At 48.7% G+C, this 141001-nt stretch overlaps 5 protein-coding genes across 6 annotated transcripts in view; 3 read left to right on the top strand and 2 right to left on the bottom strand.

The window, feature by feature from the left end:
- PRDM16 (PR/SET domain 16) overlaps positions 1–2457 on the top strand; it is a 298557-nt gene extending 296100 nt beyond the window's left edge. The window contains exon 17 of the mRNA XM_058818722.1: positions 2323–2457. Within this exon, the coding sequence (XP_058674705.1) occupies positions 2323–2457 (135 nt within the window). The remainder of the gene's footprint in view (positions 1–2322) is intronic.
- A 9210-nt stretch (positions 2458–11667) lies between these two features.
- ARHGEF16 (Rho guanine nucleotide exchange factor 16) lies at positions 11668–22884 on the top strand. Its single transcript, XM_058818834.1, has 14 exons — positions 11668–12231; positions 13209–13260; positions 13649–13818; positions 14712–14768; positions 15191–15351; positions 15778–15930; positions 16283–16412; positions 17112–17186; positions 17967–18059; positions 19048–19202; positions 20364–20543; positions 21336–21409; positions 22138–22239; positions 22745–22884. The coding sequence occupies exons 1-14, from the start codon at positions 11686–11688 to the stop codon at positions 22882–22884; spliced, it is 2088 nt and encodes a 695-aa protein (XP_058674817.1). The 5' UTR covers positions 11668–11685.
- A 2179-nt stretch (positions 22885–25063) lies between these two features.
- MEGF6 (multiple EGF like domains 6) lies at positions 25064–116471 on the bottom strand. The gene is made up of 36 exons (XM_058818746.1): positions 116386–116471; positions 114216–114338; positions 109882–109991; positions 61561–61683; positions 55607–55732; positions 53776–53898; positions 53072–53194; positions 50599–50736; positions 49931–50053; positions 49078–49200; positions 48128–48298; positions 47894–48025; positions 47676–47804; positions 44897–45025; positions 43949–44083; positions 43174–43308; positions 40763–40888; positions 39767–39898; positions 39154–39282; positions 38727–38858; positions 37938–38066; positions 36883–37011; positions 36310–36438; positions 35465–35593; positions 34571–34699; positions 33776–33904; positions 32801–32929; positions 31202–31333; positions 30626–30754; positions 29551–29679; positions 28653–28781; positions 28352–28480; positions 27962–28090; positions 27733–27861; positions 26660–26791; positions 25064–26150 (listed from the first exon to the last, which is right to left on the bottom strand). Exons 1-36 carry the CDS (start codon positions 116469–116471, stop codon positions 26080–26082), a joined length of 4560 nt encoding a protein of 1519 aa, XP_058674729.1. The 3' UTR covers positions 25064–26079.
- Positions 116472–120162: 3691 nt separating this feature from the next.
- TPRG1L (tumor protein p63 regulated 1 like) lies at positions 120163–123987 on the top strand. Of its 2 annotated transcripts, XM_058818676.1 has the most exons (6): positions 120163–120369; positions 120469–120560; positions 121132–121308; positions 121829–121982; positions 122645–122870; positions 123068–123987. In XM_058818676.1, the coding sequence occupies exons 1-5, from the start codon at positions 120166–120168 to the stop codon at positions 122837–122839; spliced, it is 822 nt and encodes a 273-aa protein (XP_058674659.1). In that variant the 5' UTR covers positions 120163–120165; the 3' UTR covers positions 122840–122870; positions 123068–123987. The 2 variants fall into 2 exon arrangements, with proteins under 2 accessions (XP_058674659.1, XP_058674658.1); XM_058818675.1 differs by having other exon boundaries at positions 122645–123987.
- Positions 123988–124372: 385 nt separating this feature from the next.
- On the bottom strand, positions 124373–139832 carry WRAP73 (WD repeat containing, antisense to TP73). The gene is made up of 12 exons (XM_058818835.1): positions 139708–139832; positions 138532–138684; positions 137896–138012; positions 131590–131662; positions 130675–130778; positions 129802–129888; positions 129144–129278; positions 128980–129057; positions 127636–127741; positions 127044–127169; positions 126119–126310; positions 124373–124847 (listed from the first exon to the last, which is right to left on the bottom strand). The coding sequence occupies exons 1-12, from the start codon at positions 139774–139776 to the stop codon at positions 124738–124740; spliced, it is 1350 nt and encodes a 449-aa protein (XP_058674818.1). The 5' UTR covers positions 139777–139832; the 3' UTR covers positions 124373–124737.
- Positions 139833–141001: the final 1169 nt, after the last annotated feature.

The following is a 141001-nucleotide window of genomic DNA, read 5'->3' as shown; positions in this document are numbered from 1 at the left end:
TCCAGCAGGAATTCTAGCACACACATGAATGTGTCTCGTTGCAACTAAATTGAAATAGAGGAGGAAGGGTGTGGGCATCACCTTTAGATGGATTTATCTCAGCCTGTGCAGTGAGAATAGGGCTGTGCAGGAAGGGAGAGTCATTTGTGTGTTTTTATCTGTCTGTATAAATGTTTTTATAACTCCTTATTTATTTATACTTTGTGGTGGCTCTTCTGTTGGTAACCACTGAGGTTTGGTCTGCAGAAACAGCAACAAAGTGCCCTTGGGTTTGATTAAAACAGGTGTGAGAGCCAAGAATACATCCAGGCCTTGCAACCCAGCATGTCTAGAGGGTATCCTTGTTTATCTCCTCGATTTCTAAAACTAAACCAGAAAATGTAAAAGAAAAATCCCAACCCTGTGAGCCAGATCAGTTTAGACTCACCAAAAACCATCAGAATGGCATCTCAGAATTACTGAGATTCTTGGAGTTCTGAGAAAAATCTGGAGGTTTGGGGCAGGTCTGTGTGTGCTTTCTGTTTTTTTTCATTAGCCAAAATACCCAGTCTGGGTTTATGGAGTTGATCTCTTGTTTTTTCCTCCTTCACAGTGGGTGCCAATGGTGAGGCTGGGGAGGGGCTGCTGGAAGAGAGAGCTCAGCAGTTTTTTGGGGTGACACCCATTTAAACACAAGCCACTTGCCTGACTCTTCTCTGTGTACTAACATCCCAAATGCACTAATTCTTTGGGAGCAGCTTGTTTTTTTCCCAATGTACCACCCTGCTACGGCCTGTGCTTGGATAGGGGAAAGTGTTTTTGATTTTTTACTCTGTTTTACACTTGATCACAACAAGCAGCTTAAATAATTTGACCCATCTTTTGGCAGGTAACATAAAACCTTGGTGTGAGCAGCACAACACTCCTTTGGCTTAGCTTTAAGCAATTTTAGAAGTGTGTGTGTATCCACAAAACCCAAAAACTGTATTCCTTCCCTGAGCCAAGGAGGGAGGGAGGGTGGGGACTGTGTGCTCCTCTTTTTCAGGCCATGGGTGGCAATGACATTGGTTTTCCCCTCTGCTGTATGAGGTTATCATCTGCCTGAGCCCTCACATCATTCCTGTGGGCTGAGAAAGGGCACAGAGAGATGTGTGAGACAATTCTTGTGTCCTGGTGGAGGGAGAGCAGCCAGGTTACAAGGAACCAGCAGTTTCTTAAGAGAACAAACAAATCTCATTGCATTTCTCTCACCAGACAACTTTTAAGGGTTTCACTGCAGCAATAAATCCACCCTGGGCACACTGGTCATGGCAATGAGAATTCCACATCCCTAAATATCCATGTTGGCATCACCAGTGGGGCCATGCCAAGCATCAAGGCAGGATGAGCAGCTGCTCACCACTTCCCACTGGACATTTCTGCCCCAACCCAGCCTCACTGATCTCTAGGGATGTGATTTTTTAAAAAACAAACCCCACTAACAGCTGCTTTCCCCTGAGAGCAGAGCGTGGAATCGTGCGGAGGTTTGTCACAGAGCACAGGCAGTGCAGGATGGGTTTAGTCCTGTGAAAACCAGTGGGAATGATGCTTTCTCCTATAAACCATGATAAATCTGGGGTTTTTGAGAGGTGGATGGATGTGAGTTGTGTCCAGCCCAGAGGATGCTGCTGGACAGAGTTGGGTGGTGCTGTGTTTTACACAGTTTTCCTCCATCCTATGTGCCCTTGCAACCCTCTGTCCCCCAGGCTTATGCAGGGCATTGATGCCCCAACCCAGCCTCACTGATCTCTGGGGATGTGATTTTTTAATAACAAGCCCCAGTAGCAGCTACTTCAGAGCCTGAAATCATGTAGAGTTTTGTCACAGAGCACAGGCAGTGCAGGATGGGTTAAATCCTGTGAAAACCAGTGGGAATGATGCTTTCTCCTATAAACCATGACAAATCTGGATTTTTTTGACAGATGGGTTGTGGAGGTTTGTGACTGAGCACAGGATAGGTTTGATCCTGTGAAAACCAGTGGGAATGATGCTTTCTCCTATAAACCATGACAAACCTGGGGTTTTTTGAGAGATAGGTAGTGGAGGTTTGTGACTGAGCACAGGCAGTGCAGGATAGGTTTGATCCTATGAAAACCAGTGGGAATGATGGTCTGACTATCCCTATAAACCATGACAAATCTGGTTTTTTTTGAGATGGGTGCCATCCCAGAGCGTGGATGTGAGTTTAGCCCAGCACAGAGGATGCTGCTGGCCCAGGTGGGCAGGGTTGGGTGGTGCTGTGTTTTACACAATGTTCCTCCCTGCTGTGCTCTCACTCCTGCCCTTGCCTCTCTCTCTCCCCAGGCTTATGCAATGATGCTGTCCCTGTCTGAGAACGCTCCCCTCCACACGTCCTCCCAGAGCTCTCTGGGGGCTTGGCTGGACATGGCAGGAGCAGCTTCAGAGTCGGGGACCTTTAACCCCATCAACCACCTCTGAGAGGTCCACAAGGCACTGGCCAGAGCCCGGGTGAGGCAGTGGTGGTGCTGCAGCCATCCCAGCAAAATCCCAGCGAGCAGAAGATGGATGAGAGGGCCTCAGGGAGTCGTCTGGACTTTGGGCTGAGAAGGAAACCTGTCCCATCCGACCCACACGCCCTGCATTTTTATCTCTCTAGAGCTTTCCTTTCTAATTTATCACAATGAACCTCTCCCAAACTGGATAACCCCGAAGCAGCCCCAGGAATTTCACAGCCTGTAGGAACAGCACGAGCAAGACACGAAATTGCAGCAGTGCAATCAAAGATTGGCCCCCTCCAACCTTCCAAACTGAGGTCACTGAGCCAGCAAAGCCTGAGCAGGAATGACAGCTTGGAACCACAGGGCAGCATTTCCTTCCCCATCCAGCTGAATGAAGCACCAAGGGAAGAGAGCCAGGTGTGACCTGTCCCTGGTGCAGCTGTGACACAGCCACTGGAGTTATGCCAGAGAAAGACAAATCCAACCCACTAAACTGACCCCCCCAAAAGAATTCTGCACTCCCACAGAAACTCCATCCTGTCCTTTGCTCCCAGCAAAGCTCCTCCAATGTGAGGCCACGTTGCCTGCAGTCATTGTGAGCCACATGCAGCTCCCAGCCTGGAACAGTGCTGAGGTTGGGGTGACAAATATGTCACACGGACGTGGATGTGCCCTGAGCAAGGCTGGCAGAGCTCCCTGCCCTTCCTGGGAGTGCCTGGGACACAGCCAGGCTGGTGGAGCTCCTGGAAATGCTTGGATTTGCCCGAGCAGAGAGGTCACAGGGTGAAGGCTTCCCTGGTTGTGCATGAGGAAATGTGTCCTGGGCAAAGCCAGGGCAGCTCAGACACGTCTCTGCTGGTGTGTCAGGGTTTCAGGGTGACATCACCCTGTGCTGGTGGTATCTGTGGCACAGATCTCTGATTCACACCGTTGCTTTGGCCTTGTTTTTCCCTCTGTGCCACCTGCTGCTGCTTGGCCTATATTATAAGTAGAAAGATGAATATTTCCATGCTCCAGCAGCCTCAGGGGTGCAGAGCATGGAGATAAGAATCCAGCTGTCTCTCTGACTCTAAAACTTCTCACAGAGATTTTATGAGTGATTTCCAATTCCTCCAAACCTCATCTTGTCGGCTGATACACAGCAGCCTCCACAAATCCTGCGGGCTTTGTGCTGTTCTCCCCTGTTGGAGCAGGGAATTTGGAGATGACATTCCTTTTTGGAATGGTTAGGAAAGCCATGGAAAAGTGCAGATGGAGGGTTCTAAGCCAGTCTAATGTGGGAAGCCTCATTCCAGCAGGTCAAAACAATGGAACGAGCTCCCTGAGCAAAGCAGAGTCAGAGCTGGGTGTGACACCTTTGCAAGTCAGCTTTGCACCCAAGAGCATGTGTGGGGCTGATTTTGGGGAGCTGTCCCCAAAAGCATCCAGGGGGGCTTTGGTACAGAGGGAACAAAAGGTAAATTAGCAGCACCAGTGTGTTTTCCCAACAAAATTCACCCTCCCCTTTTTGGTTTTCCACAACATCCTGTGAAAGTGCCCAAGGCTCTGAGAGCACCAGGCGGTGTGACCGAGCTGCTTCTTGTATTTGCACAAAGCTCCTGAGTAGGAGAGAGCCAACCCTGCTGGGGGAATTGCAGCTCTGTGGAGGAGAGGGACAGCCCTGTCCCATCCCTTCCCATTATCCCATCCCATCTATCCCATCCCATCCCATCCCATCCCATCTATCCCATCCCATCCCATCCCATCCCATCCCATCCCATTGATCCCATCCCATCCCATCCCATCCAATCTATCCCATCCCATCCCATCCCCACAGGCTGCAGCACAGCCCTGCCCAGGCACTTGGCCTTTAAATTATTCCCACAGGGGCCAACATGAAAATAATAAAAGAATTCTTTCTTCTCCTGATGGAAGTTATTTTAATCTGTATAGAACTCGTCATTTTGGGCTAATTCCTTTCTTCTTTTATTTCTTCCTTAACACTATTTGTTTTTTACATTAGCTCTCATTCTTGTGAAGAAATCATGTTAATATGAGTATGGAGTGAAGGACCAAAATGGTGCTGCTGAGGTTGGATGTGGGATGAGCAGGGAGCAGGAAGATTTTGTCCATGTGCCAAATGAGCCCATCAGTGCTGCCCGTGGTGCTGCTCATCTCCAGACAATCATCCCTCAGCTCCCCTTTGCCTTGGAGCTCCTGGGCCATCACAGGAAGCTTCCAGTGATTGGGAGGAGGAGGAGGCCAGGGGAGATGCTGGCCCTGCTCCAGGAGAACATGGGAACAGCCTTAACCATGGGGCTGGATCCATCCTGTCCCATTCCAGCTGCAGCTCCAGGACTCCTGGTTTGTTTGGAACAAACTACTTGTCTGAGCGTCTCTCTGCCGTGCTGGAGCAGGATCTGTGGGCAGCAGTGAGCGTTTGTGTGCTCTGACCATGGTTTGTTCACCCTTGAAGAAACCTCAGGGCAGGTCAGCATCACGCTCCACAGAGCAGCTGAGGGAGTGGCACTGAGCTGGACACCAAAATGTGGGCCAATACCAAGGAATGCAAGTGTTACTGTGGGGATTTATTTGGGGTATTTATGGTCTCCCTGTCCCTCTCTCAGCCCTGCTGCCAGTTGTGTCATTTCTCCAGAAGCAGTTGGTCAGGTTCTTGCTCTGTCTGAGCTCACACTGTCACTGTCCCCCTCTCCAGGCTAATCCTGGCTCTCCATGGATCTCCTGGCCAAGGGGGTGCTATCCAGACAGGTATTTTCCAGCCAGGGATTGAGGACATTAAATTATAGGACTTAAAATCATGATATTTTTTTCTTTTCATATTTCCTAATTCAGTTTCTCCCCATTTTCTCTAGCTTGTGTTGTAGAATCTCCCAATTCCTCTAAGTTAGCACTGATTAGAAGTTTCAATTTTTCCCATTAAGATAAAAAAACCAGGAAGCCTCACATAACTTCTGTTAACCTCTACCTTTCGTTGGATTGCACTTGGGACGTGCTGCAGCTCACATTCCAAGTGCAATCCAACAAAAGGTAGAGGTGTGGAGGTGCAGGTGTGGAGGTCCCATTTTGCTGCAGGTGTGGAGGTCCCATTTTGCTGCTTTAGCAGAGAATCTCACCTTTCCAAGGCTGCTTCCCAGAGAGGTTTGTGCCCAGGATGTTCTGCTGCCTTCCCAGTGCTGGGGAAGCTCTGGGAGCTTTGGTGACACATGGAGCTGTGGTCTCCAAGCCCATGGACATGCTGGGATCCAGGGCAGGTGAGGGTGGCAGGGATGGGAAGTGGCTGTGGTGTGTCCAGTAGCCAGGGTGGGGTTTAAACGCAGAGCTTGGTGTAGGATCTATTTATTTAAAGTATTTTCACAGCTGCAACAGCACAGAGGGGAGAAGGAGAAGCCCTGGGGGTTTTTGGAGTGGTCAGGTGTGGCTGGGAGCTGCACAGGGCTGATGTTTTGGTTCTCCATGAAGGGCAGAGCTTTGGCCAGAGCTGAATCTTGCTGCCTGAGCTGGTCAGGGAGGAGGATGTGGGTGTTGTGTCAGTGCATTCCTTGTTTCCCACCAGCTCAGAGCTGGAGGTTGTGCTCTCTGTGGTTGGGAGCTCTCTGGTGGGATGAGCTGAGGCTCTCCCATGGGATGTGCTGCGGTGCCATGTCCTGCAGGACACATTGAGGCACCCAGTTCTCCTGCTGGGCTGCTGGCTTCTTCCCTGGGATGTTCCCTTTGGTGCTCAGGCTGCTCTGGGTGCCTTTCCAAGGTGTCCCAGGCCAGCAGGGCTTGCTGGACACCACGGGGACATCAATGCAGAGAACCCCAAACCCAAACAGAGCTGAACAAACACAGTGGGTGTGCTCAGCTGATTCTGGCACAAACACCCTGCTGGGCTCCTGTCCTCCCTCACAGAGCCAGAGGAAGCTTTTTCCCCTCCCCAATCAGCACTTAGGCCCTCAGTGGCTGCTCTTGGGAGCCCTTTGGAAGCACTTGCACAATGAGGTGAACGAGTTTGGCGCTGAGCATCAAAGCACTGGATCGTGAGCCCCCCACGTGCCCCCCGGCCAGGCCAATCTGCTGAATTCCCACTCGGTTTTTACGTGCTGTACTGTGTGTGTGTGTGTGTGGCGGGGGGCTGGGGGGTCAGGGATCCCCCCTGCCCCTTTTTGGGGGGGATCCTGACCCTTGGGAACAGCGCTGTCCCCAAGGGCAGGAGTGGCATCGCTTGGGTCAGTGCTGGCAGCACAAGGGCACAAAATGCTCTGCTCCTCGCTGGTGGTCAGTAGTGTTCTCACAAAGCCATGAAACTTCTCCGTAGTGTTGAGTGAAACTGTGACTAAAAAAACGTTCTTGAATGATTCCGAGGTTTCTTTTTTTTTCCTCTTTCTTCTGTCGTTAATTCTTATTACCACTTTGGAAGAAGAAATTTAAAAATAAAATTTAAAAAAAAAATTAAAAAAAAAATTTAAAACTTAAAAAAAAAAAGAACGAAAAAGAAAAAAAAAAGGCAGCTTTGATTTTCCAAATGTGCAATTCACATGTGAACAAAGTAATTCTGAAAGTAATTCTCAGTGTATTTTACATTCTCATTGCTCTCTTCAAAGCAAGAGATGTTTTGCCCTGATGTCATTTCCAGCCTGCAGAAGATGTAATTTAAAACATATATATATTGTGCTTGCAAGAATCATAAATCTGTGCATCCTATGTCATTCCTTTTCCCATTGTTACAATACAGATATGATTTAGGTTGGAATTTTTTTTCCTTTAGACCTGTATAGTGTTTTTTTAAAATCAATTGTAAATGTCTGGTTTTCATATAATGTTTAAAAAACATTGAGAAAGAGGATGGTGCTTGTTCCATATCATTCTTGATTGTATATTGCTTCTGTTATGTTTATAAGTAAACTGTGCATGACTTGTGTTTAGCAGTCATTATTGTGTCTGTTTGTGAAATTTTTATTAAAAAGAAAAAATTCCGTAGATGCACTTATTGTATATGTGATTAGATTTTGCGTCCGAGGCTCGAAGCCTTGAACTGCCAAGGAAGAAAGAAAAAGTGTTGGCAGTTATTAATTAATATGGAATCGCTTTGTTGGGAGCATAATGAAATAAAAGATATGAAGTGTAGAAAATAATTAAAAAAAAAAGGCAATTTTACAAATTTCATTTTGATGCTTGTGATAAAAGACAAATGTACTTGTGTAGAGAAATTCCTTTAAAATAATGAATAGAAAAAGCTGATTTTGAGGTTAATGCTGTAGAATAGGAATGTATACCAAATGTAATCTTTCCAATGCTACAATGAATTTATACATGAGATTGATATGCAATAAACCTGTGTGCTTTTATAAGCAGTGGTCCCGTGAGCTTCTTTTCATGGAATGACCATGGAGAACGTCCCCAGTAATGGGACATTGGTGTGTCACTGTCGGCCTTTGCTGCTCTGGGGTACCTCTGGGGTCTGATGTGATGTGTGTGTGGTTTGTAATATGCAAGAGAGGTTCAAAAATTAAATTATGGCTGCTTCACTTGCTGCTGAGGTCAGAATCATGGAATCACAGAATGATTAAGGTTGGAAAAGCTCTCCAAGACCATCCAGTCCAGCCTGTGCCCAATCCCCACCTTGTCACCCAGAAAAGGGCACTGAGTGCCACATCCAGGGATGGGGACTCCAAAACTCCCTGGGCATCCCCTGCCAAGGCCTGGCCACCTTTTCCATTAAAAAATTCTTCCTCATATCCAACCTGAACCTCCCCTGGCACAACTTTCTTGCTGTCCTCCTGTCAGGGAGTTGTGCAGAACCAGAGGTGCCCCCTGAACCTCCTTTTCTCCAGGCTGAGCCACCTCAGCTCCTTCAGCTTCTCCACACAGGACTTCTCCAGCTCTGTGCCCTTCTCTGGAAATGTTTCAGCCTCTCAATGTCTCTCTTGTGAGGTGCCCAGAGCCCACAGAGCACTCGAGTTCTCCCCAGTGCAAAGCAGGAGCATCACATCCCAGTGAAGAGACTGGATGCTTGCACAGAGAGGAGTGAGATATTCCAGGGTGGGAGAAAGTGTTGGGATGGGGCATCGGTGAGCTGATGGAAAATGTCAAACATATTTCCTTTCACAACCAGAGCGCAGAGAGAGTGAACTGCCCAGTGATAGCGGTCAGATGGTGATGGTTCAGCTCCAGGGGACCCTGGGAGCAGAAATTACTTGAAAGCCGGGTCTTTGAGCTTAAAAACCCCATTACACAACTGATGAATGGCCTCGCTTCAAAAAGTCATTCATAGTGATCAAATGATGGTGTCCCACATTCGGGATAATGGCCCTTCCCCGGAGATCGGGAGGGTTTCAGTCCGAGCCGAACCCTTGATAGGAGCCCTCCTCTTGCTGGAGCCTTTCTCCTTATTAGCCCCGGAGGGAAAAGGATAAAAAATCCATGGGATAAGAAAGCTGTGATAATGGGGCGATTGTCAGGCAGGCCCCGGAGTGGAGAGAACAGAAGCATTTCAAAGAATATTGCTGACAAGTAGACTTTGTCATGCACAAAGTGCTTGAGATTGACCACAAACAAGTGAGAAAAAGGACCCATTTGGGGGATGGGGAGGAGCAGAACAGGGGGGCAGAAGAGAAGGTCAAGGAAAAGTCTGTTCCCAGAAAGACACAGAGCACTGTTGAGCCTTACTGGGCAGCTGTCAGCAGCCTGACCCTCAGATCCTCTTTCCCAGTAGCTGCAGCGTCCAAAAGCAGCAGAAATTGATGTTTTGTGCATCCGGAGTGATTGCCCGAGGTTACCTTTGACCGCTGAATATCCAACTAAAGCGAGCATCAGACATGCCTCTAGTAAGGGAATGCTGAAATACCGAGTGAGTGTCGCCCAGACCCAGAGGACAGCCGGGGCACTCTCATTTGTCACCTGCTAAAGTGACAGGAGAATTGACACCGAATAATCCCCCCGCCTTCAGCGGCCTTACAGAGGCGGATTTAGGGGACAGGGAATGCCGCAATTCCAGGGGCGCACACACCTGAACTCTCATCAAGAAACAGCAAAACTCTATTACTACAGAGGCTTATTTAATATTTAACCCCGGGAAGCAGAGGCGGCTTTGGGGGATGAGGAATGCCGAGATTCCAGGGGCGCACACACCTGAACTCTCATCAAAAAGCAGCAAAACGCTGTTCCTAGAGACGCCAAATTAATATTTCACCCCTGGGAAGCAGAGGCGGCTTTAGGGGATGGAGAATCCCAAAATACCGGGGGCGCCTGATGAACACCCATGAAGAAGCAGCAAAACACTGCTCCTAATTAATTAACACGCTAATTAATTTTTCACCCCCGGGAAGACGGGGCGACCCCGGGCCGGGAGCAGAGCGCTGCTCGGAGCCGTGATGTGCGAAACACCGGCACACCCCGGGGCACACCGGCACGGTCTCGGCGGCCGGACCAGCACCTCCCCCGGTACCGGAACACCGGCACACCCCGGGGCACACCGGCACGGTCTCGGGGGCCGGACCAGCACCTCCCCCGGTACCGGAACACCGGCACACCCCGGGGCACACCGGCACGGTCTCGGGGGCCGGACCAGCACCTCCCCCGGTCCCGCCCAGGTCCCTCCCATCCCTCCCGCCGCCGCCGCCGCGCTGGCTCCGAGGGGCGCGGGTAGGTGCGGGCGCGGCGGGGTCGGGGCTGGGGCGCTGCGGAGGGACCGGGGAGCCCGGGGAGGGTCCGGCACCGCCATCGGCACCGGTACCGGGGCTCCAGGGCAGCCGTGCGGGCGGCGGTTCCGAGAGAGCGGCTACCGAGCGCCTTCCGGGGAGGGGACGGCGGGACCGGCTGTGCTGTCCCTGCCGGGCTCGTCCTGCCGCGGCTCTGTCCCCGAGGGTCTCAGCGGTGCCACGGGGTGGTTGGCTCCGTGGCAGAGGGGTTTGGCTGCATCCCAGGGCTGTATCGCTGCTCATTTAGAGCCCAGCTCCCTGCACCGAGTTACGGTGCCCCTGTGCCACCGCTGTCGATGCCCTGTGTGGCCCCCGAGCTTCCCTCCATCCCAGCACCGAGAGCTGTGCATGCTGCCGCCCCCAAACCCTCTGGGTTCAGGCTTGTTTATTGCCACCAGGGCTTGCGATAAGCGTTGTCCTCAGGCAGGATGGGGTTAAGAGCGGAATGTGGTCCGAGGGACGCTTGGCAGAGCTCTGGACATAAAGCATGTGTCCCCCATCCAAGGACAGTGGAATGAGCAGCATCTCTGTCAAACGAGCTGTTGTTGATGGGTCTGTCCCGTCCTCCTGCCAGTCATTCATGCGGGGAAAAGCACGGTCCAGCCTTGGTTTGTTTCCTGGTCTTTGAAAGGGAACAGCTTGGAGATGGCACTGGCACACAATGGAACCTCAGTTGAGGACAATTAAACATAATTTCTCCCGAAGTTATGTAATAGGCAGAGGGCATAAAGCACTCTGTCTGCTCTGTAGGTGCACGGTTCTGTGCGTGGCACAAGAGGGGATGAGTGACCTTAACCCTACCTGGGAAGCCCCAGGGACTGGGGCAGGTGTTTCTGTGGGCAGAGGGGTTTGGGGCAGGTACGAGCTTGGAGGAGGACAGGGTTCACAGCCAGGGAATCCACAGCCTGAGGGAGGTGGCATTCAGGAGGGTGCAGACCGGCTGTGGTGGCTGGCAGCACCCCAAAGGGGAATGAGGGGACACGGAGGTGTGGCAGCAGCAGGGCTCGGGGAGGCTCCATGCCTGTCTAATTCAGGTCTGAGCCTGCCCGGTGCCTGAGGCAGGGTCTGGCTGCTCCATGGCCTGGCTGGGTTTAACCATTGCTCCACGGCCTGGCTGCTCCCATGGCTGCTCCCATGGTCTGGCTGCTCCATGGCCTGGCTGGGTTTAACCATTGCTCCATGGCCTGGCTTCTCCCAGTCCTGGCTGGGTTTAACCACTGCTCCCAGGGCCTGGCTGCTCCCATGGTCTGGCTGCTCCTGGGCCTGCCTGCTCCTGGTTCCTGACCATGTCCCGGAGCCCCTTTCCCAGCCCTGGCACACAGGTGGCCCCACAAGGAGCGAGGTGGTGACAGCATCCCCAGTGTGTCCATACAGGCCTGGCCTCAGAAACAAGATGGAGGCCAAGCCCTGTGCTGTCTCAAGGTTCCCATGGCTCAGCATAAATTCCTGCTGCCTTACTGGGAGATATTCAGCCACCTGTCTGTCTGTCTGTCTGTCCTCCTCAGCTTGCTGCTCCCCCAGCCACCACCATGTCTCGGGGCTCCTCTGCTACCTCTGTGGATGACAAGACCTTGCTCCTGGAGTACCGATGCCACCCAGTGCGACCAGAACCGCCCAGCCCGACGTGTTCCTCTGGGAAGCTCAGCCCCACCACGGCTCCCAGTGCCACCCCAGTGTCCCCCATGGGCTCCCCCACCTCGGCCGAGCCCCGCCGCATCGTCCTGAGCACGCACAGCCCCGCCGCGCTCAAGGTGGGCACGCAGCAGCTCATCCCCAAGAGCTTGGCCGTGTCCTCCAAGCCCAAGAACAGCCCCTCCAGGCCCCAGAGCTTTGGGGGGAGCCGGGAGCCCCTGAGCCCCGACCCGAAGCGGGCGGCCGTCCCCGTGCTGGCCCTGCAGGCGGAGGATGAGGATGATGGCGGAGGGGCCCTCAAGCGCAACCTGAGGAACATGTCCTACCGCGCGGCCATGAAGGGGCTGGGGGCTGACATGGAGCCAGCCAAGGCCCCACCATCACTGAAACCCGTGTCTGAGGAAGGCAGCACCCTGCCTGACCGCAGGCCCGGCAGGAGCAAGGTGGGTTTAACCCCTTCTGTCACCCCTGTCGGGCAGGGATGGGGTCCTGCTTTCCTGGTGGTGACAGAGGAGCTGCAGGGCCCTCAGCTGCAGTCAGTTCTGAGCCTGGCGTGGTGCCTGGTGCCTTGGGAAGCTGAAGTAAGGTGGGTTTAACCCCTGCTGTCACCAGCTCCCAGAGGTAGGGGCAGCAGTCTGGGGGGGCTGAGAGCTCTGGGGGGATAATTCCTCATCATTAGTGGGCTTGTAGTGGGCTGGCTGGGACACGCAGGGTCTGCCCAAGGCTGTTGGTGCAGGTGGTGCTGCTGTAATTGGGCTTCACCCACAGCTGAGGGAAGGCAGGTGCTCCTTGCTGGGCTTTCCCTGTGGACTTTGGGGAGAGTAATCTTCACTCCAGGGAGTGTAATCTTCACTCCAGGGAGTGGCAGCAGCTGCAGGGGATGATGCAGGAGTGAGTAGGAATGGGGTCCTGCTTTCCTGGTGGTGACAGAGGAGCTGCAGAGCCCTCAGCTGCAGTCAGTTCTGAGCCTGGTGTGGTGCCTGGTGCCTTGGGAAGCTCCGTGTCACCAGCAGATGCTGCAGGTCCCTGGAGAGGCCGGGAATAGCTGACATGGTTTTGGTGGGGAGTGGAGCTGGATGTTTGCAGGGTGGGGCTGGCCGGGAGAGCGGCTCCAGTCGCACACAAACATGGGTGAAGCACGTCTGGGGAAAGGGAGACTTCAGAGCAGGCAAAGTCCAGGTGTGAGAGAGATTTGACAGCAGCAGTGCAAGTACAGCATGGTTCTGAGCGTGACCCTGGTTATATGGGAGGTGAAAGCTGAGTCACCTGGGTAAGGCAAACAGAGCCCACACAAAGCCAGGCTGAAAGAACAGGGTGGTGTGGGCCAGCTGGCACAGGTAACTCCCCCTTTTCCTGAAGGAGTTTTCCCAGTGCCTCAGAAGTGTGGCAACCACAGCAGGCTCTCCTCTTGCCCTTGCAGAAAACCCTCGGGCGGAAGCGGGTGCAGAAGCGTGGTGGCTCCTTCAAGGACCGTGAGTGCTCCTGTCCCCTGTTCCTCAACCAAGCAAATCCCTGCAAGGCTTTCCCCACTTTCCCCATGGTCCATGGAGCTCCCTGCCCATGGCTTTTGCCTCTATTTCCCCAAAGCAACAGTAGGTAGCATTGCTGCCCTGCTTTCCCACTCCTGGGGCTGATAACACTGCGGTGGCTCCCAGGGAAAATGGGAGAGCTGCGGGAGGCTGCTGGGAGCAGCAGCCGCTGGGTAATCAGTGCAGTGCAAAGTCCAACCTCATCAGGGAAGTTTCTGGCCCGGAACTCGTGGCTCGTGGCCAGCAGGGCAAGGCAGCCGTGCTGGGAAGGGAAGCCATGAGCTGGGAGAGGCTCCAGTGCTGTCCTGACCCCGTGTCTTGTCCTCTGCAGAGCCCCAGCTGTACCAGGAGATCCGTGAGAGAGGCCTGAACTCTGTCAGCCATGAGTCAGACGAGGACTTGCTGGAGGAGGCCCTGCCAGAGGAGCCATCCCCGCTGGGTGCTGCCATCGTGGTGCAGAGCTACCGCCCGGCCCAGGTGACATGGAGCCAGCTCCCAGAGGTAGGGACAGCAGCCTGGGGGCTCTGAGAGCTCTGGGGGGATAATTCCTCATCATTAGTGCTTGCACTGGGCTGGCTGGGACACGCAGGGTCTGCCCAGGGCTGTTGGTGCTGCTGTGGTGGGACTTTACCCACCACTGAGGGAAGGCAGGTGCTCCATGCTGGGCTTTCCCTGTGGACTTTGGGGAGAGTAATCTTCACTCCAGGGAGTGTAATCTTCATCCAGGGAGTGTAATCTTCATCCAGGGAGTGTAATCTTCACTCCAGGGAGCGTAATCTTCATCCAGGGAGTGGCAGCAGCTGGTGGTGGGGGCTGGATGATGGAGGAGTGAGTGGTGATGGTGTGTGATGATATGTGATGGTTTCTGATGGTTTGTAATGGTTTGTGACGTGTTCCTTTGGTGTGTGGCGGTGTTTTGCAGTGTGTAATGGTTTCTGATGGGTTGTGATGGTTTCTGATGATTTGTGATGGTTTTGTAATGGTTTTTAATGGTTTGTGATGGGTTCCTTTGGAGTATGCTGGTGTGCTACAGTGTGTGATGGTTTGTGATGGGTTGTGATGGTGTGTGCTGGTGTGTGATAGTGAGTAATGGTTTCTGATGGTTTGTGATGGTCTGTGGTGGTGTGTTACAGTGTGTAATGGGTTGTGATGGTTTCTGATGGTTTGGGATGGGTTCTGATGGGGTGTGCTGGTGTGTCACAGAGTGTGATGGTTTGGGATGGTTTCTGATGGTGTATGATGGTTTGTGCTGGTGTGTCACAGTGCGTGATGGTTTCTCACAGTTTGTGATGGGTTCCCTTGCTGTGTGCCGGTGGGATGGGCCGTGGGGTGGCTGACACAGCCCCTGACTGCACTAGAGGGCGTGCAAGGACCGTGGTTCTGCTCATCCCCAGGTCCTGGAGTCGGGCATCCTGCAGAGGATCTCCCCCGAGGAGCGCAAGAGGCAGGAGGTGAGAGAGCCCTGGGGTGTCCCCGGGAGCTCAGTGGGGGCACCAAGGGCTGTGGGACACGCGAGGCTCTGGCAGGGTCTGCTCCAGGTGGAGCTGGGCTGGGCTCAGCTCATGGTGCTGCTGCTTCCAGCTGCTCCAGGGCTGGGCAGTGCTGGGAGGGCTCACCTGCACTAACTGCTGGGGAAACAGCTCCATTGGGTGCTGATGGGAAGGGAAAACATCCTCATGCTATGGCTTTTTAATGACTGAGTGTCCTAAAACACACTGGGATTATTGGTATTGGCCAGGCCATGCATGAGGTGACACAGAGAACCCACATAGAGCCAAGTAATTTCCGGTTTCTCTGTGCCAGAGAGTAGAAATAAGATTTAACAATTAATTCCCGGCTTTTTCCACTGTTGCATCTTCCCTGCTTTCTCCAGGCAATGTTTGAGATCATCACTTCTGAGTACTCCTACATGCACAGCCTGAACATCCTGGTGAGCCACTTCATGAGGTCAGAGGAGCTGAAGGAGACCATGACTCAGACAGAGCACCACCACCTCTTCTCCAACATTGGGGACATCCTGACAGTCAGCAAAAGGCAAGTGGAGCCTGGGAGGGGACCCTGAGCTTTTCATTGGTAGTGCTAAACCAGCCATCCCTTGGATTGTTGCAGGGACTCACTGGGTGGTGGGGAGGAAATGCTTTGGGAGCTGTATCCGTGTGGGAAGGCAGCAGGAGGAGGATGCAGCAGCCCTGGGAATGGGGCTGGGGGTGTTGAGGGCTTGTGGCATCCTGATGGGGCAGAAAGTAAAACCTCATGGAGGGCTGAGGTGGAGGAGGGATCCCATGCAGGAATGGAGGAAGCGTGTGCCTCTGGGGAAGGCGTGGGTGTCTGAGCTGCTGGAGCTGCCCTGCCAGAAAGGATCCAGGCCCCAGCTCCTCTGGGAAAACTGGGGAAAAGCAGCAGTGGGAACATTCAGTTTGTCCAGTGAGTCATGTGAGCCTGTTGAAATTCTCTCCTCAGCTTCTTTGAGGACCTGGAGAAGCGGCACCAGGAGCACCTCCTGATCCCTGACATCAGCGACATCGTGGAGGAGCACGCCTCGAAACACTTCAACCCCTACATCCGCTACTGCTCCAATGAGGTCTATCAGCAGAGGACACTGGATAAGCTGCTGTGAGTACAGGGCTTGGGCTGGCCAAGGAGCTGCCTCAAAGGGCTCTGGGCTCCAGGGACTGCAGAGATCCATAGCACACAGGGACTTGTTCATCCCCAGGCCAAGTCTGAGTCTGTTATTGGTACATCTGTGGCTTTTCCCACCTTTTGGTGGGCTCACCATCTCTCTCTGGGTGCTTTTCCACCACCTGCTGTGGAATCAGTCGTGTTTCTGCCCAGCTGGGCACTCCAAGCCTGGCAGAACACCCCAGGCAGTGCCATCACTGCTCTGCATTTCCAGTGTGTGGAGAGCTGCTGGAAAATCCTGACAACAGAAGAACAGAGTTAATGGAGCTTTCTTATCCTGTTCCAGAACCACAAACCCCTTATTTAAAGAGACCCTGAAACAAATTGAAAGGAAGCCAGAGTGTGGAGGCCTGCCAATGATCTCATTTCTCATTCTGCCCATGCAGAGGGTAACACGGCTTCCTCTGCTCTTAGATGTAAGTAGCCACACAGTGGCACTGCTTGGCACCTCTGAAGAGGTGACTCTGCTGTTCCCTTTGTTTGCTGAGCCTGAGACAGCCTCTGCTTGGACTTCCAGCCCTCTGGAGCCGGGCCCTGGGTGCTCCTGTATTCAGGAGAAGCATTTGGATAACTCTCAGGCACATGGTGGGATTCTTGGGGTGTCCTGTGCAGGGCCAGGAGTTGATCTTAATGGATCCCTCCCAGCTCAGATTTATATCCAGAGCAATCTACTTCTCTGGAGGTGTCAGGTGTGCAGCTTAAAGCTCTGTGAAAAACACTTCATGTCTTGGTGCCACCCATCTGAGCCACCTGAGCTTCTTCTGTGCCATGTCGGGGTCCCAGGGTGGGGTGGCACAAGTGTCCTGGTCAGACAGCCCAGGAATGGAAAGCAAGTCTTGCATTCTTCATGGAAATCTGCTCTAAATAGCCAAGCTGCTGGATGTGGGGTTTCCAGTGACTGCTCCCAATCTGTGGGGGTTGCAGGGCTGAGGGCCAGGGGGTGGCCATATCAGACATGAAACCCCCAGATTCACAGCTCCCAGCACTGTTAAACCTTCCTGTGACCACTGGGGACAGCTCAATCAACATGTGACATCCTGAAATCCTGGGGGAGCAGCTGATGCTCCCTTCTCTGGGGTGCAATGTCACTAAAGCTTCTTATCTTGGAATTCCAGACCGTGCAGCAAAAAACAAACGCGCACACCGCAGCGTACGGAGCTGCCACCCGCGCTGTGAAGGCCATCAGCAAGGTGAGGCCCAGCTGCCAGCCCTCCACCTCTCCTCCTGCCAGCTCAGCCCTCTGCAGCACTGATCCAAAGCTGCCATTCTGGTCTCATTTCCCTCCCAGCATCAGTTCACTCGAGGCTCCTCTGCTCCAAACAGCTGCTGGATGAACACACCTTTCCCCTTCTCAACTTTGTCACCTGATCTTGGTTTGTTCCTTGTTCTTGTTCTCTGTTCTTCTTTCCTCTTAGGCCCATCTTTATCCTTCCTGAAGCAGTTCTCACTGTGGTTTTTGGGGATTTGGGCAGTGAATGAAGCAGAGAGGGAAGTGTGGAGGGCAGTAGTCATGAGCTGTGCACTGTCTGCACTCCTGGATCTCATCTCCCTGTTTTTTCCACCGTGCCAGTGGTGACTCTTCCTTTCATCCCCCTGAGGAGCAGCTCTTGGCAGCACATTCCTGCTGCTCCCAGTCTGTCCTGCTCTCACACCCGAGCAGAGTGTGATTGTTCATCCTCCTGCCTTGAGCTCTTCTCAGATGATTAATTCTTCCTCCTCCTGTTGCTCCTCAGTTCTGGTGCAGGTTCACTTGAGTCCTTCTCCAGGCAGAGCCCATGTGCCATCTCTCTCTAGGAGTGCAACCCACTGCCTTTTCCCAACCTGGCATGAAGCCTGTGCCAGGAATTGTCTGTCTGTCTCTCCTGCTCAGGGCAGCAGGACAGTCCCTAATGCTGGGGGTGGTGTGGGAGATGGATGGGCTCAGTGTCTGACCCTTCTCCACTTCCCTTGGGACGTTTTTCTCTTCCCAGCTGGTCAAGAGCTGCAATGACGGAGCTCGGGCTATGGAGAGGACAGAGCAGATGTACACCTTGCAGAAACAGCTGGAATTCGGGAAGAAGAAGGTGAGGCCTTGTGGAAGTGGTGATGGGAAGTCTTCTGGGGCTGTTTAGACAGGTCAGACCCATGCTGGGAATCCTTCCGGGAAGCCTGGAGTGGTCTTCCACCGGGCAGCACTGACAGAACCAGAGGACACAGTCTCAAGCTACATCAGGAAGGTATAGGTTGGATATTAGGAAAAAATTTTCACCAAAAGAAGAAAAAAGTACTGGAATGCTCTTCCCAGGGAGGTGCTAGAATCACCATCTCTGGATGTGTTTAAAAAAAGACTGGACATGGCACTTGGTGCTAGAGTCTAGGTGTTGGACTTGATCTTAGAGGTCTCTTCCAACTTCATCATTCTGGGATTCCGTGACTGTTGGATGCAGGCAGTTTCTAAAAAGTGTAGTAAAGCCATGACAGTGTTGGGGTCCAGAGGCTGCATCTCTGGTGTGCTGGAATGGGGTGCACAGCCCCCTGGAAAATCCTTTTTAAAAGACCCTTAAATGCTGTGACAGTGTTCACAGGGGTCTGAGGATGAGGGAAGAGACGAGGATCTGACTCCATGTTCCAGAAGCCTTGATTTATTATTTTATGATATATTAAAACTATATTGAAAGAATAGAAGAAAGGATTTCATCAGAAGGTTAGCTACGAATAGAATAAGAAGGAATGATAACAAAGGCTTGTGGCTCGGACAGAGAGCCCGAGCCAGCTGGGCTGTGATTGGCCATTAATTAGAAACAACCACATGACACCAATCCCAGATGCACCTGTTGCATTCCACAGCAGCAGATAACCATTGTTTACATTTTGTTCTTGAGGCCTCTCAGCTTCTCAGAAGAAAAAAAACCTTAAGGAAAAGATTTTTCATACAACATGTCTGTGACAAAACACATGTGGCGTGTCCATCCCAGCTGACCCCAGGGGCCACTGCAGGCTCGCTCCCTGCCTTGATTTTGCCTGCTGCTGGTGAGCAGGGCAGTGCCTGAGCCTTTTCTGGTGCTGTTCCAGCCTTTCCCTCTGATCTCGGTGTCCCGGTGGCTGCTGAAGCGGGGGGAGCTGCACCTGCTGCTGTCAGAGGAGGCTGGAATCTTCCGCCGCGGCGCCGGCCGCCTCTGCCACCTCTTCCTCTTCAACGACGTCCTCATCATCACCAAGAAGAAGAGGTGAGGGCCCTGCCTTTCCCTGAAGAACAGCTAGGGGGATTAAACTCCAATTTCCCCAGCAGTATATTGGAATAATTACCAGTATAGCCAGAGTGGATGTGCCTGAGCTTGTCTGGCCCTTGGTGCTGAACCAAATAGCTGCACTGTGGTGTTTTCACCCCACAGACACTTTTGCCTGGCTGGGTGTGTGGTGTTTCACCCCACAGACACTTTGGGCTGGCTGGGTGTGTGGTGTTTCACCCCATGGACACCTTTGCCTAGCTGGGTGTGTGGTGTTTCACCCCACAGACACTTTTGCCTAGCTGGGTGTGTGGTGTTTCACCCCACAGACACTTTGGGCTGGCTGGGTGTGTGGTGTTTCACCCCACAGACACTTTGGGCTGTGGGGTGTGTGGTGTTTCACCCCACAGACACTTTGGGCTGCCTGGGTGGTGCAGTTGGCACATGGAGACAAGTCCAGGCCTGCAGGAGCTCTGGTGGTGCTGGGATGGAGCTTCCCCCCATAACGGGCTGCTCCTTGGGTTCTCTGTGGAGAAGTTTTAAGGCGATGATGAAGGAAAGGAGTCGGTTCTGATGGAGGGTTTGGATGCAGAGCTTTATTCTGGCCCTCAGGCTCTGAATGCAGCACCAGCTCCAACAGAACTCCCTGATCCTGTGGTTGCTGTTCTTTTAACCCCAGGGAGAGGGGCAGGGAAGGGGCAGGGAGCCACCAAGCAGAGACAGGAGGGGAGGGACAAGGGACAAAGGACACCCGGATGGCCCAATGCCCCCCAGGGGTAGAGGGCATCCTTTGGATCTGCCAATCACTCTGGTATTCCAGGACTGACAGACAGTGCTGGGAGGGAAAGGAGAGGTGACTGACACACCTGGCAGGGAAATATCAGGGGAGGGACCCGAGGTTCTGAGGTAAACCCTGAAATCACAATGCAACAGCAGAGAGATCTGTGAGATTTCCCTGTTTCCACCTTGTCAGCCAGAAGAGTCCCACCGGTGGCTTTGCCTCAGTGGGTGGGTGGTCAGCACATCCCCAGAGCCATTTCCCACCCTGAGCATCAGCTCCAGGCTGCTCTGGCAATGCCTGCTGAGCCTCCTGTGCCCTGCTGCGAGCTGGGAAATGGCCCAGACCCCACAGCTGGGTCACTGCTCCTGTTTGTGCCACAGTGAGGAGAGCTACATGGTCATGAACTACGCCACGCTGGACCAGGTCACCGTGGAGAAGGTGGAGAGCTCAGAGCCACCCTCCCCTCCTCCTGGCAGGGCTGGTGGGCACCTGCTGCGCGTGGTGCTGGAGAAGGACAGCGAGGGACGGCGGGAGGAGGTGGTGCTGTCAGCAGAGACACTGTGAGTGCCATGCTGGGATTGTGCTCTGGTTTTTGGGATGAATTTGGGATGAACTGGGAATCCCACGCTGGGATTTTGCTCTGGCCCTTGGGATGAATTGGGAATCCTCTGAGGCATGTGTGACCGTGTTCACAGGGGTCCGAGGATGAGGGAAGAGACGAGGATCTGATTCCATGTTTCAGAAGGCTGATTTATTATTTTATCATATATATTACATTCATACTATACTAAAAGAATAGAAGATAGGTTAGCTAAGAATAGAAAAAGAAGGAATGATAACAAAGGCTGACTGTGATTGGCCATTAATTAGAAACAACCACATGAGACCAATCACAGATGCACCTGTTGCATTCCACAGCAGCAGATAATCAATGTTTACATTTTGTTCCTGAGGCTTCTCAGCTTCTCAGGAGGAAAAATCCTAAGGAAAGGCTTTTTCAGAAAATATCATAGCTACAGGCTTCTGCAGATCTCCCTTTACCCCCACGCTCCTCCTCCTAGAAATTGGGATGTGCACAGCCTTCTCCCAGGCTCTGTTCCTTTCTCTCTCTTATATTTCCCATATAATTCCCATATCAGCTTCCCCTGTCCAAGTGAAGCAAAGCAGCCAGGCCGTGTGTGCCACTTGGGAAGGGTCCTGACACTGAATAATCTGATCAGTGTGACTCCCCTGGAAAGCATTTATCCTGCTGGGAATGTCCCAGCTGCTGCTGGCCACAGGATGCTGTGCTTAAGGAGCTTAAATCCACAGGGATGCTGTCCTAAGGCTCTCTTTGTGTTTCCCTCTGGCAGGAGTGACCGGGCCAGGTGGATTGCAGCTCTGATGCACAGGGAGAAGGAGCAGCCTGACACCACTCCCAAAGGAGGTACCGTGTGCCCAAGGGCAGCCTGGCTCTGCTGGGATTCCCTGGCACACCAGAGCATTTGCAGGGCCAAGTTTCTGCCTGGTTCTCCTCCATTCCTGGAGTGGAGAGGAAAACCACACACTGTGACAGTGTTCACAGGGGTCTGAGGATGAGGGAAGAGATGAGGAGCTGACTCCATGTTCCAGAAGCCTTGATTTATTATTTTATTATATATATTACATTAAAACTATACTAAAAGAATGGAAGAAAGGATTTCATCAGAAGGCTGGCTAAGAATAGAAAAAGAAAGAATGATAACAAAGGCTTGTGGCTTGGACTCTCTGTGATTGGCTATTAATTAGAAACAACCACGAGACCAATCACAGATCCACCTGTTGCATTCTACAATAGCAGATAACCATTGTTTACATTTTGTTCCTGAGGCTTCTCAGCTTCTCAGGAGGAAAAATCCTAAGGAAAGGATTTTCCATAAAAGATGTCTGTGACACCACGCCTTGCTCCTTAGGAGTTGCCTCCCATGAAGTTACCAGTCACAATTGACCTTAAATGCATTTCCTGGGAGGCACAGTGGAATTCCAGGAATGCCTTCAGCTGTTGTTAGAGGAGGTTTGACAAGCTTGGAGGGATAAGGGGCAGGGACAGGAGGGAATGGAGCATGCTGTGCTGTGGAGCACTGGGTGGGTGGTCATGGCCCCTGCTCACTGTCCCTGCTGTCCCCTGTCCTACAGACCTGAGCCAGGTGGAGATCACCCGTGCCTACCTGGCCAAGGAGGCGGATGAGCTGTCCCTGCAGCAGGCAGATGTTGTCCTGGTGCTGGGGGAAGAGGATGGTGAGTGCCAGGGGGCGTGGGGCTGGGTGTGGGGCAGGCTCTGACCTCTGCACAGCGGGTCAGTGTTCCCTGGGGACTGGGTTTTAGCAATTACAGAAGCTTCTAGGCTGCTGGTGAGAGCTGTGGCACTGAGTGGTGCTTTGTCCCAGCAGGTGACAGTGGTTCCTGAGGAGCTGAGGGAGGTGGCATTGCCAAGGATCTGTGCCCCTTCCTGGCCCTGTCAACTGCTCTGTTCTCCCCTAGGCTGGTGCTGAGGGGAGCGGGGCTGGTTCCCCCAGGATCCACAGCCCTTCCTGGCCCTGTCAGAGCTCTGTTCTCTCCTAGGCTGGTGCTGGGGGGATCAGCTGTGGGATTAGGAGTGGGGTTGGTTCCCCCAGGACCTGCCGCTCTTCCTGGCCCTGTTACCCTCTCTGTTCTCTCCTAGGCTGGTGCTGGGGGGAGCAGGGCTGGTTCCCCCAGGATCCACAGCCCTTCCTGGCCCTGTCAGAGCTCTGTTCTCTCCTAGGCTGGTGCTGGGGGGAGCGTTTGCGGGACGGGGAGCGGGGCTGGTTCCCCCAGGCCTGTGCCAGGCCCATCACCAGCCGCGTGGCCGCCGAGGGCAACGTGCGGCGCATGGAGCGGCTGCGCATCGAGACCAACGTGTAGGGACAGCACAGAGAGAGAGACACCCTGCTTCAGGGAGCCCCAGACCTCTGCAGACTGAGCCCACGGAGAGGAGGCACAGCAGAGCCTTTCTTCTTGAACTGTGCTGTCAGATCTCATCAGCCAGGATGGGTTTGTGTGGCAGCAGTGACGCAGCAGCTCCGCTGTGAGAGCTGGCACTGGGCACTCCTGGCAGCGCTGGCACTGGTGACCTGGAACAGGCTCTGGGAGCAGCCAAGGGCTTGGCTCAGGTTGGGAAGCTGGAGCTGTTCTGGGCTCTCAAGTGCCTGTGCCACCATGGCCAAGCTGGAGCTGTTCTGGGCTCTGAAGTGCCTGTGCCACCATGGAGCTGTTCTGGGCTCTGAAGTGCCCGTGTCACCATGGCCAAGCTGGAGCTGCTCTGGGCTCTGAGGTGCCTGTGCCACCATCTCCGTCCCTGCAGCACCTGCTGCACACCTAGTGTGGGGAGAGCACACCCCAGTCAGGCTTTGTTTGGAGCTTAAATCCATGTGCTTGGCTCATTGCTCAGCCCAGTTTTTGCTGCTATTTCTCTTTTTTCTGTCTCTCCCCCCCACAATAATTCTTGGGCCCTTTGGGCAGAGCCATCCCTGCACAGGTGAGGTAATGCCAGACACCTTTGGTCTCTTGATGAAATACTTGATGCCAGAGTTGTTCCCATGGAGTCAGCTCTGGGATGTGCTCCAGGCAGAAGATAAGGAGCAGGGCTGCAGCTCCCTCCTGCCTTTCCCTGCTCCCAGCTGGGGAGGGGGCTCAGCCCCTCACACCCCGTGCAGGGGACATGGCTGCTACAATTTTGGGGTGCCAAACTTCACATTCACTGTTCTGATCAAGCTGTTCAACTGTAAATTAACAATAAATTCTTGGATACCAATGGACCACATGTTCTCTGTTAGTGGAGAGTGTCCCTGAGCATGAGAGCTCCCCCATGAGCCCTGAAATGAAGCTTCATTCTGCTGGTGGCATTGCATGTTCTGACACAATATCTACACCTCATGAAACACCTTCCTGTCACCTGGAGCAGCTGTCAGGTGCATTTTAGTGAGACAGACAAGATAAGTAGAAACTCAGCCAGGCTTTCTGTTTATTTCTTTTAACTGTGGAGAAAGTAACATTTTTTTTCATCAGTGCTAAATTAAAGAAGATCCAAAAAGGGAGACAGTACAAGAAAAGATGAATCCAACAAACTGGATTAAGAAATATGAACAGGAAAAGGACATTATATAAAAATACAGGTACAGGGTTTGCTCTGAGCAGCTGCCAGGAGTCCTGGAGCTGCAGCTGGAATGGGACAGGATGGATCCAGCCCCATGGTTAAGGCTGTTCCCATGTTCTCCTGGAGCAGGGCCAGCATCTCCCCTGGCCTCCTCCTCCTCCCAATCACTGGAACCTTCCTGTGATGGCCCAGGAGCTCCAAGGCAAAGGGGAGCTGAGGGATGATTGTCTGGAGATGAGCAGCACCACGGGCAGCACTGATGGGCTCATTTGGCACATGGACAAAATCTTCCTGCTCCCTGCTCATCCCACATCCAACCTCAGCAGCACCATTTTGGTCCTTCACTCCATACTCATATTAACATGATTTCTTCACAAGAATGAGAGCTAATGTAAAAAACAAATAGTGTTAAGGAAGAAATAAAAGAAGAAAGGAATTAACCCAAAATGACGAGTTCTATACAGATTAAAATAACTTCCATCAGGAGAAGAAAGAATTCTTTTATTATTTTCATGTTGGCCCCTGTGGGAATAATTTAAAGGCCAAGTGCCTGGGCAGGGCTGTGCTGCAGCCTGTGGGGATGGGATGGGATGGGATGGGATGGGATGGGATGGGATGGGATAATGGGATGGGATGGGATAATGGGATGGGATGGGATGGGATGGGATGGGATGGGATCCATGGGATGGGATCCATGGGATGGGATGGGATGGGATGGGATGGGATGGGATGGGATGGGATGGGATGGGATGGGATGGGGATGGGGATGGGATGGGATAGATTGGATGGGATCCATGGGATGGGATGGGATGGGATGGGATGGGATGGGATGGGATGGGATGGGATGGGATGGGATGGGATGGGATCCATGGGATGGGATGGGATCCATGGGATGGGATGGGGATGGGATAATGGGATGGGATAATGGGATGGGATGGGATAATGGGATGGGATGGGGATGGGATGGGGCTGTCCCTCTCCTTTGCAGAGCTGGGGTTCTTCTGGCAGTGGCTTCCCCTGCCCAGGAGCTTTGTGCAAACAGACAAAGGGGGCCCTGGGCCCTGGCCAGGGTGATGTGGTGACACTGGACTGGTGACATTCCCCACTGCTGCACATGCCCAGCTCCTGACTGTAACTGGCATGGCAAAATAACTCAGGATTCAGGGCTGGGAGAGGCCATTCCAGCTGGGATTTGCCTTGACAAGATGAGCCAGCTCTTTGTCTCCATTTCATGCAGAATCTCTGACTTCCACACTCGATTTAGGCTTCCTTCTTCTTGGAGTAAGTGACACAGGCAGCACCATGAGCTGGCAAACTCCTGGGCCATGGGCTGGCAAACTCCTGGCATGAAGAACAGGCTCCAGACCCCTGACAAGCTTGTCCAGCACAGCCTGTTCTGTCAGCAGGCACCAGTTCTGGAGCCCTGCGTGATTTCCCTTGGCAAATTGTCACTTACAGTAAAACACCATGGAAAATTCAAATTAAAAAGAAAATAATTCAAGTGAGGTGGTGCATCCACAGGAGGCCCAGTCTCAGGAGAGCTGACCATCAGTCCTGACAACACTGTGGTGCAGCTTCCCATAAATATTGATGTATAAATACCTGATTTGGACCACGATTTCAGCCCCCTCCCCAAGCCCAGCACCCAGAAGTTGAAGGCTGGCCAGCAATGTGTCACAAGCTGTCAAAGTCCACTGTCCCCTGAGCAGAATTGATCGCTCCTGCCCTGGTCACCTGGTCTCTGGCCATGGGCAGGGCACACGTGTCCTCAGGGCCAGCCCGCACTGGCACAGTGAACTGGTTATACTGGGAGCTTCAGCCTCACTCAGACACCCCAAAAGCAGCAGCTGGGGCTGCCAGGAGATGAGGGCTGCTCGTGTGGCTCAAAACTGAGTTCGTTACAGGTCATTGGCTTCTTCAGGCGGCTGCTTGGTGAAACCAAGGCAGTGCTGCCACAGCAGGACCTACTCCTCTGCTGGCTGGAGCCCCTCCAGGGCTGGTGGTGGTGGCCTGGTGGGTGGCAGGGACTGCATGGCTGGAAAACAAGACAGGACAGGTCAGTCCTTGCTGTGGGCAGCCCTGCTGACCCTCCCTAGTGCTGCCAGGCCTGGGGGCACAATCCCTCCCCATTCCCCTCCCCACTGGGAGCACCGGTCTGTGGGTTTGGGTCAGACCCTCCTGCCCCACATCCAGCACCCACGGGGGTCACTCTGAGCCCACAGGGTTGGGCAGGGATGAGGAGGGGTGAGGTTTCACTGTGGTTGGTGCATGGAATCAACATCCCCGCTCATGATCAGAATGGGATTTGTGCCCTGGCTGTTCCAGGAGCACATTTATGGCCAGCCCGCTAAACACCTTCAATTTGAGACTTCACAACCCTCCCTGGTGGCTGCAGTGACAGCAGACAGGTCAGAGCAGCTGAGGGGCTTGGCAAGAGGCAGGCGCTGCCCTCAGTGCCTGGACTGAGCTGATTTACTGCTCCCAAACCCACCCCTGAGCCCAGGCACAGCCTTCCCTCGGGTTTTGTCCCCGCCCAGGCCTCACCTTCGCGGCAGGTGGGTCCCGTGTGGCCGTGCAGGCACTGGCACTGCCCGTTCCTGGCGTTGCAGTAGGAGCTGCTGGGGGCACACTGGCATGCCAGGCTGCACTCGGGGCCGAACTGGGTGGGCTGGCACTCTGCAGAGGGAAGAGCTGCTCAGGTGTGCGGGAATTCAGGACATCCCTCTGTCCTGGACTGCCCAAACCCCTGGCACAGACCCCAAGACACCTCTGACTTTGATTGTGACCCAAGGAAAAAGCAATTACCAACCTTATATGAGGATCTGCAAGCCACGAAAGTCTAAGTAGAATAATAGTTAGCTTGTCACAGGGTGAAAAAATAGATTTTTGGGGGTTTTAGAATGGGGGTTTGGAGATTGTTTATCCAACAGGTGGTTGTTTCATTGGTTTCATGTGAATTGTTTTGACTTAATGACCAATTAGTGCCAAGCTGTATCACAGCTCTGGAAGGAGTCATGAGTTTTCATTATTATCTTTTTAGCCTTCTGTAAGTATCCATATAACATAACATAACATAACATAACATAACATAACATAACATAACATAATTTTCTTACAATATAATATAATTTTAAACTATATATTATAATATAGATTTCTTATTATATAATGTAAATTTCATATTATACTATATTATATTATATTATATTATATTATATTATATTATATTATATTATTTTTAAATGAAAATAAAATTTTTTAAATAACAAATTAAAATTAAAGATTTAAAATTGATATATTAAAGATATAATAAAGATATAATATAAAATAATGGATTAAAATAAAATAAACATAAAATAATTAAAATAGAAAAGTAAAATAGAAAAATAAAAAATAAAATAAAATATATAATAAAATAATAATAAAAAAATATCTGAGAACATGGAGACAGATTCATCACTCCTCCCTTCATCTGGGAACCCCCCAAATACAATATGCCACTGTCCCTCTCGCCCTGTGAGGTGACACACACCAGAAAAAAGCCTCTCCCAGCTCACCGGGAGCAAACCCCCCATCACACAGCCCCTTCCTCCCCTGCCCAGCTGGGCTCAGCTCACCTGCAGCACAGGTGGGGCCGGTTCTGCCCGGGGGGCACAGGCAGCGCCCGCTCACCGGGTCACAGGGGACATCGCTGGGACAGTCACAGAGATGCTGGCACCCCTCTCCGTACGTCCCTTCCTTGCAGCCTGTGTGAGACACAGAATCCAGCCACAGAATCCAGCCTCTGCTCTGTGTGTCTGGCCCTTGGGATGCCCTCGGGAAGGGCGAGGAGGAGGATGGCGGTACCTGTGTGACAGCGCTCGCCCTGCAGCCCCGGGGGACAGCGGCAGCGCCCGGTGACGGGGTCACATCCTGCGCCATGCTCACAGTCACAGCGCTGCTGGCAGCCCTCTCCGTGGAACCCTGGGGGACAGCCTGGGACGGGAGAAGCTCATTAGAGAGGGGGTGAGTGGAAATCTGCAGCAGAGGCTCGGACAGCCCAGAAGGGAGGAGCACAGAGCCCAACTTGTGCCCAAATTGTGCCTGAATGGTGCCCAGCTTGTGCCCAACTTGTGCCCAAATTGTGCCTGAATTGTGCCCAGCTTGTGCCCAACTTGTGCCTGATTTGTGCCCAGCCCTCCAAGCCCCACATTCAGCCCCACGGGGTTTGCTCAGTGCCCAGCACCCAACACTCACTGTGCTCGCAGAGGGGCCCGTAGTGGCCGTGGGGACAGCGGCAGGTGCCCGTGGCCGGGTGGCAGGTGGCGTTGTGCAGGCAGGGGCAGCGCAGCTGGCAGGCGGCACCGAAGCTTCCTGGAGGGCATTCTGTGGGCAGAGGAGGGGACAGAGCTGCTCAGCATCCCCACAACTGAGCTTCAGAGGGCTGGGCTGAGGCAGGGCTGCCACAGGTGTGCTGACAGAAAGTGGACGCGGGATGTGCGTTCCTCAATCAGACAGGATCTGATTGTGGAACTTACAGGACTGGGGCCAGGGTTACCTGATTCACAAGATTTTCCCGTCCACCCCGGGGCACAGGAGCAGGAGCCATCGGCAGGGTGGCAGAGCCCCCCGTTGTGGCAGGAGCAGCGCTGCTGGCAGCCCGGCCCGTAGCGGTTCTTCTCACAACCTGCAGGGCCAGAGGAGCAGCGGTGGGCACAGTGTCACAGACATGTTTTGTGAAAAATCCTTTCATTAGGATCTTTTTCCCCTGAGAAGCTGAGAGGCCTCAGAAATGAAACGTAAGCAATAATTATCTGCTGCTGTGGAATGCAATAGGTGGATCTGTGATTGGTCTCATGTGGTTGATTCTAATTAATGGCCAATCACAGTCCAGCTGTCTCAGACTCTCTGGTCAGTCACAAGATTTTATTATCATTCCATTCCTTTCTATTCTTTGCTAGCCTTCTGATTAAATCCTTTATTCTATTCTTTTAATATATATTTTCCTTTAATATAATATATATCATAAAATTGTAAAATATAATATATGTATATATATAAAATATAATAGGAGAATTAATGCTAGAATGATTAACCAGGGTCCTCCCTCTATGAGGCAAGCTTGCATCCGTACATTATTAACAAATCACCAATATACAACAAATCAAACAAGCAGAGTATTAAATATAAATAAAATAAAAAATAAATACTAAATAAAATATCTATTTAATATATAATATATATATATATCATATTATATTTTATATTATATAAAATATATATCATAAATCAGCCTTCTGAAACATGGAGTAAAGATTCTCATCTCTTCCCTCATCCTGGGACCCGTGCAAACACCACCACAGGCACAGGGAGCATGAGCAGGGATCTCAGGGCAAGGAAATAATTTCCTGCCCAGGATCTTTCCCAGCCTGACAGCCCTGATGGACAACACTTGCCTTGCTCACACGTGGGGCCAGCTCTGCCTGGAGGGCACACGCAGTCTCCAGTGACAGGGTGACAGGGGACACCGGCCCCACAGGGACACAGCCCTGCACAGTCCTGGCCGTAGCGGCCAGCGGGGCATCCTGGAGGGAGGAAAAACTCAATCAGGCCAAAGCAGGGCTGGGCAGGTGGGAGGTGGGACAGGGACAGTTCTGCACAGCACTGGAGCTCAGTGATGGGAGGCAGAAGGGGTCTCCAGCCCTGCCCTGCTGTGCCATAGGATTATGGAATGGTTTGGGTTGGAAGAGAGCTTAAAGATCATCTGTTTTCAAACCCTTTTCCAAGGGGACACCTCTCACTAAGCCAGGCTGCTCCAAGCCCTGCCCAGCCGTGGCTGTATAGCGATACAGCATCATGTGTCAGGAGAGATCACTTTATCATAAAATAAACAGAGCAGAAAAACATTTCCATGGCTAAGACAGACAGCAAACTGTCTGTCATAAACATCTTTTATGAAAAATCCTTTCCTTAGGGTTTTTTCTACTGAGAAGCTGAGAAGCCTCAGGAACAAAATGTAAACAGTGATTATCTGCTGCTGTGGAATGCAACAGGTGCATCTGTGATTGGTCTCATGTGGTTGTTTCTAATTAATGGCCAATCACAGTCAGCTGGCTCGGACAGAGAGTACGAGCCACAAACCTTTGTTATCATTCCTTCTTTTTTATTCTTAGCTAGACTTCTGATGAAATCCTTTCTTCTATTCTTTTAGTATAGTTTTAATATAATATATATCATAAAATAATAAATCAAGCCTTCTGAAACATGGAGTCAGATCCTCATCTCTTCCCTCATCCTCGGACCCCTGTGAACACCGTCACAATTGTCAGCTGCAGGCAGGTGGGGACACAGAGCAAGGCACTGCTGACAAAGGACACAGGGAGCTTTTCCCAGGGGTCAATCCTTGTTCTGCTCCTCATCCCTGTAGGGTCAGCAGCATTTCTGCAGGCCAGATCTGCCTCTGCCACCCCTCATCTCCCCCTGAGGAGGCTCCCCTGCTTTGCCAGCCCCCGTGGCTGGGGCAGAGCTCACCGATGGCGCAGTCAGCCCCGATGAATCCCGCGGGGCAGTGGCACATCCCCGTGGCACTGTCACAGCGTCCCCCGTTCCTGCACCGGCACCGCCGCGCGCAGTCCCGGCCGTACCAGCCCGGGGAGCACTCTGAGGGGACAACAAACAGAGGCTACAAACACAGGGAGAAGGTCCAGACAGCCTGGGGAAACCCACCAGGTGGATGTGGATGGATGTTTCACCCAGGAGGAGGCAGAGTTTTCTGTCTGTGCCAGCCCCAAAGCACCCCAAACTCTCATACATACATCCCTCATGGCACTGGGATCTCAGGATGGCACAGCCAGCAAAGGGGATGCAGTGGGAGCAGAGTGGTCCCTATACCAGCCCAGGGAAGGGGAAAACAAACACAAGGAGAAAGTCCAAATAGCCCAGGGATATCCACCAGGTGGATTTGCATGGATGTTTCACCCAGGAGAGTTCTGTATGTGCCTGCTCCAAAGTACCCAGAACTCACTCACACACACACACACATATCCCTCGTGGCACTGGGATCTCAGGATGGCACAGCCAGCACAGGGGATGCAGAGCAGGACTCACCCAGCTGGCAGGCAGGACCATGGAAGCCAGGGGGACAGACACAGGCTCCAGTGACAGGGTGACATTCCTCGGTGGCTCCGGAGCACTGGCAGATCTGAGCACAGCCCTCCCCAAAGGTCCCAGGCAGGCAGGCTGTGAGGAGACAGGGCACCAAGGTGACTCAGCAGCCATCCCTCCCCTCTCTGCAAGGCTTTTTTTTTAAAAAAACATTTTATTTTAAGCCAGGATTTAGAGAGCCTTTTATGGCAGTAAAATTCTCCGCCACCCAAAAACCAAAGGGACTCTCATGCAAAGGGGTCATTCACTCCAGGAAATACTTGGATTGAAAGGAAAGGGGAGTACTTAAAGGCATTAAATGCCTTTTGCTGTGCCAGCCCTTCCTGCCCTCACATTTCTGCAGGCTCCACACGCAGACATAGCAAATTCACCACTGTCCTCTACGTAAAGAACATGCTCACACACCTCTGCCTCTTCCAGACTTGCTCCTACCCACAGGGGCTCATTTTAACAGTCATTTATTGCTAATCCTCTGGCTAAACACCCAGCTCTGCTTTCCCACTTGGCTCCCTCTGCCCTGCTAACATTCCACAGGCATGCACTTGGTGCCAGCCTGGGAGCTGCTCCTTGGCACAGCTCTGCTCTTGGGCTGCTTTTCCTCGTTTATCTGTAAGAGACTCGGGGGTAGCACAGTTGGGATGGATGGAGATGAGAGATTTTTGAAGTTAGGTCGTGGAATTTGGGGTTTATTGCAAAGGGCCTGGGTGCAGGGCCCTGCTGGGAGCTGCCAGCCACAGCTCAGAGCAGGCCCTGAAGAGGGAGAGGTAAAGAGCAAGAAGGCAAGAGCATGGTAAAGAGAGAATGGGAGAGTAAAAGAGATGATCAGAGGGCGAGGTTCCCATTACAATACAATAAATCTTCTTCTGGACTTGGAATTTGGGGTTTATTGCAAAGGGCCTGGGTGCAGGGCCCTGCTGGAAGATGCCAGGCACAGCTCAGAGCAGGCCTGAGAGAAGAGAGGGGCAGAGAGGATGAGAGGGAAAGAGCGTAAAAGGGTAAGAGAGCAAAAGCATAAGAGAGTAAAAAGGGGTAAGAGAGTAAAAGGCAAGAGCTAAGACTAAGAGAGCAGGTTCTCATAATACAATAAATCTTCTGTGTTGGATGTTCTGATTTTCACTAACTAATCTAGTACAATATACAAATTTTATAGCATTTCTATATAGCTTATAAGAATCACTACATTACTATACTCTAAAAACTCCTCTTTGGACTTCTTCTGCTAAGCTGGTAGGGTCTGCTCTGACCCTTGGGCCTGTCTGCAAGCAGAGGGTGTTGTTTGGTCAAAAGGGAATTACCTTCAGCTGACCACACCATTGTTTTCCAGTTGTTCAGTAACTGAGGTATCTCAAAGCTTGCTTTCATTTCAATCTCACTTATAGTTTCAATATTCTCAAAATCTTTTGCCAAGCAACCACATTTACAAGGCTTTCCTGTTTCATCTCCCCCAACATTTATCTTTCTTTTCCCCTTCTATTTTCTGCAGGAATGGCTTGGCCCACCCCGTTCCCAGGGCCTGCAGCAGGACCGTTCCCATCTCCATACGTTTTTCACATCCAGAGCCGGTCAGTCCCGGCGGGCAGCCGCACTGGCCGGTGACGTGGTGGCAGGGCACTCCCAGGGGACAGCCACAGCGACTGGCACAGTCCTTCCCAAAGAAACCTGGCAGGCAGGCTGTGGGAAAACAAACAGTGGGATGTGAGCCTGCTGCTGGTAGAGTTCTGGAGAGTTTGAGGCTTTCTGTGCTGACGCCCCCAAGAGAAAACTGCGTTTGACCTGAGGCCGTGGAGAAAGATTTGAAAATTGATTGATAGCACTGGGATTGAGGGTGTGGAGTTGGTTAGAATTGTGTGATATTACATGGTGGAAAACTTAGAGTTTGGCGTTTTAGAATATGGTAATAAATATGGAGAAAGATGGGGGTTTTAGGGTGGAGGCTGCTCCTCCTTTTTCACCCTCTTCCTTCTTCTCTTCTTCACCTTCTTCCTTCCTCTCCATGGGTTTGGGTGGTATTTTGTAACTGGACAGAAAAGTCCATATTGCAGACACTGAGTGATTGGTTATTGGCTTAAAAGTGAAAATAATTGAGGTGTCATTTCTTAACTGAATAGTTTAGCTTTAAAAGACCTTCTAACAAGAGATAGTTGGCCATTTTTTGCCTTGCTAGTGAAGAACTGCAGAACTCACTGCTGTGAGTTAACATTGATAAATAGTAAACACCTGAGTCTGAATATGAACCACTGTCTCAAGTGCCTTCAATCTGACCTCAACAGAGGAAAAAAGAAGCTGAAAATGGACATTCTGCCTGGATTTAAGTTGTTGCTAATGCCTGGAAGCCATCAGAGCCTCCTCTGAGGGGCTCCTGCTCCAGTGCGAACCAGCCCAGCAGCATCTTGTGTCACAGACTCAAAATATTTTGCCACAACTTGTAATTCTCATGAAAAACGAAGTTTTCCTCTTCCCAGGCTCTGGAGCAGCTGATGTTTCCCTGTGTTTCCCTCACCCAGGGGTGCTCCTCACCTTTCTCACAGCGCCAGCCCCTCCAGCCCCAGGGGCAGTCACAGGCACCGGTGACGTGGTGGCACGAGACGTTGTCCCCACAGTCACAGAGCTGCTCACAGCGTGCCCCAAACAGCCCCTCCGGACAAGCTTCAGGGATGGAAACACAGCAGAGAGGACAGGTTGCACAAAAAAAGTGACTTTTGGGGGCTTTTTCCCAGTGGTTCCACAGCTGACTGGGTCTTTCTCTTGTGCACACACAGGCAGGTTGAAATACAACCATGTGGAGCTGACAGGACCCTAGCTTGGTTCTTTTTAAAAAAAAACAACAGAATTTATATCTTTTGGGTGAGTTTCTTCATTAATTTATATTGGAAGAAATTATAGAAGTGCTTTAGACTGCCTGGTGCCCTGTTCTGCAGAGGCTGTGTGGGGTTCTGGGACTCCATGTGACAATGCTGGGAGGGAACACTGTCCCTGAGGATGTGGCAGGACCCAGTGAGGTGACTTAGAGTTTGGGGTTTTAGAATATAGTAGTAGGAGGAGGAAGCTGGTCTGGGTGTGCACCAGCACTTTCAGGACAGCCCTCAGATGACAGGAGCAAGGTAGGGTGGAACTGGGTGATCTTTAAGGTCCCTTCCCACCCAAACCCCTCCGTCATTCGATGGAAGGAGGAAGGGCACAGCAAAACAGGGGCACAGCCAAAACCACAGCACTGCCACCTCCCTGCTGGCTGAAACCTGAATTTTCTGTCTTTGCTTGAGCCCCCAGACCCTCCCTGTGCAGCACCACAGTGCCCAGATCAGCCCCACTCACCTGTGTCACACTTGTCACCGGTCCAGCCGGGCTGGCACAGGCAGTGCCCGGTGCGGTGGTCACAGAGCCCCCCATGCTGGCACTCACAGCTCTGCTGGCACTCCAGGCCATGCTGGCCCTGGGCACAGGCTGGCAGGGGACAGGGTGAGACACTGCCCTGGTTCCCACCCTCCCAGATCCCACCTTCCCAGATCCCCACACCCGCAACAAGGACCGAGTGCCCCAACCCCTCGCACGTCACCTCCAACCTCCACAGCAAAACTGGTGGAGCTCTGAGATGCTCTAAAATGCTGAGAATGATAGACTTTCTGTACTGACAGACTCCCAGGAGAACACTGCATTTGACCTGAGGCAGTGGAGAAGCTTCCAAAATTGATAGAACTGGGATTACGGGTGTGGAGTTTGAATAGAAGTGTGTAATATCACAGGGTGGGAAACTTAGAGTTTAGGGTTTTAGAATATAGTGATATATATAAAGCAAGATGGAGGTTTTAGGGCAGAGACTGGTCCTCCTTCTTTACCACCTTTACCTTCTTCTTAATGGGTAGGGGTGGTATTTTGTAACTGGACAGAAAAGTCCGCATTGCGGACTCTGAGTGATCGGTTATTGAGTTAAAAGTGAAAATAATTTAGGTATAATTTCTTAATTGGATAGTTTAGCCTTAAAAGACCTTGTAACAAGAGATAGTTGGCCATTTTATGCCTTGTTAGTGAAAGACTGCAGAACTCACAGCTGTAACATTGATAAGAAATAATAAACATCTAAGCCTGAACTATTCGCGAAAGTGAATCCCGACCCCGACAGAGGTAGAAAAAGGAAGCTGAAAAAAGGGAAAAAAGCATTCCAAAGCAAGCTCTGTCTGCCCCAGAGCCGTTCCCCAGCTGTTTCCTCACCCAGCTCACAGGCCACCCCTGTCCAGCCTGCAGGACAAGCGCAGCTCCCCGTGGCTGGGTCGCAGGTGCCGCCGTTGTGGCACAGGCAGTGCTGCTGGCAGTCCTTGCCATAAAACCCCACTGGGCAGGCTGAGGGACAAACAGGACAGACATCCCGGTCAGGACACACCTCTGGAGGCTTGTGTAACACAGCCAGAGCGGTGGGTGGATGGTGTGGTACACAGCAATGCTGATTTTGATGCAATGACAACTTTAGGTGTGTCACCTGCTCAGGTAAGAGGCAGCAGCTTCTGTCTACCTCGGGAGTGGCATTCCTCCCTGTGCTGGCAGGGAAAGCAGGAGGTGTGGGAAGGGTTACCTTGCTGGGGTAGAGGTGCTGTGGAAGGGTTACCTTGCTGGGAAAGCAGGTGGTGTGGAAGGATTACCTATTGCTATGGAAGTAGGAGGTGTGGAAGGATTACCTTGCTGGAATAGAGTTGCTGTGAAAGGGTTACCTTGCTGGAATAGAGGTGCTTGGGAAGGGTCACCTTTCTGGGGAAGAAGGTGGTATGGAAGGGTTACCTTGCTGGAATAGAGGTGCTGTGAAAGGGTTACCTTGCTGGGGAAGCAATTGGTGTGGGAAGGGTTACCTTGTTGGGGAAGCAATTGGTGAGGGAAGCGTTACCTTGTTGGCAGGAGAAGCAGGTGATGTGGGAAGGTTTACCTTGCTGGGGAAAGCAGGTGCTGTGGAAGGATTACCTATTGCTAGGGAAGCAGGTGCTGTGGAAGGGTTACCTTGCTTGGGTAGAGATGCTGCGGAAGGGTCACCTTGCTGGCAGGGCAACCAGGGGTTTGGGAATTGTTACCTTGCTGGCACGAGGGTCCCGTCCACCCCTCGGGGCAGAGGCAGCGGCCGCTGATGTGGCTGCAGGTGGCGTTGTTGAAGCAGCGGCAGGTGTGGCTGCAGTTCTGGCCGTAGCTGTTCTCCGGGCAGGCTGCAGGGGAGCAGAGCAGGCAGGGCTGGTGGGCACTGGGGGGGAATTACAGCGGCCAGGCTCCTGCCAGCCCTGCCAAGGGGATGTGCCAGGGGTGGTTGGCTGCTCTGGGAGGGGGTTTTGTGGTGTTAAAGAGATTAATGTGACATCCAAACACCGCTATCATCACTGTTACATCCTTTATTATTTGGGAGCAGTTTTGCTGGATGCCCAAGCCTTCACTGCATCCAACCAGAACATGCTCAGGCAGAAACCCCTCCAGAACCAAAATTAAATTCCACACAGAGAAAATCTCAAATGGGGAATGAACAACCCAGAACTCTGGTTCCTATGACCTGGCAGCAGAGACACCCCTGGCCCCAGAGTGCCATGGAGAGCAGGGTGGGCACCTCCCACAGACACCTGTCCTGGGCACAGACACCCACCCTGGGCACAGATACCCACCCTGGGCACAGCGGGCACCAGTCCAGCCCGGGGGACACTGGCACTGTCCTGTCACAGGGTCACAGTGGGCACCATTCAGGCAGTCACAGGCTTGCCGACACTCCAGTCCATAAAATCCATCGGGGCAGGCTGTGGAAAACAAAGGAGAAATCCACACACAGAATGCAGAGCTGGAGCCCTCCCAGAGGGAAAAGCTGCCTGCCCCTTCCTTGGTGGCCTCTGAGGCTGCAGCAGCGTGACAGTGCTGCTGAGGGCAGCAGATACTGGATGCAAGCCCACTGTGGACATTGCAGGTACAGGAGGGGGCAGTGGAAGATCAGGAGAGTGATGGTTTGATGTTCCTGACCACGGAGAGGCTGCTGGGGGAGCTGGAGAGAGCCTCCTCCATCCAAGAGGCTGCTCTGAGACCCTGTGTGCAGCATGTGCACACTCAGGTGGCCACAGCAGCTGTGTGTCACAGACGCATTTTATGAAAAATCTTTTCTTTAAGATTTTTTCTCCTGAGAAGCTGAGAAGCCTCAGGAACAAAATGCAAACAATGGTTATCTGCTGCTGTGGAATGCAACAGGTGGATCTGTGATTGGTCTCATGTGGTTGTTTCTAATTAATGGCCAATCACAGTCAGCTGGCTCAGACTCTCTGTCCGAGCCACAAGCCTTTGTTATCATTCTTTCTTTTCTATTCTTAGCTAACCTTCTGATGAAATCCTTTCTTCTATTCTTTTAGTATAGTTTCAATATAATATATATAATAAAATAATAAATCAAGCCTTCTGAAACAGAGAGTCCTTCTCTATTCCCTCATCCTCAGACCCCTGTGAACACTGTCACAGCTGTGCAACCACTGGGTCACCTATCATTTACATTTTCATAGTCCTTTTTTTCTCCCCAAAACCTTTTCCCTCCAGAAATAAAACCAGAGGCAGCAGCTTGCAGTTTTGTTGCTCCCCCATGGCCATCCTGAGGGATTCTCTTTGCTGTAACGGGATGACAAAGTCAGACAGGGAGCACAAACCCTCTGGGACGGAGGGCTGGTACCCAGGGCTAGGGACTCACCGTGCTCACAGAAGGTTCCTCGCCAGCCTGGGCTGCAGGTACAAGCCCCACTGACGTGGTCACAGGTGGCTCCATTGTCACACTGGCACTGGTGCCGACAGCTCAGCCCAAACCACCCTTCTGGGCACTCTGAAAGAGAGGAGACTGAGCAGCCTGTCCCTTCCTGGGTCCCAGAGGAGCTATCCTAAGGCAGGAGCTTGGATTCTGAATGGAATAAAAATATCTGGCAGCTGAACCCACAACCAGTGGGTTGTGCCCCTTACAGGTCTGTACCCACGTCACAGACATCTTTTATGAAAAATCCTTTCCTTAGGATTTTTCCTCCTGAGAAGCTGAGAGGCCTCAGGAACAAAATGTAAACAATGGTTATCTGCTGCTGTGGAATGCAACAGGTGGATCTGTGATTGGGCCATGTTGGATATTTGTAATTAATGGCCAATCACAGTCAGCTAGCTCAGACAGAGAGTCCGAGCCACAAACCTTCATTATCATTCTTTCTTTTTCTATTCTGAACTAGCCTCCTGATGAAATCCTTTCTTCTATTCTTTTAGTATAGTTTTAATGTAATAAATACCATAAAATAATAAATCAAGCCTTCTGAAACATGCAGTCAGACCCTCATCTCTTCCCTCGACCCCTGTGAACACCGTCACATACCCACATCACCCTGGGCACTGGATCAGCATCACAGCCAAGGAAAGGGACTGGGCTGGAGCAATGCTCTTCCCTGGAGCCCTGCAGGCCCTGGAGGGTGGGAGGACAGGCAGGGAAGGGCAGGGCAGCACTCACTCTGCTCACAGTGGGTGCCTGTGTAGCCGGCCTCACAGTGGCACTGCCCGCTCTCGGCGCTGCAGCTCCCGTCGCCGTTGCTGCAGTTGCAGGCGTGGGCACAGTCAGGGCCCCAACGCCCCAGGTCACAGGCTGGAAAAACACAGCAGGAGCCCATCACTGGTGTGCGCCACAGAGCATGGCATGGTCACAGTGCTGCCCTCACCAGCAGGCACAGCGTCCCTTGGGCACAGGGACAAATCCGTCTGCAGAGAGGCCAGAGGCACTGCCAGCACCAGACAGACACAGCCAAGAAACCAAAAGGATGTCAGAGAGATTTCCCTGGCAGAGGCACAAATCTGACAGGGATTTCCTGCATGAAGATGAGAACGGAGCAATGGCAGCACAGCTTGGCACAGGTCAGGGTGGCAGAGCACAGGTGCTGTACCTCGCTGGCAGTGGTGCCCTGTCCAGCCGGGTGGGCAGCTGCAAGTCCCTGTCACAGGATGGCAATGTCCCTCGTTGGCACAGCTGCAGCTCAGCTGGCAGGCAGGGCCATACCAGCCGGGTGGACACACTGCCAAGGGAAATAGAGAGGGAGGGACTGCAGGTGGCTGCTGGAATCCCAGCCCTGGGCAGAGCTGCTGGGTACCACAGTGCTCCGGCAGAGCTCTCACACCCCGAGTGCAGTGCTGAATGGGACAAGGGGCTCAGCATTCTGCCTTCTTTTCTCCTGCTGCAGAAGTTACTACAGTGGACATGGGGTTAGAGGGACTGTGAAGTCCCCAGGCTGCACCCCAATGAGGGAAGGGACAGAGATGTGCACAGAGCATGGCACCACATGGTGGGTCACTGGATGCTCCAGCAGATGCTCCAGCTCAGCTGAGATACCCCCATTCCTGCTGGAGATAAGCCTGCACACACCATCCTGCATATCCCAGCCTGTCCATCCCAGCCTCACTCACCATCCTGCACACCCCATCCTGCACTCACCATCCTGCCCACCCCAGCCTCACTCACCATCCTGCACTCACCATCCTGCCCACCCCAGCCCCACTCACCATCCTGGCAGCGCTGCCCGGTGTACCCAGGCGGGCACACACAGGCTCCGGTGGCGCGGTCACAGCTGGCGTTGTTGGCACAGTCAGGGCAGATCTCCTGGCAGCCCGGCCCCCAGAGACCCTCAGGGCAGGCTGGAGCGTGAGCAGACAGAGAACACAGAGCACAGGGATCAGAGCTGAGGTGGCAGAGGGAAATGTGAGACCTTTTGGGCTCCCTCTGTGCTCATGCGAGACGTGGATTTTGTTCGCAGCACAGCCTGGCCCTGCCTGCTCCACAGCACTCTCTAAGTGTTATTCTGAGCTCACTCCAGCATTTTCAAGCCAATTTTGGATTTGCAGCCACTTGCAGGGAGCTCCAAGGGCTCCTCAGTGGGAAATGGTGCTGCTGGCACAGGGGCTCCACAGCTGCTGTCACACCATGGACAGCACATCAGTCACTGCTCTGGAACCCACTGGGAGCTGCAAACAAGGAGCAAAAGGCTAAACTGCTAAAACCAGGGCAAGAATCCTTCTCCAACTGGTCCTAAGCTGCTCCAGGGCCTGGAAAAAAGGCAGCTTGAGTTGTATGGTAAGCACTGTGCACACGTAGTTTCGTTGCTCAGCCAAACTCTAGGAGCAGGACATCTCAATGTGAATAATACCTTCCAGCTGCTGCAATCCTGCACAATCATGCAAAAGCTTTCCATTTCAGACTCTCTAGTTTTCCAGCAGTTAAAGAGTAAGCTGGTGAAGGCAATTAAAAACTTGCATCAATAAAGAAAGGTTCCTCTCCTACATTGAGGAATGCAACAAGAAAAAAATTTTCATATTTTTCATTGTGTTGTTTAGGACTCACCATCAAAAGCTGCAATTTTCTCTAATTTTCCACAAAGATGATTCTAACTGCAGGGGGTATTTTCAAAATGAGTTTTAGTAAAAGCAAAGCCATAGGTCTACACCAAAATCCCTCCCTCCACACTGAAATCCCTGAGTGTTTGCTCTGCTGCCCATGCTCACCTTGGGCACAGTCGTGCCCTGTCCAGCCAGGGGGGCAGTGGCACTGCCCCGTGCTCCTGTCACAGGATGCCTCTCCACAGGCACAGGGATGCTGACAGCCTGGCCCAAATGTCCCCTCAGGGCACTCTGTGGGAGAACAGCAGGGTCAGAACATCTCCCCCAAGACACCCAAGAGCATTTTACCAACCTGGCCCTGCAGGCTGAAGGAGCCTCTGGGTCTGTTTGGGGTTCCCAGAGCTGTGAGAGGTTCCCACCTGCGCTCATGGTTTAGTGGTGTTTGCTCAGAGGTTGGATTTGGTGATCTTGGAGGTCTTTTCCAACATTAGTGATTCTGTGAGCCTGGGTGTGATCCCTCTGTGAGCCACTCTGGTCACCTCCAGCATTGCCACCACCACCTGACCTGTCTGCCTGTCATTTCTGCCTGTTGTGTGTCCTTTGAAAAAGTATTTCTTCATGCAAGAGTGACCATCACATCCCCTAAAAACTGAGGCCAAACTGATCTCCAGCCTTTGGACAAGCCACCCCGCTGTCTCTGGGCTGGGGTGCAGAACACCAGGGTCACAGCCCCACACCAAACCACCCCTTGGCTTTTCCAAGGTGCTCTGAGGGTTTTCACCTCCCTGGCTGGATGCCTCCAGGATCTGAGCACCGGGATTTTAAGAAGCAGCCAGGTTTGCAGCAGGACACAGATGGAAAGAAGGAACATCCTCATGCACAGAAGGAATAATTCACTTTTCCTGCCCTCTGCTCTGGATGCCAGCATGGTTCTGCCGATCCCAGCTCGCTTTGATCTTTGCACCCCATTCCACAATTTAACAACGAGCTGGTGACATGCAAACTGAGGGCCCCAGAGCCAAGATCCCTAAATCCTCCCTGAGCCCCCCATGAGAGCTCCAAGCTCAGCAAAGCCAATGTTCTGAGCAGCCCCAGCAGAGGGGAACACACGGGCACCGACAAACCGCGGAGGAAGCGCAGCGCCTCCGTTTCCAGCGGCACAGTGGAGTTTTTGTTATTCCTCCCCTTTGCTAATTGATGGCAGATGTTTGTCTTCACCCTTTAATAATTTCCAGATCCGAACAACAGCCAAGAGCCTACTATTTCTACACAAATATTTGTGTTATTTCCTGTGACTCCCCCCTACAGCCTTCAGCTCCTTTCTTACCCTTTTTAAAAATATCCTGAGCGGGAGCACCCAGCCTGAAAAAGCTCCAGGGGCCACAGCATCCCCCCAAAGGGGGCTCAGGGCTCTCAGACCCTGCCAGAGAGCACAGCACTGCAGGAGCTGCTCCCATCTCTCCTCCCAGCACTGTGGTTGCAATTGCATTGGGATTTTTGCTGCTTTCTGCAGCTCTTGCTCTGTCAGGGATGGGGCTCTGCACCACGACCCTTTGCTGGCAGATAATGAGGCTGATGGTTGCAGCTTCTGGGCTGGGGTGAAGCAGTGCTTGGCTGAACATCAGAAACTCCTGGGATGCTCCAATCCAAATCCAGATGCTGGCCACTTCCAACCTCTCTGCTGCACTCTGTCTCCAAAGTGCCCAAGTTTTTGGCATTTTCTGCAGGTCCTAGCCAGCTGAAGTGGGTTCAGGAGGCCCCAGCCCCACAGGAGCAGGAGTGGGTTGACTTTTCAGTTGCCACTCAGCTCTGTGGTTGGCAGAACTTATTCTTTTCCAAACACTGCGTTCATATTTTGTAATCATCACCTCGGGCCAATGACTCACTGCCTTTAGGTTCTCTCAAAGCACCTTTGTCTGCCCAAAGTGAAGCTCTCTGGCACACAAAGCACCCCCAGGATCTTGAAATCTGCACCCTCAGAGCCTGAGTGTTGGACACAGTTAAATACACACAGGGCTGGGCAGCTCAGTCACCATCCCATCAAACTGGCCCTGCATGGGAAGAGCACAGAACTGCTCTAGGAGGTTCATACAGAGCCAGAAGTTTGAATCCTAATGAAAATTAAATGTAAAATACTCCTTTGCACTTGCAGATTAAACAGAGCTTCAATAAAAAATAGAGAACAGAGCAGAAAATGTGATAATGTTGTGTTGGGCAGGGATTGCCTGGAAGGAGAAAGACAACAAGGCCAGGGAAAGATAATTAGATCCCAATCACCTCCATCTACCAACAGAGAGATGTCCAGTGGCAGGGTGAAGAAAGACCTTGTTCTTTTGTGAATCAGGCTCATTTTCTACCAGGAATTTTCTCTCCCACTTTCAAGAGGCAGCAGCATCTCACAGAGACCTGTGGATGACATCTCCTGTGTCCCCTGAAGTCTCTGCTGGCCGCCCATCAGATCATTTGCAGTGTGCTGGGCCTCTCAGGGGATTCTGGAAGTGCTTTTGGGTCGTTTTGTGAAGCAAAATGCTGAGGACAGGGGAGTTTCCAGCACACACAGAGCTGCCCTGCCTTACCTTGGTCGCAGTGCTCGCCGTGGTAGCCTGGGGGACACTCCTTGTGACACTCGCCAGTGACAGGGTCACAGGGCACTCCTGGAGAGCAGCTGCACTTCTTCTTGCAGCCATCCCCATAATAGCCAGGGTCACAGCCTGTGAACAGCCAGAATTGGAGAGAAAGAAGCTCTGAAATGACTCCTTGCCCCTGGGTGCTGAGCACCCTTCCAAGCTCCACCACTTCTATCACAGCTGTCCCACCACCTCTAACACAGCTGTCCCCATCCCTGTCACAGCTGTCCCATCATCCCTGCCACAGCTGTCCCACCATTGTCACAGCTGTCCCACCATTGTCACAGCTGTCCCACCATCCCTGCCACAGCTGTCCCACCATTGTCACAGCTGTCCCACCATTTTCACAGCTGTCCCACCACCCCGTCACAGCTGTCCCACCATTGTCACAGCTGTCCCACCACCCACTGTCACAGCTGTCCCACCACCCCGTCACAGCTGTCCCACCACCCCTGTCACAACTGTCTCACCACTGTCACAGCTGTCCCACCACCCCTGTCACAGCTGTCCCACCATTGTCACAGCTGTCCCACCACCCCTGTCACAGCTGTCCCATCACCCATCACAGCTGTCCCACCATCCCTGAAGGTATTTATAAAAGCCTGGATGCGGCGCTCAGCGCCATGGCGTGGCTGCCCAGGTGCTGCTGGCTCATGGGTTGGCTTTGGTGACCCCAGAGGTGCTTCCCGAGCCAGCTGGCCGCGTGCCCACGTGCCCCACTCACTGTGCTGGCAGCGCCGGCCGCGGTAGCCGGGTTTGCAGCGGCAGGAGCCGTCCCTGGCGTCGCAGTCCCGCGAGTTGCGCTGCAGGCACTGGCACTCCTCGGAGCAGCCGGCCCCAAACACCCACTTGGGGCACGCTGCAGGGAGAGCGAGAGCTGGTCAGTGAGGGGCACAGAGCTCCTTCCCTGTTGTGGTGTAATAGCCTGTCTCAGTATCCCGGTTCTTTCCCCAGGTGTGCCAATCACCTCTCCCTTCCCCTTCCCTTGCTCCCTGCTGAGCGCCGTCCATCAATCTTGGCATTCCAGAAGGATGTTGTGTGATTGGTGAAGTTCAAAAGATGCCTCTCAGCCCTGGGGTACATTGGGCCATCCAGGTGTCATTTGTCACCTGAGACTTACCCTCCCTGACCTGGTTGGTGGCTCCCTACCCCTTCCCTCCCCTTTTCCCTGGGGTTAAAAAGACAGCAACCACGCGGTTTGGGGAGTTCTGTTGGAGCTGTTGCTGGATTCAGAGGCCTGTGGGCCAGGAATAAAGCTCTGGATCCAAACCCACCATCAGAACCAACTCCTTTCCTTCACCATCGCCTTAAAGCTTCTCCACAGAGGGAAACCCGAGGAGCAGCCCCTGTTATGGGGGGAAGCTCCATCCCAGCACCACCAGAGCTCCTGCAGGCCTGGACTTGTCCCCACAGGCCCAGCTGCAGCACCCAGCCAGCCCAAAGTGTCTGTGGGGTGAAAACACCACACACCCAGCCAGCCCAAAGTGTCTGTGGGGTGAAACACCACACACCCAGCCAGCCCAAAGTGTCTCTGAGGTGAAATCACCACCCTTTCCACCCTTGGTCAAGCAGCAAGGACCAGACGAGCCCAGGCACGTTCCATCTGGCTATATTGGTATTTAATTCCAATACCTCCCAGAAAGGCTGGGATTCAGGGATAACCTGAGCGTACCCAGGTGGCAGAAGCGGCCGTACAAGCCGGGATCGCACAGGCAGGCGCCGTAGATGCGATGGCAGTGACCGCGGTTGGCACAGTTGCACTTCTTCCTGCAGTGCTTCCCGTAAAATCCCTTGGGGCACCCTAGGAACAGAGAGAGGTTTCCTGGGAAGATGAGGCAGTCTCAGCAGGTTGTTTTAACTGAGAGGAACACACTGAAAATGGAGCTGTGTTCAGTTCTTGGAACCACAGATGCACCGAGGGAAGGGATGCATCCCTGCTTCGGTTCCAAGAACTGAACACAGCTCAGTTCTTATTGTATTAGCAACACAATATTCATGGCATAGCATTGATAATATTCTGCAAACTACCTGCTATTCAAACAGTGCCTATTCATCACCTGGCAAGATCTATTCAGTCATATCTCATTAAGGAGTTTGAAAATATTGTTCAGTGTCCTCCATGATGCCTGAATATCTATTGCCAAATACTCCACCAGCCTTGCTCTTTGCACATCTTCACTTACTGAAATTAGATAGCTTGAACTGCTGATCCAGGGGGACAGAGATCAGATTCCCTGCACCGGCTCCAAATCAGCTGTGCAGTGTCACAGGGGATGTCACTTCGTGGTGCTCCAGGGCACCCATCAGCTCTGCACCCACTCAGCTGGTTAGGACAGAAATAACCAACCCACAGGGCTCTGAGAGGTCAAGGCTGTCCTCCGTGAGAAAGCAGCCCACGAGGCTGCTCCTGTTGAAAAGCCACAGGGATATTTGCACTATTAAGTGAATAAAATTATTGTTTTTTCTCTGTTATGCTAAACGCCTCGATATTGGAAGCACATGGCAGACAGGCTGTGTCAGCAGTGCTCTGGCCAGCAGCTGCCCAGCAGCATGTGCCTTGTCCCTACGAACAGAGGAGCAGAGGAAACGCCACCTTGGCACAACAGAGCAATTCTGCATTGTTTATTTTCATTTTACCTTCCTGTTTTCTCTCTGTCCCCCTCCATCACCTCCTTCCTACAGAAAGAAGAGGCTGGGGTATCTCTTGTATTCATTTGTATTCTGCTTCACTCTCCTCCTTCAGTAATAGCTCCCATATGCGCCCAACATGTGACTGAAGTCCTTTTGTCTGAATCTCTGTCTCCCTCTTTCTTGTTTTCAAATTTTGTCCCCTGAATTTTAACCCTTTGGGAGCAAGAAATGAGCACCACCAGCAGTGATAACTCCTTTGGGTACTCTGGGTAACTACTGCTGTCACAGCTTTCCAATGATTTGGGTGGAAATACCTCCATGGTTTCCATGTAAATTAATAATGGAAACTGTGGGTTTGACATTCTTTCCTGTGTCTGCCACTGAATGCCCCATGAAATAGAGATCTCTGCCCCCAGTCATGGATGAGCAGTGAACAGGGACTGGAAAGGTCTTTGAGTGCAAAGACAGAACACCTGGAGCACTTTTTTGTGGGACAAGAGTGCCATTTAGCACTCCTTTTGCTGTTTAAAATGACATTTTTCCACACAAGACTCAGTGGCTGGTGGACTCAGGAGTGTGTTCAAGCTGCTCTCACTGGGATTGCTCAACAAGAGAGCTGAGAGATGCTGCTGATGAGCAGCTACAAAAGGACCAGTGTAGGGAACCCCACAGGAAACACTTCCAGGCTTCAGAGAAGCCCATCTGGGACATCTGAGAGCAGCAACAGCAATGGCCAGACCAGCTATTTATCCAGTGATTGTTGTGGTGTGTTTTTACTCCTAATGGCATGTTCTGTTATTGCCCAAGGTAATGGTTTGGTCTAAATTACACCCTCCCACCCCATTATCCATCTACCCTGAGTTCCCTGTCAATCCTACCTGGTGCCGATTCTCCCTGCTTGGAATTCCTTTACAGAAACGCCCTAAAGTTCAATATCCCATTAATCCATGTGACACAAACCTCTCCCCTCTACCTCCCTCATTGGAAGATGCTTTTGTGACCCCTGCCCTTTACTCCTCCCCAGGATATCTCCAATTAGCTGCTGATTTATCCCCTCCGCTTGAACCACCCCCGTTTAAAAACCTCTACACAGCTACCTTCTGTGTCTTTGCCCCCTGACCCTCCCACGGAATAAACCCTTTTGGAAACCATTCTGAAAACATCTCCCTTATCCTTATTTCTGCTCTGGACATTTACCAACCTGTGCCACAGAGTTTAAGCCATATAGCTGTATCCCAGACTGTCACAGACATCTTTTATGAAAAATCTTTTCTTTAGGATTTTTCCTCCTGAGAAGATGAGAAGCCTCAGGAACAAATTGTAAACAATGGTTATCTGCTGCTGTGGAATGCAACAGGTGCATCTGTGATTGGTCTCATGTGGTTGTTTGTAATTAATGGCCAATCACAGCCCAGTTGGCTCGGACAGAGAGTCCGAGCCACAAATCTTTGTTATAATTCTTTCTTTTTTCTATTCTGAGCTAGCCTTCTGATGAAATCCTTTCTTCTATTCTTTTAGTATAGTTTTAATGTAATATATATCATAAAATAATAAATCAAGCCTTCTGAAACATAGAGTCAGATCCTCATCTCTTCCCTCATCCTTGGGCCGCTGTGAACACTGTCACACCAGACTGTGCTGCTTTCTGGGAACAGAAACTGTGCTGCTTTTTATTTCTGGGACCAGCCCACTCCTCTTGGCGCAGAAGCCGGCTGGGGAAAATCCAGCGTCGCATCAAGTGATGGCAAATCCCTGCAGGAAAGAGGAGACCAGGGATGGCCCCCAGCAGCACAGGGAGGGTGAGGGGACGCTGCACTCACCATCCTGGCAGAGCTCTCCAGCCACGCCGGGCGGGCAGCGGCAGGTGCCACTGGCAGGGTCACAGGTGCCACCGTTCTGGCACCGGCAGCTCTGGCTGCAGTTGATGCCGAAGGTGCCGGCTGGGCAAGCTGGGGAGAGAGAGGGAGATGAGGCTCAGCCTGGTCACAGCCTGGAAGGGCTGCACTCACTGCACAGCATGGGCAAGAGCTGCACTCACTCTGGTTGCAGAGCACACCGGTCCAGCCGGCAGTGCAGATGCAGCCGCTGCCCTCGGCGCTGCAGGCGGCTCCGTTCTGGCAGTCGTCACAGGTCAGGCTGCAGTCAGGGCCAAAGGTGTGCTCCAGGCAGACTGCAATGAGAGGCACCACGGGTGAGCCCTGCGTCTCTCACTCGGGCTCTCACAAGTTCCAAGCAAAGAGCACGGCCCCGACCGCTGCCGCGCAACGCCCACCGAACTTCTCCGACAGCGTGTGCTCCCCTCGCGCTTCCAGCTCCTCCTCCTCCTCTTCCTCGTAGTCGTGGCTGAAGAGCTGGGTGAGCTCGTCCCGCAGGATGGCCACGTGAGGGATGGGGCGGATGACGGGGCGCCGGCCATCCAGGGCCTCCACCGTGTCCTCGAGGGCTGGGAGCAGGGACAGAGGGGACAGAGTCACAGAGGGAATGAGACAGGGACTCTGAGAGGTGGGACAGGACCTTTGCAAGGGCTTTGGGAGGTGAAAAATGGGACAGGAGCTCTGCAAGGGCTCTGAGAGGTGGGATAGGTTCTCTGCAAGGTCTCTGAGAGGTGAAGAGTGGGACAGGACCTCTGCAGGGTCTCTGGGAGGTGAAAAATGGGACAGGACCTCTGCAAGGTCTCTGGGAGCAGGGACAGTGGGACAGGACCTCTGGGAGGTGAACAGTAGGACATGACCTCTGCAAGGTCTCTGGGAGGTGAGCAGTGACACCTCTAAAGCTTTCCCAGGTTGTTTGTTCAAGGATTTTTTTGGCCAGAGTAGGCCCAGGTCAGATATGTGACCTCAAGATCTCTATACTGCTACAAATAAATAATCTATTATTTCTAACAAGGAAAATCTGCAGGGGCTGGTGATTGTGGAAGGGGCTCTGGCTCTGTGTTGAACATGGGAGCAGTGTTAAACACTGCGGGCTGTGGAGCTGCTGGAGGTGGAGCTGTGCCACAGCTCCCTGCACTTCTCTGGCCAGTGCTGTGAGCCAGGCTGGAACAGGGCTGGCCCTGCCTGGGAAAGCTCTCCAGGGCTGGGCTGAGGCCCTGCCACTGCTCAGGGGCTGTGAGGGAGCTGAAAGAGGTGAGGTGCAGGGATAGGGAGCTCTGGTCTGTGTGCCCCTGGCTCGGACAGGAGGCAGAGGAGGGACCCACTGAGGCAGCAGGGATGAGGCACTTACAGATGCAGCTCCTTCTGTCTTCATCCAGCTTGTGCCCAATGTCACAGCCACACTGGAAGGAGCCTGGCAGGTTCTGGCACGTGTGTTCGCACCCACCGTTGTTGGCAGAGCACTCGTCCACATCTACAAAACATGGCACACCCCAGTGACAGGGCCATGAAGCAGAAATAGGCTGGTGGCATCTCCTCTGCTAAATGTGTGAAGCCATCAGGTCTAAAAATGGAGTTAAACCACCTCAGGGATTAGGGATGCCTGGGTTTCAACAAAAAAAATGTGCTGGGCTTCAGTTCCCATCCGTTATTAGTTGTGTAGGAACAGGTGGGTGTGTTTGGCTCCTTCCCCTGGGAAATGTTGAGAGCTTTGGAAGTGAGAACAATTATTAGGGGGATTTTTCCCCCACTTTCTTTCTGTTGGGAAGGTGACTCACCAGAAAGCTGGCAGGAAAACTGGTAGGAGCTGGGAGAAACTGGAAGAAATGCCTGGCTGTTGGCAACCAGGTAGGACAATTTCTTGTTCTCCTAATTAAAAGCTTCATTAGTCACTGTCTTGGCTGTGTTTTACACAGACACTGTTATTTCTCTTTATCCCTTGGGTGAAAGTGATGGGCAGTGTTGCCCTCTGGGGTTGAACATCAAATGGTTTCTGTAATTAATGGGGTCAAGCCTGGGCCAGCTCACTCTGAGTTAGCCCAGTCTGACCTTGATGTGTTCAAAAACCCCTCTCCACTTGGGCTGGGCTTAGCACAGGGGTTAGAACCAGCACTAAACAAACTGAGGAGAGTGACAACAGGCTAATTAGAAATAGAGGGACACACAGGGCTCTGCCTGGAGCCCAGGGAGGTGCTGGCACTCACCATCACAGCCACAGCCATCGGTGCTGAGCCTGTACCCAGCATGGCAGGAGCACTCGTAGCCCCCAGGGTAGTTGTAGCAGTCCTGCTGACAGCAGTGAGAGCCCGTGTCACACTCATTGATATCTGCATGAGAAACAAAGGGTGTTAATGCACTGCACAGTGGTGGCAGCAACTGGTACTCTGCTCCCTGACTAGTTCTGAGGAGCTTTTACTGATCTGCGGCCAAGTGCTGAGCCAGAATTCTCAAATTCCTCCTGAAATCATGGAGTTTTGTGTTAACTGATCATCCTCCCCATCCAGGGAGGAATCTTGAGGGAAGCTCATTGTGATTCCCAGATTGTGGTTACAGGTTTGGTGTCCTTACAAGCAGGGTGATTGCAGCTGACTGACTCCTGCTTGGGGCAGTTTCATCTGAGAAAACCTAATTCGTTTGGAAGTCATAATTACTGCCCAAGTCATAAGTGCTGTCCAAGTACATCCTGAGGGATGTCTTTGAGCAGAGCAATATTTCATCTGCTCTCACTTTCCATCAGTTTCTATCCTCTTTAGCCTGTTTGAAATGCACATATACAGTAGCCAAGAGGGATCCTGACCTAAAATCCCAAGAGGGATCCTCACCATTACCTGGGATGGAAATCAAGGTGTTGTGGCCTTCTCCTGTTCCTTACCAGTGCACGACTTCTGGTCCTCTTCCAGCCTAAAGCCAAAGTTACAGGTGCAAACTGGGCCAGAGCTGGTGTGGTGGCACACGTGGGAGCAGCCCCCATTGTTGGTCTCACAGCTGTTCACAATCTCCATCTCTATCCCTGGAAAAGGCAGCCTGGTTAGGATTTAGGATCCTGTGGGACACATCTGCACGCACAGCTGGCCCCTGCCTGCCCCCACCAGCTGCTGGCACTGCCTCCCCGCTGAGGAGGGGGATTTGCAGTGGGAAAGGATGGAAATAGCTCAGCACAGAGGCCACTGCTGGGCTGGGAAGTTGGGGTATAAAAAGAAACCTCTGGATCTCACGCAGCCTCTCAGCGGAGCAGGCTCTGGACAGTCTCTGGGATGAAAGTGCTCCCACTCCTGCCAAGCAGCAGCGTGTGCTGCCAACCCAAAGTTGGCTCAGGCTCAGAGCAGAGCTGTGCTGGTGCCAGGCAGAAATGGGAGCAGCAGAACACGGCTAAGTAGGGAAACATCCAGATGCCTACAAGCCAGGATCGTTAGCTCCTGACATGTCAAAAGCGCTCGGCGCAAACATCAATTGCAGCCATAGATCATCCCAGCTTGGCAAGGTTTCTGTAAACTTGTCTAGTTAATTAAGCTTTCTTAAACCAAAAGGAACTTGTTTCATGGAGCTTTGACTCAGTCCTGAACCTCAGGAAAACAATTTCTGCCTTCAAGAACAGAGTTTTTCGTGCGCTCAGACCCAAGGAGGATGAAAGAAAGGGCTCTTGATGCTTCCCAATGGGTCTGTGCCTGTCAAAAACAAAAGCTGGGCCACAGTGGAAGGCTTTTTCCAGATTTCACAACGTGATTGTCATCTCCCTCTTCCCTTTCCTTATTAAAGCAGCACAGAGCAGGGTTTTGCTTAAAAGAAACGTGCTAGGAAGGGCAGGGAGGAGCCTTTCATGTGGAAAGGCTGCTCTGCTGACCCCAGGGCAATGTCAGTGTCATGCCCTAAGAAGAAAGCTGTGTACACACCTAGGCTCTTCAACCTCATGTCATCATCCTGGTGCCCCATATTGCCCTGTTTGATGCCTTTCAGGACCCGTTTATGGCCTGCAAAGCCTTGCCAAGCTGCAGCAGCTGCTCGAGGGGACCCTCACAGCTCCCAGTACCACCAGCTGCCAGCCCCGGGACTGCCACGGTGGCTGTCATCTGTCAGGGCTGGTGGCTCTGGCTCAGCCTGGCCCTGCTGGGGTGCAGCAGCTGCACAAAGAAGCTGTGAGGACAGTCCAGCTCACTCTTGCATCACAGAGTTTATTTCTTTCCTTGATGGGAGCAGATGTGATCCCTTCGCTGGCTCAATTCCTCCAGTGACACATCTGCAGCTGACTGAGCCTGTCCAGCAGAGTCTCCAAGAGCAGAAGTTGGCTTATTTGAAGCCAAATGGCTGCAAATCAATTGCCTTCAACCAGCTAAAGTGGCTTTGTGGTGACTTTAAAGATCAGACCAAGATTTTTATCTTGGTGGGGGAGTAAAAAGCCTGAAAACTGCTTGTGAAATCCTTCAGCAGAGATTGCCACAGCTTGGCCCTGGTGATTCCCAGAGGGCAGTGACAAACACGTGCCTGCAGCAGCCCAGGTGTGCCCTGTCCTGCTGGGCAGGGCTGAGTGTTGGAGCCCTGGTTACTGAAAATTTCAGACTTTCTGTGCTGACAGGGACTGACCCACAAGGGAACAGTGCATTGACCTGAGGCCATGGAGAAGCTTCCAAAATGGAATGATGGAACTGGGATTGTGGGTGTGGAGTTTGAATAGAAGTGTGTGATATTACAGGGTAGAAAACTTACAGTTTAAGGGTTTTAGAATATAGTGATATATAGAGAGCAAGATGGAGGTTTTAGGGCAGTGGCTGGCCCTTCTTCACCTTCTTCTTCTTCTCCTTCCTCTTCTTCTTCACCTTCTTCTTATCTCCTTTTACTTCTCCTTCTGCTTTTCACCTTATTCTTCTTCTCCTTCCTCTCTTTCTTCTTCTCCTTCTTCTTTACCTTCTCCTCCTTTTCCTTTTCTTCCCCTCCTTTTTCTCCTTCTTCTTCTCCTCCTACTCCTTCTTCACCTTTTCACCTTCTTCTTCTCCTTCTTCTCTTTCTTCTTCTCCTGCTTCACCTTCTTCTCCATGGGTTTAGGTGGTTTTGTGCAATTGGATAAAAAGTTTGCATTGCAGGCATGGGTGGTTGGTTACTGGGTTAAAAGTAAAAATAATTTAGATGTCATATCTTAATTGGACAGTTTATCCTTAAAAGGCGTTGTAGAGAGAGAGAGAGAGATGGGGCTCCATTTTTAGTTTGTTAGAGTGCTGTAGAACTCAGGGTTTGTGAGACTGTAACAGAGCTAAGAACTAACAAACATCTGAGTCCCAACAAGAAATACCACCTCACAATTTAATCCTGGCCCTGGCATAAAGGAAGTTGAGACTGGAGCCCTCGGTACTCACGGTAGCAGCGCTTGCCGTCCGCGCCCAGCTCGTAGCCCGGGTTACAGGTGCACTTGAAGGAGCCCCGGGTGTTGAGGCACTGGTGTGCACACATGGCCAGCCCTGTCAGGCACTCGTTCACATCTGGGAGAAGGAGAACACCTAAGATAAGTAGGCTGAACTTTAAACATCCTTCCAGAGGACTGCTGTTATGGTATTTGAGTTCTGCACTGGTTTCTTGCACTCTGAACTTTTCATTGGGGCCCAGAACAACAAAGACACAGAGTTAAGTTTGGAATTGCTGTAAAGCTTTCCAGGAGATGGGATCACATGACAGTGGGACACACAGAATCACAAAATCAATTAGGCTGGAAAAGACCTTTGAGATCATCGAGTCCAATCTGTGATCTAAAACTACCTTGTCACCAGACCACGGCACCCAGCGCCACATCCAGTTTATTCTTAAATAAAGAACAAAAGATGGTGACTCCAACACCTCCCTGGACACCCCATTCCAATATCTGATCCCCCTTTCAGGGAAGAATGCCCAGCCTAAATCTGCCCTGGAGCAGCTCTGCTGTTACAGACAGCTCCAGCAGGGCACAGACACCACCTGAACCACCCAAGGGAAGGCATGTCCTTCCCTCCACCCTGTTCCCACTGAGCAATCCCTGACCCATCAGACACAGAGCTTTTCCCTCAGGAGAGCCCTGCAGGGCACTCACCTTCACAGCTCTTGCCATCAGGGGCCAGCAGGTAGCCGGGGTGGCACTCACATCGCGCACGGCCGTGGTGGTTGAGGCAGCGCTGCATGCAGCCCCCATTCCTGTCAGAGCACGGGTTCCTCACTGCAGACACAGCACAGAGCCAGGGTCAGCCCACACAGATCCTACACAGAGCAGCAGGAAAGCCTGCAGCCTGAAAATCCCAGGCAGAAAAGCCCTGCTCCACCCATTTGGGAGGATGTGCACGCTGTGGGATCCTGCAGAAGGCTGGCATTGAGCTGGGTAAAACCCTTCCAGCAGGAGATCCTGCAGAAGGCTGGCATTGAGCTGGGTAAAACCCTTCCAGCAGGAGATCCTGCAGAAGGCTGGCATTGAGCTGGGTAAAACCCTCTCCAGTAGGAGATCCTGCAGAAGGCTGGCATTGAGCTGGGTAAAACCCTCTCCAGTAGGAGATCCTGCAGAAGGCTGGCATTGAGCTGGGTAAAACCCTCTCCAGTAGGAGATCCTGCAGAAGGCTGGCATTGAGCTGGGTAAAACCCTTCCAGCAGAAGCTTGGCATGGGCACGTCCCTCTGCAGAGATTACACAGCCAGTGCTGGAAATTTGCTCCAAATACTCCTACCCAATCTCTGACCTGCCCCAGGACCAGGACAGATGCTCCAAACCCTTCTGGCTGCTGTGTTTGGAACATCCCAGTGGTTCCTTTTGCTGCAGCAGCTCAGGACTTCCCTCCTTCCTGCCTTTTGAATGCAAACTGCCATGAACGAGAACGACCTTGTGTTCTGTCCCCTTCAGCTTCTGAGCCAGCAGCAGGTCAGCCAGACAGGGAGAACATCCCACCCCACTGCCACACTCTGCTGTCCCTCCACTCCCACAGCAGCCTGTGCCTTCATACAATTTCATTTTTGTTGGCTACAACTCCTCCAGCTCTTCCCATCCCTTGGAATAAACCGCAGGATATGTCCATGACAACAAAACACACAGAGTTTTTACTGGAAATCCCCCAGTCTGATCTGCTGGACATCTGAGCATCCCCATCCTGTCACAGACGTATGTTATGAAAAATCCTTTGGCCAGAATCTTTTTCTCCTGAGAAGCTGAGAAGCCTCAGAGGAAAAGAAAAACAATCATTATCTGCTGCTGTGGAATGCAATAGGTGCATCTTTGACTGGTCCACGTGAGTTGTTTCTATTTGATGACCAATGACAGCCACCTGTGTCAAGGCTGTGAGCAGTCACAAGATTTTATTAACATTCCTTTCCTTTCCTTGCAAAACTTCTGATTAAATCCTTTCTCTCTACTCTTTTAGTACAGTTTTAATATATCGTTTTTATTTTAATGAAATATATATAATATATATAATAAAAATACAGATTATATATATATTTAATATGTAATATAATGTAATATAATATAATGTAATATATATGTAATGTAATGTAATGTAATGTAATGATATAATATAATATAATATAATATAATATAATATAATATAATATAATATAATATAATATAATAATATCTATGATAATATATATATTTTAATATAATTTAATAATATATAAATATTATATATTATATATTATATATTAATATTATGTATTAATGGAATTATATAATATATAATAACATATTTTATATGATATATATTTTAATTATAATTTAATAATATTAAATTTTAATATAATATATATAATAAAATAAATCAGCCTTCTGAACCACGGAATCAAGATTCTCATCTCTTCCCTCATCCTGGCACCCCTGTGAACCCCACCACACCATCCCACAGCTCCCAGCTGGAATCCACGGCCCCCCAGCCCCCCAGGACTCACGGATGCAGCGTTTGCCATCCTGGTGCAGCTGGTGGTTGTGCCTGCACTGGCAGCGGTGCTGGGCCAGGGTCACCTGCACACAGTCGTGCTCGCAGCCTCCGTTGTTCAGGGCACACGAGTTCAGAGCTGCAGGGCAAAAGGGACACAAGGTTTGGCACAAAAAGAGCTTGGGTGGCACCTGGGGATGTGGGGGGTGCAGGAGAGGCCACCCACCACAGTGCCAGGTGGGCACCCTGCTCTTTCAAGGCAAGATCAGCTCACCAGTGTTGGGTAGAATAAAAGGTGGTGACCCCAGCACCTCCTTGGACAGCCCATTCCAATGCCTGATCCTCCTTTTGGGGAAGAACTGTCTAATGCTCAGCCTAAATCTCCCCTTAAAATGGTTCTTTCCCACCATAAGAGGCCCCAGGAGCGTCCCTGGATGTGATTCCAGGACAGAGGGAGCTGGGTCAGGTCCTGTCCAGCACTGCATGGGAGGGAAGCACATTTCCTGCCAGGCATCCTCCCTCTCCAAAGGGCGCCGTGTCAGCAGCCAGGCTCCTGTGTTGGGGCTGAAATTCCCATCCTTTAGCTGAAATTCCCATCCTTCAGTTCCAGGACAGTCCCTGCAGGTGCAGTGGCACAGCTGGTTCAAGCCATTACTGCTCTGAGAGTTGTGCTCAGGCACATGCAGGTTTTCCTGTAAAAAAACTGAGTTTCTGGCTCTGTGATGTGCAAAAGTCACTGAAGCCCAGCAGGAGCTGCCAGTTGTAGGAACACTCAGGGAAAAATGTTTTAAAATCCATATCTGGGCCAGGTGTAACAATGCCCAGCTCAGCGCTCTGAGCAGAGATTTCTGTGTGGAACCTGGGACACTGTGAGCAGCGGTGTCACCCAGACAGAGCAGATGGAGACACAGCAACAGGAGCTCTGATTTCACCCTCAGTGCAGGCAGCACTGGGAATTGAGCTTCCAAACTGGAGCTCCTGGCCCTGCCACAGCTTTTCTGTGCACAAGGAGCCCAGCAGATTCCAAACAGTCAGGAAACTGAAGAAGGTTTTGCCTGAGCTACAGCACAAAACAGATCCCCTGACCATTTATCCCCAAACTGATCCTTCAGGTGAGCACTGCGTTTTGAAAGCAGGAAGACCTGGAAAGCAGCTACCAGCAGAAATAACACACCTCTGAATCCCAAGGCAAGTTGGGTCCTTGCTCTTGTACATGACTGAAAACAAATATTTGGCTCAGGACAAAAATATAGTCAAATTTATATATATTTTCATTTTTTTTCTGCACACCCTTCCCCTGCCAAAAAAAAAAAAATGCTTTGACTCAGAGTTGAGGACGACTCTCATTCCAAATGTTAAAATAACTCAACTTCTCATTTCATACCTCTGATTAGCTAAACAACATTTGGAGGAATAAAAGCAGCTTGACAGGGTCAGGATTTTGCCATATAAAACATAAGGCTGGAGCAAGAACTTGGGGTTTATGTTAGTTGTGCTGGCATTGTTTCCTTTAATCCATTTGGAAGGAAAAAACAGGAATACTTAACGTTCCTGAAAAGCTCTGGGTCACAGTTACACTACTCAAGCCCTAGCAGAGATGGGTGGTCATTTAAAAATATTCCAATATATTTAAGTGTTTAATAACATATATTCAAAAATAGCCATAAATAATGTGCTTGTTGGAGAGAGCCTTTTTTTTTAAATAAAAAAAAAAAAAGAAAACAAGTCAAACAATGCTGATGCCTGCCAAAACATTCCTTCATCTGGGAAAAGCACCGGGCCAACACAGAACAAGCCAATGCATCTTGTGTCTAAAATAACCTCCCAGGATGCAGTTATTCGGGTTGATTTGAAGTTTAAAAAAATTGCCTCCTTGCAAATTCCTAAAAAAATCGAAAGTCTGAGCTCTTCCATGCAAGATTTCAGGAGAGAGAGCCTGTGTGAGGCTGGGTCTCCTCAGCTGGCTCCTCAGTCACAGCCAGCAGACCTCGCTGCTGGCCTTGTTTTAATTACTGCTCGGGGTTTTTATTCTGTTTACAGAACCACTCTAAAAATATTTCCATTCCCAGATGCTCTGCCCGAGCTTAACATTTCTGTGACAAGGCTGCCAAGCCCAGTGTCATCCTGTACATCACACAGATTGTTGTAATTACGGCGCAGACAGATTTTCCACAGATGAGATTTCAGTGTCTGAGAGAGGGAGGTTCCTTTCCAGCCCCGCTGTCTGTGCTGCTGGAAGATGCTGCTCCCACATTCTGACCCTCTCAGGCCTGGGAAATGGATAAAGAGGGATGGAAAGGAGATTTTTGCTGCTGATTACAGCTGGGATGTGGATCTGTGCAGCAGCAGCTTAACACAGGAGTTGATTTAATACCTGATCTCTGCACCCTCCAGCTGCCCTTCTGACTTTTCCTCTCTCTTCTCACTTCTCCTTTTCCCTCTCTCTCACCATTCCTTTAGAGACAAATGATTTGCCACCAGGAGCAGTGAGTTGATGCCCTAAGAATGACTGTGAGCAGCTGTAACTAGAACTGAGCAGGATGTTCCCTCTGCAGTGTCACAAAAACCCAGCAATTCTAAGAAAAGGCTGAAAAATGTGTGACTGGGCAAAGAAAAGGTCAAATTCCCTAAAATGTGCGAGTTGTCTGTAAAATTGAAAGCCCCACCAAGCACACGTGGTCCCTGCACACACAGGTCAAACCCACACAAACCTCTGGCCTGGTCCCTCTGCTCATTATATCACCCCTGTCACTGAGATTTCTTCATTTGAAGTTCTCCTCATATAAACAGGGCTCCATCAATGTAATCCCAAACTGATTCCTCCTAACCTCAGACAACTTCCAGAAATATGTTGTGTGTTAATCCAGACCATCTCTCTGCTCCTCAGGCCAACAAAAGCAATTGGCTCCCATCAAACCCCTCTGGCCTGCATCCCTCTGCTGCAACAGTGGAGAAGAACCTGGAGATGTCAGCTTCCTGCCTCCTGCCCATGTGGTTCTGATGAAGAAAGAGGTGATTTCAGGACGCCCAAGGCCTCTCTTTGTTCAGTTTCACTCGCTGCTGCTCCTTTTCTCCCTCTCTCAGCAGAGATTGAAATAAAGACGCAACAAAAGGATCCTGCACAACGGAGCTGCACAGCACCAGCTGAGAGCTCGGCACAGGAAAGGGCTTTTAAGCCATTTTTGGGCCCTCCTGAGTCACAGGAGGTACCAGCTAACCCTCAGCCATGCCAGCACATTGTAGGGGAATTGTGGAGCTCCAGCTCAGCGCTGCCGATCCATCATCGCAGCCTTTGTGGGTTTTGTGGGGACCAGGAAGCATTTAAAGAATGAGATCCGTGATTTGACAGCCCTTAACGAGAAACTTGACTGCAAAGGCTTCTTTCTGTACCCAGAACACTCTGGCTGGGGCAGTCAGGAGCTTCCTACCACCCAAAATTGTGCTTGTCCCAGCGTGGAGCTGTGAGCTTCCCTCAACAGAAGGACAAGGATGGATGGATGGATGGACAGGGATGGATGGATGGATGGACAGGAATGGATGGATGGATGGATAGGGATGGATGGATGGACAGGGATGGATGGATGGACAGGAATGGATGGATGGACAGGAATGGATGGATGGACAGGAATGGATGGATGGATGGATGGATGGATGGATGGATGGATGGATGGATGGATGGATGCTCACTGTCTCCAGTTCCCTTCATTCCTGGCCTATTCTGTATATCAAGTGGCAATATTTTCTGTTTTAACAGCACAGAATGTCTACAGAAAATGAGAGGATATCCCAGCTTGAGGAGAAAAACAGCTTTGAGCAGTTAACCCCAAATCCCTCAGAACTGACTACAAGGCAACCAGCCTCACAAACTCACTGCAGATCCTGCAGGCTCTGCTCTCCAGGAACTGCCCCACTCACTCACGATCAGATTTCATGAACAGAGACCTCTCACTTTTGGCAGATGAATTCTAGCACTGCACTTTATGTCTAATATTTGCTCACAAGTTTAATGCAAAGTAGGTTTGCAGTGCTGGGCACAGGCAGCAGGAGCGGGGCTGGATCCTGTGGGAATGCTCAGCCACACCAGCAGGGCAGCCTGGAGAGTGACAGAAAATCATGGAAACTCCTCTTAAAGAGGAGATTCCTCCCTCTAGAGATCCATTTAATGCTTTTACTGAGAGCTTCTGGGGCTGCTGAGCACTCCTGGTATCAGCTCCACGAGGCTGTGGGATTATCATTGATATTTTTGCCCCCAAAGGAAAGGAATGATGAGGATTCTATGGATATCAGAAAGCTAATTAATTAATTAATTATACTATATTATTCTCTAGTATATTATATTACATTACATCTAAACTGAATCTGTTAAGCACTCAGCTCTGTATATAACTGTACTGTTTTTGTGATTGCCAGCCCACAGTCCTGACACACACACACACACCTGGCCCTGCTAGGCCAAGGAAACTAAACACCATCACTCTGGGTAAACAATCTCCATATTGCATCCTACTTTGGCACAGCAAATGAGATAAGAATTGGTTTTCCTTTCTCTGAGGTTCAGAGAATGTGAAATCCAGAAGTATTCTTGGGAAGAATTGTGCCTTGCTTTTCTCTGTGAAATGTGGCTGCACGGGATCACTGCTCACCACAAGAAAGGGAGCAACATATCCCAGAGACAATTAGGAGATGACAGACCACAGCACACTTACATGTGAGCAGCAGCAGCAGATCCTCACCCCAACACAAGTGTGGAGCTCAGTGCTGGCTGCCAGGCTTGGCTTTGTCCCTTTTTTGCCAACCTTTCCCTTCTGGATTTTTCCAGTGAAATATGGGGATCCTGCACCTTAAACCTCACTTGGTTGGGTGTCATTTTGGACTGGCCAGATGTGAGCCAGTGCAGAGCTGGGCACAGCCTCCCTGGATGGATTTTTCCTGCTCACATCTCCGTTCCCAACTGGAACACACAGGCAGACTCCGGAGCGTGACTGTGTTCCAAGAAAACCCTGCGAACACCACGGCCCGGGAATTCTTTCCACTTGCATGAAAATATCCCTCAAATAGTGGAAAAATGTGTCAAATGAAGCTGTGGGGGAGAAGTGGTTTAATTAAAACAGCCACAGATGCTGGAGGCAGACTCTGAGTTCCATTCCGAGCTCCAGTTTGGGGCAGGCAGAAAACAACATTTCAAGGAATTGGCCCCAAAATCAGCTGCAGGGCAAACCTGGTGCCTGGATGGTGATGGTTGAACAAGCACCATCCAAGAAAATGCAGGACCAACATCCCAGAGAAGAAAGTTTTGGATTATTATGGCCACAGCTCCACACACAGCCACATTAAATGTCACTTGTCTGTCACACCCGCAATACTGTGAAAATACTGAAATTTTGGGGAAATACTGAGGTCAAAATGAAGCCTGACTTGAAAATCCTCATAATTATATTTATGCATCTGTTCTGAGAATGCCATAACTCATATATCCTGAATCAAAAGCAGAAACACCAAAGCACTTGGGAGCTACTTCTCCTGAACTAGATAAACTCAGGGATGGCAAAGAAGCCCCAGTTTTGTGACCACATGGAAGAATGGCAAATGTTTTAAACCCAGGGATTCTCCTGAACCAGAATAAACTCAGATAAATAAACTCATCAAAGCAGCCCCAGTTTTATGTGTCCATATGGAAGAACAGCAAATGTTTTGAACCAGGGATTCTCCTGAACCAGGATAAACTCAGGGACAGCAAAGCAGCCCCAGTTTTATGTGAACACATGGAAATGTTTTGAACAAAGGGACACAGACTGAGGGAAGACACAGGGATGCAGAGAAACCCAAACCCATCATCACTATCTCACATTCTGGGCACAGAGCATGGGAGGGAGTGATGAAATCAAGGTTTTCTGGGTTTTCTGTTCACTGCCATGGGTTTACTGGTAGGAAAGGGGCTGAAAGGAGAGATTTGCAGGCCAGGCTTACCCAGGCAGGTCCTGCCATCCGTGTGCAGGCGGAAGCCGGGCTGGCACTCGCAGTAGAAGGAGCCCAGGGTGTTCACACAGCGGTGCTGGCAGCCCCCGTTGTGCACCTGGCACTCGTCAACATCTGCAAAAAAACAGGGGGAAAAGCTCAGGAGAGTGGACAAGAGGATTTCTGGAATATTTATCCTCTGCTGCCCGACTCTGGATCTGAGGGATGAAAGCAAAGGGAACAAGATTGGCCGTTTTGTTACGTTCAGTAAGTCAGGCTGTTTGTGAAATTCCAGGGACAAACCTGCAACCAGTGAACAAGAACCACAAAAACCGAATTTGATTTGTCAGTCAGCACAAACCATCCTCCTCTGATCGCCTGCCAATGGTCACCTTTCCCACTGACTCCAGGATAATGGATTATTCATATTTTACACTTCCTTGCTTGGCAAACAAAGTTTCTGAGGCAGATTTCTCCCTGTGTCATGATCAGAAATATTAATATATAAAATAAATATTAATATATAAAATTATAAAATTATAAATAAGCCTTCTGAAACGTGGAGTGAAGATTCTCATCTCTTCCCCCATCCTGGGACCACCACACTTCCCCATGGAGAGAAAAACTTCAGCAGCTTGGCTCTCTCCATTTGGGTTTTTCTTTGCACTTTCTTCACCTCCAGCTCCCCCAAGCCCTTCCCAGCAAGGCCAGCCCTGAGCCAGCTCAGTTCCCATCCAGGACTGTTGCTGAGGAGATAAAGAAACATTTCCTGAGTGAATCACGGCAGGGCGGGGAGCCGGCCGTGTCCTCGCACGCCAGAGGTGCAGGAACGTGCCCAGTGCCCAAACCCAGCTCTGCTTCACCCACAGCCCCAATGGGCTGGGAAAAGGCACCAAAAACAAGGAGAAACGCAGCCTTGGCTGAGCCAAATTTTTACATTTGTCAGATTAATTGCCAAGAAAATCAGCCAGCAGCAAGGGAAGGTCTGGGTCAGGGGCAGAATGGGAAAAGTGGGAAAGGTGATGCCTGTTTGAGTCTTCTGAGCTCTGCAGTGATAATGCAAAAGTAGCCCTTACTCTGAAAGGCTTAAAGCATTAAAACCTAAAGCTCAGAGATCATAAAAACTCCTCCTCTGTCCCAGTGATTCCCAGGGAACCCCCAACCTTCTCTGGAAGGGCTGGGCTCCTCCTGCAGAGCTCCCACTGCAGCTGTGGTCTCCATCAACCCAGCAAAATGCTCCTTTCTGTAATGCCAGCCGTTTGCTTTATTCAGCCTTTTAGGAGGTTTTGCTCTTTTCTTCCTGGTTTTTTTTTTTTTTTTCCAAGACACTTAATACTGAAAGAAAGGAAAATAAATAGATTTTTGAGGTGAAACATAAGCTTTGAGTGATGCCCTATGAAGAGTGTGCCAAAGCAAAAGTGGCTTTTCAAGGGGAAAAATGTGATGGCATGAGCCTGAGATGCTGGTCAAAGCCACCTAATTCTGATTAAATCATTTTCCTCTGCACACAGTTGGGATAGTGCAGAACCCTAGAGCCCCTGAGGCACTCCCTGCTCATCTCTGTGGGCAGGATTAGCTATAAATACACAGAACTGGCTCTGTTCAGCTCAGAAACAGGAAAACTGGGGTTTGGGAAGGTTTTATGTAGCACAATAAAGTTTTTTGGTCTGAATTTAAATGACTATTCCACTGCTTCCCTTCAACTCTAATCTGAAACTGTCGAGAATTCACTGTCCAAGAAACTTAGTGATGTGTTGAGTAAACTTCTTACTTTCACCCCATTACTCACACTCAGCAATTTTACATCTCCTGTCTCCATGGCTCTTCTTTCCCCCTTTGTACTTTTCACCCTCTAAATCTCCGTGATTGCAGAGGGCTGTCCCCATCCCAGCCCCCTCCTGGCTGGGGAGAGCAGCCATAGAATCACCCATCACCTTTCCATGCCACCCCCAAATCCCAGAGCCCCTCCTGGAGCCTCTCCCTCATCTCCTCTGCGGCACCAGGGAGATTTTAGGACACCCTGCACCATGGTGTGACCAAAACAAATCTGTCCCCAGGGGCAGAGAGGGGGCAGATCCACCAGCCAAGCCTGGCACCAGCAGCACATCCAGCCGGTGAGTCAAAGGGAATACGGACTGGTGTGGCATTCACATTCTCTGAAAAAAATCCCTTTGCCCAGGATTTTCTTCCTGGGAAGCTGAGGAGCCTCAGAGGGAAGGAAAACAATTATTATCTCATTTGCTTCTCCTGTGTTGTGCTCATGCGGAATGTGTTTGGAGATTGTTTACCCACAGGTGATTGTTTCATTGGACTCTGCTGTGAGTTGTTTTCACTCTTTGGCCAATCGGGGCCAAGCTGTGTAGGGACTCTGGAATGAGTCACAAGTTTTCATTATTATCTTTTTAGCCTTCTGTAAGTATCTTTTCTGTATTCTTTAATATGGTATCGTATTCTATATTCTTTAATACATAATATATTCTATATTCTTTAATATAACTATAAAATCATATAGTATATAACTATATATTATATAGATATATACTATATGATGTCATAGTTATATAATATATATACTATATACATTATATATACTATATATAACTATATACTATATGATATAAAGTATATAACTTCAATATCATATAGTATATAACATATTCTATCATATATATAATAACATATTATATATTCTTTAATATAACCATATTCTTCAATATAATATAGTATCAGAAAATAATTCATTCTATATTCTTTAATATAATATAGTATCATAAAACAATATACACTACATTCCTTAATATAAATATATTCTTTAGTATAATATAATAAAATAACAGAATATATTCTATATTCTTTAATATAACTATATTCTTTAATATAATATCGTATCATAAAATAATATATTCTATATTCTTTAATATAACCATATTCTTTAATACAGAATAGAAACTATATTCTTTAATATAGTATATTAAGTATACTATAATAATAATAAGTATATATAAGTATATATAGTATACTATATAGTTAATATAGTATAGTATTCTATATTCTTTAATATATAATATATCCTATATTCTTTAATATAACTATATTCTTTATTATAATACAGTATCATAAAATAGTAAATCAGCCTTCTGAGGACGTGGAGTCAGATTCACCATTCCTCCCTGCAAATACAACAGACTGGGAAGCAACAGGAGCTGCTCCCAGGGCCAGGAGGAGCAGCTCTGGGCAGGTCCTGGCAGCAGGAGCCAGAGCCCTACGTGACACCGTGTGAGCTGTGGTTCGTGGCACAGCACGGCTCTTCTCCTGCTGGAGAGCTGACAAAATCTGGTTGGAATTAATAATTCCAAAGGAGAGCAAATGAGAAGCATACAGGCTTCTCTTCAGCTGACTCTGAGCCGTGCCAGGACAGGGTTTGCCAAGCCCTGCTCTGCATGCATGGGGCACTGGGCACCAGGAAAAGGCAACGGAGGAGGAGCCCAACGCAGCAAGGGATGGGGATGGGGCTTGGATCAATGAGATAGCAGAAATATTGATCTATGCTGTGTAAAGAAACTGGAGTTCTGCAAGGAAGGCTCATCCCAGCCTGTTCCCTGAGCAGAAACAGTCCCTGAAACCCCAGGCACCTACAGGGAGTAACACAAGGAATACAGCAACCAAAAGTAGGGAAAGTGAACACAAAACCAAAAAAAAAAAAAGGTTTGGTAGACACCTACATGGACTAACACAGGGAATACAGCAACAAAAAACAGGGAAGGTGAACACAAACCCAAAAAAAAGGTTTGGTAGACACCTACATGGACTTACACAGGGAATACAGCAATCAGACATAGGGAAGATGAATACAAACCCATAAAAAAGGTTTGGTTAGACACCTATATGGACTAACAAGGAATACAGCAATCAAAAAAAGGAAAAGTGAACACAAAACTACAAAAAAAAGTTTAGTTAGACACCTGCATTGATTAACACAGGGAATACAGCAATCAGACATAGGGAAGATGAACACAAACCCAAAAAACAGGGCACAGAATGAGGAGATGGCTTTGGCTGGCTGCACTCCCTGAACACACACAGGTCCTCCCAGCAGGAACACTGATTTATCCCCAACAAGAGCTACACGTCAGGGGGAAGACAGTGGCAACAGCAGCTCTGCAAAGCATTAAATATTTGGTGGGGAGGCAGTTTATCTCCTTGCAGGGCTGAGGAGGAGGGATGGAGCCCAGCTGGGAGCACAGGCAGGAGGAGAGCACTGCTGAGGTTTGCTCTGTCTAGCTGAGCAGCAGTGCCAGGCTCTAATCCCTGCAGCAATTAGCCTGGATTACAGAGCAGGGCTGCAGGGAAAAGGTTAATTAAAATCCACCCAGATGAGCATGTGTGGGATTCAGTGAGTTTATCTTTCCAGTACCAGTTTGCTGAAGATAATTCAGCAATTTCAAGGAGTAAAAAAACTGAATGAAGAGGATACAAGAGTCCCTGCTGCTGGGGAAGGGAGCACAGCCAGCCCACACTATGGACACAGATGAGAATGAAAAAATCCTCTGCATTATTTCATTTCTTGCATGTAACACACAGTCCCAACATATATAACATATATATAATAATATATAACTATATATTTATATATTAGATATATAAAATGTTCTATATATAAAATATTGTATATATAACATATAGTATATAATATAATATATAATATATAATATATAATATATAATATATTATATATTATATATTATATATTATATATATATTATATAAATATATAAAATATAATATATAATATATTATATACAATATATATTATATATTATATATTATATAAATATATATTATATATTATATATTATATATTATATATAGCATAGTATATATAATATATATTTTATAATCTATATGTTATATTCTATCTATATAATATAACATATATATAACCTATATAATAACCTGAGGAGTTCTGATGCCCTGTTATTCCACACTCCCTGTGTGCAGACAAATCAGCCATGGGAAGGTCCAGCAGTGCAAGGAGGCCATGGGAGAGGACAATGCTTCATCTCCTCTCTGCTGGCCTGGAAGGTTTTTCCTCCTCTAGGCTGAGGAAGGTGAGTGACTCACTGGAGGAAAGGAAAAGGACATTTGGGGCAGGCAGAGCATCTCCACGCCCTCAGCTTCCAAAACCAGGCATTTGAGAGATCACTTGAAGAGCTGCAGGGAGCTATTGAGGCCAATATTCCTTCCAGTGCAGGTAGGAGATGCCCAGAGCTTGCCCACGCCACTTGTGCCATTCCCAGCAGAAGATTCCAAAGGAATGGATGCATCACCTTTAGAACAATCTGCTGCAGTGCAAACTCTGCTTTGTCTCAGCTCCTGGCTTTGTCCTCAGCTCACCTTCTCCTGGAAGAGTGGCCCAGCTCCCCCCTGTGCTCCCCTGAGTGCCTGGGGATGGGGCTGTAATTAGGAATTACTCAGCACGGAGCAGAGGTGCAGGCAGCAACAAGCACCCGGACTTGCTCCGGGCTTGCTGCTGCTCTCACCCTCTCCAACCTTCTCTCATCGCTGTTTTTTACCCCTGTGCAGGCTTCACTCTGAGTGAAAGATCTCCCTGTGGATTCCCAGACATGGAGCTGGGAATGGAGACCCTGTATTGGTGAAATTTTGCCTGGCTGGCAAGAGGAATGATGAGCAGGAGTGTTATAAAAACTTCTTCCAGTTAGGTCTAATGAGCTCTAGGACGCCTATAACATACTTAAGATAGTTCAGCTACTCTTAGAGGCACAATAATTAGCAGGATGGCTTTTGTTGTATGTTAGAAACAAAAAGGTTTACTAAATGCAAAATAGCAAACAGAAAAACTAAGCCATGTGTTAGACATTCCTGCTTCTGAAAAACACCTCACAAAAGCAATTTAGTTTCTTTGTTCATTCCTTTTTTTAGTTAATTGCCTAGGCAAGACTTTTTCGCTTCTGTCTAATTAGCTATCCTTAAATTTGAAGTCCCCTAAGTCCTATGAAGTGTCTTTTCAAAGAAAGAAACTTAAAGAGTCAAAGAAAGAAACTTCTGGACTTCTTTCCTTTTAAGGAGAAAAAAAAAATTTTGTCACTCCATCAGCAAGAAGCACACTCTTACACAGGACTCCATGATAGCAGAAGGCTAATTAATCACTTTATTATACTATATTTGTTCTATACTGTATTACACTACATCTAAACTGAAACGGAACAAGAACTCAACTGAACAAAATCTCGTGGCTTTCTCCTGACTGTCAGGACACAGCTTGCAGAGATTGGCCTAGAAAACAAAACACTCACACCAGAATCCAATTACCAAACCCCTTCAGGTAAACAACTTTCCACAATGCATTCCACTTGTGCACAAACACAGGAGCAGCAAATGAGACAAGAATTGTTTTGATCATTCTATTCTCTGCTTCTCTGGGTAAAAACACTGAGAGAGAGAGAGAATTTTCTGTGTTCAGAGAATGTGAATCCCACAGCTCTGGGGTAGCTGTTGAAGGAGCTGATGGAGCGGGATCAAACAACAGCTCTGCTGGTTTCTGGCTGCTTTAGAGAGGATATCCCAGTGATGATGGATGGTGAGTGCCCAGCAGAGCACAAAGCCCCTCCTGTAAGGGCGGCTGTATGAGGACACAACACCCAGGGCTGCCATGGGCCATTGCAGTGACACCAAGTCTCAGGAGTTTGCAGTTTATTGCAGCTCTGAGACACATGAAAAGTCTCTGTTCCAGCCCTCACGTTCAAAGAATGAGTCAGAGCTCTTCAGTACTCGGTCTCAGACTTGTTTGTTGTATCTCATCTATAAAATTCTTTCTCCTGTCCAGCCGAGGTCCATCCAGCAGGACAATTCGTGGTACACTGCCTGCCCCCAGGGCAGTGTTATCTCTTTATACTACAAACTAGATATAACACGTTTACAATTACTTTCCAATATCTCTCACCTATGTCAGACAGTGGGTTTCTACTCTAAACCAATCCAAAAGTGCCACCATCCCAGCAGAAGATGGAGGTAGAGAAGAAGAGGAAGAAAGGCTGGACACGCCCAAGTCCCTCCATCTTGTCCCCAAAAACCCCCATTCTAAACACCCCAAAATCTACTTTTTCACCTAGTGATAACTTTATAATTACACTACTTAAACTTCTGTGGCTTTCAGGCCTTCATATAAAGCTCGTAATTTGCTCCACGGGTCATAATCAAACCCCCAGGTGTTCTGGGCTGTGTGCCAGGGTCTCTGAGCCCCCTGGCAGGGGTCCTGGCACCTCTGGATACCCAGAGGGATGTGCTGAGTTCTGACAACCAAGCCCCAGCAGAGCCCTGTCTGCACACAGGGAGCACATCAAGGCACCCAGAGCTCAGTGAGAGAGCAGAGAGCACCTCCTCCCTCTCCTGGCACGCTCAGAGCTGCCGGTGATGTGCACACAGCAGAGCTTTGTGCCTTGTGGCAGCTGCCAGCTGAGGGGACACGGCTGTGGGGACGTGTGTGCCGGCTGGGCGGATGGGAACTGCGGGGAAAGCAGCACGCTGACCCTAAAAACCACACCCAGACAACATCTGGGATTCTAAAATCACACCCAGACAACATCTGGGACTCTGAAATCACACCAAGAGAACTCCTCTTACCTGCCAGAGAGAAGCTCAGGCATAGAAAGAGAAATGAACCAAATTAAGCAAACACACAGTTGTGATCACAGGGGTCTCAGGATGAGGGAAGAGATGAAGATCTAACTCTATGTTTCAGAGGGCTTGATTTATTATTTTATGATATATAGTATATTAAAACCATACTAAAAGAATAGAAGAAAGGATTTCATCAGAAGGCTGGCTAAGAATAGAAAAAGAAGGCATCATAACAAAGGTTTGTGGCTCGGACTCTCTATCCGAGCCAGCTGGGCTGTGATTGGCCATTAATTACAAACAACCAACATGGGCCAATCACAGATGCACCTGTTGCATTCTACAGCAGCAGATAATCAATGTTTACATTTTGTTCCTAAGGCTTCTCAGCTTCACAGGAGGAAAAATCCTAAAGAAAGGATTTTTCATAAAAGATGTCTCTGACACACAGTGATACCAGTTTAGGATAAGTCACAAGATGGATAAAAACCCATCAGGAAACCCCTCAGCTGTGCACCTCACACCAAGGATAAAGATAAAGTCAAGCCTGCATAGAGCTGCCTGTCCATGGAGCTGAGAGGAGCAGAAACAGGATCAGGATCCTGAGGATCTGAGGAATTCTGCACTAGGGAGGGGAAGGTTGGATCCAGCACAAAGCTGGATCTCAGGAGCCTGTCTTGGGGAGTTACTTTGAGCCAACACAGTTGGATGGAGACAGCAAAATGTGAGCTCGAGACAAACATCTGATCTATAAATAACAATGCAGAGACTCGCCCCTTTCCAAATCTCTGGCACATCTCACAACTGTTCTGATATCACTGCTTGGGGCATTTATTTATTTATCAGCATTATCCCAGGATGAGATAATGCATTCCTTGATGTCTGCATTACGCCCAAGCATCCCAATTCTTCAGTGACCTTCACATATTCTCTGCTATTTCCTAAATCCCCGCCAGCTTCTCCTGCCGTGGAGGCAGCTGAGCAAACGCAGAGGAGGAAGAGGAGGTGCAGTGGCAGAATTCACACCTGGCTCCGTGTCCCCAGATGCCACCCCACGTGAGCCACGTGAAGAGGGAGCACCGAGGGCTCCATCCCCTCCACCTGCTCCATGGGAAGCCTGGCCAAGCTCTTCCCACGCTGCAGCAGGCTGGGAATTGCTTCCAAAGGACTCTGAGGCTGAATGTTCCAGGGCAGTGATCCCTGACACGGCTCCTCTGCCTGAATCCCCCGGCCATGCCCAGCTCTGCTGCTGCCAGAGGATTCCCCTTGCACAAACCCAACCCCAAATAACACCGAGCCCTGTCCTGGGGGAGAATCTGCTGAGCCACCCTCACGCAGCCCCAACAAACCTCACTGAGACAGAAAGGCACCATTTTTTCACGTTAAAATCACCAAAATTTCACTTTTTGCTCTGCACTGGGGTGAGATCTTTGGAGCTGAGGGAAAAAAACAATCCACATACCCCAACAAAATGCATGCATTTGGCTTTTTAAGGAATGTGGCACTGGAGCTATCTTTAACCCAGCTGGACAGCAACAGATGTGGAGAAACTCTTGTTTCTCTCCCCCCTCTGCCAGAACACAGAACTGATTTTTGAGAGTAAGAAATGCACTGAAGAATAATAATAACAGTAGTAATAACAGTAATAATAGCAATAATGATAATAATAATAAATATAACAGGAATATAATTATAATAATGATAAATATAATGGGAAATAATAGTGATAATAATAAATATAATAATAAATATAATATAAATATAATAATAATGATAAATATAATGGGGAAATAATAATAATAATAATAATAATAATAATAATAATAATAATAATAATAATAATAATAAATATAATAATACAAAGCACAGGCACATATACAGATATACAGTCAGGTCACCAATCTGTCACTTGGGTGGCTGCCAGCCTGGGACCCCCACCCTGCATCTGGGGGATCTGGGGACAAACCCCTCGAGGCAGAGCCCTGCAGGGAGCCCCAGCCCGGCACACAGAATCCATCACCTGGTTCTACAGGGACCATCCCAGGGCACGCACGTACCTGGCCGCAGGTCGGGGTACCCTGCTCGCCCCAGGTAGCAGGGGTAGCAGCTCCTCCACAGGTAGCGGTAGTGCTCGCCCGAGGAGCCCGGGATGCCGCCCAGGCAGCCCAGGCACCACAGCAGCGCCCAGGGCCGGCCCATGAGCGCGGAACGGAGCGGGACAGGGCAGGGATGGAGCGGAGACGGAGCGGGGATGGAACGGGAATGGAGCGGGACGGGGCAGGGATGGAGCGGGGAGGGAGCGGGGAGGGAGCGGGGACGGAGTGCGGACGGAGCGGGACAGAACCGGGCTGGAGCGGGACGGGGTAGGGATGGAGCAGAGACGGAACGGGGATGGAGCGGGACAGAACCGGGCTGGAATGGAACGGGACGGGGCAGGGATGGAGCTGGACGAGGCAGGAATGGAGCAGAGATGGAGCTGGATGAAGCAGGAATGGAGCAGAGATGGAGCTGGATGAGGCAGGAATGGAGCGTGACACGGGACGGGGCAGAGATGGAGCAGGGACGGAGCGGGACACGGCAGGAATGGAGCGAGACAGGGCAGAGATGGAGCGGGACGGAGCAGGGAGGGAGCAGGGAGGGAGCAGGGATGGAGCGGGACGCGGCAGGGACGGGACACGGCAGGGATGGAGCGGGAGACGGCAGGGATGGAGCAGGGATGGAGCGGGAGACGGCAGGGATGGAGCAGGGATGGAGCGGGACGGAGCAGGGATGGAGCGGGACACGGCAGGGACGGAGCAGGGATGGAGCAGGGATGGAGAGGGACACGGCAGGGATGGAGAAGGACACGGCAGGGATGGAGCGGGACACGGCAGGGATGGAGCAGGGATGGAGCGGGACACGGCAGGGACGGAGCAGGGATGGAGCAGGGATGGAGCAGGGATGGAGAGGGACACGGCAGGGATGGAGAGGGACACGGCAGGGATGGAGCGGGACACGGCAGGGATGGAGCAGAGATGGAGCAGGGATGGAGCGGGACGCGGCAGGGATGGAGCGGGACACGGCAGGGATGGAGCAGGGATGGAGCGGGACACGGCAGGGATGGAGAAGGACACGGCAGGGATGGAGCGGGACGCGGCAGGGATGGAGCAGGGATGGAGCGGGACACGGCAGGGATGGAGCGGGACACGGCAGGGATGGAGCGGGACACGGCAGGGATGGAGCGGGACACGGCAGGGATGGAGCGGGACGCGGCAGGGACGGGACGCGAGCAGTGCCGGGCCGGAGCAGGGGATGCGCGGGGCGGCTCAGCCGTGGGGGCGGTCCCGCTCCGCCCCCCGCAGGTACCGCCGGGCCCGGCAGCGCCCCGAACACCCCCGGTAAGGGCGGGACTGTCCCGGGATGGGCTGGGGCTGCCCGGACCCGGAGCTGCCCCCGCAGCCCACGCGTGGAGAAACGCGACCCTGCCGGGGCTGGGTGATCATCCACCCTGAAATAAACCCAAGGATTTGCCCCAAACCAGGCTAAGCAGGGATGGAAGGGAGGCAGGAGGATCAGGATCTCCCCCCCCGCCCCCCGGAGCTGTGGGGTTCGGGAAGTTATTGACCAGATATTTGAATAATTTAGTAATGTAATTTGTAGGTTTTTTTAATTTTTGTAATGTTATTTTTTTTTAATGGTAGATAAATAGTTGTGAAATTTTTTGTTTGTTACTGTTAGGAATTTTGTTTTGGTTTTGATTATGCCCAGCTGGGGCTGAGTTAGGGTTAGGGTTAGGGTTAGGTTGATCCTCCACCCTGCAACAAACCCATGGATTTGCCCTAAACCTGGCTAAGGAGGGATGGAAGGCAGGCAGGAGGATCAGGATTTCCCCCTGGAGCTGTGAGATTTGGGAAGTTATTGAAAAGATATTTGAATAATTTAGTAATGTAATTTGTAATTTTTTTTATTTTTGTAATGTTTAATTAATTCTTTTTTTTTTTTTTTTTATGGTAGATAAATTGTTGTAAAACTTTTGCTTGTTATATTGTTAGGAATTTTGTTTTGGTTTTGATTATGCCCAGCTGGGGCTGAAGTTGATCCTCCACTCTGCAATAAACCCATGGATTTGCCCCAAACCAGGCTGAGGAGGGATGGAAGGGGGATCAGGATTTCCCCCTGGAGCACCAGGCTGCTGTGGTTAGACCACACCAAGTTACACAACTCCAAGGTTACACCAAGCAGGGAATGTTTCACTGTGGAACTGCCTCGTTAGCATCACACCTCCCCAAAAACAGCACCCAACACCAAAATTCTGTTCTTAAAATAACGACAAAAAGCAAAGCTTAATCACCAAATTGAAGCAGAAATGAGGAACAGCCACCGTGGCTGCTCCAAAGAAAACCATAACGCTCATTCCCGCTTCCTGCAAGCAAGGGAATTTTATTTTACCTTTTTCATTAAATAAGAAGTAGGAATAGCTTATTGGATTTTCCAGAGGCAAGCTCCAAAGCCTCATTTAACTTTCTGGAATGTTTTGAAACAATGTGCTCGCAGGGCTGAGCTCAGGGGGAGCAAGCCCTGCTACTCTGAGACGTTTTCACAGTATTATTTGGCCATAGTAAAATTCCAAATTAAAACTTGTGGTTTAGGCTGCAATGAACAGCATTCCACTAAAAATTTTGAAACAGGCTGAATCCAGGAGGAAAATAGGGATTTCATGCTATTGCTGCAGCAATTTCCAAAGGAAGGTGGACTCCAGTCACGAGTCCCCTTTGCTGATTGTTCCAAGAGCAGCTTCCTAACATTGCAGGGACCACTTCAGCTCATCTTAATATTTACACAAGGCAACAGCCCACATGCTTCTCGTTATTATTTTGATTTTAACAAAAATAACAGACAAATTTTTGGGTCTGTTGCTTTGTGGAGGAAAAAAAAAGTGACCTCTCTGAAGGATGCTGAGAGTGTTTAGAAATGGTCTGGAGAAGTCCAGCCTGATGTGGTGCACACAAACCCTGCTCAAACTGTCTGGAGGGTCCAGCAGAGTCCCCAGGGAGATGCTCAGCACTGAGACATTATTGTATTTACAGGGAGGAATGATGAATCTGACTCCAGGTTCTCAGAAGGCTAATTCATTATTTTATGACACTATATTATATTAAAGAATACTATACTAAACTATACTAAAGAATACAGAAAGGATACTTACAGAATGCTTAAAAGATAATAATGAAAACTCTTTCATTATTAGCTAATAATATAATAAACCAGCAGTTAATTAATACTTGCATTCAGAAATGTTGCACTAGCTAATCAAAGAGGCCAGAATTACTGAACAGATTGATAAACTTACAGAAAGTCATCATCCTTATCCTCATTTAGGTTGTGTCCTACAAGTTTGGTCACAAAACTGAGCCAGACCCCAGGCTCAGAGTCCTGCAGACAGCTCAGGGGTCCAGCCCAAGCATCAAAAGCACATCAGGCTCAAACACAAACTGAGCCCTGCTTATATCATAAGTTATGCTTGGCCAGGTCAGAGCCAGCCCCAGCTTCCTCCTCACCTAATTTACTGCAGCTGATTAAGTACCAAGAGTTGTTTGGAGTGTGGCAGCACGTGAGGATCTGCAGCAGGTCATTGCTGCAGCTGGGAACCAGCCAGGAGAGCAGCACCATCCTTTAACAGGGATGGGCTGGGCCCCTGTCTCTCACAGCATTTCATTCAGATTCTGTCTTAAAATTCTTGTGCAGAGCCAAACAAATCAGAGCTGATGATGTGGTGCTTCACAGCTCAGCAGCATCGTGAGCCCCAGAGTTAATTCATCCCTGCACAGGCACAGTCAACCTGCTCAGGTAAGCAGGAGTGCAGGAATCTTCATCCTAAACCAAAACTTAGACCTAAAACCAAAAACCAAACTAAACCTAAACCCAAAACTAAAAAACTGAAAATTAAACCTAAAACCAAAACTAAAAAAAACTAAACCTAAAACCAAAACTAAAAAACTAAAAACTAAACCTAAACCAGGACTAAAAAAAAGCTAAAAAAAAAACCTAAACCTAAACCATGAACCTAAAATAAAAACCCTAAACCATGTTCCTTCTGACATATATGTTAAAAAAAGGACTCTAGATAAAAGGAAATGGCCAGATGGAGACCGGGAAAGCAGAAACATGCAGGAGATGGAACATGGAAGAGCCAAGGAAAGGAACAAGCTGAAGGATGAGGTCTGTGATTTGGGGCCAGCATGTCCTGGGCTGCATGCTCAGATATATTCCAGACAGGTTTTTGAATTTCTCTCTGTGTAATATCAGCTGGGAACTAAACTGAGACCCCCATGTGCTGAATCAGGTTTATGTTTAGGCACAAATGTGAATTTTCATTTAGTTTGGAGCTAATGCCCTTGTCCTATGAAGGCCATGCAAAGTGCAAATATAATTCTTTATGTCAAGTGGTGCTTAGAGGGATAAAATAAACAAGAGCTTGTGAGAATTGTGGTTTAGGGGTTGGCTTGTGACGTTTTCTCTAAGAGCTCTCCACTGCACTGCCCCAACACGCCTGCTCCTGGGGCACAGCCACATCCACACCTGAGCTAACCCAGTGTCAGAGAGTCGGGGGTAGGATGGTCAGGACAGACGGACACGAGAGATCTCTGAACCAGGTCATGGAATTTGGGGTTTATTGCAAAGGGCCTGGGTGCAGGGCCCAGCTGGGAGCTGCCAGCCACAGCTCAGAGCAGGCCCCGAAGAGGAAGAGAGAGATAAAGAGAGTGGTAAAGAGAGAATGAGAGAGTAAAAGAGAGGATCAGAGGGTGAAGTTCCCGTTACAATACAATAAATCTTCTTCTAGTCTTGGAATTTGGGGTTTATTGCAAAGGGCCTGGGTGCAGGGCCCTGCTGGGAGCTGCCAAACACAGCTCGGAGCAGGCCCGAGAGAAGAGAGGGGCAGAGAGGATGAGAGGGTAAAAGAGTAAAAGGGAGTAAGAGAATAAAGGGGGTAAGAGCTAAGAGAACGAAGTTCCTGTCACAATACCATAAATCTTCTTCTGTGTTGAATATTCTGATTCTCACTAACCAATCTAGTACAATATATAGATCCTATAGCATTTACATACAACCTGTAAGAATCATTACATTACCATACTGTGTTACATTTTCAACCCTAAAAACTCCTCTTTGGACCCCTTCTGCCAAGCTGTAGGGTCTGCTCTGACCCTTGGATCTCTCTGCAAGCAGAGGGTGTTGTTCCATCAAAAGGGGATTACCTTCAGCTGGCCACACCATTGTTTTCCAGTTGTTCAGTAACTGAGGTATGTCAGAGTTCGCTTTCATTTCAATCTCACTTATAGTTTCTATATTCTCAAAATCTTTTGCCAGACAATCATATTTATAAGGCTATCCTGTTTCATCTTCCCCAACATCCCAGAACCTGCCATGCCTCACAAACCATGGCAGCTGTGACACCCACCCACTGTCTGTGCTTCTGCTGGGAGGGAATCAACACAAATTTGGGCAATTCTGGGCAGGAAAAGTGAAAAACTGAGCCACAACATCCTTCTCCTTCTGACCAGAGGTCAGGCTGGAAGCCCTTGAGTGACTGAAACTCTGGTCTCTGGTATTTTCCTTCTCTCCACACAAATCTGATCTGCTATTGCAGAGCAGTTTGTTCAGCAGACACTTCAGAGAGAACTCTGGAAGTCCCAGCTTGATGTCACTGCAAGCCAGGAATCAAATCCCAAGGATGAATCCTTTCAAGTGCTGACCTCTAAACCCTCAACTCCTCTTCTTGGGCCACCCTCAGGAGAGGTGTGGGCTCCAAACCCTCCCAAGCCAGCACAGGCCTCCAAACATCTGACCCTGCGGTTTGCAGCTTTATTCAGGCTCCATCAGGACTCTGACCAACACAAGCTGAATATTTTTGCAAGCTGTAAACATTAATCAGTGCCTTAAACTCTCCCCGTCTGCACAGACACAGACGTTTCCCCCGTCCTCTCCTGGAAACGTGTGAGAGCATGTGGGGAGTTTGGAAAGAGCTTCTTATCTGATGTAAAAAAAATGAGAAATTATTGTAAAAAGGGGTGAGGACAGCAGGGTGACACAGTAGTGGGGTTGTTTGAGAAGTGCAGCCACGGGGGAATAACTCAACACAAGCTTTGCTGGGCTGGAAAGATTTACACTCCAGCAAAGCAGGAGTGAGGCAGCTCAGTGCAAACTCTTCTCTCACCTAATTTAGAGTTTAATCTTTTTTAAGTGTCCTGTTTTGGCATGATGAGACCTGCAAATCCACACAGGATGGATGAGGGGCTCCAGGATGCACTCAGAGTCAGAGGCAACGAGGGAGAAACAGGGAGCAAAGAGCTACAAATTATTCCAAGAATATGTGCAATGGGAATCACACTGTCCCCCCTAAAAGTGTAAGAAAAAAGACCGAAAAAAAAAAAAGAAAAAATAAAAAAAAATTTAAAGGATTGCTTGTTTCCACCAAAATCCTGAACCTCTTAATCATCAGAGAAGCTAATCCTCATCAGGGGAATTCTGGGGAAACTGGAAATATTTTCACTTGGCTAAGATAAGGGTAGAGCTGTTTATTTCACACATCTCTACAGTGGTACAGAGCCAGGAAATACTTTTCAGTTATTTTCAACAAAACAAGACAAATGTACCAAATTGGCAAGAAAGTGACATTTTTCTGTGGAATTCTTTAATGTCCAAGCAGATATCCACAGAAAACAGCTCTTTCCCTGTTCGTCAGCAATCTTTGTTAATTATTTGAATACTTTTGGTCTCCTGCTAAGCAAACCAGTGCTGCAAACATGCAAGAGCTCTGCCACAAAGCCATGACCATCCCAAGCAACCCCCAGAGTGCCCTGGGTGGGTGTTTCAATATCTCTCCATGGAATCCAGGGCTTTGGGGGAGTATGGAGATGGTGCTTTCCCTGCCTTGTCCATGAATTCTGGGGCTGTGACACCATCCAAAAGCTGTCATCTTGCTCTTGGCTCTGATGGGCAAAGAGCTTTTTTGCATTTCTCAGAGTCTGAGCTGAACCAGCAGCTCTCACACAGATGGAAATCCCACCCAGAGCAAGGCAGGGCTGGTTCCAGCTGTGGGAGCCCAAAGGGCGCCTGGAGCACAGCTGGCATTGGGGGTTTCCATTTACAGACACACTGGGGCTTCTCTTTCACTCCATTTTGGGACCAGGTTTAAGGCAGAACAGGGAATAAATTGGGAAGGAAAAATCTCATCGTTGAAGCAATAAAATACAAGGCATTTTCCCCTTGTATTTTATTGTTATCAGGTTAACAAAATAATACAATGGAACTGCCACAATTCCCACCTTGATCACCACAACCTCCTGCCTGTGCTGGAGATGCTGCACAAACCGAAACCCAATTGCTTTTTGTTTTTCCTGCAGCTCTTTTTCCCATTTGGAGCTTTCAGTGTCAATAAAAAGCAATATTAACAGGTACAAAATATTCCCCCTCCTTCCTTGCCCAAAAACTCCAGATGTCACCCAAAATATTCCTGTCCTGGAGGGACTCCCATGGATAAGAACACCCCTGATGTCCCAACTCTCTGGCTCACTCTCTAACAACCCTCTTGTTCATGAAAATGAGAAGACAAAACCTCTCTGCATTGTAGACCTGTTCTTTTAGAAGCTTTCCTTCTTGTCTTAGAACTGTTATCCCTTTCTACTAAAAACTCCTTCAAATAAACACACACAAGTACCCTGGATGGCATTAATCCACAGAAATCTAAAGTAAAAAGGTTGAAAAATATAAAAAAAAAAAACTTTATGCACTTTCTACCAATTTTTGTAACTCAAGTCGAGAATGAGAAAGATTTCCGCAGCGAAACCAGAGCTGTCCCTACCCCAGAGCAGGGTGTGGGCCAGACCTGGAAGGCACAGAGAGCACTTTTCTCAAATTACCTTTTATTACAGTGAGTGACTAATCACCAGGTGAGAAGGGAGGATTCACCACCCTCTTGTTACCGGATCCCTCCTTCCTTCAGCGGCTCCCACAGATTCCATTGGGGAGCTAAAACCTGAGCTTTCCCCCCTGGAACATCCTCCATCCTCCCCAAAATCCCCCTGGAATCCTTGAACCAGCACTGGAGATGCTTCCCCACCCCTGCATCACTGCTAGACCACTCCATTATTTTCAGATACAGACCAAAATCACCCAAGGTTTAGGGAATTCCAAGTTTCAGCTGGATGTGTGGAATATACGGGGCGGTTTCACAAAGATTTATCAGCTGCTGGCAAATTTCTGACGTTTGGCACCGAGCGAGGCACTTCAAAAATGTATCTGTGCTTAAGAAGTTGATTTTTAAATTTTTTTCCTCTGTAAAGCAGCATTTCCTTCTTACAAGAGAGCAGAAAAATGGAGACAAATAGAGTTTGAAGGCTTTAGGGCTGGATGGAAGAAGAATGGGCTGCAGCTGTGCCAGGAATGAGCTTCAGCCACGCCGTGCTCAGGGTTTTCTTCTGCTACTGCAGATAAATCTTGGGGTTTTTTTGCTTGCTCACCCAGAGCCAGCCCTATTCCCATCACTCCCAGATCTCTGCTGCAGAGGGAATCCTGTGACAGTCCATGGGGATGGAAGGGTGGCAGAATGTGGATGGTGACAGGGTGTCTTGGTTTGGAAAGACTAAAGAAGGCAGGAGCCTCCCCTGAAATGCATAATGTAAACCCTCCCCACCCACCCAAAATTGCTATAAATTTTAAATTAAGGGGCTCTCAGGCAAAAATATGGGAGCAGGAAATAACAGTTCTTCAACAGGGAAAGGAAAAAGAAATAAAAGGATGAAATAAATAATGCAGAACACTAGAACAACACTGACAGAGTCAGAACCCAAACTGACACTCTGTGGTGTTGATGACAGTCCCATTGGAAATGTGGCTGCAGCCCTCCTGCAGTGTCAGGGGTGGTTCTGCTGGAGCAGGGATCCTGTAGAGAAGGATGGATTCTTCCTCTGAAGATCCAGTGGAAGGAGAGGCAGCTGCTGTTCCTCTGGGGAATCCCGTGGAGAAGCCGTGCTGGCGTCTCAAAACCTCAGGATTATATCTGGGTAGCAATGCTTGGCTCCTCCCTCTGGATTATATCTGGGTAGCAATGCTTGGCTCCTCCCTGTGGGCGGAGCATCTCCCAATGGGATGTTATAGCTCTTATCAGCCATGCAGTGACATTTAGTATTCTGTTATCAGCAATGTCCCCTCCCAAGGGAGGAGTGATTGTGATCACTCTGAGAGAGAGAAGGCAAACTGCCCACTTGACAAAGGTAATCTGCCATGCAGATGGTAATTGAAAACATCTTGCATTGCGATTTTCAACACAGGGCCATCCCTGGAATTGACACTTTCATTCTGCATAAACCCAGCCCCAGATCAGCTCTGCAACAGCAGCAAGGAAAGGTGTCTGCAGTCAGCACACCAACCTGTCAAGTCATGAAGAATTAAATGTATTTCCAGCCAAGAACTGAGCTGGAGAAGGACAGCAATCAAAACAAGGCTGATGTGATCAAAGAGCCCCAGAGTTTAATTCCCTCAGCCCCTTCTAATTCGGTCCTGTCTGGGCTCAGAGCGCCCTGGCTCTCAGAAACACCAGACCCTGCAAGTTTTGTTTTATTTTCAGAAATCCTAAGACCTGCTAGAGCTTAATGAAATCCCCAAGGGTTTATATTTGCTTAATCCCCTCTCTGCAGCAACCTGCAGACAGGGGCTCATTCCAAGGGCTCTGGGCAGGGCAGGGTCCAGGCAGGGAGCTGGAGGAGGACTCTGGGCCGTTTGCACTCTGCAGGACCTTAAAAGTATGGATTCCATAAATTATAATTACATTTTCTTAGAATTTCATAAATTCTAATTACATTTTCAGAGTAAGTGCCTAAATGCAGGGTCTGTTTGAGGGGAGGTATGGATCCACATGAAGCCAAACATACCTGAAGATTATTATTATTATTATTATTATTGTTGTTGTTGTCATTGTCGTTGTTGTTGTTGTTGTTGTTGTTGCTGCTGCTGCTGCTGCTATTATTGCTATTATTGTTGTTATCATTATGTTTAACCGCAGCTTTCATATAAAATTCCCTTTAATCTTTCAACCAGACCCAGTCTCAGCAGGTTCCCCTGTAAGCCCTGAGTTTCTCCAGAGCTGGAATGATCCTTCCCTCCACGTTTTTGTCAAAATAAGCTTTGTGGTTGGGCTCTGCAAACACTCCTGCAGCTCCCCAGGGCTCGTATTTATCGAAGCATTATGGAACTTCCTTCCTCCCTGACCCAAGCACACCATCCATAAATAAAAGGAGGAGTGTTCCTCATCCCCCAGCTCCCCACAGGCTCAGCATCACTGCCTGAGGGTGAGGATTTGCCTCTCATCATCTTAGGGCTGAGTTCTGTGAGCTTTGGACAAGCTCTGCAGTTCAAATCCAAGCTGAGGGGTTGATCCTGGCTTGGACTTGACGCAGCTTAGATGATTCAGGAGCAGCTGCTGTGTCCTTCACATCACCCAGAAATGTAATTTTCAGGTGATTTTTTCAAAACAAAAACAAGCCAGTGTTCAAGAATGCTACTGCACCACCTAAATCCTCAGCAGTGAGGGATTGGTTTTTCTTGTGCTCACATGTTTGTGGTGGTGAAACACCAAAGGACTCATGCAGCAGGCACAGAGTGATGCTCGCTCCTCCTGGAGGTTCCCACAGAGCCTTGAAACCAAGGATGGGTCGCCTCAAATCACCCCACAGGTTCCACCAATACTTGATTTACAAGGTCACTCACAGTGGATGTTTAGGAGCTCCTGGAAAACTTGTCAGTTTTAATGAAAGTGCTGCGGAAACAGAAATAAATTCAATAGGAAACTTCCTCCATTATTTCTGTCAAAACTGTTTCAAATAATCTGCTTGTGAAATACCTACATTTGGTTTTTGTTTTCAAGGAAGAATTAGGGAAGAGAACACTGCTCCGAACTTTCACCTATATAGCACATTTTTTTCCAGACAATCCGTGCTCATTTAAAAACAAAAATTCTTCTTTGAAAGAATCTCATCCTGCTCCTCCAGCCTTGCACCTGTGCAAGATTTGTTTCAAATATATTCTGAGCACAAATCCCTGCTGAGGAAGGGACTGACAGCATCATCCCCTCCCTGGGGCACAGCACTGTGTGTGCATCAGCATCCTCCTGCAACAGCTGCACCAACATCCTGTGAGCAGACAGGTCTGGCTTTGGGAGGATTTACAGGTAAACCTGGCTTAATCTGGAGGGTTCAGAGCATCAGGAGGTGCTATCCACCCTGCAGCATCCTGGCATCCACCAGCTCCCCCTGTGTGACTGTCCCAGATTGCAAGGCAAGATGTATTTTATTATTGTTATATCCATCTATTATTGTTATATCCATCTATTACCAGAATACATTGTTATTATTGTTGTTGTCATTGTTTTGTATGTATTCCAGCAATAATAATAACAATAATAACAATGTATTCTGGTAATAGATGTATTCTATTGTATGTCAGTTTGTGGTGGTGTTCACAGGGGTCCCAGGATGAGAGAAGAGACGAGGATCTGACTCCATGTTTCAGAAGGCTTGATTTATTATTTTATTATATATATTACATTAAAACTATACTAAAAGAATAGAAGAAAGGAGTTCATCAGAAGGCTTGCAAAGAAGGAAGAGAATGGAATGATAATAAAATCTTGTGACTGACCACACAGTCCAAGCCAGCTGACTGTGATTGGCCATTAATTAGAAACAACCACATGAGACCAAATCATAGATGCACCTGTTGCATTCCACAGCAGCAGATAATCACTGTTTACATTTTGTTCCTGAGGCCTCCAGCTTCTCAGGAGGAAAAATCATAAGGAAAGGATTTTTCAAAGAATGTGTCTGTGACAGCAGTTGTCTTTTGTCAAGTGGGCAGTTTGCCTTCTCTCTCTCAGAGTGATCACAATCACTCCTCCCTTGGGAGGGCACATTGCTGATAACAGACTACTAAATGTCACTGCATGGCTGATAAGAACTATAACATCCCATTGGGAGATGCTCCGCCCACAGGGAGGAGCCAAGCATTGCTACCCAGATATAATCCAGAGGTTTTGAAACACCAGCACGGCTTTCTGCACAGGATTCCCCAGAGGAACAGCAGCTGTCTCTTCTTCCCCTGGATCTTCAGAGGAAGAATCCATCCTTCTCTACAGGATCCCCCTTGCTCCAACAGAACCACCTCTGACACTGCAGGAGGGCTGCAGCCACATTTCCAATGGGACTGTCACCAACACCCTGACCCACAGGGTGTCAGGTTGAGTTCTGACTCTGTCAGTGTTGTTCTAGTGTACTGCATTGTTTATTTTATTTCTTTTTATTTTCTTCCCTATTAAAGAACTGTTATTTCCTGCTCCCATATTGTTGCCTGAGAGCCCCTTAATTTAAAATTGATAACAATTTGGAGGGGTGGGGAGGGTTTACATTCTCCATTTCAGGGGAGGGTCCTGCCTTCCTTAGCAGGCTCCTGTCTTTCCAAACTGAGACAGCGACTCTTGCCAGGAAAGGGTTGAAATAAACTCCTGGTATTCCTGTTCTTTATGAGAATTCCCAAGTCCTTTAAAGGAAAACAGAACCCAAGCACATCTGGTGTTTTATTTATGGAAGTTGCACACTCCCACATGAAAGCAGCCGTCCACTTTTAACCTGATAACAAACCCCCACTTCTCCCTCTGCCTTGGGGCTAAAACCATTAATATTCATGGCCTGTTGTCAGGTGATTTTACAGCTCCGGTAAAATAAAGGTCTGAAGGAAGCTGAAATGCCAGAGGCTCCGGTTTGGAAAGGTCTGGCTTTGGCTTGAACAAATTCCCAGCTTTCCCAGAAGGTGACAGCCATCCCCAGCTCCGGAGCACACCTCAGCCAAGATCTTGGACTCAGGGCAGGGAAAAAGGAATTTCTGTGCATTATCCCGGTGTTCCTGAAAGGGGAGAGCTTTCCAGAGCACACAAAGCACCTCAACCATCTGCATGCTGAAAATTCCCTGGAAAAGGAGGAGCAGGGTCCAATTCCCTGGGAAAGGAGGACCAGGGTCCGATTCCTTGGGAAAGAGGTTCAAGGTCCAATTCCCTCGGAAAGAGAACCAGGGTCCAATTCTCTGGAAATGGAGGACCAGGTTTTGGGGGTCTTGGGTGGATGGGTGGTTGGTTGGTTTTTTTTGTGGTTTTGTTTTGTTTTTGTGGGATGTTGGTTTTGGGGTTTTTTGGTTTTGGTTTTTGGGTTTTTTTTGTTGGTTGGTTTGGTTTTTGTTGGGTTTTTTTAGGTAAGTACCTTAAAGATTTCTGCATTTTGTTTGGAAAAAAAAAAAAAAAAAAAAAAAAAGAACAAAAAAAGAAAACCACTAGAATTTATATAGACTAAAAGTGGTTAAAATGGGGTGAAACAGTTTGGTTTTGTTTTTTTTTTTCATTCCAAAGGGGTAACTCTGCAGGTTTTGAATGGGAGAGAGGCAGTGCACAGAGAGCAGCTCCAGGGACAGATCAGCAGAGCAGAACCCAGCAGAGATGCTCTACCAGAGATGCTCTACCCCCTCCCTCTGGCCAGAGGACACCACACACGCTCTCAGAGAGAAGCTTTGTGGAATTATTCCCTAAAAATGAGCCTGCTGTAGAAGATCTTTGTGGAATCAGCTTTACTGGGAGGAAAGATATGACATCCTGCGGATTTGAGCCCTTAAAGACTCCTCAATATCCCCCCAGGAACACGCCCTCCTGATAACCTAAAGGAAATCAGACAATTCTCTCTCTCCAGCACCGAAATGCTGAACTAAGGAGTTAAGCACAGGACTGGCAGGATGCTGTGGGTCCTGCAGGCACTTCTGCCTGGCTGAATTTGGGATGAAAGAGGAGCCTGTCCCTTGTTTCTCTGAAATTGTGCCAGGGGGATGAGGCTGCACAATCCTCCCAGTGTTGGGGCTCTGCTGAAGTTTGCCAGCACACAGGGATTGCACACAAAACCCAGGCTCCGTGGGGTTTTTTGTTTCTTTGTTGTTTTCCTCCTTCCTTTTTGGTTTTCCAGAAAACCCTCTGGGATTTCTATCCCTGAATCCCATGGTGTCTCCAGGAGATTCACCAGCAGGGGTGGCAAAGACAAATTGCAAGACACGAAGGTGTAACCAGAGTGGTGAAAAAGAGAAACTGTAAGGAGATATTTTAGATTTTCCCGTATCTCCAGAGCTCCTATCCAGATTCTCCTCCTTATTAATCCAACACTCTGTAAACCCAATTGCAAATCCATAAATCCAATGCCTTTCTATGGATTATATCAAATGCTGAGACAAGCCCAGCCTGGCTCCTCTTGACCTGCAGTAACAGAGACATCACAAAACAGCCCTGACAGGCAGCACCTCCAGGAAATCTCCTTTTTATGGGAATAAAAGGAGCCTGTGCCTGCTGGGAGCTGTGTGGTGTGCAGGGAGCAGATTATCAGCACAGCTCTGCAGCTTCCTGTGGTGCTCAGATAAGGCTGACTCTGTGCCACAGGCACTTCACCCCTTATTTCTTCCTCAATTTCCCATCCAAACTGATGTCATCTGTCATCTTTGGGTAGTTTTTCAAGCACTGGTGACGGGTGTGATGGTGTTCACAGGGGTCTGAGGATGAGGGAAGAGATGAGGATCTGACACCATGTTTCAGAAGGCTGATTTATTACTTTATGATAATATTATATTAAAACTATATTAAAAGAATAGAAGAAAAGGTTTCATCAGAAGGCTAGCTAAGAATAGAAAGGAATGAATAACAAAGGTTTGTGGCTTGGACAGAGAGTCTGAGCCAGCTGGGCTGTGATTGGCCATTAATTAGAAACAACCACATGAGACCAATCCCAGATGCACCTGTTGCATTCCACAGCAGCAGATAATCAATGTTTACATGTTGTCCTTGAGGCCTCTCAGTTTCTCAGGAGGAAAAAAATCTTAAGGAAAGGATTTTCATAAAAAGATGTCTGCGACAGATGGGTCTGGTGCTTTTTGGTTGTCATGGTCTTGAACCTGACAGGAGGGTGCAGCCAGGTGAGGGTCACATAGAACAAGGAGAAACAGCCTCAAGCTGTGCCAGGAGAGGGTCAAGTTGGACATCAGGAGGAATTTGTCCATGGAAAGGGTGGCCAGGCCTTGGAAGGGACTGCCCAGGGAGGTTTGGATTCCCCATCCCTGGATGTGGCACTCAGTGCCCAGGTGGGGATTTGGCACAGCTTGGACAGGATGATCTTGAAGGTCTTTTCCAAAATTCCTGTGATTCTGTGATGTTTTCCTCATGCATGGCCAGGTCTGTACCTGCTGTGGCAGGAAGGGCAGGGTGAGAACCCCTTAATTTCAGGGGCAAGGCACTTTGGGGATGCTGGTTCAGCCATGTGGATGTAGGAAAACACAACACCACACATGGAGAGATCCCACATGCACAAACACTCTCACATACGTGCCCTGTCTGGGTTTTTGGGAGTCCCAGGAGAGGTGAAGAAGGGACCACAGGCTCACTTTATCACAGTGGCATCATTCCCACACATACCAGGCACGAATGTGCAACCTGACACTCTCTCTTAGTGCAGCCAGCCTCCCCAGAGCGACTGCATTATCCGTCTTGGCTCCCTCTGAACCCCTCACAAATATAAATATGTCAGAGGGCCAAATAAGGTTTAATCAATACCATAGTCAGGGCTTTCAGTCCTCATGAAGTTAAAAATTGCATAAGCAAGCTGTCTGTAAACTTTGCAGGTCTTTGGAACTCAACTCCTTGACACGGAGGTTGAGGTGATAAAAGTTGTGAAAGGTTTTAGCTGCTCTTTAAGGTATTTATTTTTTAAAGAAGAGGAAAATGGAGCTCAAATATTGAGCTCGAGGAAAATTGAGCTCAAACCCAGTTTGAGGAAATTGACCTCAAACCCAGTGGTTCAGTTTGGGTTAATATATTTCTGTTCATTTCTTTTCCAGCTACCTCCTGCAAGGCGAGGTAACCACACTTCCAGGGAAACTGCCACTGGAATCTTCCCAGCCTAAAGGAGACTTCTGGGACCTCTTCACCTGCCTCCATCCCACTGGGATGTGTGTGCCAGGTCAGGGCAAGGAACTGCTTTGGGCTGATATTCTGGGGAAACATCCACAAGAGAGACCAGCTGACATGGATCCAGGAATATCCCCATACCTGTGCCAGGTGTCTCCCACACACCTGTTAATGGGCAGAGATGTCCATCAAATGTCCCCTCTCCACTCAGATCACACATTTTTCCCTATGGATGTCACATAATTTGTTTTTTCAGCTCCTTGACCAACATCAACCTCAGGCAGACTCACCAGAGACAACCCTCCAACTATGGTTTATCAACCCAGTTACAAAACAACTAATAACACCTCTAGACAAAAAAAAGGACACAAATGAGCCCTGATTTTGACATCCCTCATGATCTTCCTCCTACTCATCAACCTTCTAGGACTATTACCTTACATCCTCCTCCTCCTGCCCACTCCTAAATCCTGCCACTGGTTTCCACCTGCTGCCATGCCCAATTTGTTGAGAGTTTGGGAAAATTTCTGCTGAGGTTCCTGAGGAGCTGGAGAGGCGGGACAGGTCATGATGAGCTGTTCCTTTCCTCAGATCACCCTCAGGCTCCCAGAGCTGCTCCCATGGAGCCAGAGGCAGCAGCCTGGCTTGGCTTGGCCAGGGTAACCTGAGACACTCCACTCCTGCCATAAAACCCTATGGGCTATAAATATCTCCCCATAGTGGAGAGAATTCTTTTTTGACACATTATATAATGGATGCAATAAAAAATATACTGTGCCTGGCAGCCTTTCCAAGGCTTCCCTTCAGGAGCTCAGAGCACAGGCCTGGCTTTGATGATTTTTTTCCACTGTATGGCCAAAACTGTATTTAATGGGAAGAAGGGAAGATGACTCTCCTGGGAAAGAACCTGTATTCCTCTTATAGAGAAGTGAAGAGACTTCCTTCAAAGTTTCCAACCCTTTGAAGCAACCTCAGCTCTGTGAGATCACAGAGGCTTTGGCAAGGCTGAGGTTTAAGTGTCTCCAGCAGGTTAGTCCCATTTTTAGTTGTTTCTCAGAGCAAAATCTGTGCCAGGGTGAAGCTCAGTGCTCACCTGGTGACCTTCAGTGGTGTGTCCCCTATGGCAGGTGGCTTCTAAATGGACACAAGTGACTGAGATTTTCTGCCAGAGAAAAGCACAGAGCTTCCTTCTCACTGCTTACAAAGCCAAAGTGATTCACACAGAATTAAGGGGGGAAAATTAGCAAGATCTAGTTGGAGGTTCAGAAGAAATGTTGCAGAACCAGGCTAAGCTGTAAAGGGTTTGTGATGGTGTTCACAGGGGTCTGAGGATGAGGGAAGAGACGAGGATCTGACTCCATGTTTCAGAAGGCTTGTTTTATTATTTTATGATACATATTATATTAAAACTATACTAAAAGAATAGAAGAAAGGATTTCATCAGAAGAACAGAAAAAGAATGGAATGATAACAAGGAAGCTCCAGGAGCCACACTCTTTATTCCAAAGGGAATCCTAAACTGTTGTCTAAACCAGTACCTTTCAAAATTCCGCAGCATCGCTGCTCACTCCAGCCAGCTCCCAGATTTTGGCCAGAACAGAGCCAGGAGCTGAAACGCCACAAAGAACACGATGACCTCGTGCAGAAGGGCTGCAAGGAGGGGCCAGCTCTGCCCCTGTGCCTGTGCCCAGTCTTTCGAGGCACTTGGCAGCGTTTGGGGTGTCTGTGACACCCAGGCAGTGCCCACCTCTCCCTCGGGGCCGCTCGCTCTCAGTCCATGCCTTACACTGAAAAACTGGCACATCCCTGGGAAAAAAAGAGTCTTCTCCAAGTCTCTTTGTCTCCATATAATTAAGCTCAATACAACAAAGGATCCAAGTGGGGGGAGCATTTTGGAGGGTTCTCAAGAGCCACTTTTACAGCACAGCAATGTCTGTGTATCTATGTAAAACTATTGATCACCGATCTCATGATTTATATTTCCCCACAAATATTGCTCATTACGTTCCCAGATGCATAATGGGTGTCAGGAGTAAGAATCTTGGAAAATAAATGGAAAAAGTTACACTGGCAAATGGCTTGTTTATGCCATAATTGGTATTAGGCAATTAATGGTGGGATGAAACATCACAGTGCTGCTGAAAACAAAAAGCAATGCTGGGTAAAGAGCATTTAATGAGCACGTTTTATGTCGTCCTCAGCAAGTTTACTGCCAAGCCACAAAAGACATTTATACACACTCCCTTTTGTCTCTAATGAAAGGGTCAGGGCTACTCGCTTCTGGGAAGATTCATGAGTTTATAAAAAAAGAGAAAAGCATAAATGTAATGTTTCAAACTGGAAATTCACCTCCTCGAAGGAGCAGTTGTTTTAGGTGGGAGAGGTTTCCTGGGCAGGACAGTCCCAGCACAACCAGGTGCAGATCCAACATCTCCCCACAGAAAGATGGGGCTCAGTGACAGCCAGCCACAGGGACCTATTGTACTGCTCCAATAGCCAGATATGCCAAATATCTGACATTCCAAAATCTCCACTATTAATGAGGTGAGATCCTGAGCAACTGGGGGAAAAAGGAGACTGAAATAATGTATATTTTTGCCAGGAGTCACTACTCTGCTGTGCAATCCAAGGCAGGTTCCCAGCCTGTACAGAGGGGGATAATGCCTAAGTCATTTTAAACCAGAAAAATTACCTGGTCTGCTGCTTCCCAAACCTCATTTTCTACATCTGTTTCTCCTGTGTATTTCAAACACCCCCACTCTCTGCTGAGTATTGGGAAAGGTCAAAGCCAACACTGCATTTCCAACCATGGAAGGTGCCAGGATGGTGGCACGGAAGGACAGGCACCTCCAAATACATTCCTTAGAAGAGATCCAGGTATTTTTTCCCTCTCCTTTCTTTCATCTCTGCCACAGGAGCCCATGGAATGCTCCTAATCTTCCTCATCCTCATCCAGACACAGCCCCAAGGCAAGGCCAGGTGGGAAGAGCCACCCATGGGAAGTGCTCAGGAAAGGGAGTTGTTGTCCTTGTTTTCCTTATAATGGATCTTTCTTTTAGGTTTGAAAAAATAAAAAAGACCTTTCATGCTATTTCTAGAAGGGAGCTTGCTAAAGTTCTCTGGGAGATAAGGTTGCCAAGGGCCAGGAAAATGGCGAATTCACAGAACTCCACAAGTGAGGTATCAAACACAAAACCTCACCGAAACCTCAGATTCCTGCTGGAGAAAAGTCTGGGTAAAGTGTGAACATTTTCCTAATGAATTTATCCCTAACTGTGAGCATTCTGTATACCTATTTTTTAACCATTTCTTTTAAAGTTTAAAACCACACTTTTTTTAGGACCATATCCTGTTGCACGAGAGACCACAAAGTGAAAAGCCATGTCTTCTTCTCACGTAAGTACAAAACCATCTCCAGCATTCTTCCAGTAAAATCCTTGGAGTTTTCTGGGCATTCCTTTTGCAAGTTAAATAAAAAATGCAATTTTATGGGCAAGTTTATCAAGGCAAATCCTCACCGAGCTCCTGCAAAAACATACAAATCAACACAGAACGCCTGATATTGCCACACATGACTGGTTTGGGCTGCAGAAACCCTGCCAAAGAGCAGCCTGACAACATCTGAGATGGCAGGAAATAGCAGGAATTCAGGCTTCTCCCGGTGAAAACAGCAGAGGAAGCCATGGACAATTTGCAGCTGGTGAGGAGAGGTATCCTCTAATGACACACATCTGGCATCCATCGGCGGGGCTGAAACCCAACACCCCTCACACAGCACAATGGCATGCCAAGGAAAGGCACAGCATCCCCGGATCCTCTTTAACTGCTGAGAACCCTCCTGCCCCTTCCTCCACCGCCTTTCTTACACCAGGCTCCGTTATTTTGGCCCTTTGATCTCTGACAGTCACATCAGGACCATGAATCACAGAACTGACTCCCATTATCCCTGATTCGAAACAGCTCCTGGCCAGGGGAGCTAGGTTGGACCTCTGGGAATGGTCTAGCCAGTCTTTAAGCAAGCCACATAAATTTCAAAAGGAAAATAATCCCTATTTTAACTGGTAAACATGGGTTGTTCTTCTTCTTCTTCGTTTTGCATCTGCAGCAGGGTCCCACCTCAAACCAAGGCTCTGCCACCTATAAGACCTCGTGGAGGTGCCATGATTGAAGAAGTCAAGATGGAGGGATTTGGGCATGGAGCCAATTTGGGCATGCCTTGTCCTTCTTTCTTCTTGGCCTCCATCTTCTGGGTGATGTTGGCACTTTTGGGTTGGTTTAGAGTAGAAGCTCACTGTCTAACACAGGTGATAGGTTTTGGGAATTAATTGTAAATAGTGTACACGTAGTTTTTAGTATAAAAAGATAACACCGCCCCTTGTCCTTCTTTCTTCTTCTTGTCCTCCATCTTCTGCTGTGATGGTGGCACTTTTGGGTTGGTTTAGAGTAGAAGCTTACTGTGTAACATAGGTGATGGGTATTGGAAAGTAACTGTAAATATTGTACATGTAGTTTTTAGTATAAAAAGATAACACAGCCCAGAGGTGGGCAGAGTGCCTCTGTCTGAACTGCTGAATGGACCTCGGCAGGCCAGGAGAAAGAATTTTATAGATAAGAAATAATAAACAACCTTGAGAATGAAAACTGACGAGTTCTGACTCCTTCCTCAACCACCAGGCTGGGAAAAGAGACTTTCTAGCACATCTTGGGGTCACTGTGAGCAGCAGAAGCCCTGAGAGTTGTGGATTCTGTTTATTCCCCGCATCGCTTCAGCGGTGCCCGAAAAGCTGCAGTGTCCCAGAGTTTCCAACCAACATTCCGGGCTAAATGGAAAGTCAAACACCAAGGAATGAATTCAGAGAGCAGCTTGGGGCCAGCAGCCCCAGCACCCAGCCCGTGAGCTCGTTTGGCCTCCTGGCACCCCGTGCTGGGCCTGCTGCTGCAGCGGGGAGTGGAGCATTTCCAGATCCATGGGTTTATTGGCTTGGAGAGGCGGGAAGACAGGCAGTCAATATCCATTAATGTACCGCAAACTAGAAACACCTGTTGGCCTCCAGAGCTGGGTTTTTGGCTGGTTTACAGAGAGAGAGAGGGTGGAACAGGTGCCCCTGTGGCCAGCAGGAATGCTGAGGGGTGCAGAGGCCCCACAAATATGGAATGATGGAAGGGAAAAGCGGCTGCACCGTTCCGCGCAGCACGTGTGTCACTGTCTGCAAGCTGAGCCCCATAAAATTAAGTGTGTCTGGGGGGAAACCAGCCATGCTGGGGCTGGGCAATCTCAGCCCAGAATGGTGAGGGTCCCCTGGACTCTCCTTTCACTCCAGAGATTCCTCTGATGAGGAATGTGCAGGGAGAACCAGTCCCAGGGCCACGGCTCCAGCCCCAGCACGGCTTTGATGGTTCTTGTGGGTCCCTTCCAACCCAGGATGCTCTGTAATTCTGTAATAATTCTATAATCATGCAATTCCATTATAAAGAAACAGAGGAGCAAATTCCCTGAGCTGGTGCTTTGAGCCTGGTGCCACTGATGCAAGAGGAGTCCCATTTTCCATTTGAACTTTGTAGAACAGTAAAAAGTGACCATCAAAAACTCCTTCACTGGCTGGTGCCACCTGGATTTCTCTGTGGGGGTTGTTAGTGGGTGATTTTCTTCCTTCTCCACTATCAATCAACTCATTCGGGATCCAGGCTGCCCAGAATATCTAGCTCCAGCCCAAGTGAAAAACACAACAGGAACTTGCATGCACTGAAATTCAGATCAAGAATGTGTGGAAAGTGTCCTCCTTTCCTCACATAACTCACATGGATTAGACCTCTGGGAAAGGGTCTAACCCTCTGAGCATCTTCCCAGAGAAAAAAGGTATTTGTAACAACTGAAATCTCAACACGTGTTTGTTTCTGAATTATTAAACCCATTATTGTGTTGTGCTGAGCCCATGCAGCATGGGAGACAAAGCAGAAACACAACAAACAAGGGAAAAATGAAAAGCAAACCTGTTGTGGGGATAAGGCATTTCAGAGGCTTTTTGAAAGATGTTATCACCTGCCAGAGAATAGGGCTTTAAAATGATGCCCCAGAGAAAGCAGCACTTGATGAATTAAAAAAATGTTTTCTCCAACCTTTCCAAGCCCAGAAACAGAAACCATAACATACCAATGATTTATTGTGGAGTGGGCTGTGTGCTTAAGCATAAATTAATTCTACAAATTCCAGGCAGCTTTGCAGCAATGCTTCTCGTTCCTGCTGTGGCCCTCGCTCCTCATCTCACTCTCCAACCCTCCTGTTTCACTTGGAACCTGGCCCTTGTGCCCATGGCTAGTGTGGCTCCCACACCACTGATTTGCAGCGTATCCTTTGAAAACAGGGGAAGATTCAGTGAATTTTTGGATTTTATGGTCTTGATGGTCTTTTCCAAACTAAAGATTTGATGGTTCTGTCACAGTCAGGGAGTCAAGGTGTTCCCTGTCATTTTTCTTTTGTGAATCCACTGAAGACCTGAAGATTTTAGTCTCTCACTCAATGTTATTTCTCATTGCAAGAAACCAGTAATTGGTGAGGAACTGTGAGCTTGGAATGATCCTTGGCTACCTGACCAGGGGGATGGGCTCAATCCTCTCCAGAAACAATCCAAGAATTCAGCTTTAATTCAGTCTCCTTCGCATTTGTGTAACAAATCCTTCTTATTACCAATTACACGATGGGATCCCAGCGGTCCAGTTACACTGCAACATTCCACATTGCCTGGAAAATAACCCATTCTCCTCCATAAATGTCTCTTGATGCACGTTTGAGCTCACAAGCCTGGCTTTCCCCGGGTGGTTTACGGGAAGAAAACACCTTAGGCAGACTCTGCTGCTCTCAGAGCCATAAACTCTGCCCAGCCTCCCCCAGCTGGGGTTTTGCAGCCCTGGCCCCTGTTTAATTGGTCACAGCTGGCTGGGAATCTCCTTGCAGGGAGATTAGAGCAGGGGAGGGATCACGGGAGGTGCTGGGAGCATCAGCCCTCACCCAAGGGGATGCAGAGCTTTGAAGATGCCATCCAGCACTTCACATGACTTGGCCCAAGGTACCCATCCCTCACCACAAAGCAGGGGTTTTGTCTTCTTCAGGTGGCTCAATGAGTCATTTCCTTACAAGTTCTCTTACTCTTGGCAGATCTTAGCGTGAGGAGCCAGTAAAGATCTGAGTGAACGTTTCAAATCAGTGGAAAAGACTCCGCTCTGATTTATTTGCCAAAACCTAAGCAGAGGGCTACAACTCATCCAAAGGACTTGAGCCGTATATTTCCTTCAGCCCAATATGATAATCTCTTTTAAATGATCATGAAATCCTTAATTCTTGAGCTCAGCCCAAGGAAAGCCTGAAAAGAACAAAGCCAGCCATATTTCAGATCCACCAAAGCCCATCAGATTTGAGCTCTGCTTCACCCACTATCGTGTTCCTTCAGACAAATGGCCAGCAATACTTTTGCCTCCACGCTCTCCATCACTCACCAGCGGAGCTGGACAGAGCTGGACAACATCACACACATCCAAAAGGCTGTTGTGTACTCCATTTCACCTTTAGAAACTCAGATTATATGAACTAGCCAGTTATTCACAGAGTTGTTGCCCTGCAGGAGGTGGTGCTGGGTGTGATGAACAGCGCCGTGTTTGACCAACTCATCTCAATGAAGGACTCTTCACCCTGCAGGTACAAGTCCTAGGCCACTTCTTTAGCAGGTACAACAACAGACATTCCCCTGGCTCCAGCACACTCTCTCTTTTCTTCCAAACTGCCTTTACAAAAGCTGGTTTTTAGCTGAATAAGCCCCTGCATCGCCTTGGCTTGCTTCCTCTCACAGATTTCTTCAAAGGGCTCAGCCCTACCTGTTTGCCAGCTCTTAAATACCATGCTTGGCTGATGGACAAGCCGATAGCACAGGACGTGGCCAAGCTCTGCACAAGCCGCCCTTGTTCCACTGCCTTCCTGAGCCAAAATACAAGAAAATCCCAGCAGGAATCTCCTCTGGCCTCGCACTCCTCTCCCCTCCCCAGCAGAAGGCTAACATTGTGAATCAGGAGGCTGCTTATAAATAAAGGTACTCGGACTTCTTGGCTGCTGGGAGAAGTGCTCTGCTTAATTTAGCCCTGGTATTATTACCCGTGGATTCTCTCCAATGAGCTGACAGCTGAAGAACAATTGCAGCCATTTAATTCCACAAAACGGATTTTAAATTGGCCTCGTGCACTGGAAGCATCGATCACAGGCTCCTGCTACCGTCATCCTGAAGTCTGCACCGGGCTCTGCTTGGGCTTGGGAGGTCACCTGAGTCTGAACTGGCGCTGTCACGCGAGTTTCTCCGTCTTGGAAAGAGCATCTGGCTCCTGGATCCAAGAAAATACGGCCTGTGCTTTCCTTTGCTTCCAAACCCTTCCCATTTCAGCTTCCAACACCTCTGAGTGTTTCACAGTCCCACGTTTCCCTGGCCTCCAGCAAACCCCTCTCTCCCAGCCCTAAGACATCCAAAGGCTTCCAAGTGAGCAGCTCCAGAGAGATTAGCAGGAGAAATCAGGTCCTTAGTCAATCAAACAACACCTCAAAGGCTGGGCAAACGAGGGCAGTGCTATAAAAGAAGGAGACAATGCTGGTCTTCTGAAGCAGGGTTGTAGGAAAGGCATTTTGTGCTGTTCTTATGAGCCAGCAAAGGCTTCCTGAAGATAAGGAAAGCCCCCTATCTCTCTCGAGGAAGACACCAAAGCTATCCCCATGACAATGTGATGGAAGGAGAGAAAGTTAAAAGACACAGACTCTAGCTGGCTCACAGAATGACCCAGCTCCTTGTTCACCTATTGAGAACTTTGTTTCTTTCTTATGACCAATGGGCAGTGAATGTCTATGTTAAGTAAATGTAAATATCTTGTGTTGGGGAAGATGAAACAGGAGAGCCTCATAAACATGATTGTCAGGCAAAAGATTTTGAGAATATGGAAACTATAAGTGAGATTGAAATGAAAGAAAGCTTTGAGATACCTCAGTTACTGAACAACTGGAAAACAATGGAATCGCCACTGAAGGTAATCCCTTTTTGATGAAACAATTCCCTCTGCTTGCAGACAGGTCCAAGGGTCAGAGCAGACCCTACAGCTTGGCAGTAGGGCCCAAAGAGGAGTTTTTAGGGTTTAAAATGTAACACAGTATGGTAATGTAATGATTCTTATAGGCTGTATGTAAATGCTACAGGATTTGTATCTTGTACTAGATTGGTTAGTGAGAATTAGAATATTCAGCACAGAAGATTTATTGTATTGTAATGGGAACTTTGTTCTCTTTTACTCTTTTGTCCGCTGTCTCTCATCCTCCTTACCACGCTCTTGCCTTCTTTCTCTTTCCCACTCTCTTTACCACTCTCTCTCTTTGGGGCCTGCTCTGAGCTGTGGCTGGCAGCTCCCAGCAGGGCCCTGCACCCAGGCCCTTTGCAATAAACCCCAAATTCCAAGCCCTGGCTTCAGAGATCTCTCATTTCTATCCATCCCCACCGCTCCTACAATCTTGAAAAACTATAAAAGCAACGTGTTATTATAAGAAATCCCTCTCACACACCCTTCTGATGGAGTGCTGGTGCTCTGTGCTGCGTCACCCACAGGGTGACAAAGCCACCCGAGCAGGCGTCCAGGCACAGACACTGATCACAGCCCTGCTGCCACAGCTGACCTCTCCTTTGTGCCAGCAAAAGGAGGTTTGTGCTGGCCCATGCTTCAAAACACAGCCAGGCTAATTAGGAACAGCCCAGTTCCCCCATCTGAGCCCCAGGACCTGAGTGTTGCTGAAACAATCCACTCTGCTGGGAGGCTGCAGGGAGCCAAGGGTGAAGGCCAGCAGCTGATTTCCAGCAGGGCACACCAGTAAATGACACCAGTAACATCCACCTTGCCAGCCCCAGCGCACACAGGTCCCATCCTGCTGCACTCACTGCGGTCTGATGGGTTCACCAGCCCCAGACCCCAGAGCTCTGGGTGGTCCAAGGATTCCCAGCAAGGCTGGGCAGGCTTGGAGCAGGGCCCAGGTTCCCCAACATCCCCTCCCTGCAGCAATGAGCCTGCACTGAAAATTTATTTACGTCCAAGCCCCCAAAAGGGAGCTCTAAGGGGAGCCTCACCCCAAACTTTGAGTGCTCCATTTACAACCCTTTTATCTATCAAGGATGGGAGATACCACAGGAGCTCAGGACAACTCAGCTGCTTCCTCAGTCTGTGGTCACTGTAATATTCACAGAATTCACAGAATTTACAGAATCCTCAGGTTGGAAAATACCTTTAAGATCATTGAGTCCAACCCAGTCCCAACACCTCAACTAAACCCTGGCCCCCAGTGCCACATCCAGGCTTTGTTAAACACACCCAGGGATGGGGACTCCACCACCTCCCTGGGCAGCCATTCCAGAACTTTATCACCTTTCTGTAAAAAACTTTATCACCCTTTCTGTAAAAAAACTTTATCACTCTTTCTGTAATGAACTTTTCCCTAATATCCAACCTATATTTCCCTTGGTGCAGCTTGAGGCTGAACTGTTGTCCAGCTCAACCTCTGCTGCAGTTTGCTGCAAAGCAAAGCTCACCTGATGGCAGGTGGATAACCAGAGCAGGGAAAAAAATATCCATTTCTACGCTGACAGGATCAAAAAGCCACTAAGAGGCAGCAGAAAAGGTGTTGAAACCTGGGCAGGAACATGCAGAGCTTCCTGCAAGAGCTCACACAGCCGAGGGCTGTGGTGATTGCACCCAGAGGATGAGTGAATGTTGTGCCTGTCAGCAGCTCAGGAGAGCAGGAAGGACAGCACCTCACCCTGCAAGGAGAGCACTGGGGAGCTGCTGCTGCCCAGCCAGGGTAAATATTGGGGAGCTGCTGCTGCTGCTGCTCAGGGCTGGCCAGCAAAAATATCCCGTGCTGAAAGCTCTGATAGGAGTCTGGCCAGCACAGGGAGCGTCCTGCCTCTAAAGAAAACACATCTGTGTTTCTTTCCAGGCAAGAAAAAATGGTTCCATTAGGGTCAGACACAGATTTCTTGAAATTTCTTGAAGATGAGCGGGGCATGGAACAGCACAGCTCTACTCACATGGGTTATTTTCATGTCCTTTTCACCAAACAGCCTCATCCTGCCCACATCCAGAGCCAGTACTGACTCCATCCTTTCTCAAGGAGGAACCATCATCTCACACACCAGGACAGCCCCTCTGACAGGTGGCAGATAAGGAAAGAATGAGTCACTGGTGAGTGTCCCTCCCTCCCCAAAGCAGCCTCTCATCCTATTAGGAAAATCCAGCACAAATGTTGACTGATGAGCAAAGCAAACCAACCAGAGCACTTTTAACAGTGAAAGAGAAGATGAACATCCAGACAATTAGGGTTTTCACCAGAAATTTGTCCAACAAAAGTATCTTTTTTGGAGTGTCTTTTTTAAAGTATGTTAATTTGTCCAAGAAAAAGTTCTCTTTTACCAAAGAGAACCATTGATAGGAGCCAGTAAGAAATTAAGATGAAGGGAAGGATTATCTTGTGACTGGGGCCTTCGTGTATCCTCAATCAGCACATTCTCTGTGGCAAGGACTGTGAGGTTTGAAAAATGCTACAAATAACCAAAAGCATCAAGAAACAGACAAAACTAATATAAATTTTCTGCAAGCTAAGGCTAATAAAGTTGTTTCATTGGTCTTTTGGAATTTTTCAGGGGCAACATCTCTTTAAAAGCAGGATGGAAACAACAGTTAAAATGAAACTGGAAAGTAAGGAAAGCTCTCTGAAGATGTTTACAAAATGATCACTGTCCCCAGTCCCCTGTGCCTGTATCTGTCCTTCACCTGCAAGCAACGAAAATGCTCAAACCTTTACAAATTACAGGCCTGGGAAAGAGCAAAGCGTTGTCTGGCAGAGAAAGGGATGGCAGGGGGTCATCTCTGCCCTGGGTGAGAAATATAAATCACCCTGGAATGAGAATAATTTGAGGTTGCAAATGCAGAGGAATGCTCCTGGTTCAGCTGAGCTTTCCTCCGCCAGGAGGCAACAGGGCAATTAATGCTTTACAAACTCAGGACAAGCTGCACAAAGAATGATTTATCCCCTCTGCTTCACATTCTTGCCTGTTCCTTGTAATTAGTTCACTCCAAAACGCCAGAGTTTGGACTGTTTTCTGCCTTTAATTTCAGGTAGCAGAGCCATAATTTGTGTCCTTGTGTCTCCTTGGCCATCCCTTTTTCACAGCCCATTCCCAAAGTGGTGACAGTGGGATCTGACAACAGATATTCAGGATCTCAGACTTTTATTTAAAATATTCTATTTGAAATATTCCCACCACTCTGCCAAAATGGTGACAGTGGGATCTGACAACAGATACTCAGGATCTCAGACCTTTATTTAAAATATGATAGACTTTTATTTAAAATATTCCCACCACTCTGCCAAAAGTCCACATTGTGGGGCACAAGTAGTTAGTTATTGGGTTAAAAATAAAAATAATTTAGATGTCATTTCTTAATTAGACAGTTTATCCTTAAAAAAACATTGTAGAAAAAGAGATACAGCTCCATTTTTAGTTTGTTAGAGTGAAGTAGTGTAGAACTCACAGTTTGTAAGACTGCAATATAGATAAAAATCTAAAATAATAATAATAATAATAATAATAGTAATAATAATAATAATTCTAGATAAATATAGATTTAATCTATATTTTTATATCTATATTTAATCAATATAGATAAAATCTAATAATAATAAAGAATAAAATAAATCTAATCTAATAAAAGACTAATAAACATCTGAGTCCAAACAAGAAATACAATCTCCCACATGTAATCCCAACCCAAATTTAAAAAAAAAAAAAAGATAAAACATCACATTGGACCCTGCAGACTCAGCAATGAGAGGGATGAGAGAGACAACCATGTGTCTCTCCAAGGAACAAGTTCTCAGCCCAAGGAACAAGTTCTCAGACCAAGGAACATTCCAGCTTTCAGGGGTTGTTTGCTATGAACTATCATATTCCCAACCCAGAACATCTGTGAGCCACCAAATACAGGAAACTCAATAACCTTCAAGAGAGATGCTTGTACATCTCACAAAGGTTAATTAAATAAAGCTTAGCAGCCCCAAAACGCAGCCTGGCCAAAGATACAAGGTGTCACAGACATGTTTTATGAAAAGTCCTTTCCTTAGGATTTTTTTTCTCCTGAGAAGCTGAGAGGCCTCAGGGACAAAATGTAAACATTGATTATCTGCTGCTGTGGAATGCAACAGGTGCATCTGTGATTGGTCTCATGTGGTTGTTTCTAATTAATGGCCAATCACAGTCAGCTGGCTCGGACTCTCAGTCCAAGACACAAACCTTTGTTATTAATTCTTTCTTTTTCTATTCTTAGCCAGACTTCTGATTAACTCCTTTCTTCTATTATTTTAGTATAGTTTTAATGTAATATATATCATAAAATAATAAATCAAGCCTTCTGAAACATGGAGTCAGATCCTCGTCTCTTCCCTCATCCTCAGACCCCTGTGAACACGGTCACAACAAGGCTCCTTTCCAAGGTGGCCACACTACCTTGGAAAGAAAAGAAAAAGAAAAAGCCCCAGGGCTGGCTCACCCCACAGGCTGTGACCCCAAGGTTCCTTTGTTTGACCCAACTTTAATCAGCTTCCTTCTCTGATTCCAGCAAATCCCGCCACGGATGGCAGCCAGGAATAAAGGCTATTGTACAGCACAGAGCTGTGTTTCACAGCAAGCCACGATAAGTATTTCCTTTCCAAACACCCGAGCTCCCCAAGCACCACAAAAGCCAAGAGGAGATTGTTGGAGTTTTGCAGATAAAACAACGGCGGCGGCAGAACGTGAATAAATCAGGGCATCCCTCGCTCCAAAGCTCTCGGAATTAAAGGAGGAATTTGGCAGGGCTGCTTACTGTGCTGGCAGGGAGGGCCCTGGAAGCCAGAGGAGCAGTGACAGAGCTGCAAGGATCCCTCTCAGCAATTCCCACCCTTGAGAAAAACATCATAACCACAGGTGGCTGCAAGGAGGAGGATGAGGATGATCCCACACTCACCATCAGAAGGGCAAACACCCCATCCCTGGTGATATGCCCAAAACCCCAGAGAACACTTGAAGAGTCATAAAAAACACTGTTTAGCTTTTGGAACCCTGGTTACTGAGAATTTTAGACTTTCTGCACTGACCGCCAAGGGAACACTGCATTGACCTGAGGCCATGGAGAAGCTTCCAAAATGGAATGACACAACTGGGATTGTGGGTGTGGAGTTTGAATAGAAGTGTGCAATATCACAGGGTGAGAAACTTAGAGTTTAAGGGTTTAAATATAGTAATACATATAAAGCAAAATGAAAGTTTTAGGGCGGAGGCTGGTCCTTCTTCTCAACCTTCTCTCCTTCTTCTTCTCCACCTTCTTCTTCTCTCCTTCTTTTTCACCTTCTTCTTCACCCTCTTCACCTTCTTCTTCACCTTCTTCTGCACCTTCTTTTTCACCTTCTTATTCTCCTTCTTCTTCTCCTTCTTCTTTACCCTATTCTCCATGGGTTTGGGTGGTTTTGTGTAATTGGATAAAAAAGTCCTCATTGCAGGGCATGGGTGGTTGGTTAGTGGGTTAAAAATAAAAATAATTTAGGTGTCATTTCTTAAGTGGACAGTTTAGCCTTAAAAGGCCTTGGAGAGAGAGAGATAGGGCTCCATTTTTAGTTTGTTAGAGTGAAGTGCTGTAAAACTCAGGGTTTGTGGGACTGTAACATAGATAAGAACTAATAAACATCTGAGTCCCAACAAGAAATACCATCTCACACATTTAATCCTGACCCTGGCAAAAAGAAGTTAAGACTCGACATTTAACCAGCTTGGAAAGTTGATTTTTTCTTTTGCTTTGCAGTGTGGTGCTCAATGCACAAAGCCTCAAAATTTAGGATAGGAAGGAAATTTCCTCAGGGAATGTCCAAGAGCTTTCCTTGAGAATCATAGGAAAACATCAGGGCTGTGATGAAATTATGCTTTTCCAGCCAACAAATAGGTGAAACAGTCAGAAAACAACTCATGCAAGATCTCGAGCAAACAAACACAAGTTACTTGCGCTGAAATTGGAGGGATCTTTGTAGAACAGCCCAGTGGGAGCTGCTCCCACCTCTGCACTGAGCTTCCCTGGGCTCTGGTGCCCCATGGTGGCGTCACCTTCGGGCAGCCCAGAGGCTGAAATGGAGCTAAACTGCAAGTAAGGCTGAGCAGCCACGTTTCTCTGTTCTCACCCAGCCGAGTGTAAAATGGACACGGAGACACAGAATGCTCAATTAGGCTTCTGAAATCCACCTTTCCAAACCATCCCCATAAACCCACTAACAAGGTTATGGTTCCTCCAGGGGAGTGTGGGCTCCTCATAACTCATGAAATGCTGCCCATGGTTTATATTTCCCACTGGGGAATGCTGATGTCAAAAGCAGAAATGTTGTGAGCAGGGGCACTGTCATGTGTGTGGGGCTTTGTTGGGGGGTAAGGACGCAGAACAAGCATCCATCCTCCTCTCTAAATCTGTTTAAAAGATTTACACAATGAAATTCTCTCTCTGTTCGCTGATCTGGACAGAGCTGTGCTGACGGCCAGCTCCTCTCTTCATTCTTTTTCCCTCACCTCGTCTTTTCCTCCCACTTTTCCCTGAAGAAATTACTCCAAGCTCCAAGAGCAATGGGACTGGTAGGAATACACCTCACAAAAACCTGGCAAACCTGGAGCAAAGAGCATCAGGTGATGACACAGAGCATGATACACAGTGGTGGCCCCTGGTCCAGCAACTCCCTGTCACCCATCCCAAACCTGTGTGGAGGGCCCTGGGCTAAGACAAACCATGGAGACCAATCTATTCCAACATCCCAGGAAGAACACTGCAGCCACCAATGGTGTCACAGGGCCTTCAGGTCAGTTACCAACTGAACACACAGAGCTGTGATTAAATTACAGCCCCTTGTACAATCTGGGACCACCTGGCAACAATTAGAGCAGCACTGGCTGAACCCAGGGTCTCCCACGCACGTGGGCTGTGCTGGCTGCAGCTTCTCCCTCCTGCTTGCAAGTTGGGAGCCCCCCTGGCTTCTCTTCCCATTCCAGCTAAAGCTGTAACTAATTAGTGACAGAAAAAGCAGGTCTGTGATTACACATTTCATTTTGTGTCATTATAACTGGCACCCCGCGCGGGCTTCCAAAATGGCTCCGAAATTCTTGGCACAAAACCGCCCACGCCAGCTCCAAAACACTAATTGTGCACTCAGAGGAAAAAGGGATCACAGATGGCAACAGTGCAAGGCAGGGCTTGCAGTTTTGGGGCTGGACAGCTTGTGCACACCAGGAGATAAAGCTGCAAAGTTATCAATTGTCAAAGGGAACTCGAAAGTGTGAGGCAGCCACACGAAATCCAGGCTGGGAACAGGCAGGGATTACCTTCCCAAAAGGAACGCAGAGCTGGTGGGTGTCAGCTTGTCACGCCTGAAAAATCAGTTCTAACCCACTGTACATGGAAATATAATGACCATTTAACTGTGTTCCCACTATTGAATCTCCCATACATCCAATATTGGCTCTGTTTTTTCCTACAGGAACACAATCGACTTCCTGATTTCTCTTCTGTGCTAAATCCTGCTCCTGGCTCACACAACACCTTCTGCCAAGGCTGCACTGGCTGGGGAAGTTGTGATTAGGGAGGTTTTGTGATTAGGGAGGTATTGTGATTAGGGAGGTTTGGTGAAGGTTTAGGTGAATGTGCATTTTTTCCAAATATTCACATTTGCCATCAAAATGCACCATCTTGCCAGACAGAGCTGTGTACCTGCTTAAAGGGTCTTTCTTCTATCGATTCTTTTACCATACAAGGACCACCATGGGTTAGGCCAAACCCCACAAACTTTGCACCTTCAATGCATTAGAGCTGAAATCCAGAGCCTCAGCATTGGCTCTCTTAAGGACCTGATGATTTTTCCAAACCCCTCCCTCCAGAAGAGAAGATTATTTACAACACAAAGGTAGCATTGAAGCCCAAACACTCTCTCCTGGAACTAATGAGCCCGTGATGAAATGCTGCTTCACAAAGCCAGTTATCTTCTCATCTAACACTTTAGTCTTTAGTAGCTTTCCATGGCCGTGTATCCCTGGGGACTGCAGTGATCCCGGATCAATCCCGGATCAATCCATATCAATCCACACAGCACATGTGTCACTGTCTGCAAGCTGAGCCCCATAAAATTAAGTGTGTCTGGGGGGAAACCAGCCATGCTGGGGCTGGGCAATCTCAGCCCAGAATGGTGAGGGTCCCCTGGACTCTCCTTTCACTCCAGAGATTCCTCTGATGAGGAATGTGCAGGGAGAACCAGTCCCAGGGCCACGGCTCCAGCCTCAGCATGGCTTTGATGGTTCTTGTTGGTCCCTTCCAACTTAGGATGCTCTGAAATTCTGTAATAATTCTATAATTCTGAAATTCCATGATAAAGAAGCTGCAGAGGAAAAAATTCTCTGAGCTTCTGCTCTGATTCTGGTGCCACTGTTGCAAGAGGGGTCCCATTTTGAGCACTGGAATTTGGGAAGCTCTTTGCCAAGCATCCTGCTCATCCTCATGCCTCTGGGTTGCAAATACTTCCCTACACAACAAGGCAGGAACAACTTCCCATCTCCAGGTGTGTGCCAAGGTGTTCCAGCCTCCAGCTTTTTCCAGCTCAGATCATGCAAGAGGACCTGGTATTTCTTTTAGTCCTTTCCTTCAGGCACCGTGAGAGGAAATGGCTTGCCAGGCCAAATTACACAGTGGTTTGGTTATTCCTGAATCTTTCACCTTAAACACCTAAAAAAACCACATTTTCATCAGGGTCCCAGCAGAGCCAGCCCAACTCACCAGCAGCACTCAGCTCTCAGAGCAGCTCAGCGAGACCCAAAGCACAACAATGGAAAATATTAGAAGCAATTTCAGCGACACAAATCAGGGGTTAGAAGACAGGGGTGTTATTCTTGGCAGTGCCCCAGATTTCCTGAATGAGCTGGACAATTCCCTGCTCTGTGCTGCAGGCTGGCACATATGGAGTGGAAATCATGATAACCTACTTCCCAGCCCGGGTCTCCCCCTCCGTGCCCTCCAGGCCTCCTGCAAACGAGCTCCTAATTCAGAGCGACAGAGTTTAATGTGATGAAATTTGGGGAAAGGGTAATGACACTGTGCAGAGAAAGAATAAATTATGGGAAGCATCACCGCCTTCTGCTCAGAGGCCAGGCTGTGTCCTTTGTGAGAGCTCAGCCAGGCGGGATCCTGGTGAAGTCGGAGACATGAGACTGATGTAGGAGGAAGAGCCATGAAGAAAAGCAATGTTTGGTCTCCCTGAGGTCCAGAGATGGAGCTCCCAGGGGAGCCCAGGATGGATTTTACCCAGCACTGAGCTCCATCTCGGGTGAGAGGTTCGGGAGTTCAGTCACAGCCTTTCAGCTGACTAAACAAAGAGCCTGCAGCAGCCAGGAGGTGATGGACAAAGCAAAGCTGCCTCTCAGGGAAATTAAACTGTCAGCTGGACACATTTCCAGCCAAGCTTCCAACCTGCATCACCAGCCTGAGCTGCCACCCCGTGATGGTGCACATGGCTGGGCTCTGGGGCTGTGTCAGCCTCCAGGGTTGTGCCAGGCTCCAGGGTTGTGCTGGGATCCAGGGTCATTCCGAGATCCATGATTGTGTTGGGCTCCAGAGTTGTGCCAGGCTCCGGGACAGAGTGGGGCTTCTGGGCTGTGCCAGGCTCTGGGCTGTGCCAGGCTCTGGGTTTGCGCTGGGCACCAGGATTGTGCCAGTCATCAGGGCTGTGCCAGGCTCCAGGATTGTGTTGGGCTCCAGAGCTGTGCCAGGCTCCAGGGCCATGCCAGGCTCCAGAGCTGTGCCAAGTTCCAGGGCTGTGCCAGGCTCCAGGGCCATGCCAGGCTCCAGAACTGTGCTGAGCTCCAGGATTATGTTGGGCTCCAGAGCTGTGCCAAGTTCCAGGGCCATGCCAGGTTCCAAGGCCATGCCAGGCTCCAGGGCTGTACCAGCTCTGAGGACCCTGTCAGGCTGGCCCAAGAGCACAAACAGGCTGGGGGTGGCTGAGTTCCAGCTCCTCCACGCTCATCAAGAGTTCCAGACTCAGCTTTTCAACATCTCCAGCTGCAAGGGGAGCTCACAGAGCTTGGCAGACATGCAGGCCCCTCACCTAATCACTGAGGGCTTTACCTGAGTTACTGAACCCAGGTGGAATTCAAGCAGCATCTCAGAGGCCACTTGAAAGCAGGCAGCTCAGTCTGAGAGTCAAACTATCAGTGACCAGGCAGGGAAAGGACCTGATGCCATCCCAAAAATGCAAAGGGTGCCTTGATTTCTGACCCTTCTCCTTCCCATGGAGATGAACAGAGATGGAGCAGGACAGAGGGCAATGCAAGGCAGCAAATCCTCATCCTCACAAGAGAAGGAGACAAAAGACAGAATCTGCCAGGGTCAGGGCTCCCTGCATTCCCCTCTGGCAGCCCTGGGGGTGGCAGGAGCAAGGCTGGGTGTCAGCATTTCAGAGGGCACACAAGGAGAGGAACAAATCCAGATGTTCAGTGAGGTCTCTTTCTATGTCATTTTCCATCTCTTTCTGAGCTCTTTGCTGCTAGCAGAGCCCACAGCTGCCAGTACTGTGCCCACAGCTCTGCTCTGGGGACATTTCTTCACCTGTAAGAGCTCACAGACACAAATTGCACCTATAAAACATTAATTTATGATTTTTCTGCCTAATGTCTGTATATTGTATTTTCACATCAACCCAAGCTTCTTCCAAGGCTGCAGATCAAACCCCTCCGTGTCTGTGGACGTCTCTGTTTTTCCCATTCCCACACTGGGGTATTTTTATTTTGAAGGAGAAATGATGATCAGCACAAAGAGCAAACAGAGCCCTGCAGTGAGGAGATGCCAGCCCCCAGGGGAGAGCAAGATGCCCTCAGTGGAGAGATTCCACTGCACAGCAGCCCTAATTAAACTGTCAGCAGAGATGCCCTTGCCCTGCTCTGTGCTCCTGGAACACCATCAATGATCTCTGCAGGCACAGAGGAAGGGCCACAGATCCTGCTGACGTGTTCTGGCACAGCTCTGTGCCATTCAGCAGAGCCACAGCAGCAAGCACAGCCTGACCCCGGGCTCCACACACCAACCAGAGGAGCTTCCAGCACCCATAAATGCAGGAATAAATGCAGGAATAATGCACTCAAAAATAACAGCCTGGCTGTGTGCCCCTGCCCCAGCACCTCCCTGATGCTCACAATTCCCTCCCAGACCTTCCTGCACCTCCTCTGCTCCACAAGGACAAAGCCACCAGCAGGAAAAGCCATCACACCCCTGCAAACCCACAGCCTGGGATGAGAGTTTAGTTACACAGAGCACAGCCACGCTCCCTGATGTGGGAAATAGAAATAAAATCTTTTAAAACACTCTGAGTTATCTTATCTCTGTAAAGCTGGGAACAATCTCTGCACCTTGGGGCACCTGCAGGGACCAGGCATATTGTATTTATGGGCAGGAAGGAATGATTAATCTGACTCCATGTTCTCAGAAGGCTAATTTATTGTTCTATTCTATTCTATTCTATTCTATTCTATTCTATTCTATTCTAGTAAAGAATACAGAAAGGATACTTAAAGAATGCTAAAAAGATAATAATGAAAACTCCTGACTCTTTCCAGAGTCCCAGCACAGCTTGGCACCAATTAGCCAAAGAATCAAAAACAATTCACACCAGAATCCAATGAAACAATCACCTGTGGGTAAACAATCTCCAAACACATTCCACATGAGCAAAACACAGGAGAAGCAAATGAGATAAGAATTGTTTTCCTTTCCTCTGAGGCTTCCCAGGAGAATAATCCTGGGTGAAGGGATTTTTCACATTTTTCCAGAAAATGTGAATACCACAGAGGCAGAGCTGTCCCATTTGCCCCGGGGATGCTCCTCCAGCTTCTACCTGTGAGAGTCTGGAATCAGAGAGCACAATTCCCACCTCAGCCCCAACCTGGTGAGGTGGGAATTCCCACCAGCTAACCTGGCCGCTCTGCTGCTGCTCAGAAGACGATTCAAAATAAAATGTAATTTTATTTTCTGCCCCCTGCCTGTGCTGAGGGCCAGCAGAGATCAGCTCCCCGTTGCGCCTGTTGCACTCAAGGCACATAAATCCCTATTTTTCTGTCCCAGGAATAATGTCACAGCACGTTCTGGGTGATATCCAATTGGGCTTGAAGGGCTGAATGAGGACAGAGCTCACCACCTCCAGGCCATGATCCACCTCAAGCTCCCCAGCAGCTCAGCAGCAATTCCTGCAGGAGTTTTGGGGTTGGTGTCACTCTGCCTTTGTCCCTCTCTTCTCCCCTCCAGCCCAGCCCTGCAGTGAGCTGCCCCTGGTGATGAGAAGGATGAGTTCAGAGCGTGCCCTGAGCAGCTCGATTTCCTTTTCTCTGCTTCCTTCCTGCATGGAATTACTCACTTCCTTGGCAGGAAAACTCATTACAGAAGGTGCTTTTCTGAGTTCAGCTGAGGTTATTATCTGCTCGCTGACAGGGGCCACAAGGCACCCATGGAGCTTCCTCTACCCTGTGGGTTGTTCTCCTGTGCCACAGCTTGGGATGGGAAGAATAAAGCCTGGTTGTTTGACACACCTTTTTTATCTTTTTTTTTTTTTTTTTTTTTTAATAAAAAAAAAGCTTTGTTACAAGCATCAAAGCCCAGGGAAGGCACAAAAAGACTCTCCACAGAACAAAAGGCAAGCAGCTGTAGGAAACACCTTCCAAGGAGCTGGCTCTGATGGCAGGGCAGGTCAGACCCCAAAATGCTCTTCTGCTTCTCCTGCCCATCACTAAAATCACTAAAATCACTAAAATCCAAAGCTGCTTTTCTGTAGAAAGATGGAAAGCACCTCCAAGGTGTAAATCAATCAGGCACTGAGGTTGTATGGAATAAGCTAAAAGTTTAGAAGTTATAACTTCTGTTATAACAATAACAATAACAATATAATAATAATTTTATAATTCATTATTGATAATACATGTTTACTATTACTTATTCATATTATTACTGTTATAAAATCATTAATAAAATTAACACTATTATTCTTATGATTATATACTATAATATATTATTATATATTATCTATATTATCATATAGATAATATATTTATTATATAATAATTATTATCTTATTATTGTATAATTCTATATTATATAGTTATTATTATATTATAATGATATTATTATATGCTATTATCATATAATAATAATTGTTATATTATTATATAATAATATATTATCCATCATTATAATAATATATATTATTATGTTATATTAATAATAACAGTAACAATAACAATAATTATTACAACAATAACAGCAATTATAATTTTATAATGAATTATTGATAATACTAATACTACTACTTATTCATATTATTACTATTATTAAAATACCAATAAAAGTCATTGTTTTTTTTTTTAATTGTCGTTGTTGTTTTTGTTATTACACCAGGAAAAAAGAAAAATAATAAAAACCCATGATAATTATTTTAAGCACATTTTAAAGACATTTTTAGAGCATTTCCTGCAGGCACAGGACTTGGAACGAGCCAAAACAAAGGAAGTTGAGTAGAATAAAATGACACTTACTGTGCAGGCAGCCAGCATCCCCTGCGAGCTGGGACCATCCTGGGCAGCACCTGTAGGTGGTTTGGGACCTCAGCTGGTACACCTGCCTGTAGCCCGTGTAATACACCACCCTGAAACACAAAAACCCAGCCAGAGTCAGCTCCTGCAGGGCAGGGAAAGGGGAAGGACAGAATTTGTAGCCATGGGTGCAAATAAAATGGGGTTTGCAAAAGTGCTGCCATTGTTCTCCACACGGCCTGGCAGTGATCACCGATGCTAAGAAAATACTCCTAATTTACTCTAATTAGGAACACAAGAGACAACACCCAGGTTTCACAACACCCCAGATTATTTTTTTTCCTCCTTTTCTAGACTATTTACAGCTCTGAGCTCCTCCCTTACACAAAGGAAATGTGAATTTTAAGAACAGGTATTTCTGCCTTAGTGAGCAGGAGCAGGTGATTCTAAGGGGCTGATGAGCTAAAAAATCAACATAATCCTGATGGCAACACCAAGATACTCCTAGAGTTGTGCTGGACACAACAAGGCTCCAGAGCTGGGCAGGGAACACTGATGCTAAGAAAATACTCCTAATTTACTCTAATTAGAAACACAAGAGACAACACCCAGGTTTCACAACACCCCAGATTATTTTTTTTCCTCCTTTTCTAGACTATTTACAGCTCTGAGCTCCTCTCTTACACAAAAGAAATGTGAATTTTAAGAACAGGTATTTCTGCCTTAGTGAGCAGGAGCAGGTGATTCTAAGGGGCTGATGAGCTAAAAAATCAACATAATCCTGATGGCAACACCAAGATACTCCTAGAGTTGTGCTGGACACAACAAGGCTCCAGAGCTGGGCAGGGAACACTGATGCTAAGAAAATACTCCTAATTTACTCTAATTAGAAACACAAGAGACAACACCCAGGTTTCACAACACCCCAGATTATTTTTTTTCCTCCTTTTCTAGACTATTTACAGCTCTGAGCTCCTCTCTTACACAAAAGAAATGTGAATTTTAAGAACAGGTATTTCTGCCTTAGTGAGCAGGAGCAGGTGATTCTAAGGGGCTGATGAGCTAAAAAATCAACATAATCCTGATGGTAACACCAAGATACTCCTAGAGTTGTGCTGGACACAGCAAAGCTCCACAGCTTTGACACTGAGGGTCCCTTTAACACTCCCAGGAGCTCCATCCAGGGTGGGAGCTGGGGGAGCAAAGCAGGGACTGATTTGAAGCGTAAATAAACAAAAGCGACACAAAATTTTTTGCCCCGGAAATTTGGTGTTGTGTGTTTGTGAGGATTGAAACACAGATAATACTTCTGAAGCTGGTTTTTTAAAAAGCTCCCTTGGCAGAACATGAAACTGCTCCACCAAAGCCAATCAGGCAAACAACAACAAATATTTGGCAGGGCAGATGTGTTGTGCGTGTCCACTGAAAATATTTATCCTAACTCAGTCGATTTGTTTGATTTTGTCTGGATGTTCCTACAAAAAAAAAAAAAAAAACAAACCCAAATAACAGTGAACCTTTAATCCCTGGGAAGGAAACCTTCAGCAACTCCTGCGTGCCAAGCAGCACGTGGAAGCGCAGCTGAGAAAAATAAAAGCAGACACCAATATGTATTTTTTTTTTGTTTGAGCTGTTAACAAATTATGAAGGTAATTGTTGTGTTCCAGAAGCAGCTGAGAAAGCAATTCACAGGCACCAGGCTCCAACCCACCAGGATGCTCCTGGTACCAGGAGCTCTCTCCAGCCCAGCAGGAAGGAGAAGGGGAGATGGTGGATGCAGGGTGGTGTGAACATGACAAAGATGGGGAGGAAAAGCTCAAAATAGTGAACATGGCTCAGGGATGGGGAGGAAAAGCTCAAAATAGTGATGCGGGACAGCTCAGGGCTCCCTGTGCCCCAGCAGTGCCCTGAGCAGCCTCATCCACCCTCCTGGGGGATTCTGTTGGACACTCCAGACCCTTCAGGACAGGGAAATATTGTGACAGCCTTGGTGTCTCTGGGTATCTGGGTGCTGCAGATGGGAAACAGGCACACAGGAGATGCTTTATCTCCAGTGTTTCTCTTTTCTTTTGTGTTTTAAGGAGTCCCTGGCACAGAAAATGGGGAATGAGCCAGAACTAATGGAACCCAGGGACTCCTGCTGTGTCCTGCTGCTGGAAAATCCCCTTCCAGCCCCTCTGGGATAGCACTGGGATTCCTTCAGGCTTGGCAAGGGAGGGCTGGGCAAAGCTACCTTGCTGTCATTACTCACTGGGAAGCTGCACAAAGGGATGCACAAACATCCCTTCCCCAGGAACACAGAGCAGCACAGCCCAAGGATGCTCCAGCTGAGCAGATGCTGCTTTTCCCAGTGGCACCATTAGAAACATCGATTTGGCCTTGATTTTAAAGGCTGCTTTTCCCAGTCACCTCCAGGAACTCAAAGGCCAATTTCAGGCCAGATCCTGGAGCTGTGAATGCTCTTCCTGAGCTGCCAGAGCTTCTGGGTCCAACTGGAGCAGCTCCAGCATCCCTGTGAGCACCAACACCGCGCTCCAATGCCACGGCACAAGGGAATTTGGCAGGACAGCTCCCAGCTCCTGGAAAAGCATCCTGCAATGGGAACTCCCAGAAGGTTAGAGGGAGGAGATTGGGACAAAACCTTGCCCAGGGAATGGTCTGCTGATAGTCCTTTCCCTGTCTGGATTTCACAGCTCCCGCGGTGAGGTCGCTCTGTGGCTTCCCCTCTGTGCTTCCATCAGGATCAGTTTTAGCACTGGAAAAGCTTGCTGCAGTGGGAACTCCCAGAAGGTTAGACAGAGGAGATCTGGGACAAAACCTCACCCAGAGAATGCTCTGCTGATAGTCCTTTCCCTGTCTGGATTTCACAACTCCACCCTCAGTGGGTTCCCCTCTATGCTTCTATCAGGAACAGTGTTAGCACTGGGTTGTTCTGATATTTGTAATGCAGCAGAACAGAAAGTTATTTCATTTCAGTCCCTTGATTTGTGATGTCAAGCCCATCCTTTAGGGAGCTGAAGGGACTGCTGGGGCTGAGGAGCTCCCAGCCTTTGAAGTGGAAGCAGACAGGGCATCCATCCTTTCAAAACCTTCCCTGCAAACGCAGCCAAGAGTCAGACTCTCTTTGCTCCTTTGTTACCAGGACACAGATCTCATCACCAGGGCAATTACCGGCAATTACAGGTTAGGAGGAATTCCTAAAGACAGGACTTAAAAGCTGTCTTGAGTCCAAGATGTTTCTTTGAAACGACAACTACCATTTTTATTCTGCAAAGCCTTGTAACTCCCTAATGAGGCCGGAAGAGCAGATGGAGGCTGGAAGCAGCTTGGGCACGTTGTAGTTTGGCTGCTGCACAGGTAAGAAAAGTTCATTTCTATTGTATTTGCAGGGTGCCTGTGGCAGGGAGGAACAATGAATCTGATTCCATGTTCTCAGAAGGCTAATTTATTATTTTATGATACTATATTATATGAAAGAATAAATATAATAAATATAATAATATAATATATGTAATGTATAATGTATAATATAATATAATATAATATAATATAATATAATATAATATAATATAATATAATACAGTAGATTGATCAGCCTTCTGCAACCATGGAGTCAATACTCATTATTCCCCGTTCAGGGGCTTTCTGCTACTACAGATTTATTATTTATTATTTATTATTTATTATTTATTATTTATTATTTATTATTTATTATTTATTATTTATTATTTATTGCTGTTATTTACTACATCTTATTATCATAAGAGGTTAATATTTTAGAATCATTCCCTTTTTCCTCAGTGTGTCGCAGACATCTTTTATGAAAAATCTTTCCTTTAGGATTTTTCCTCCTGAGAAGCTGAGAGGCCTCAAGAACAAAATGTAAACATTGATTATCTGCTGCTGTAGAATGCAACAGGTGGTTCTGTGATTGGTCCATGTTAGTTGTTTCTAATTTATGGCCAATCACAGTCAGCTGGCTTGGACAGAGAGCTGAGCCACAAACCTTTGTTATCATTCTTTGCTATTCTATTCTTAGCTAGCCCTCTGATGAAATCCTTTCTTCTATTGTTTTAGTATAGTTTTAATGTAATATATATCATAAAATAATAAATCAAGCCTTCTGAAACATGGAGTCAGATGCTCATCTCTTCCCTCATCCTCAGACCTCTGTGAACACGGTCACATCAGTGTTAAGAAAAAAAATACAACTTTATCATCTCTTACTGAAGTAAGACTCTTCTAAAAAAAACCCTTATTGTTTTGGAAGTGCCTGTGGAAGTTTCCATCCCCCATTTCCCAGCAGGAGCAGCCCAGGCGGAGGGAGGAGCACCCACCTGCGCTCGTGGCCCGCGCACCAGCGGCGGCCCCCGCAGTCCTGCTGCCACAGGCGGGCAGCCTGCACGCACGGCTGCCGCAGCCCCACCACCGCCAGCTGCTGCTCCGCGCACACGTTCGGCCTGGAACAGAGAAATAAAGGGCTGTCAGGGATGCTGGGGAACCAGAGGGGTCTGGGGGGTCACAGGTGTAAGGGGCTACCACAGCCCCACGACCCCCAGCTGCTGCTCCGCGCACACATTTTGCCTGCAAAAGAGAAATAAAGGGCTGTCAGGGATGCTGGGGAACCAGAGGGATGTAGAGGATGCAGAGGGATGCAGGGGATGTCTCAGGTTTAGCTAGGAGATCTCTGCTGTCCATGGCCACTGAGTGTCCCTGCAGGGCTGATCCAATCCCAGCATCCCATGGGGCAATGCTCCGCCCAGGGGAGGAGCCAAGCATTCCTACCTGGATACAATCTGAGGGTTGGGACACCCCAGCAGCCTTTGCCCGCTGCATTCCCAGAGGAGCAGCTTTGTGCTGCCCTGCATGGCCAGAGGGAGCCCAGGCCCATCTGCAGCAGCCCTGGAGCTGCAGAGGAAAACTCCCCCCTTGTGCAGGATCCCTGCTGCAGCAGAGCCACAGCTGGCACTGCAGAAGGGCTGAGCCCCCATGGGATGGGGCTGGGACACCTCCCTGACACACAGGGGGTGAGGTCTATTCTGACTCTGTCAGTGTTTTTTTTTCTTTTTGTACTATTGCACTTGTATTTTTCTAATTTTTTGTACTAAAGAACTGTTATTCCTCAACCCATATCTTTGCCTAAGAGCCCCTTAGTTTCAAAATCATAATAGTTCAGAGGGAGAGTGTTTACATTTTCCATTTCAAGGAAGGGTCCTGCAGAAACCTGTCTGTTCAAACCAATACAGGGGTCACAGCTGTGAGGGGTGCAGCATTCCCACTGCCTGGATTTCCTGCTGGCAGGGCAGGAAGGGCTTGGGCAACCTCCTGCATCCACCCCTCAATGAGTTAATCACTGCAGGGAAAAGAAACAGTGCCAGGCCCACCAGCCACAGGGGTGGTTTCATGCTCATTCAGAGCTAAGGGCTGTGAGGCTAATTCCAACAAATCAAAGAAATGTACTTTGTTTCTTCTCTAATCCCAACTCTTTCTCCAAGCACAAGTCAGTGGGTTTAACTAAGTATGAAGAGTGAAGACATTTGTCCCTGACTCCATGAGCCACTTGGTATTTGGGGCTGCTTCTGCTGCTTCCCACAGGAGCCAGAGTTTTCTTAGAGATGCTTTCTATTAAAAAAAAAAGTGAACATAACTCATTTGGACGTGGTGAAGCTTAGAGGTCACAGCTGGCATCTGAATTCACCAGGCTGCTCAATTCCAACCCCGGCGTGCTGGCACAGGGCTCTGCTCCAGTGCCCCATCCAAGAAGTCCTGAAAGCAACAGCCAGGGCAGGAGCACAAAACCCTGACGTGGGGAGAAAAATCTGCTTCTTCCAAAACCTTTATCTGCTAAAGGACACGCTTTTTTTGTAAAGAATTCAACCCCTCGGGGAGGGCGGCTTGGAGTCTGCACCCCTCTCCATGGACAAAGGGAATTCCAGTGATCCCCTGGCTCTCAGAGACCATCTTCTGGCAGGAGGCCAAATTTGCAAGGAAGTCTTCCAGAGCAGCCAAATGATTAACACCAAACTGTAACTGTAAAATGTAATTAAAGAGAGCAGCCTACGTGCTGCTGGAGTAACAGCAGCGGGCGGGGAGGAACGCGGGATGAGAAAGTGAAGTGAAATAAAAGCAGCAGGTCTTGGAAGAAAGGGCAAAGCATTCACACAGGAATCATCTCTTGCACTCAGACAAGTTTCAGCTGAACCAAGGAGTTTTCTCCTACAAGAAGAGACTATCCACATTTTCAATTTTATATTCCCCTTTCTGCACATCTAATAGTAAATAAGAAAACCCACAACAACTTCCTCAGCTAAACCAAGGAGTTCCCTCCTACAAGAAAACACTATCCACATTTTCAATTTTCTATTCCCCTTTCTGCACATCTAATAGTAAATAAAAAAACCCCACGACTGCTCCTTCACTCTCTGATTTGAAAACTCTGCATTTGGCTCCTGCTTTTCCATCCCCTGCCCGACAGAACCCCTCTGGAACTCTTTCCTTCCTACTCACATGTGGGGCTGCAGTTTGGTGCCAGCAGCCAGCGGGGACATTCGCAGCGCCACGATGAGCGACAGTGCCACGGCAGGAAACTCCATCGCAGCTCCTCTCCCTCCCTCCAGGTGCTTCCAGCGGTTATCCCGGGAATCCTGGGAGTCTCCTGCTCCCGTGTCCGTCTGTCCTTGCAGAGCACAAAGCTATGGGAGCACAGGGGGGAGAGCGGATTTATCCTTCCTGGATGCTTCCTCCCTCTCCGCTCAGCCACTTTCTTCACTCCGCTGGAAATCACAGCGCAGGTTGCAGCTGGATTTTTCCCCGGGCCAAACCCGGCTCCTCATGCTCGTTTGCTCGCGGTGAAAGGCGCTGGAGTGACTTCTCCTCCTGGGATTTGCTTCCTGAGCTGGGGGCTCACAGGAGCTGGGTTGTGCCCAGCAGAGCAGCCCCAAGCGGGCTGAGCTGCTCCGGAGCTGCCATCCCCTTCCCGAGGCACTTTGAAATCCAGCAAGGAGAAAGCAGGAAGGAGGGGTGCTCTTCTGGCAGGAGAATCTCACCTCGCAGGGGTTTTTCCCGAAGCAGGCAGGGTGATCCTTCAGCGCATCCTCCGGAGATGGGAGAGAGGAGCTCGGCACACACACACGCACCAGAGCAGCTTCCCTGCGGGTCAGGGCAGTACGGAAACTTCCCCCTGCCTTCCCCAGGTCCAGCTCCTTTCCCTCACATGCCTCTTTCCCCGCTGTCGGTCAGAAATCCCTCCCACGAGCGGTGCCCAGCCCCGAGCAGAGGAGGGGGAGGATGCAGGGATGGAGCAGCGGTGCCTCGGGGCTGCTTCTCCTGCACCACCCAAGGCTGTGTGCGGACACACCAGCACAAATCCCATTCCCAGAAGCTCAAAAAACATCCCACAGAGATTCAACCTTCCCCATGCACTCCAACAGATAAAACTGATTGCTTCCCAAGGAAATTCTGCTGGTGGGGACACCTCCAACTGCACGCAGCAGCTGGCACAGCTGGATGGGGAGGAGGAGAGCGGGGATGCTGCACTAAACATCTCAAATAAACCATCCACAAGGGCCAGGAGGGACCAGAGCAGCAACTGGGCACCTCTGGGCTGCCCCAGGGCCCTCCAGAGCTTGCTTGGCCTGGGGCAGGTGCTGATTTCCATCAGAGAAGCAGGGTGAGAAGGAGGAAGGCTGGGATAGTTTCATGGATATATTTTGTGGCTAAAGGACAACCATTAATCAAGGCTGAAGTCCCCAAGGACCATGCCCAAAAGCTGCTGGGTCTTGGAAAAAACTGAAGCAGCTGCTCCTTACACCAGAACCCTCCCAAGGTCACAGCAGTGCCATAAATCCTCAAGTAAGAGAAAAGAGCAGGTGAGGGGGGTTAATGCTTCCACTTAGCAGTAAAATATCAGCCAAGCCTAACGGATGGGAAGAAAACATCATTCATTCTTCCTTGATAAGAAAGGCAGCTACATAAAGATGTTTTATAACAACGGAGAGAGCTCCAGGATACAATAAATCCAGGCCTCTCTTTTTCTGTCTGGGATTAGAAAGTTATAACTTCCTTACAGTAGGAAACAGGCTGCTCTCAGTTGGATTTCCAGGGATTGCTCCCAGCGGGCAGAGCTGGGAGTCGGGCTCCCTCTCCAGGACACGGCTGGAGGCCAAGGATGGGGATGGATCGGTGCAGCCACAGCTGCCACTCTGCCCCAGGTGACAATCCTGGCTGGCACAACTCGCTGCAGGGTCCTGGCACGGCCACTGTCCCAGCCACAGCCACCCCAGCCAGGCTGCCGGCAGGGAAAAGGAGAGGGTCCAATGGGAAAAGCTGAAATTTGAGGAGTGACCCAGCACAAATTCAGCCCTGCAGTCCTTCTAAAGTCCCTTTAAAGCCAGGAGTGACCCAGCACAAATTCAGCCCTGCAGTCCTTCTAAAGTCCCTTTAAAGCAAGGAGCGACCCAGCACAAATTCAGCCCTGCAGTCCTTCTAAAGTCCCTTTAAAGCCAGCAGTGACCCAGCACAAACTCAGCTCTGCAGTCCTTTTACAGCGCCTTTAAAGCCAGGAAAGACCCAGCACAAACCCAGCTCTGCCGTCCTTCTAAAGTCCCTTTAAAGCCACTAGTGAGGTTTCCCACCTAAAGAGCCCCATGTGAGCAAGGGCTGTGGAGAGCAGGGGATTCATGGGACACGTGTGAAAGGCAGATATCTGAAACCCTAGCCTGTCTGTGAAGTCAATTTAGTATGTTTTCAATTTTCTATCATTTCCCAGCTGCCTGCTGAGGATGTCATCCTCTGGCTCCGTGAAAAACAGCCCTGAAAGGGGTCCAAGATATGATACAGCTCCATAAACACTGATGATAATATCTGCAGCCATGCCAGAGACCACAGAAACTGAAACATTAACGTGCCATTCATTCCCCAGCATTATTTAATCTTTGCTATCAGTGTGCTGGATGTGATATGGGCGCCAGGGCTCTCCATGCACAATCCTGTGCCTATCCCACCCTCCTCAGGTACCTTCCTGAGCTCTGTCCTGATGATATTTAAGGATTTTGCACATCTGACCCAGATCAGCTCTGCCTGGCCTTTGTAGACCCACACATCTTGTTCCTTTATGGGTATGTGAGAGTCTTGCCCAGACCACCTGGGCAGAGCAGAGCATAATTTTGGCTGAGCTCAGGGCCTCCCACTGAACACTGTGTGATGTGTGTGGGTTCTTGTTTTAGCCCCAAAAATCCACAGCAGGGCTGAGACAGGCCACAAAAACCTCTGGGTGTGCAACCATGGTGGCACTTGGGACTTCTTACAGCACCAGGTGTGTGACAGAAATGACACCTGGTACCTGATAGAGCTCTAGGCAGGGGATGTGACAGCACCCACCACCTGGTACAGCCCCAGGTTTGTGATGGTGACAGTACCCAGTGCTGGTGCAGCCCCAGAGTGTGACAGTGATGGCATCTGTTACCGAATCAGCTCTGAGCAAGCGATAATGACAGCACCATAGCAAATGACTTAGCCATAAGATAATGACTAATGATAAGATAATGACTTAGCCATAGCAAATCTAGGGTTGGTAAATCCTGTGCCAGCCACCGCGGTCATACAGGAGACCCAAATTAACTTTATAACGGCGTAAAGAGTGGTCACATGTTATCCAAGTAGCCAAGATTAAAAAGCAACTGAGCTGTCACAAGCCTAAGATGCCAATAAGGCCTCCTCATCAAAGAAGATCTCAGAACAACTGCTTTGTACAGCCCCGGGTGTGAGACAGCAATGACATTGGGTATCTCATACAGCTCTGGGCAGGGGATGTGGCAGCACCCACCACCCACACCCAGTGTGATGGTGACACCGCCTGACACCTGGTACACCCAGTGTCCGATGGTCACAGCACCTGACACAGCCCTGGCCATGTGACAGTGACGATATCTGGTACCTAATCAGCTCTGAGCAAGCGATAATGACAGCACCTACTGCTTTGTACAGCCCCGGGTGTGTGATGGCGATAGCCCCAGCAGCCGTCGCTGTGTGACCATGACAACACCCGATACCAAGGCCTCATCCCGCATCCCACTGGGTCCTGGCCAAGCATCCCGGGCAAGGCTGCAGTGCCGGGTCCAGGCCGAGCATCCCGGGCAGGGCTGCAGTGCCGGGTCCCGGCCGAGCATCCCGGCCGAGGCTGCAGTGCCGCCTCCCGGCGCGGCGCGGAGCGAGAGGCGGCTCCGAGCGCTCCGCCCGCCCCGCTCCGCCCCGGAAGGCTCGGAGCGCCCGCCCGGCGCCGCCGCCGCGATGCTGCAGCTGCGGGACGCGGACGAGTCCGGCCCGGCCGGCGGCCCCGGCAGCCCCGGCAGCCCCGGGGCCGCCACGCTGGTGCCGGGGGGAGCCGGGCCGCCCTTCGAGCCCGCGGCAGCGCCGGCCCGGCAGACGCTGCGGCCGCTCAGTGTGCGCACCGCGGGCCGCGCCGGCCGCCTCCGCCAGTACTTCGTGTTCCGGGTGCGCAACGGGAGCGGCGCGGGGCGGCCGCGGGCGCTGCCCGCACGCCCTGCCCTGCCCTGACCGCTGCCCTGTGCTCTCTGCCTTGTCCCCCCGCAGCCCGGCACCATCGAGCAGGCGGTGAGCGAGATCCGCGTGGTAGTGCTGCCCGCAGAGGACGGGGAGGTGCAGAGCGTGTGGCTGCTCACCGAGTGAGTTCCGCGGCGCGATGGGATGGGATTGGGATGGGGAGGTGAGAGCTTGGCCCCGCGGGGTTGGTCCGGAGCCGCACAGCCTAAGCGCTATTCGGTATTAAATCTGCTGAATATTATTCCATGGTCCAGGCTGGCTGCGGCCATCATTATTTCATTATTTCTTTATAACCCAGCCCTCCAGATCGCGACCAACACACCCCTGTTAACCCCTTATGAAATCCAGTCCCACAGAGAACCCACTCCAGCCCAGGCTGGCTGCAGCCATCATTATTTCTTTATAATCCAGCCCTTCAGCTCCAGATCAACGCTCCTGAGTTAACCCCTTACAAAATCCAGTCCCATTCCTGCAGTAAAGCACAGGCACAGCTTCAACAAACCGAGTCAAAGCCCCGTGTGTGCAGCAGGGCACAGAGCATCAGCCCTGCAGATGCCAAGCAAAGTGACAGAAAATACAGCGTCACCAAGACTTCAGATTTGTTCTCCTCAGCAATTCTCCTTTCTGCCAAGCTCTGGAGTGTTCCTAGCCATGAGTCAAAACCACTTAAACTCAGCGGTGCTCTCTCCCCAGAATCGATCACTGGAACAACGAGAAGGAGCGCCTTGTCCTCATCACAGACTGGTCCCTCCTGGTCTGCAAGTACAACTTCATCAGCCTGCAGTGCCAGCACGTCACCAGGATTGCCCTCAGTGCTGTGGACACCATCTCCGTGGGGGAGTTTGTGTTCCCACCCAAATCTCTCAACAAGTAAGCAGCCACAGGTTATTTGGAACAGATTGAGCTCTCAGCCTGACCACAGGAATGGTGTGAGAATTCTTCCTTTTGTTTGCTTAACTTTGCAAACAACTCCTGAAGCTTTACTACAACTCCTCAGGGTAGCTGCTGGTGTGCTGGGGTGGTGAGTAATTGTACTAACAGCAAATTGCTCAAGGACTTTCAAGATAAGAGGAGTAGATTTGGGAGCAGAAACTCATCACCATTACATAATGCAGTAAGTAGTAATAACCTCAGCATGAGCAGAAAGCTGTGAGTGGCAGGACACAGGGGCTGTCACAGGCTGTGAAGGGTGGCCAGGGTGTCCCAGGTGCTTCTCCTTCCTCTCAGCTCATAAGAATGTCCCTTTGCACATTCCAGGGCCTGAATTACTACATTTCTTCAGTAAAATTTATTGTCACTTCTATTTCAAGAGCAAGTCTTTTTCAGACAGAACATTTTTAGTTAACCTTGTTCAAAGCCAAGTTTTACCATGTTCATTGTGCACTGGCAGGAGGGAAGGCGTCGGCATCCGCATCCAGTGGGACAAGCAAAGCCGAGCCTCCTTCATCAACAGGTGGAACCCCTGGTCCACCAACATCCCCTACGTGACCTTCACCGAGCACCCCATGGCTGATGCTGACGAGAAGATCTCGTCCCTGTGCCGGGTAAGGAGCTGCTCCAGGCACCTCATTGAGCTCATAGGGTAGACACAACTTCAACACAACACATGAATTAATCAAAATCAGTTACATCACAGGTGGAACTGGGAGTTCTATCTCCCCAGACTCCAAATTTTGATTTGCAAGGTGGCCCCATCACCCACTTTTGCCAGCTACCCATAAGTGGGTGAAACACAGAGGAAGCCAAAACTTCCAAAGGTGCAGAGTCCCGTAAAGCCCAAAAGAAAATGGATCTTGGGCTGTGCTCTTACTTACCTGACAGGCTGATGGATATTTAATCTAGGACTGCCAGCTAATTAACAGACAGTTTAATTGCTCACTGAAAACCTTCACTGAGGTGGTTCTCTGTTCTCTTTGTAATTGGCACTTCCCTCTGAAGGCTTGCCTAAAATTAGAACACTATTAAGCATAACACATCAGTGAGCAGGGCAGAACCACAGTCAGAAATAAACAGCTGGTCACTGATAAATCTTTACCCTGTTTAAGTGTCCTGTGCGAAATTAACTGAATCACTGAGGTTAAATATCAGACTGTGACTATCATAGCCCATAGAGCCCTGACAGCTTTAATGGTAATCCTTCACCATTCCCTGTCTGCTTAATAGCTTGTAAAACAATGCCAAAGCAAGGTGATTTCTTTTCTTCCAGCTGGAAAACTTTCAAACCCAGCTGATCCAGGCTGTGAAGAAAGCCCACAAGGAGGGCCCAGTGCCAGGAAGTGCCAATGGGGTGTTGGTGCTGGAGCGGCCCATCCTCATCGAGACCTACCTGGGACTCATGTCCTTCATCAACAACGAGGCCAAGCTGGGCTACTCCATGACAAGAGGCAAAATTGGATTTTAAACCCCCTTGTGTGTCACCTGTTCAAGGGCAAGTGAGTTGGGGAGAGGGTGCTGAGGGCAGAGCACGTGATAAAGTTGCCAGGGAAGGGAAAGGAAAGGAAAAGAAAGGGGGACGTTGTAGGACAGTTCGCAGGTTGTTTGGGGAAGGCACAGGCTGAATTTAAAGCACAGGGTGGTGCCAACCTTGTATTTTGTACCTGATTTACAGCCCTCACTGGTCCTTATGCAGGGTGAATGAGCCATGGTGTGTTCTGTGTCCCAGAGCCTGCTCTTCCCAGTCCATCAAGTGCCACTGGAACCTGCTGAAACCCCCAGAGCACAGCAGGACCTTGGTGCCACAGCCCTGCTGTATCCCTGTGTGCAGTGTCAAATCCTGTCGTGTGCTTGGGACTCCCTTGTGTTGTTTAAGAGGAATTGCTGTTCCAATCACCATGATCTCAGAGCTCTGATTAATGCCTGTTAGGAATTTCCAAAGCTGTCAGTCAGTCTTTAGCAGTATTTGCTAGCTTTTGCTAAAGCTGCCACTGTTCCACCTGCTCAGCAGCAGTTTGTGAACTCAGTATGCATTTCTGAGCTTCTTGTAAAAATCCCTTTAAGAACTTACTGGAACTTCCTCTCTACTTCTGTTTCTTTGCTGCAGCCACAGAATAAAGACTGTTGTGAGAGAACGTTGCCAAAAGCCTCACAAACACATTTGCCTTCAAAGCTGTTCTTTGTAGAACTGAAAAGGAATTCTATTTTGGTTAGATTGATACTCTTAACCATTTTTCTTAAATCTACTCTAGTTTGGGCCAGGACTTTTTAATGGATACAGAGAAAACTTTCAGCACTGTGTGTCAGCCATGATTCATACATTCCTGCACTGAACCTCTCATCCAGGGATGACATTCAGGAGAGATTACAGCTGTAATTGCTCAGGAGGTGACTCTAACAAGCTTTTTCCTTGTGCATGACCTTCTCTCCATGCTCTTTCCTCAGAGCTGGATGAACACTGTGCCACAGTGGTTTTGATCTTAATGTAGGTGAGTGTTTGTGAAACTCCTGTTGCAGTCAGTCCTGACTCCAGCTTTCCAAGCTTCTCCATGTGTTTTTTAAGTTACCTGTTCAATTTTCATTAACCTTGCAGTAAAGTTAAAATTTCAACTCTTACTTGGTATTTGTTCTTCATTTTCTGGAGATTGAGGCTGTGTAATTAGGTAACAAAATAAAAAACATCCACTAAATTCCTAAACAAGAGGTTCCCTCCTTGGGAGGATACAGGGGAAAACAAGGAAGGATTCCAGCTGCTCCTTCCCTGCCAAACCATCCACTCCTGTTGGGCACCAGAGCTGGGACAAAATTCCCATTTCAGTTACCTTTAATTCAGCATCTTGAAGTGTCAAATTGTGATCCCTCTGGCAAAGATTCCATGTAATAAATCCACGCTGGCCCAAGCACAGTTACTGTCACCCAAAATTATTTGTGTGCAAGTAACAGTTTCCTTGTGCTGGGATAAATCATACATCATCACATCACTGACCACACTGAAACAGACTTTCAAGTGCAGAGGTGCAGGTTTATAGTTTGTAACTATCAAAATATTTATTGGAAATAGAAAATTTAAATAATAGCTATACATTATATATACACAGAGCTACAGTTTTAGAAAATAAGGGTTCAGAGTTGAAAAATATCAACTCCCTCAATATTCAGGTTTTCTTGCAATAAACACTCATTCCTTACATTGCACTTGCTACATCACTTCATTCAAATTCAGTCACAGTATTTCACACACTGAGCTTGGAGCTCCTTCCAATAAATAACTTATAAATACAAACACTTCAGACTGGGCAACAGGTTTGCACTCCTTTCCTCTTTCTTCCTCAGACTTGGGAGCAGTTTTAATGCATTTTAGTTCTTTTATTTTACCTCTTCTCTTTCCAAGTAACACACACAGAAGTGGTCCTTGCTCAGGAGCAGCATGGAGTCCCCACTGGAATGCCAGGAGAGAGACACAATCTGGAAGTCACCTGCAGGAAGAGATCAGTGTGTCAGCAAGTTGGCAGCTCATCCTCCTGCTGGAGGAAAAGGCAGCTGCAATCAGCCACACAAATAAATCCCTGCTGGCCCTGTGCTGTCCCTGAGACATTTCCTGTGTCTCACTATGAGCTCCTCTTTTCCTGACAGTGAAAACACCCATTTTTAAACAGCTCCAAGAACACACCTGAGCCATTTCCAGGATAACACTCGGATCAGTTTATAAATAGAATATTATTTTTCACCAATTCCAGATTCTTTACTTCTTTTCTGTCAGGGTTGGGATTAAATTGTGAGATGGTATTTCTTGTTGGGATTCAGATGTTTGTTAGTTCTTATCTCTGTTACAGTCTTACAAACCCTGAGTTCTACAGCACTTCACTCTAACACTAACTAAAAATGGAGCTGTGTCTCTCTCTCTACAAGGCCTTTTAAGCATCAACTCTCCAATTAAGAAATCACATGTAAATTATTTTTACTTTTAACCCAATAATCAACTACCTATGCCCTGCAATGTGAATTCCACAAAACCACCTAAACCCATGGGAAAAAAGGAGGAAAAAAAAAAAACGGGGAAAAAGGAAAGGGGGAAAAAGGAAAGGGGGAAAAAGGAAAGGGGGAAAAAGGAAAGGGGGAAAAAGGAAAGGGGGAAACAAAAAAAAAAAAGGAGGAAACAAAAAAAAGGAGGAAACAAAAAAAAAGGAGGAAACAAAAAAAAAGGAGGAAACAAAAAAAAAAAGGAGGAAACAAAAAAGAGGAGGAAACAAAAAAAAGGAGGAAACAAAAAAAAGGAGGAAACAAAAAAAAAAAGGAGGAAACAAAAAAAAAAGGAGGAAACAAAAAAAAAAGGAGGAAACAAAAAAAAAGGAGGAAACAAAAAAAAAGGAGGAAACAAAAAAAAAGGAGGAAACAAAAAAAAAGGAGGAAACAAAAAAAAAGGAGGAAACAAAAAAAAAGGAGGAAACAAAAAAAAAGGAGGAAACAAAACAAAAAAGGAGCCTCCACTCTAAAACCTCCATCTTGCTTTATACATATCACTATATTCTAAAACCCCAAACCCTAGGTTTTCCACCCTGTGACATTACACACTTCTACCCAAACTCCACAATCCCAGTTCCATCATTCCATTCTGGACGCTTCTCCACAGCCTCAGGTCAAATGCAGTTTTCTCTTGACGAGACACTTTTTCCAGCACAGAAAGCCTAAAACTCTCAGCAGCCAAGGCTCCAACAAGTGAGCAGCTGCTGGGAGGTTGTGTGCTCACCTTCCCCAGGCACCTTCACAACCACACAGCCAGCTGGGGACCACAGGTACACTCTGCTGCTGCCCGTGCACACAGCCAGGCGGGGCTGGCAGGGGTCCCACTGGAAGCACTGGATGGTGTACAGCTGCTCCAACACCACTGCCAGCTTCAGCTTCCTGATGTCCCAGATCCACACAGCGTTGGGAATGTTATCTGCAGGGGAAACAGCAATGGTGTGATAGCTGGAGGATAAAAGGATCACATGTGGTTTTTTCTAAATGCACAGGAACTAATTCGTACAACACAAATCTTTAGGTACGCCCCAAGGTTAGCACCACTTGAACCTTCAGGAAATATTGCAAAAAAAAGGTAAAAGTGATCTAGTCCATCTCCCAGTCCTTCCCTGGCTTTTATCACATTTGTCTGATGGGTTTTGCACCTGATCCAGGCACAAACAGCCCCTCAGGACCAAAGGGAAAAATGGAACCTTAATTCCATGAGTTTCGCTATTCAGGAACTCAGTTTCACTACAGCGAAACAGTTTCAATATTCCTCAACAGTTTCACTGTTTAGGAAGTCAGAATTCCTCCTGCTATAGGTTGTGCAGAGTTCTGTCTTTTAAGAGACCCAGCCTGTAAGTGGGAAGATTTGTTTCATTTTCAATACAGTGTGCTCACACAAACTTGAAGAAATATAAAACCCCACTATTTTCATTAAATGCAGAGCCAAGGCTGAGTTCATGCCCCGACCAGCAGTTCTGGCAGCTCCCAACAGTTAACACACACTACAAGACAGGCTGGGATTCCTCTGTAGTTATACATCTCACAACAGAGCTGATTTTACAGGGCCATGACTCTTTTTATAGTGCAAAGGGATCATTTCTGCTAAGGAAAGCCCCACATGCCCCACATGGTTTCCCCTCTGAGGCAGGGCAGTTGGAACTCACCATTTTTGGTGGCCAGGAAACAATTATCTGCACTGAAGGCCAACATCCCAACTCCCACTTTGGGATTTGCCTTGTCAGCAACTGGTTTGATGTAATTTAAAGAAACTGGCACTTGGCAAATGTCATCTGGAACAGGAAATAAAAGTATTTCACTAAGTGAGCCTGGATGGACAATGCATTTATATCCAACTCTTAAAACCCCTCAGCTCTGAAGTGATAGGATCATATTTTACTCTTCTCCAAGATGTTCCAGTCAAAATTTCAATTGTTTTAAGATACTACATCTTCACACAGCCACCCTACTACTATTCCTGCCCTCCTACAGAAAAGGAAAGGCTGGAAATTCAGGCAAGACTGAGATTAAATCAGGAAAATGAGGAGAGCTTAATTTTTCTACTACCTTCTAACTAGTATTTCAAACACTGTTAACCAAAGGTGATTTACAGTGCCACAAACACTGAGACTGATTTTTACTGCCCTAGAGAACATCCAGAGGATCTGTCCCACCATCCAAGGGGCAGAGTTCACCTACAATGTTTATTTAAAGACTTCCCAAGGCTCAAGTGTCTGGTTTGAGTAAACTTTGGCTTACATTTACTCTGTGTGCTGAAGAGAGAACTAGCCAATGCTCTTGTTGGAGGGAAAGAAAGTCTCTCTGTGCCAAGAGTTGGGGATTTCTCCACTTCTTTATACACAATCTACAAAGAAACAAGTGAGAGCTCTACAGAAGGGCCTTGGAGAGTTTGAACAGGGGCTGTTACCAAATACCCACATCCCACTGGCTCATTTGCACATTTAGAACACCTCAGCATCCCCTGGTTCATCAACAGAGGAAAGGGTTTCAGCAGGCAGATCTGAAATCCAGTATTCCCAATGAATCATGGGCTATTTGGAGCCATGATCAGGAAAAACACTCCAGAGAATAAGCCCCAAGGAGTGCACCTCATTTATTATTTCTGACAGCAAATTAAATCATCCCCATTACAGCAGGAACATGAATCTCATTTTTACAACCCAAAATCTTTCATCTGATTCTGCCACAAACAAAGTGCAGCGCTGCAGAAGGAAAATAGCAAAAATATTTTAGTGTGCCTGCTGAACACAAGCACCAGGATAAAACACAGCAACTGCAATTCCTGTCTGTGTAGTGGAGATTAACAGAGCTATTTCCATTTGTTTTCCATGACATATTTTACACCTAACTGGAAGTTAAGGCATTTTTCAGCCATGAGAAGATTTGCTGAGGTGCTTTAATGGCTCGTGCCTGGCTTCTGGTTAAGAGGCAGAGTCATGTGAATATTGCAGGCTTACAATCCACACACAAACTCTTCCAGGAGGTCTGTTCAGTCCCTCTGCAATGGCAAACAGCACCACAAACTGTTCTCATTACCTCCAGGGATGAGATCAGCTCGGGATTTTGGGAACAGCAGCTCTGCACCTGCTGCCAACAGCCCAGAATCTGTCAGGCCTTGCAGGTACAGGTATAAAGGATAAAAATCAATGCTGACAGATGTTCCAGGAAATGCCCTTTAGGTGAGCTGGATGAGCCTGTCCACACAGGATGGAAAATCTAAACACAATCCAGTTCCAGCACTGTTTAAAGTTAGGAATTGTATAAAGCTGAGACCAATCTCTCCTGTTCAGTTTTCCAGTTTGTATCTGTAATGCAGCCACCACCTACACCCCAAATACACTGGCATGTGACAGGAGCATCTCAGAATCATTACTGCTCAAGAGAGATGATCATAGACACATATTCCATCAAATTTGAAAGGATTCCCCTTTTTTGTTACGTGCCCAGGTTGCCATGCAATTTCCCAAGCCCTGGCAGGAACAAAAGTTTCCAGAATTAAATGGATTAATGAGTATCTTTCAGATACAAACAGCAGCACCCAAGCTCTGCTAAGGTCTCCCTGGATTTAGGATCCACACTTACAGTCTTTTTGTTGGTAATGACTGCTGGATGCTCAAGCTCTGTGATCTTCTTCCACGTCACATGGTTCAGGATACGCACCTGGCTCAGGAAACGTGGCAAGGGGAGACTGTTAGGGCAAAGTTCTCCAAATTATTTAGATAAAAGAGGCAGGAAACACTTCTCACCTTTTCATCAAAGCTGCCAATGGCCAGGAATTGGCTGCTGGGACTCCAGGCAATTGATTTGATGCCCAGGGGCCACTCGTAGGCACGGTAGGAGGAGAGCAGGCGCCCATCCAGGGAGTAGAGCAGCACCTTGTACTGAAACACAGCACAGCCACCCCAAAATCCAGCAATGCTGCTGAAAACCACAGGCAGGAAAATCATCCTGCCAAACTCTGCCTGCTTAACATGCAAGTTAAACACAAAGGTACAAATGGTCTCTTATCTAGGAGTTAAGAGGCTTCGTTGCTCTCTTTTTGGATGAGTACTTTCAGTAGCTGTAAAATCACTGTGCAGTGCAGTGTCAGTAAAGCTGTACAAAACTCTTACACTCTTCCATTATTATTTCATTATTTCAATAGCAGCTTCTGCAATATTTACAATTTGTTTGCAAGATAAATTAGAAATAATTTGCTGTCACTGAAAGTTTAAAGAACAGCCACATCCATTTGCAAGGACACACATCCCCAACACAAATGTAATATTTAACAAAAACTGGACTCACACTCTTTTATATTCAAAAGAAACATTTTAAACACTAATTATTTCAGTCACTGCTTTATACATGATGGCCAAAGACCAACTTGAGCTCTTCAAGAAAATAATCTGCTTTTCCTCTTACCTCCAGGCACGTGTCCCAGGCTGCCAGTACACAGCCATTGGGAGCCCACTCAATCCCAAAGAGATCCTGGGTTTCAGTGTCAAAATGCTGCCCACAAAAGAGAAACCACAAAACCATTTGAAACATGTCAACAAATCCTGTTGCATCTAAGCTGACAGAATGTTCAGCTTTAACCTTTCAAGGCCTACCACAAACACAAAAGAGCTTTTTGTATGCCAGACTAGCAACCAAAATATTTCCTCTTGTAACACATGCTGCATTCAGTGGATCTTTGATCCCCTCTACAGAACAGCAGAAAGTTTCTATACCTTCAAATGAACAGCATTTCATAAGAGAATTAAATTAGTTACACTGATTCAGTCAAAAATCCAGGAAGCCTAATTCCTTGTCTTAAAGCAAGTACAGGATCACATAACCCCAGAACAGTGTGAGCTGGAAGGGACCTTACAGGGACAGGGACAGCTTCCACTATCCCAGGTTGCTCCAAGTTCCATCTTGGAACTTGGGGATGGGGATACAACCTGGCCTTGGACACTTCCAGGGATGGGACAGCCACAGCTTCCACTTCATTAGGGAAAAGCTCTAATGAACATGACAAACATTTAGGGCTATTTCCCAAATTTTTTTTTCCCCAATTTTTTCCTGTAAGCTTCTGGTGAGGCTCAGAATTCCCAAATTAGAGGTGACACAAACAGACAAGTTCTTAATGAGGTTTAATTGCCCAGATCCAGCCCGTGAGCAATGCCACCCTCCATGGACTGATCCCATGTGTGAACAGTTTATACCACATGTCCCAAGTACCAAGCTCTCACTGTTTCTCATGGAATAGTGTGCAAAATGGGCAGGGAACTCCAGAGCAGAGGCAGAGCTTACCCTGAGGAGCTGCCAGTTTCTGCACACGAAGATGCTGATGAAATCCTTGCAGTCGCGGCGCTCCACCACGGCCATGTAGCGCCCGTCCTTGGTGAAAGCCACCCCTGCCAACGGCACAGATTAATTAAAACTGGCTTAATTAGAAATCAGACAACAAGGCAGAAGAGCTGATGAGTCTCCAGCAAGGCACAGTTACTCCCAATTCAAAGCAAAGCTAAAAGAGGAGGCAGAATCTCTTCACAGAAGGTCACATTAATCAAGGCAAAGCACAGTGTTACTGATTCGTTGTGTAAGCAATTTTTAAGCTCAGAATGTACAATTTCTCAGGATGTAGAGCTCCAGCATGCTTCAAAACACATCTAACCACTGACAGTTGTTATATAAACCCAGCAGATTTCAAATAACCACTTCATTTAGCCTGGCTAAATGGATCAGTTATGCAACCATCAGGTCTCCACCAACTCCCAGGCATTGCTCCCCATCCTCCTGGATTTTGCATGGAATACATAATTGTCTTTGTCATCTCTGGGATACAAGCCTTGGGCAGGGAACTGCTCACCACAGCCATGTGGTCTGACAGCCCTGACACAAGCTTCCCTTTCCAGCCTTTCCATATGCAGAAGATGACAAAAGTCACTTTGGATTAATGTGTTTTATGGTGAGCACATCCAGCATAATTTAATGTCTTAAAGGATCCCTCAGAGGCAAACACAACACAGATGCACATGTGAAGAGCAGGCACATGGATCAGCTGGAATCCTTCACTCAGACACCACAACCTGGCTGCAGGTGCTGCTCAGAAGGGACAGGACCAGACCCTGTTCCCAAAAACGGGGTTTGTCATCACATTAAAAGTATTTTTCCCCCTTTCTGCCACATCAAAGGACAATTCCCAGCCAGGTGTGTGACACTTACCTTGCTGGCATGCTTTGGGGTACTTGATGTAAGACACAGACTTGGTGCACAAGGACCACACCGTGATTCGCAGCTGGCACAGAGACAGGGAGCAGATTAAAAAAAATTGTGTAGATTAAAAAAAAATAATAATAATTAACAGGAAAACATCAGCCTAATCCAGCAACACAAAGTGGATCAATAAAACTTCTGTGATTAATTAATTCTGCAGCTATTTTGTGTAACACAATGGGAAGCAGCTATGAGGAATTATGTCCCAATTTCTGGCAGTTAGAAGGGAATTTACCCAAACTTACACAAGTACTCTAGATGGGGATACAAAATTCACAGCACTGATATGGAGAAAAGCTCTTCACAAACACTGAAGTTCCCGACATTGGGCAGTAGATTGGGAGGATGTTTGTGCTAGAGTCACTGTGAAGCTGGAAAAACAGATTCATCACAGAATCTGGAGGAGAGCTGGGGAGTTTCCTGCCTTAATGAATGGATGACAAGTTACAGCCCCTTCAGAACACTGTATCCTTGGGAAAAGGCTATTAAGTATGAACATTAAACTGAATTTAACATTTAGAAACCCTCAGCTTTGACAGCTGATTTGTGTTTTGCTCTTCCCTCCTCAGGCACCCTTACAGAATTACTGAAAAATCCAGACACCCAAAACCTGCTATGCAAAGCAAAAGGCTTTACACTGGTGTTTGGGGGATTTCTGGAGAACTATGCCTCCACAAGCACCAAGGCAGAGCCAGCCTCCCCACAGCTCCCCAAGGTCACAGCTGCACTGCAGGCTCTGCCCTGCCATCTGCACATTACCCAATTAAAAACAAATACTCCCTCTCCCTTAGCAACGGCAGCCCAGACACACGGGCATTCACCAGGATGGCACGTGAACCTCTGCATTTGGAGCTGGAGCAAGGAATGTTTCCACACTCAGGTTCTGAACTTGTGTTTTCCTGCATTTCATTGCACCAAGGAACAGCTACAGGTAGGACTTTTTCCAGTGAAGCAACTCTATCACAAAGCTTTCCCTGAATTATTGAACACCAAAATTCATTCTGATCTGATGTAAAACAGCAGCATTGTGCCCATTTGCTCCTCCTCCCACACCCCAGCAGTCTCAGGAGGAAGGTTTTCCTGCACCTTTCTGCAGGTTTGTCCTCAACACTGCTTTTCCTTCCCTGAAGGACCTGGCACTGCTCAATGGTGACACAGGATGCTGAGGGAGCAGCAGGATGTGCCTCACTGGTAACTCTGCAGGCTCTGTGTTGCAACAGAAATTGGAGATTTTTCCCTTGCTGACATGATCAGTTTTGGTGGGAAGCAGAATTCAAGGGATTTACAGGGTTCAAGCCAAGCTTCAGAATCCCAACAAACACCATCTCCCCATCAGAGATCCATGGAATCCCAAACAGACCCTTCTGCCTTACACATCAGGAAACCTCTAAGATTTGAAGAAATAACACAGAAATTTTTCTCCATGGAATCACAGCATGATTTGGGCTGGAAGGGACCTTAAAGCTCATCTTGTCCCACCTCCTGCCATGGACACAGACACCTTCCAGTAGACCAAGCTCTGCCCAACCTCACAGGGAAGGATTTCTTCTTAGCATCTCACCTAATCCTGCCCTCTGTCAGTGGCAAGCCATTTCCCTTTGCCCTGTCACTCCAGGCCCTTGGAAAATGTCTCTCTATATCTTTCCTGTAAAGAAGGCCACAATGAGGTTGCCCCAAAGCTTCTCTTCTCCAGGCTGGACAATTCCAGGTGTCCCAGCAGAGCTGCTCTATCCCTCTGGTCACCCTGGGGCTCCTCTGGACTCTCTGCAGGAGCTCCAGGTCCTTCCTATGCTGGGACTCCAGGGCTGGAGGCAGCTCTGCAGGTGAGGTCTCACCTGGGCAGGGCAGAGGGGCAGAACCTCCTCCTCTAAGTTCAGCAGCTCCTGGAGGAACCCATGAGATGAACATTAATCAACTTTTATTGATTAATGACCCTGGGGCCGCTCACTTCCGGCCACCCAAAGCCAGCGCTGTCAGTCTGCTCCTCAGGCAAGATTTACTTTAAAAATACCAACACAATGCCTCCACACATTCCTCTGCAGCAACTGCAGCACTGAAATGCTGCTGGGGACTATTAATTGCATCCCTAAATGCACTGGCTGCCCTGCCTCCCCTGAGCAAAACACTCAGCACACATTCTCCAGCCACTTAATACAGGCTTAGCAGCTGCAGGCTTCGAATGCTCAGGGCTGGATCATCATTTTTCCTGACAAAGGCATCTGAGTGCTGCTACTCAGCCTCAGGAACAGCTCCCCTGGCCTGCTGGGCATCAAACACTTCCATCCTGGACCACACTGCCTGCTCCAAGCCTCAGGAGGCCAGCACAGGTTTCATAGCAGTCACACGCACAAAAATACACCTGCAAAAACCCAGACTACAATTAAAGATGCTTCTAAGTGTCTGAAAAGCAAAGCTCTCATCTTCATCTATCAGCCACAACACACCTTTAATATCTAACAAGATTACAGAATCACAGCCAGGAAGGGACCTGTGAATCATCTTGTTTCTCTATTCACAGATTCATTGAGGTTGGAAAAGACCACCAGGATCATCAAGTCCAATCCAACCTGTGCCTGATCCCCACCCTGTCACCCAGCCCAGAGCAGCGAGTGCCACCTCCAGGGATGGGGACTCCACCACCCATCTCCCTGGGCAGCACCTGGCCACCTTTTCCATGAAGAAATTCCTCCTGATGTCCAACCTGACCCTCCCCTGGCAGAGCTTGATGCTGTGTCCTCTCATCCTGCTGTTCTTTGTCTGTTCCAAGGGCTGCAGGCTCAGAGGGAAGCACACAGACACATTCTATAATTCCATTTTAACTTCTCATCCAACTTACACAACTGGATGGTTTAGTCTAGTGGTAGGAACATTTAAAACCAAATCATTTTGCTTCCTGAAAGCAGGATCCTTTTCTGTTGTTCCATTTGTGCCCACTCACACATTCCTACAGAGAAACTCACATTATGTGTTTAATGTATGGATTTCACACCCCCTTCCCTTAATGTTGTGTTTACAACTGAATTGTGACAGAAAGGGAAAACCTTCATATTCCCACCTGGAACATTCCACAAGCTCATTTAAGTTGCCAACATAAATGAGATGAAGAAGATTAGAAGGATTATGTCACAGCTTGCAGACAGGATCAGGAGCAACAGAAACACCAAACACAGAGGGTGAGAAAAGAAACCAAACGCTTCAAAAATGACAGGAAATTTCCATTGCTGCTCGTTGCCTTTCTCAGGGAATTCATGGAGAAGGGACAATTGTTTTTATAGAAGGAGAACAGCCCATGGTTAGTTGAGTCTGCAGCAAGCCCTTCTCCACTGCTTCTTTTGGGGGATACCTTCTCTTCAGCATAGATTGAGTGGAGTTGCCAAACTCAAATCCTCACAATAATGGTGTCTGAGAAGTTTTCAGCTGTTGTTTTGCAGTGGAAAAACAAACCAAAAGCAGAAGCATTTTTAAAATAGCCTAAAAACAGCTGAGAAATAAAAAGTATTTAGATGGTAACGTGATAAACAGCGACCAGGACCACGGCCCGATGTTGACAGCTCCAGGCAGGTGTAGGACTGGTGATTTTCAGCAGACAAAAACACACTTTTAAACAACCTACAGCTCAAATGACTGTCAACTCTTGTCCCAGACTTGACTGGGTCACTCAGCCCCCTTACATAGCAGTGTCTGTCAGCACTGGATTTCAGAAGATTATTCAGAGCACATTCCTCGCCAGGAAGCATTTTTCAGCCAACGCAGCCACGCACAGTTACCAAGGATTAGCTGGGATACACACAGAAACACACACACTTCTCCCTGCTGCTGCAGCCCCAGAGAAGCTCCTTAATGCTTGAGGACTTGACATGGAATGAGACAAAGTACCAAGTATGTTGTTTGTAAGCACAGCTCTTCAGAGAAACACTCCAGAACATCTTCACGCTATTTATCCCAAAATGTGAGGGTCATGAGGAAGCAGAGAATCCCAGGATGGCTTGGGTTGGAAAGGACCTTAAAGCTCATCTTATCCCACCCCTGCCATGGGCAGGGATAACTTCCACTAGGCCAGGCTGATCCAAAACCCTGGCTTTGAGCACTTGCAGAAATGTGAAGAGAATCCTTTTCCTTCAGATCCTTTACCTGCAGCTGTTGGTTAAGCTCTACCTGTGCCTGTAAATTCTGGCATTGGGAGGAGTCACATGGGGTTCAACATCTTCCACAGGACACACTGAGAATGTAGAGTGGATTTCAGTAGAAGAGGAACACTGACCACAAAGAAATTAGTTTTAATTAGCAAATTAGCTGATGAATTCCAAGTGTCAAGGATGGTGCCAGATTCCTTTTTTAGGTGCCAGTGACAGGACAAGGAGTAATGGCCATAAACTAAAACACGAGTTTTCCACCTCAGCATGAGGAAGAATTTCTTTCCATGGAGGGTGGCAGAGCACTGGAACATCTTCCCAGGGAGGGCAGGGAATCTCCCTCTCTGGAGACATTCCAAACCCACCTGGATGCATTTCTGTGTCACCTGCTCCAGGTGACCCTGTCCTGGCAGGGCTGTTGGACTGGATGATCTCCAGAGGGCCCTCCCAACTCCAACTATTCTGGGATTCTGTAATGATTTTTCTGAAGCACTGGTAAGTACAGATTGCTAGAAAGAAATTAGCCCAACCATAACCTTTAAAAAAAAAACCTTTCTTAGGGAATAAGAAAGTTCCTTGTGAGCTCTCAGTGGAGTTCACACATTGACCTGAGGAATAACAAGTGGTTACTTGGTGCTGTTTGGAAGTAACCAAAGCCCAGCTGAGCTGACAGGGAACCCCCAAACCCTCCAGAGTATCACAGGATTTGATAAGACATTGATATTAAATATCCTGTGCCCTGCCCACATCCATCCCCCCAGACTGTGGATTCAGCAGGGAGGGAGTAAACACAGCTCCAACCACGGCCTGGCCCTGGCAGCTGTCTGACAACAGCTAATTTAGCAGCCTGTTTACAGCTGGAAAGGAAACTTATCCCAACACAGATGCCAACTTGGCAAAGGCTTAATGAAATCCTCTAAGGTCAAACTGAGTTCTGTTGGGAGGCAATAAATCCTCCCTGGTCCACCCCCACATGCACGTGCCACGAGATCTTCTCTGGGAGCCTGACACAGCCCCAGCCTGCAGCTCTGCTGCTGCCTGGCCAGCAGGGATGGCTGCTCTGCCTCCAGGCTGGAATTCTGGGCTTGCTTTTAATTTTTGTTGCTGCTATCAGGGCAATACACACCTGGGAATACCAAGGTCTAAACTTATCACTCCTGTCTAGAGGGATGGGGGAGTGAGTATACACAAACACAGCAGAGTCCACAGCAATATCCTACCAACAATTTCAGGACATCCTAATATCTTACTAACTAATTTTTGGGGAATTTTGTACTACAGCACATGAATTCTGTGCTAAGCAGTGTTATGGCACAAGATCCTGTCACCTAAAACCCTTCCACATGTTTGGAAAGAGTAAATACAAAATTTAAGTGTCTCACATGCTGTTCTTGGCTATTTTCTGACCCTTCATTGTTGTACTCAATAACAGCAATCATCAGCTCCAATCCAAAAGGTGGAAAAGTCAGAATCCACAAGGTTTCCAACAAACTGACCATCCACAAACCAATTTGGATTCTACATTAGTAGCATTCCCCAATATGGGTTTTAATAAGCATTAAAGGTGTTATAATTTTAATTTCACAAGTTCCACCAGCCGTTTGGCTCCTCGAAAAAATATTTCCAGGATCTGGATCTAAATCTCTGGATTTAGATCCAGATCCTGGAAAACAACTGGAAAAATATTTCCAGGATCAGGATCTAAATCTCATAGGTCACTAGGTCCTTAAGTTTTAATTTAAGATCAGTCTGAAATGTTTAACGTTTGGGTTTTTAACTAGAAATCCTGGGCTTCTCTCACCGTGCAAGCAACGTATTGGATTTCTAGGACTGTTGTGATGAATGCCACGAAAATCAAAAACATTAGGATATGCTCTAAACCACACAATGTTACCTTCGAATTTAAGTGTCCATTTTCTACCTTCTCATCAGAAGAGGACAAAATATTAGTGGAACAACAAACACCTAACCTGGAACTAACCCGAGTTACACACAGGAGTACAGAGCTGCGTCCCTGCTCTCCACCACCGCTGCAGCTTTAAGGGCTCTGGGTTATTTTAGGAGGCAGAGGGCAGGCAGCAACACCTGACACCGAGGGGAGCAAGCCTGCCTGCACACTCACATGGAACTCGGTGGTGTTGAGGATGTGACGCCCGTCCGGACTCCAGCACGAGGCCACCAATCCCGCGGAGCCCTCGTCGATCCTACAGTGCCAGTCCGGCTGCTCCAGGGACCAGACCTGGGGCAGGGAGCAAGCACACAGAGCAGCATCAGCTCAGCCAAAGCTCTGCTCAGCAGGATTCCCTGCAGCTGGCAACAGGCTGCTGCATCCCAGCAACACCCAGCCACCCGCAGCCATGAAGGACTGGCGCTGGATCCCGCTGCAAAAGTGAGTCCCGTGCTTTGTGTGCTCATGGAAATGGCAAATGATGTGGGGTTGGATTTTTTTTCTGTGATAAATATACTGAATATCCAATATTTAAACAGGTTTAGCTCACTTAACAAGCTTTCGTGTTATTTATTTTTATAAGATAATCTCCAAGTCTGATTTGTTTTGCTAGATATTTTTATCTGAAATATTCTTTTTCAAACTAAGATTTTTGTCGTGGCTTTCAAAATCCTGGCTATCCTCAAACTGTGTTACCAATAACATCAGGTGCTTCAGCAAAGCCTCACACTAGTGCTGGCTGTTAAGCTCTCACTCACATCACACCCAAACCCCAGCAGGACACACGCCCTGTGCTGCTTTCATGCTCACCTGGACAAGGCCCCGCTTGTACATGGCACACAGGATGAATTGCGAGTCCGAGGACCACTCGATGTACTGGATCTGATCCGTGCAGGTGTAGAGGTGCAGGATCTGCAGGGTGCTGGCATCCCGAACCACCAAGCGGTGCTGCACACACGAGGCCTGGGGGGGAATGGGGACAGGGCTGAGCTGGGGCAGGATCCTGCACGGAGCACCAGGGCTGTCCCTGCCAGGCTCGCTGTGATGCCAGGTTTAGCTCAGAGAGCATCAATGTTGTGTTTAAAAAAATAAAAATCCTCCCTGTGGGTGGGGAGCCACTGGCACAGGGTGCCCAGAGAAGCTGTAGCACCCCATCCCTGGAAGTGTCGAAGGTGAGGTTGGAAAGGGCTTGGAGCAAGCTGGGATAGTGGAAGGTGTCCCTGAGTGGGACTGGATGAGCTTTAAAGTTCCTTGCACTCCAAACCAGTCTAGGATTCTGTATTCTGTTCTATATGCACTGAGCTCCACTGCAAACTACAGTGAGAACTAGCCCAGGGGGAAAGGGGGTTTTAGAGTAGAGATAGAATCTTCAACTCCATCACTGCTGGGTAAATAACTCCAGTTTTAAAAAATTACTTTCCGTCTGATAACTTATTTTATTTCATAGAATCCCTTAATGATTTGGGTTGGGAGGGATCTTAAAACCCATCCAGGGACACCTTCCACTGCCCCAGGCTGCTCCAAGCTTGGACACTGCCAGGGACCCAGGGGCACCCACAGCTTCTCTGGGCCCCCAGTGCCGGGGCCTACCCACCCTCACAGAGAATTCCTTCCCAATATCCCATCTAACCCTGCCCTTTGGCAGTTCGAAGCTGTTCTTCCTCCTCCAGCCTCTCCAAACCGTTGTTAAAAGTCCCCTCCATCTTCCCTGTAGGCTCCCTTCAGGTACTACATAATTTAAAGTACTCATTCATCTAACTGATTACGGTTAATTAAACCTAACTCATCTCTCCGGTGTTGACCCTTCGTGCCTCAAAGCCTCCCGGCAGCAGCCTCAAAGCTCAGGCCCGCCGGCTCCGGGGCTCCATCGCTGCCCCGCAGCGTCCGCCCTCAGCCCGGCGGGCCCCGCGCAGCGGCCGCTCGGGGGCCGCGCCAACCGCCCCGTTCCGGGCCGGGCCGCACGGCCCGAGCGCGGCCGGCACTCACCAGGCATTTCCCGTCGGGGGAGAAGCGGCCCAGGAGCCCCGAGAGCTTGAAGAGCTCCGAGAAGTTCATGGCGGGCGCGGCGCCGCCGGGATTCGAACCCGCCGCGCTCCGCCCGCCCCGCTCCGCTCCGCTCCGCCGGGGCCCGCCGGAAGGGGCGGGGCCGCGCGGGAGGGGCCGCCGCGGGGCACGCCGGGAGTTGTGGTCCCCGCGCCGGCCCGGCAGGGGGCGCCCGGCGGCGGGAAGCGCGCGGGAAAGGCGCGCGCCAGCCGCATTGGTATGCAAATGAGCCGCTAATGAGCCGCGTAACGACGCGGTTAATGAGCTGATGGGCGCGCTCCCCCTCCACTCCGTATCCTCAGGGAACCCTCCCCCTTAGCTGCCGCCTTTCCGCGGGCAACATCCCGCGCATGGAATAGCCCTGACTAATTAACCGGCCCTTCTGGCTAATTAATCAGCCCTTCGGGCTAATCACTATTGCCGGCTAATTACCGACAGCAATAGGAGCACAGGTGGGATGTCCCGCCAGATTCCCCGGAGAGGACAGAGGAACAAAAAATTGGAATAGAGATACCCCAGCAAAAAGGATGTGAACTGACTGGAATCAATCAATAAATAAATAAATATAGAGGGGACAGAGGAACTAGTAATTGGAATAGAGATACTGCAGCAAAAAAGATGTGAACTGACTGGAATCAATCAATCAATAAATAAATATAGGCACACCAGGGGAGGGGCAGATCCCAGATAACCCCAGGTGTGGGTTTCTCTGGGTCTGGATGAAGGCACTGAGGCAGCAGTTCATGTTCACACTCAGGTGTTTATTATTTCTTATCACTAAAACAGTCTCACTACTGTGAGTTGGGCAGCTTTTCATTAGAAAGCACAAAATGGCCAAAAATCTCTTGGTACAAAGTATTTTAAAACTAGACTATCCAATTAAGAGCTGACACCTGGATTATTTCCTTTTTAACCCAATAACTGATCCCAATGAGGACTTTTCTGCCCAATTACAAAATGCCACCCAAACCCATGAAGAAGAAGCATGAAGAAACCCAGGACAACACCCTGTGCCCTCCATCTTGCTTGTGAAAAACGCCAATCACTTGTTTTTAAAATTTTTAAAGTTTAATAGTAATAAAATGGTTATAAAAATAGTAATACAATTAGAGTAATGATAGTTTGGACAAATTGAATTAAGACAATATGAGACAACAAATACAAAGAGTTAGGGACAGTCCGGGTACCTCTTTCTGGGCAAAATAAGCCTGAAAAAGGACCCACGTTAACAGAGGAT

The sequence above is a fragment of the Ammospiza caudacuta genome, chromosome 22, assembly GCF_027887145.1.
Source record: "Ammospiza caudacuta isolate bAmmCau1 chromosome 22, bAmmCau1.pri, whole genome shotgun sequence".
Classification (NCBI taxonomy): Eukaryota; Metazoa; Chordata; class Aves; order Passeriformes; family Passerellidae; genus Ammospiza; species Ammospiza caudacuta.
This window is presented reverse-complemented; position numbering and strand designations above follow the sequence as displayed.

What these genes read in the sequence shown, in the direction of transcription:
- ARHGEF16 (XM_058818834.1), top strand. Translation starts at nt 11,686, where the DNA reads ATGTCTCGGGGCTCCTCTGCTACCTCTGTGGATGACAAGACCTTGCTC. An exon ending in ATCCTGACAGTCAGCAAAAG is followed by an intron (nt 15,352 to 15,777) that starts GCAAGTGGAGCC and finishes TTCTCTCCTCAG; the next exon opens with CTTCTTTGAGGACCTGGAGA. An exon ending in GGCTTCCTCTGCTCTTAGAT is followed by an intron (nt 16,413 to 17,111) that starts GTAAGTAGCCAC and finishes TTGGAATTCCAG; the next exon opens with ACCGTGCAGCAAAAAACAAA.
- MEGF6 (XM_058818746.1), bottom strand. Translation starts at nt 116,471, where the DNA reads ATGGAGTTTCCTGCCGTGGCACTGTCGCTCATCGTGGCGCTGCGAATG. An exon ending in GGACGGCAAGCGCTGCTACC is followed by an intron (nt 50,737 to 53,071) that starts GTGAGTACCGAG and finishes TGCCTTTTCCAG; the next exon opens with GGATAGAGATGGAGATTGTG. An exon ending in GGGACCCTCGTGCCAGCAAG is followed by an intron (nt 35,594 to 36,309) that starts GTAACAATTCCC and finishes TTTGTCCCTCAG; the next exon opens with CCTGCCCAGTGGGGTTTTAT.
- TPRG1L (XM_058818676.1), top strand. Translation starts at nt 120,166, where the DNA reads ATGCTGCAGCTGCGGGACGCGGACGAGTCCGGCCCGGCCGGCGGCCCC. An exon ending in GCCAGTACTTCGTGTTCCGG is followed by an intron (nt 120,370 to 120,468) that starts GTGCGCAACGGG and finishes GTCCCCCCGCAG; the next exon opens with CCCGGCACCATCGAGCAGGC. An exon ending in AGCGTGTGGCTGCTCACCGA is followed by an intron (nt 120,561 to 121,131) that starts GTGAGTTCCGCG and finishes CTCTCTCCCCAG; the next exon opens with AATCGATCACTGGAACAACG.
- WRAP73 (XM_058818835.1), bottom strand. Translation starts at nt 139,776, where the DNA reads ATGAACTTCTCGGAGCTCTTCAAGCTCTCGGGGCTCCTGGGCCGCTTC. An exon ending in TTGGCAGCTTTGATGAAAAG is followed by an intron (nt 129,058 to 129,143) that starts GTGAGAAGTGTT and finishes TTCCTGAGCCAG; the next exon opens with GTGCGTATCCTGAACCATGT. An exon ending in TGTGAAGGTGCCTGGGGAAG is followed by an intron (nt 124,848 to 126,118) that starts GTGAGCACACAA and finishes CTCTTCCTGCAG; the next exon opens with GTGACTTCCAGATTGTGTCT.